Below are 120829 nucleotides of genomic sequence, written 5' to 3' on the forward strand. Positions count from 1 at the left end.
AGAAACGGATGTCATGGTGATACTTTTTACTCAATTTAACAATTGTGCCAAAAATGGAAGGAGCAATTAAATTGCATATTGCTGCAAATCCCCACTGTATGAAGAAACACAAGCTTGAGAGAAGAAGAAAGCGATAACCTGTCTCATCAATGAAAAACCTAGAGGGGGAGGGGAACCGGAAGGATGGAGGACAGAGAGGAGACGGGATGACAGGGTGGGAGGGGTAGAACGAGCGAAGAGAGGGAGAGAGCACCAGATAAAGACTCAAGAGAAAGCAAGCTAAATGTTCCCTTTTCTATTTTTGTGAGGAGCATTGGGACAAGAGCAGGTACTACAGCCATCCAGTTAATGAGTTGAGCTACACAAAGATTAATCTCTCCAGCAAGGCTGCCATGCCACAGCAGCTCTCTCTGTAGGTGCATGCTGGTTACCCAAAATGCCTCAGTAATGACACCTGGCAAGGTCACCATACAAATGAAACCTTCCCATGACCTGAGCTGCCCGTAGCTGGAGAGTATGTTTGCTCTCACTGACGCTATTTAGAGATAAACATGCAATGGCCAGCCTCTGGGTTTCATAAACACACTTAACCCTCAGGGTGGCCAGGGCCAAGCAGCCCATGCATGAAACTAAAATATACAAATAAAAACACATGCACACCTGGAGGACTGACTTTTCCCAGAGGTTACACAGATTAAGTCCACTGACATATGTCTACTCTTCATTCAGTCATTTTAAATATATTGCATCTACTACATTTGAGATGTACAGAGAAAATGTAGCTATGAAAATAATAAATAAACCCCTTTTGGATATAATAAAATCTGCAGGAAAGGTTGCAACACTGTAAATTGTATCTTCAATGCAGCACCGTATAAATAGGTGAGATCGTTTACCTTCAATAAAATTTAAATATAATAGAGGCAAATAACAAGGGACCACAAAAAACATTCTTACATTTAAGTTTGACTGATGTAGGAGCCGGAATACCGCTTCAGCTGACTGAACTAGACGAGGAAACTTTACATTTTCTCATTACGAGGACAATGTTTTAACACAAAGAGGAGGCAACTTTGCTATTTAACGCGTTAGCTCTTCATGCGATTTGGCACTTTACTTAGGTTGCTTTTAGATAGTTAGGGCGAACAAAGCAACACACAGCCACTTTGCAAACCTCGGGGGGAAAATGACTGACGGGATCTGTATTTTAATGCACTCTGGTGCCTGTTGTACAACACTGGTTACCAGACGCAGTGTCTGAGTATGATTTTAATCACCACAGCTTTTCAGGAGTCCTCCCGTCAAATGAAAGTTTGCAAAGCTTTCCAGAGTTATGAAGGCGCAGTCTAACCAATAAAGACAACGTTTGGATCTGTCCTTCAGACCAATCAAACCTCGGACTAGATTCCACCAATCAAGGTTTTTAGGGCTAAGTTCGTTCTGCTACTGTCGCCATTCTGGGTCAAGTGGAAATGGCCAGTCCGTCTGACGATCACTTAATATAAGAGCCAATATGGAGGACGTATAACATCAGTTTCCTGGCTGCCCGTGATCCCTTCAGCGGGCCACCAATAAGCGCCTCAGAGAGCGGGGAGGGAAATGGCGCCTATGTTCATCTTTCAAAACAATCGTCTATTGGTCAAGAACAGCAAATGGAAACAAGCGAAGTTACAGCCTGTAATTCCACCCCACACGGGCCCCATTCTTGTTTACGGTCTACACACAGATACATTTAAATTTCTTACTCACTTTCTTTTACGGGTTCGAAGTGAAGTCCGGCTCAGCGTATTATTTATTTTATTAAGCTAGCAAGGGGAAACAAGATGGCTGCTACTCGAACCGGAAAGAGTTACATTCACAAACGTAATGACGTAGCCATCATACGTACCCTGAGTGAAGACGTCAAACTACCCTACAACATATTCGCTCAATGAAAATTGTGAGCTGTCCAAGCATTATATAAAGTCCCTAACTTTATCAAACACAAAAGAACATAAACCTGTGGTGAAAAAAAACACAAGTCCCATATGCACTGCTCTTAGTGTTTATAGCAAAATGCTAATTTGCAGCACCTGTCTTCAGAGGCTTTTTAACTGACTCTTTGTGGTGTATTTGTTTGTAATGAGATTATTATTACATTTCTTTTTTATTGTTTTTCTAAGGCAGTGTCAGACTATCACTGGGAAATAACCCAGTAAAAACACCCACTGGGGATCTAGATAAGAGTATTTATCCACATTTTATGGTGACATAAATTACATATACTGCCCTAATGTAAATACTATCTACCGCATTTAAATTAACCCATGGGTTTCCCTATTACATGATTTATTGGGATTTCAGCATCTCTTGCACTCTTAACCATTATACTGTCGTCTTATTTAGTTTTGTACATATTATTCTTATTCTTATAGATATATATCTAGAGAGCACGTGTTATCTAAGTCAAATTCCTTGTATGTTTGCGCATACCTGGCCAAAAAAGCTGATTCTAAGTAAACTTCGGTTTAGAAAGGCGCTTCATCAAATAAAATTTATTATTTATTATTTATACACTAACATCCAACAGCTCTATCAAACACAGTGAAACATTCAAATGAGGTAAAGTTACATGAATTTGAAATCAACTAAATGTTCTGCAGAGTAATATTATAATAAATATATTGCTTTTATTTTAAAATTATGATCGCTGGTGATTACAGCAATTCAAATAATCAAAAACCATGACAATTGCAGGAGTAAAATATTTTATTCCAACATAAATAACCAGACTTTTTTTAAGAGCTGATTATTCATGTGTACTCAGAAAATAAAAAAACAACAAAGAAGTATTGAAGCATTTTCTTTAAAATCAAATCCTGTTTTCAAACTAAGGTAAATCATTGCAAGTTTAGAAAACAACATCCATGCAAACATTTTGTTTATTTTCTTGCCACTAGCTCCAGCAGGGTGGAGGTGATTTTGTCCATGTTATTTTGGTACCGAGGACCCCTGTCCATCCTGGGTCCTCGGTCAAAATGGCGGGGAGGCGCAGAAGAGTGAGAGTCTAAAATCTCAGCAGCAGGCGGCCTGTAGTCACGAGAGTGTCGGGGTTCTTGAAACCTTTCGGGATAACGTGCTGGCTCATCTGGATTATTGGCATGTGGGATCCTGAACTTCTCCTGCCACCCAAAATCCTCTGGAAGAGAACAAACACATGAAACAAAGCAGTTCACACAACACAGAATATGTTCTATTTGCACTTTAACTGAGGTAAATGAAGGTAACGTGACATCTGGGGTGCAGTGTACAGGAAATGACTACATTAACTTGTACAATTAAAAGATACCTACTTATTCTATTTCGTTGTTTACATGAATATATTATTAATAAATTTACTACATGTTTAAATAAACCCATTTTTAAATCATAAAACTAGAATAAATAAAATGTAAATCTACACTGGATTTACAGTATGTAATGCAAATACTACCAAATTATTCACCATCAGCCAGTAGAAGTTCATTCATATTTTTATTACCATTGCAGCCCTTGTTTTAATGTATGTCTACTTTTGTGTACTGCCTTTATGTGTACACAACTCTGGTCAATAATGCTACTTCTGATTTACCGTCATACTGGCTTCGGATGGACTTTCTGGGCTCTCCATGTACAGGATGCTGGTACTCTTGGAGCCGACCGTCAGGGAGAAGCTCCCCTCGTTCCCTGCTTCTGTTGCGATTTTCCTGAAAGTAGAGCTCTTCTGGTCGTCTTAGGTCTGAATCCTGTCTCGACGCTGGCTCACACTGGTGTCTTGAAGCCATGGGGTTCGGGTTGAAACTATCAAAGTCTTGTGACACCACTGCTCGACCCTGGCTATTTTGCTAAAATGAAAATGTAAAAAAAAAAAAAAAGTAAAACACGCTTCTTAAATTCATTTCTTCTGCTTTGCAGGGAAAAAGTGAACATGATGCACTCCTGCTCTGGTTGACACATACCCCGGCAGCTTTCTCAGATTTTTTGCTCTTGAATTCTTTCAGAAGGTCACAAAGTTTGCTCTTCAGGAAGTTGGCCTCTTCTGCATTTTCAATATCGATGTTTTTCTATCAGGGGGGAAAAAAACAAGGGGAAGACAAGGATAAAGCTTCTTTGATACATTTCTAGCTGGTTATGAAACAGGGAAGAAAGAATTATTAATATTTCTATGTAACTGTTAAGTACAGGACTGGATCAGGAAAAGATTTTAAGACGTACCACTTTAACTCAAAGGTCACCAAGATTGACACATGATCTAAGTTCCCCACGATGGCATAACAGACATATTACTGATGTTTGTTTATCACATTCATCATCTTACCAGCATGTCAAAGACACCTCCTGAATCAGAGCCTTCTGGTTGGTGAAATTCACTGTGATGTAAGCTCTAAAAACACAATTACAATACAGATGTGAGGGCATGTTCTTGAATATTTAGAGGTTAATGCTAAAAATGACTTCATTAGAATTATCTACCTGGGATTGTATGTACAGGTCAGGATGTTGTGTTCCATGGATTTCAGGTCTCAGCTGTGAACTTAAAGGTCTAAGATGACCACTAAACTTTGGATTCGGAGGTCCATACTCATCAGAGAACCTTCGAGAACAAATAAACATAGCCAGAAAATGTAAGATAAAAACACAAAGCATTCAGTCAAAATACATTTTTTATTGCACCAGTCTTATATGGAGAGCATTCATTAACGATTACTTACAACTCTTTTGTGGTTTCCACTTCTTCTGCTGTGGCGTCAGAGAAGCGACTCTTTCTTTTCCTTTTACTGTTCTGTTGCTCTTCATTTGACGGCCCGTTCAGGAAGCGCCTGAACGGCTCTGGGATGTCCGACATTGTCCTGCTAACTTCCACTTGCCTCTGGGGTTGTGAGGGTCCCATTCGGCTCGACCCTGCACTCACTAATTCCTCCACCTGGTGTGGTTTCCTCATTTCACCCGAATTATCTCTAATCATATTAAATAAATGATCATGCAAACTCTTACCCTCCACCTGTTTAGGGAAGTTCCATCTCTTGGCCTCTGCATCACTTGGATCCGGCCTACCTACTCTGACATCATGTCTTACAGAATCCTGGTCCAGAGACCAGCGGTGGTTCTCCCCCTCTAGGTACCCCGGCTGCGAGGGCTGAACTTGCCGACGCCTCACCTCCTCAGAGTAGAACTCCTTCAGCAGATCTCTTTCTTGGTAAGGTCTTCTGTAAGGAGGGGCCTCATCTGAGTGAAAATCTCCGAGCCGAGCCTGGTCATGGAGCATCTCCTCCCTCGAGTCATACCTGGGACCGCCAAGTGGCTCAACAGGAGCTCTTTTTTGTGGATCTTCAGCACGTTCCCTTTCATACTCCCTACGATAATCAGGGTCGATAAATTCTCCTCTTGGAGCATTACTCTCCCTGTAATCTGCCCTCAGCAGCTCTCCTTCCAAGCGGTCACGGCTGAGAGCGTCCTTCTGTCGGTACATCGGTCTGTCTCTGTCCATCATGTAAGGAGGGTCTTCTAGATGACATGGGGGCACATTTATGTGGCCTGGGGGAACCCTCCCTTGGTGAGAGTACTCATCCGGATGGTCCATGAGTCGTGGTAGGTGTGATGGCATGTCTCGTTGGGTTGAACTCTGTGGGATGGTTCGGCCTCTGTTCTGGTTCTGCTTCAGCGGAGCTAGGACAAAAAGTGAAAATAATTCAAGGTAAGCAAGACTCAGTTTGGACTTTCCTATGAACAGAATCTATAGAGCTGCAGTAACATCACGTGATTAAGCCCCTTAAGTATAATTTGTCTTCACAGCAGAGGTCAAATTATATTCAACTTGTGAATCTTTGTTAAGTTATGAAATGCTCAACCACTGCAACTGAATTTCTGGTGTCTTATAAACCCATGAGGGTGAGCTTGACGCGTAAATAAATACCATCAATCAAAAATATAAAAAATTAAAACTCCTAAAAACTAAGTCTGACAGGTTGATAATGGTACTTATTTGTTGTTTATATCAGGGAGAAAAAGAAGGACCCCCCGCCCCTCCCCCCCAGAGGTGCTGATGGTAAATGTACTGTGTCCTCAAAGACTCTAGTGCTTCAGACACACAGGACATGTATCTAGCAGCATACATCTAAAATGCTTTCAGTTTGAACTACTGACTCCCAATTTCGACCCATAAATTTGGTGTTTGTAATTTGTTCTTTGCCTCCCTTTGTGTCTCTGTCTGTAAACTTGGTATTTTTGATGCCAACTGTCTTGGCCAGGTCTCCCTTGGAAAATAAGTTTTTAATCTCAGAGGGACCAACCTGGTTAAATAAAGGTTACAAAAATAAATACAAATAAACATATTACAAAGGTACTTGAAGATGAAGCTGGAAATCTTTTCTTCAGCATTGAAAAACAATCATTTTAGCATAAAACACTTTGAACTTTAATTCAAAATCACAGTCTGAAGGTACCTCTTGAGATGTTTAATTGGCCCCCAATCCTCTTTTTCACCATTTGCTGAAACACAAAAAGGAAATCGAAACAATGCTTTGTTACTCACAAATCTTTGTAAGGATTTCAAAATAACATTATGCAAAAATATTACACATCTGGTTGCTGATCTGTGAGGCCTACCAATGGAGTTCCCCGCCCGTCTTGTCTTTCTATTATCTCTGCTCTGGCTCGGAAGATCTTTCCTCCTTGGTTTGTTATGGTTTGTTTATCCCAGGTCACCAAGTCTGGACGTTTCGTTTCCTACACCAAAAACAAAAAAACTCCAGTCATTATTGCTTTGATTTACTATGATTCTAATCAGACGCTGAAAATATTAAAAGTACAGTACCACATATTTTTGCCGGTGTTTACGTCCAATCACATGTCGGACCGTCTCTTGGAGGTTCGCAGTCTGATGACAGAGCGAACACGTGTATCTTGGGCCTGCTAGTATGTCATTACTTGGAAATTCCTCTAAATAGTTCAGACCTAAATTATGAAAACAGAAATAAAAAGTTTAAAAGGGGATCTAGATTTTTTTTTATGTTACAAATGTTTGTGTTAAGTCATTCACCAATGATGGGCTCATCAAGCTTCATGTAATCCAGATAATGTATGATGTCCTCAAATATTGGGACCGTTTGCTGTCTGACAGCAAGCCCTGGGAAAAAAAATAATCTGAAATTAGCACAAAGAAAAATCATAAAGGATATGTTTATTAATCATTAAGATCAACGTGTCTACATCATGTATAATGTGGCATTTACTCTCTCTGCTCATTATATCAGTACAGTAAAAACACTAGTGCAGTTAATGTCTAAGTTTATTTTTTTATTTTTTTATGTAAAGCTACATTCAACGTTGTCATTACCGACCCTTTCATGTAGAGATAAAAACACTATGAAGTTAACCAGACTGAACAAGAAGGTGAGTTGGATGAAGCTGATCATATTTTTTCTTCTCCGTTTTGAACTCAGCTCCTGGCAGAAAGTTTGATATCAAAATTCAGCTTTTAGATCCGATGGGTTACAAAACATCTTTCTGACATTCTTGAGCCCATCGTCTCCTTTGTGACCTACAGTAACCTAAGCCACCCTTCACTGCGCACTGAGCTACAGAAAGGCTGGTGCGTTGATGTTCCATCGTTTATAGAAAACATTTTGAGGCAACAGTCCATTTCGAGGCAGCCGAGTATCTGTGGCATCTTTGTTGCCAATTTTGCGCCAGCACCATCCTTCTGAATTGATTTTGAATGAGTGACAATTTTGCCAACTCAATGGACACCAGCAGGGGGCACACTTTAGGCGAGCGTGCAACATGAGGACTTCTGTTGAAATCATAAGCCTTTGACATTTTCTGGATCCACTGGTCTGGTTCATCCAATTCCTAAAAAGCACACAGACTGTTGAAAGAGGCTGGCGTCTTCTTGATCTTGATTTATATTGGAGCTCGGATATCCTCATTATTGTGGACTTATGCCACAAACTGGAATGGAGTGTAGCATGTGAATTGCACATGTGGAATGACAGACCAATATGGTGTGTAGTAGGTATGGGACACTTTGCCCATCAACGCGTCCAGTCCAGGTCCACAGCAGTCTCCATTTGTGTGAATTTAAAACTTACCAAACACATCCTGTGTTTTGTTCCAGGGGCAACAAACGCCTGTTAATATTTGTTCCCACAGATAGTACCAAAAAGAAAGAGGCCAGCCTCCAAGGCCCATGGATACGCAACTAAAGTGAAGGCTACAGAGAAGAAATCTGTCCCCAGTTCATCTCACAGCACTCCCTACCTTGATTGACCTGCTCTCCAAGTCCTGGATTTCCATTATATTGGAGGCTGCGTGAAGTCCTCTTGGTAGCTTATGGGAATTAGACTCCTTTTTACACAGCGTTGACGCTCTGCCATGGCCATTGTACTTTTACACTGAACCCGACAACATTGTCGGGTGTCATACATTTTTACAGTGTTAAAGAGTAGCACAAGCTAGAGAGGCCCGCCATGTAAACGCACAGCGTAGGTCTCACATACATACCCATGACACTGTTCCATCCAACTAGCTCTGTTGTCAACACCAAGGCCATTTTATGCCATTACTACTACCTGTGATGCCGGCCTGGCAGCGGAATGGCTTGGCCCAGCCATTACACCTGCATGTACATTAATGACGAGGAGTAACAAAGAGCAGGGGTGCAACAGTAAGGTCTTGAACAGGCAATAAACAAAGGATTTGTGTTTGAGCCTGCCACAGGTCACCTACTTGAGAGAATTCTCCCCTCGCACTCTCCGCATGTCACCCTGTTCAACATCTCAATCTGAAACAACAACCAGCTCCGGGTGAGAAATCAGTGAGTTTTTTTATGAGCATTTGGAACCGGTTTGTTCTTTCATTGACTTCAGGGATTTAGCCATGGCTCCTTTGACCACATGAAAATCTTCAACCCGAAAAAAGTTCCTTCAGATATCTTAGTGCAAGGGAAGCTTTGCTGCATCCTTCGCTCTGTGCTGCCTTTGACAAGGGAGCTGATGTTTGAAAAGAGCAGGTAGTTGTCTGAGGCATTGACAGCGAGTGAGTGAAATGTTGATCTGTTCCCGTTGCAGAGTTTGCTGCTTCATTCTCTGTTCAGTTACCAGTTGCCTGTATGTTCTTAACCTCTCTTTTGTTTATATTGCAGATATGTCCATCTATATGTTTTAGTGATATCAACACAAAAACATTAGTCGTCCCCATCTTTCTGCACGCTTTACACCAGGGCTAGCTACTACCACCAAAACCAAACAGTGTTTCCAGTAGTTGAGAACATGTCTGGAAACAAAAATATTCAGATCTGACTAACTTGAGCTCGTCCAGGGTACAAATGGCATGTTGACATTTGAACTAACAAACAGACTGATTAATTGATATTTTCAATGTCAGATAATCAGTCAATGGTCCAAAAGTCTGAAATTCCTTCCAGGAAAACAGACTTGAATAATCTTATCCCTTTGTGTATAGACTCAGCCTGTATGATATGAGAAAATATGTGATAACATTGTTCAATATTGCGATAAACAAACAAAAGTAGTGAGTGCATATTAGCTATAACTTTTTTAAAGTTTTTTTTTCTCGCCACTAAATTGGCACTAATGAATCTGAGAGTAGCTAATAGTTAGCTTTAGCTTCATCTGACTGCACCAAAATGATGTAAAAGCATGGCCATTACACACAGGCCTCCATACAACTGGTCAAATGTACATGTATGCTGAGTGAGAAAGCATTGCTTCACTACATTTAAGTTTTTACTTATTACAATATAGGCAGACTTTATTACAAATGCTCATATCAGGATATAGATAAAATTGTGATTAATTGTATAGTCCCAGCTTAGACTGAATCACCTGCCTGAACGCGAAAGCGAATATACTCATTTCTGGAAAAGTACAGAATGACACGGCTGAAGATGAAGTCTACTTACCCGCAGCAACAAAGCCATCCTCTTTCTGCCAGGGATGAAAGGAGAGTAATACAAATTAAGACAATCAGTGCTTGGTAGATAGGACACTGAATAGAGTTCACCACTGATACAAACAGAGAGAGAGTTATCAATGAAACATATTTGAACAACATAACGGTTAGTAAAGGTTCTCATCCTCCCAGATGTTACCTCGAGTGCACATATGGTAAAGCAAAAGGTAGTGTGTCCGCCTGTGTGTAAAAATTGAAACTAGAATTGGATCTGTGAGAAGAGGACTCCCCTGTTCTTGAAACTCACGAAAACACATGGACAAATGTTCAAGAAATTTTCCTTAACCACATAACTCCAGTGGTTGTTACCATTACATCTTCCAGTGACCACATACAAGTACTGTGGCTCATCACATCCAGTTTAGACACTAACAAAGGCAGCTGGAAAGTTTTGACACCGCTTGGGCAAGGTGTTGGGATCTGTAATTCTCAAATTGACAAGTATTTTCAATATTTGTTTTGCAGGCCTGACTTTCCAGCCGTACAAAAGGTAAAAGCATCGAGTGTGAAATGCTGTTGAACCTTCCCACCATCACGTGAACTTTCCAGTCACTTGAGGTTGTCACCTTGGCAAACAACTCAAACAGTCAAAAGGCCAGAACTTGACATTTACACTCCTTTAAACTAGTGCAGCAGCTTTTGGTCAAATCCGAATGACAGCAGGGGATTTCAAGAAGTGTTACAAAGCCCTGAGCTGGCAAATATCCAGAAGGAGTTGAAAAGGATTATTTCAACATATTAAGTAGACAAAGCAAATGCCCACAACTTATTCAGAGTCAAGTTTGAAAGTGCATGTGAAACAGCAGACATCCTCTACAGGCCATTAAAAGAGACCTGCTCACAGAGTAAGAATATCACACCTGAGATACTGTTTCACAAAATGATTAACGTCATGGGACAACATGCACTTTCTCCACTGGAGATGGTTATCAAGTCTCAAACCATTCCAGTTTTTAAGTACAAGTGTTCAGGATTCCCAGTCCCAATATAAACCATTAACAATCATCCTCTGCTGTGAAAGGAGCTGTTTCCACAAACTGTGTCGTTGTAGCTTTGCGGCAAATGTGTTTTTCTGACATATCCGCCGCCAGCACCGACTTGACCAACGAGGACCAAGAAAGATTCAATTCACCTATTGAGTCCATGAAAACATATGACTGCTTCTGGATAGAAAGAAGAACTTCCATCCATCCATTAACTTCGGCTTATCCGGGGGCCTGGCCGTGGTGGCAGCAGGCTAAGCAAGTTGCCCAAGACCTCCCTATCCCCAGCAATGTTTTACAGCTCCTCCTAAAGGACCCCAAGGCCAGAAGGGATATATAATCCCTCAAGTGTGCTCTGGGTCAACCCCTGGGTCTCCTCCCAGTTGGACGTGCCTGGAAGACCTCCAGAGGGAGGTGACCAGGAGGTATCCTGATCAGATGCACGAACCACCTCAGCTGGCTCCTTTCGATGCGAAGCAGCAGCGACTCCACTCTGAGCTCATGCCGAATGTCCAAGCTCCTCATCCTGTCTCTCAGACTGAGCCCAGCCCACCCTTTCGGAGAAGACTCATTTCGACCGCTTGTATCCGCAATCTCCTCCTTTAGGTCACTATCCACAACTCATGACCACAGGTGAGAGTTGGGACATAGATTGACTGGTAAATAGAGAGCTTTGCCATCTGACCGAGCTCTCTCTTCACCATAACGGTACGGCGTAGTGCTCGCATTACTGCTGATGCTGCACCAATCTGCCTGTCAATCGTGCAATCCATTTTACAAGAATTTATTGAATCAAAACTGTACACAGCAAGTTTGTTACAGCTATTTTTTTTCCAAGGTGTGTCTATCACAATCATTGTTGTATGATGATGTGGGACAACAAGAGGTAAATGTAGATCGAGAAGCAGAGGTTGGTAACCTTAATGTGTAGTGGTTCTATAAACTTACTTTAAGGTGAAATCTTCATAGACGTGTTGCTCCCCAAAAATGAACAGGGTATAGTCTTCACAATGGTCGAGGAGAAGACATATTCAAGCACTTATTTTTCCTGGTTGTTTGTTTTTGCTAAATAAGCAAATTCTGACTGAATTGTAGCAACAATCAATGATTGACATGCATATGAACAAATTGGCAACTTCTCAAGAAGTTCAGCTTCAAGCCTGACCCTAAATGACTAACAAATAACTTTTCTATTCTTGCCACTGACTGTACCGTGAGCCACAGAGAGCAAGGTAATGTAAGCTCCCATTGTGTCTGCTTATGTGTTTTATCCTGAACCTGTGGGAGACCAGTGACTGAATTAAAATATATTGTCAGGTTATGTTAAAATAATAATCTTCATTAACTTCAACATTTATCTATTGCTACAACTGTGACAAACTACCGACTTATTCAGCAGTAAGTGATGATGTTTACCTTTATATGTCCAGGTGTAGTCAGGTGTATCCTGTACAAGGTTTCGCCTCTTATGGATTTCTCACACACCTGGATGCAAAGACAGGACGTAAATCAACCAGCTGTAGTTGTGTTGTGACATTTTATCAACCTACAACTTCAATACAAAAGTAATCTTAAACAGCAAGTCTGTTACCAATCTATTTAGCCTGACTCACAAAATGAGTTAGCCATGCTGCCCTACCTCTACCATTATCCAGCTTACCGTGCATTGAATGAATTCAGCCTCTTCCTCATATGGTGTTTCGAAGGAGTCCATCGTGAGTGTTTCACGTCGAGTTTGCGTTAATTAACTACTAAAACCAGCTGGTAGCTTAGCTTACGCTAACTGGTTAGCTAACGAAAGCACCCACTCTAGCTAACTTCATTTTTTTTGTTACGATAGTTTTCGTAACTTTATCGGTTAGCTTGTTATTCACTCGGTGTCATAATGTTAACATTCAGGAATGCGTGTATTTTGGCTTAAATTGCATGTATTTATACCCCTGATAAGTTAAATTTACACGATCGGTAAAAAAAAAAATGATGTGATAGTGTTGGGTACGTCCTGTGTGTTTGTGACGTCACTGTGTGAGCGGTGTCATAGTGCCGCCCCACCTCCGGAATCGCGGTGTTGAAAACGAGCGCAAATGCTGGAGAAAACTGGACATGATGAAGGACGTACAATCAGGGGTGGGCAACTGGCGGCCCGGGGGCCACATGCGGCCCCCATCAACCCTCAACGTGGCCCTCAGGTCAATTTTGACATATCAATTAATTGGAAACATGAAGAAAACATGACAAAATCTGCCATGAAATCATGAAAACCACAAATATGTCCATAATAATATTTGATCACTGGTATATGTTGAGTTAAATTTGAGACATTATTGACTGTAATCATTTTCTGTGTCTTACAAATTGGCCCCCTGGCAGTGAGAATTAAATGCTGTGACCAAAGTTGCCCATCCCTGACGTATATTTACGCCCTCTGTTGGCCAGGAACTAAACTACATTCAGATTCAGTAACACTGCAGAGAGGACTGTTACTTCTAATTGTATCTCTTCCAAGAATAAATGGCTCTATATAAGAAACAGCTTTGGTCCGACTGATATATGCTGAGCTGAGGCATATATCAAGCTGTTTGATGGATCTGCACATCATTCAGTAGACAAAAGATAAATGAATGAAGCCGTATGATACAGTAAACAAAACAGACTCCTTTACTCAGAGTTTTTGCTTGTTGGAGGTCTTAACAATTATCAAGACATCAATGTACAGATATACCTCCATAACTGTCTGAATGACCATCTGGAAAGCCATAATGACATGGATACAAATCATGAGCACTTGAAGGTAAAACTCTCATCATATTTACATGCAAATTTGAATATGTACACTGACCAATCGTTTACACACCCCTCTCACAAAGAGTCATAATCACATTTTTTGATTTGCTCTCAGGGTCATGGCTTACTATCAAGCTTCTGAATATGGTTTCACAAGTATACCTCTCTTCAGAGGTCTTCACGCTGCACAAAAGTATAAATCCAACTTAAGCAAATTAACCATCTAAGGATCTAGAATCAAGACTCAGACAGATGCAGAAATCGTAAAATATAGTTTTGGTAGCAGCCCAAAACACTGTAAAGTGTTATAGATGATCAAACTAAGGGGAAACATTCTGGTGTATTATCTTAAGTTCCAATAAATACAAAAATATCACACCAGCATCATCCATACAACTTTAAAGATGTGAAAGTTAGAAGAGTGAGGGCCAAAGCTTGAGAGGCCTGTGTCTGAATATTGGAAATCCTTGTATAATATACTGGGGATAAACAGATCAGAGAGAAACTTAAGGGAGTCCTGTTAAAAAAAACAGCATGTGAATAAATAATCTGTTGAAAACAGGACAAGAATCACAGGTCACCACACAGGGGGACGCAGACACTTTGCAAAATGAAGAACAGAGGACTGTGGCGATATCACTGATTAGGCAGAGATGTTTTAGTAGCAGGATGGTCAGGTCAGGAGGGGAAACCAAAGTCAGTTTGAAGAGTTGTAGATTCCTCCTGGAAGATTATTCAGACGCGAACGCAGCTCCTTTCGAACCTGGGTCACCCTCGCCAATTTGCGTTTGTATTCCTGAAAAAGCAGAAAAGGTGCAGGAGAGGTCAAATCTCTTATAGTCTGAAGGATTATCAGGATTTAACAGCAACAACAAAAAAGGCAGAGCAATGAATTACTGTACATTAAAGAGTGTGGTGTTAGTTAACAGGGCTTCCTTCAGTTTGATAACACAAACTGAATTACTCACTCTCGATTCACAACATTTATTCATTGTGAACGACTGTTCACATTTTTGACAAAGCTTGTATAAGCATGTCGGAGTATTTCTTTTTTGTCTATTCCACTCATGTGGTGTTCAAACCCCTGTATGCTTAGTATTATTTATCTGAAAAATAGCATCACTAGTTTAACCTGCAACGTTTTACTATCACTTTGTCACAGGGAAAATAAAATTAAAATAACTTCAAACTTCCATTTTGACAGTATCAAGTCAAATAAGGTTTAAGTGTTGAGTTTGTTTTATGTTTTAAAGTAAAGCAGACCAAACAAAGTTCACAGGAGTTATATTATATTAGACGAGATATTATAAGATTTGGAATTTCCCAGGAACACCAAAAATAAGTTTTTACGCCATGAAAAAAGGATGTAGAAAAAAGGGCTACTCAGATATTTCCTCTGCTTTTTGCTAATTCCACATGCTTATTCTATGAGATGCATGTAGGGATGTTGTGTAAGAACACATTCTCCCTAGGCCACGTGAGGCTTCAGTGTGAATCTCAAATTACCTTTTTTATTGCGAACTAAAAACTTGAAGTCAATCGATCTCTCCAAGATTCCTAAAACATGCTGTCTCCCTTATAATTTTGGTATTATAGGTTATAAAAGGAGTATTCATATACTTAGCCAATCCAAACCTTTAATTAGATGTACCTTAACTTCAAGTGAAGGCTCGCAGTAATTGTTTGGTAATACTGTTAATAATGATAATATTTGTAATGACAATTTTGTACAATGCACCAGAAGCTTAAAATTATAGCACAATAAAAGCACTCACAAAATTGGTTTCATTTTTTATTTTCAGATTTTTTTCATTGCAATAGAAGATACAAATGTGAAAGACTTTGTCCTCTTGGTATCCTGTGGATGAAGGCTGGACAGTTATTGGTACCACAAATAAGGAGAGCTATGAGACAACAAGGAAATCTGTCGGGAAGATTTTCATGAAGAATTTTGGTTGATACTTACCCAATGGGAAATAAACACTGAGCTGGGATTATGATAAATAACACAAATGTTGTTAGGTCTAGCATGCACATTGAAATCTAAGGTCTGATTGAGTGACAAAGCTGTCGTTCTGCAGGAGTATGCCACATGCTAAATTACAGGAAAAGAAGTGTTACTTTAAGAAGTTGACAGACAAGAAGTGTAAGCACAGCTACGCAGACAGACCAGGACTCGATGATGAGACACAAATGTGAGGTAGACAAAGCACACACAACCAAGCAAAGAGTAAAGGAAAAAGGGAAAGTGGGTTACGCACTTCTAGTTTCTGCTCGTTCTGGACCAGGCCGTCCTTCTGGCTCTGCAGGAACACCGTCAGTGTGCGCGTGAGCTGCCTCCGATCATCGATCTCTGCCGCCAGGCGTCCACTGTAGTCTGCTAGCAGCATGCATGCCTCCTCCACCAGCCGGGAGAGCCGCTCTCCTGATTCCTTATCTAGAGCACAGAGAGCACAGAGAGCAGGACACAATGCTTAAACCAAACCAATTAAGGGTTCATCTGGAGGTCATTCAGTTAATTTTTTTTTTATAATTCTACAATGTTTGAAACTGTTGGATAATCACTGGCATATCAAACTTTCTATGGTTGATGGTGATGTGGGCATTTTGAATTTTTTTTATGTTTATTACTTCAGTTTTCTGCTCAAGATCCCTTCAGTTTGCGCTGAAGTGGCATCGGCACTTATCTTTTCATCCTTTTAATGAAAGGAGCAATTTAGATTTTAAGGGGACATACATATCATGTGGTGTTACATTGCAATAAGGAGCTTAGAAGTGAAAAACAAAACAATAACTTTGTCTACTCGCCCCAAAAGATCTCAGTCAGTGGAGGAAAATAATTCAATGCTTTGTGTTGTTGCAGACATTTAATATTTTGTTTAATATGGTCTTTCCAGAACAGAACAGAACAGCAAATGGTTGATCAGTACACCCATGTGCACTGCTCAAAAAAAAAAGAAAAAAAGGTGAATAGTGTCCTGGGGGATCTCCTCCCAGACCTGAATAAGGGCATCGGTGAACTCCTGGACAGTCTGTGGCGGTACTTGGCGACATCACACGCACTGATAAATTGTGTCCCATAGGTGCTCCATGGGATTTAGGTCAGGGGAAAGAGGGGGCTTATCAATGGGTATAAATACATTCATCATCCATGAACTGCCTACACACTCTGGCCACATGAGGCCAAGCATTGTCCACTCAGGGTCCACTGAACCAGTGCAAGGTCTTACAATCGCTCTGAGGATTTTATCCTGATACCTAAAAGCAGTCAGGGTTGTGTAGGCTATGACACAGAGGTCTGTGCAACCCTCCAAGGATATGCCACCTAGATCCTCCTTGACCCACTACCAAACCAGTCATGCTGGATGATGTTACAGGTATCAAGATGATGTTATCTGCGGTGTCTCCAGACTCATTCACACCTGCGACATGTGCTCAGTGTGAACCTGCTCTCATCTGTCAAGGGAACAGGGCGTAAATGGCGACCTGCCAATTCTGTGTTCTCTGGTGAATTTCATCGAGCTGCTGGGCTCGATGCGGTGCTGGGCTGTGAGCACAGGTACCACTAGAGGATGTTGGGCCTTCATGCCCCCCTCATGGAGTCTGTTTGAGACATATTGGTCTGAATCATGCACACCAGTAGCCTGCTGGAGGTCACTTTGTAGGGCTCTAGCAGTGCTCCTCCTGATGCCCTTCTATGGCCCTGTCCAGCTCTCCTCCTGTAACTGCCAGTCTTCTTGTATCTCCTTCATGCTCTTGAGACTGTAATGGGGGACATGGGCAAAACCTTCTTGAAACTGCATGACACTCGTGCAACCTGATTGAGCTGCAGGTTACGCCTCATGCTACCAGTAGTGACAAGGAGACTGGCAGAAAACTAGAGAAGAATTAGTCAGGAAAGCTAAGGAGAGAGAAATTGTCTGTGGCCACCACATGCAAAACCATTCCCTTTTGGGGGGGTTGTCTTGCTTTTGCTTCTCCAATGTATCTGTTGTCACTTTCATTTTGCACCAAAGAAGATAAAATTGATTCACAACCACTCGCTTCCTAAATGTAAAGGTTGATACTCGATGTCATACTGTGACGATTATGTGTTCCTTTAATTGTTTTCGCAGTTTATTCCGACAGACTTGGTTTTTCATCAGGTGTGAATGTTTGCAGTACAGTGCACATGTACAATATGTAACAGTGGTGCATCCTTCTACCTGCAATCCTTTGAAGCAGTGACGTGTCTTGCACCTCAGCAGGAAGGGAGGAGATGCGCTGACGTAGGACTGAATCTCCAGAGGCTGCATTTTCCAGCTCCTGCAGGGCTCGGATTAAATCTGCCGTCTGACGTAGAGAGAAAGATAAGCAGGGAGGGGAGGGGGAAGAGGAGTGAGAGGGGGTGGGGAATGGGGAATAGTGAATGAGCAGTTTCCAGAAATAAGTGTCTAATCTAAATATTGGAGGCAATAGAGAGGGGTACTAAGCATCAGGAGGCAGCTGTATCAACCGTATGAAGTATCATTCAATTATTTTGTGAAGAGCATTTGTTTAATTAGCATCTTTATGAATGGCTGCTGATTGTCTAAGCTGGCACCTGTGGGGGCTCAGCTGGGGAGCTCTGGGTAGCGAAGTCCTCATCATCTGGTTGGATCGCCTCGTATGATCTTTTTCTTGACTTCTTTTCTCCATCTAGGATTTACAAAGACAGAAAACAAAACATTTTCAAAATAAGGTCTGTTTTTGTAGCTTGAATCACATGAAGCGGATATCTTTTATTAAAATTGCACATCCTCACACTAACTGGCTTCTCATAAATCCCAATCGACTGCTGTGTGGAGATATATTTACAACTGAATTGTTAATCAAAAATCATCCTGTCCTGTAACTTAAAACAAGCTCCATGTATTCTGATAAAGTGCTGCAAAGTGTTTCAACACAAAGCTCCAGCAGTTAAAACCTGTCAGGTGGGCAGAGTCTGCAGTGACATTATCTTGTTGGGTAGGGTTAGGGTGAGTGTTGAGCTCTTCTTGTGGGCATGTGCGGGTACAGGTCTGTAAACCTACCCAGGACTTGTGAGAGTCGATCCAGCAGGTTGTTCTCGTACACCGCTCTCTCCTGCCAGATGGACAAAACCCGACCCAACTGTTTCTTACATCCCTCCTCACCGTCTCTAGACAGGAAAACATGAGGAGGAAAATGAGATTCTTGGGAAGAACTTAAACACAATTTGAATAAATAAGAACGCATCTTGTGTCCAGTCTGGCAGGCTGGAAGTTTAAATCACTCTCTCAGCTGCAAGTTTACCAAAATCCTTTACTACGATTTCTTGTATCATAAATTCTAAATCAAACTTGTGAATCAGTGACTTTATAAAATGGTCTGAGTTAAACAGACCTTTACTCAGATCTAAATAGGGTAATTCATCATTCACAGAAATTCAAACAATGTTGATAAACTAATGATGTGTAACATAAAGTCAGACCTGTATACATGTTTGAATGCATCAACGATGATGGGTGCAAAGTCCTGGGTGAACTCTGGTCCTTTCTTCTTGCTGTTCTGAATGACGTCATTGGCCAAATAAAGGAAGGTCAGCTTGCGGGATACCTGAGCTGGAGGCATTCAAATGTACACAATCACACATTCTACATTACACACAGTGAAAGAACAGTGGTGCTCAGCACAACAGGAAAACACCTTCTTAGCTGAGAATGTATCTTTTAGTTCACATAAGTATCTTTGATTTCATTTTGATCTGAGGAATAATTACAAGGTAAAAATACAGAATTGCAGAAGTGATACCATGTTTTTTCACTAATTCATAGAACTTGCAACAAACATTAATTCACAGAGGTTATTCTCCACTATACTACTTTCAATGATGTATAATGTATTTTTGTGTGTTTGAAAAGGTCACGGTAAACACTGAGTTGAGCGTGATGCTCCAGAGGAATTAGTGTTTGTTATTAAAACTGCACACTCTTTTCAGTCCTCAGACACCCTCCAAAAATACAACAACCCCTCGAGATTTCATTAGCTTGTTGACTAGCACCCTGAGGACCCTGAAGTGAGGCAGCATTAACCACAAATACAGCAACATGTCATTCATGTTCCTGTACCTAAACTGCATCCACTCAATTTAGAGGCAGCATGCTGCTGTTTCATTCCTACAGTTCATTTGCCAAACTTTAAAAAAAAAAAGCCTAAGTAGTTACATACAGCATCAGTGGGCCATTTATTTATTTTTGCTTACACGGCAATATTCAAAATATTAAGCTTTTCGTCTTCTTCTTCAGTGAACGACCCATTTTCACATCACAAACAAAATGTAACCAAGAACAAATGAAGTCACTGAATAACAGACCAAATCACATGTCACAATGTATTTTAAACAAACTATAAACAGTTTATGGTTTTATGATTCTGTATTAACTGCTTGATGGAGGTTAGTCTATTTGCCAGGGAACAAAATAATCATAAGTGATGGTTAATGAGTTACATTTTATCTGTAACACATACGATTGTCTACAGCTCTGCAGAAAGAGAAATATGTCAGTCATAGCCACTTCAAAGCTGTTTATTTTTTTAATATATTTTCTGACCAAATGAGGCTGTAAGTATAAACAACATGTAATCACCTATTCAATATGTTGACACCACAGACTGTTAAGACAGGGTTCCACCTGTCTTTTGCCCTCTTGCAGATTTCACAGATGTATAGCCACAGTAGCATTCATGAATCTGGTCTGCTGAGTTATTCTCTTCACCAACAGCTGAGGGAACAATAGGAAGCCTGCTGATGTGAACCAGCCATAGAAATGACTGTAAATGGTGCCAGCTTGAAACAAGAAAGCTGAGTTCAAAGATACTCAACTTTAACCATGGGTAAAATGATAATGCCGCTCTGCTTTTTCATCACAAGGGGCTACATCTATAACATGTCTGTTTTAAACAGCAGAACTGTTTTTTATTTGTGCACCTCTAAAGACTTCAACCTAATATAAATATGCTCAGTAATAATTGCATTGAGGGGGTGATGATACACAGCATGGCCTTGTGTCCATAGCTCCATATTAAGACATTAACATTATTCTACGACCAAAAGCTAACATCAGCATGTTAAACATTTTGAGACACAGTGGCTTCTTTAGTCCTCATGAACACTGTAACAGAGGTAGCCTTGTAACCTGGTGAATGCTAACAGTATTGTTAGCTAATGCTGGAGAGCCTGTAGAAGTGGCACAGCACGAAAGTTGGTTAGCGTTAGCAGTTTTTGTGCAACGACAAGCTGCAGAAGTTGTTGACTTCTTCTAAAGGCAAATGTAGTTTGACGAGTACATACGTGTTTAATTATAATAAATCGATTAGCCAGCTTCAGTAGTTTGTGAACTGTAGGGGCATGTTAGCAATCGTGAATTAAGAGAAACTAGCTAGCGTATCGACCTTACCTTTTTTTAGTTCGTTGAACCAAACATTGACAATGGTCTTCGAGTGTTTTCTATGATGAATGAGCCACAATGACAAAGTCTGCACACTCTGCTGTGAGTTGCTCAGCTCTGATAGTTTCTTTTCTAAAGCCGCCTCAGAAAAAGCTGACATTTTGACGAGACTAGGAAGAGTGTGGTCTCCGGGAGAGGCAGCTTTCAAACAATTTCCCACCCAGATGGGTCCTCCAAAGCTCCCTCACAGCTTGTCAGCCAGTCAGGACAGGTAATGAATCCATCCACGTCTTCTTCAGAAAGGATAGGTCGTTTATGCTAACTTGCTAAAGGGCGGCTGCCTTGCTGGTTTAGCTCAGGGGGGCGGGGGGGGGGGGGGGCAACCAACAAACAAACAAACAAACAAACAAACACACACACACAGCAGCTTGAGAGATGAGCTTCCGTACGGCAGATATGTTGCGTTCAAGTCAGGGGGAATTTACAGATGTTGTTAGGACAGCTATTTCACAACTATTTAACATCACGGTCAAACTGATGTAATTGACCCAACCAACTTTGTTGTAAAATAAAAAAGTTACAGTGTATTTGTGTGTTTATTGCATAGACTGTCAATGATTTAATTACATTCTCAATGCTGATCAGTGTGATTACTAATGTAATTGTTGTTCTGTTTTTTTTAAAGGTTTTTACACACTTGAAAGAAATCAAATTGCGTTTACAAAAACGATTCATTAGGCACCCAAGGACTAGTTCTATATTTTATACTGCTCAAAAGATAATTAGGATACAACTTACACAAGACCATAATAATAACATGAAATACAAGTGACCTCAGGCCAACTCATGTGACATTCACATTTTATTTCAAACGTTGAGCCGTTTTCTAACATCGTATGAACCCAAAAAATAGTCACCTTAACATAATGGTAAAAAAAAAATAAAGAAAAAAGACAGAAATATAGGCCTGGCTGCTCTGAGCTGATCAAAATGAGATTTTCACATTTTATATAAAGTAATGATATTATTGACACTCAGGACTTAGTCCTGGACTTTCATTTTAAATGATCTTATCTACAAAATTGCTTTCAAAGCTTCAGACTAAAATAGCAGAAAACATAGGGTACAATTAATTCCCTATTTCTGAAAAAAACTGTCTATGTTTTCTGTAACCAGATGGAACACATATACAGGTACATTTTCAATCATAGCACATATATGCCACAGGATCAAGACATATTTCAGTTAATCAGAACCAAATGTCTTAAGTTTTTTTAGGATTTAGGTTGCTTATTGCTTATTCCCCATCAATATCAGGACAAATGGTCTGCTGTCATACAGAATAATGTTGAAAGTGACAGTCAAATAACACACATAGAAGAGCTTCTTCAGAGACGTAGTTTGGATCAGTGCAACCATAACAACCCTTCATTAGGGTTCTTGACAAAAAGAAAATACTTTTATTTCATTAAATACTGTTATGAGGCATGCTGGACCATGTAAAGAATCACTCAATTCAATGGTAACAGCAGGTCTGAGTGAAAACTAAAGTCTGCAGAATTTAACCTTGGATATGCAAGCATGAAATTAGTTTTTCCATTTCTAAACACTAAAACAGTCAAACCAGTTAATCAGGAGCTGTAAGTCTGACTAAGTTCAGAGTAGGTTTCGTAACTCGGAGGAGGGAGTTGGTTGCTGGTTTGGTAAGGGTATGTCCAAGCCTCAGTTCTGTAGTCGGGGTTAGACATCACCCAGTGGCCTCCTGGAATACCTTGATAGGGCATAGGTACAAGACTGGTGGGAGGATAATCTGAGCTCCACTCTCCTTGTGTATTTTTTCTTGGCATTTCATATGTTCCACCAACATTACTCTGTGAGGATGATTGGGTCCACTCTTCACACCCATAGAAAGCATAACAAGACTCCCAGTCCTGAGCGTGGCAACCAGGAGGCAGCAGCCACTTGTTCTGTGTTGGTGGGACTTCATTTTGCCATCCTTTGTCATTCATCTCACTTGATTCTTCTTGAGAAGCGTGAAGCTGTCTGTTGGAATTATTTCCCCCATATAAGTTTTGTTCTGTTCTCTCATTTACATGTTCAAACTGGTTTAAGTACTCATAGTCACTGGGACAACTCTCTCCCCCTTGATAAAGACAGACTGGGATGTTTTTTTCTTTTTCGAGGGTGGTGTCATTGTCCAACTCATAGACCTCTGACTGAGACTCTGGAGAGGCCATGGGATCCAAGTCCAATGCAGGCAAGTCCGTGGGTGACACAGGGATGGTGTCGCTGCTGAAAGACGTCCTCTTCAGCAGCATCGGACCTTCTGTGAGAGGCAGGCTTACCTTGAACACAGTACTGATCTTTTTTTTCTGCATCTTCCTCCTTTTGTCGTATTCTGGTGGCACTGTGACATCTCTCTCTGTAGTTTCCCTGTTCACATTGGGCCCTTAGATAAAAATAAAAAAAACGACAAATTTGACCCGAATGGTGTTTTTTTTTTTTTTCAAATACAAACTTAAATGACCGGAGGAGAAATATTTGGATTTGGACCCCCTTAAAGGAACATTTGCTTCCAATAGACACACCTTTGACAGCTAATTTCCTCTTTAAGATGTTAGTATGTGTCCATCTATCACACAGCATCTTTATACCTGAAAAACAGAAACAAACAAACAAGAAAATACAGAGGAAAAGCTTGTATAACACTTTTCTAGTCTTCTGACTACTCAAAGCGCTTTTATACTTATATACGCTACACAGGCTTATGCTCGTAAGTCCCTACATACAAACACACGGACATGCATAAATACGTTTTATGCATTAGAGAGAAGGTAGGAAGAAGGTTTAAAAAAAAAAAGAGTTAATCCAGTAGGATACATACCGGTACATCATGAATTCATCTTCAAAAACAGAGCTCAAGCTATAGAGGTAAATAAGATACAAACAACAGGACAGTGGATATTTGTACTTGTACTTACACCAGTGGTAACTTTTGCCAGCCACATGGACACAGAGGGATTCTGGTGCACTTACCACCTGGAAAATGTGAATTTGGATAGTTGCACTTCAAATATTTTAGGTTAAGATTAAAAGTTTACAACTAGCATAAGCACTGAAGGACAATCTTTAAATATAGTCAATTGTGATACCTTCAGTTCTCCTCCGCCCTCCTCCAGCTCTACTCTTTTGGCCAGTGACTGAAGAAGCTGATAGTCATTGTTAACCTCTGCTGTCATTACCTCCACCTGCTCAGGACGAGTTTCCATCTACACACATACATCTTTAGTGAATTTTAACCCAGCATCTTCTCCCCAACTGTCTGAGTGAGTAATGGTAAAGCATTGGTGGAGCAGTTCATTTTAACTATTGATCCAAGACAAACTGACCAAGTAGTTCATGAGATGGGATGAGCTGGTAAGATGATCAATGAAGTCCTGGTTGTTGGATCTGATGCGGCAGCAGTGACATAAAAAAGAGTATGTGCCGCCATCTTCACTTCTAACCTCAACCACTTGGGAAAGACCTGTTGCAAACATTTACACGAGAGGCTTCTTTTAAAGCAATACCTTGACATTGAGGTGAAAAAAAACTCTGAATGTCTTTGCGGCGATTTACACAATTCTCAAGTCTGTACAGTTCACTCAAAGAGAGGGAAAAAAAGGGAAACAGCTAGCATGGCTCTGATGCTAATAAAACTCCCGCTACCAACACCGTCTTAAATCAAATCTTATCTCACTGTTTTTCACTATTCTAAGGGAAAACCTTGGTCAGGAAATGATTATGTTCAACCAGAGACCCTTGCTTTAGGAGAATTCTGGTCTTAGCTCAACAAAGACATGCTAGGCTAACGTCCCAGTAACATCTGGCCTTGAGTATCCCTATTCACTACCCGTTCAAAGTGTAATATTTACGTCCCTGGGACATCTCTCCTTCAATATGAATGTCCCGGAGGCGTAATATGGGGACTGCCATCAGGGCTAGTAAGAAGATATGAAGGTTCTGTCAGGGATTGCAGCATATCTCTCACATGACCTTGGTCTCCCAGGGGGCAGAGAAAAGCTCACATTTGTCAGAGTAGTTGTACTCGGATCAGTATTCCTTAGGGGACAGATCGCTGAACTAAAAGAGACCGCTCTGTATGACCCTTTGCTCTTGGGCCAGAATGTGACCTTAAGAATCACTGTAACAATTTCTGTAAATGTCTAGCTTTCAATCATGTTGAAGTCAGTTTTACATTCCTGTTATGTTCTAGCACTCATTGTTATTTGTCCTAATCTGTGCTCACCAATAAGAGGCTCGGTTCCTGTGTAGCCATCAAGAAAGCTGCTGCTGTCCTCTGATGGCACGAAGTGATCAGGGTACATCTGAGTGTTGTCCATCAGTGAAGTTGAAGTATTGTTGAAGCTGCCTTCTGAGTTTGCAAGAGTTGACTGTATAAAAGATGGAACTGTATTTTGGGGAGGAAGCAATACAGTCCTCTGTGGTTGGATGGGCTCCAGTTGCCCCGGTGAAGCCTCTGAATGGCTCTGGGGTTCAACCTGTACACGGCCATTTCTTAAGACATGTAGGAGAGCTACTGCTGGGGTGTAAGAGAGAGAAAGGGATAAATATATATATATTTTTAAAGGTGAGGCACGTAACACATGGAAACAAGGGCAAAAGAAAACATGAAAAAAGCATCTGACAAAGGAAAATGGGATTAAAGGAGTTTGAAATAGTCACTGACCGTCATTGTCATTGAATGCTGCCATCGTCTGGTACACCGAATCTTCAACCGCTAATAACTTCACATAAATATGCAAAAAGATGTGAGTAGTGGACATAATGGACATTAACGAACAAGGAACAGCATATAACCAACATTTGTTTTTGTTTTGAGTTATCAAAATACACATTTCAACAGTTTCATTATTCAAATGTACCCATTTCACATAATACTCACATTATAGTGTTTAGAAAAAGTGTGCACTTTATGTGTGAAGACTTAAAGGTAAACATCTTGAGTAAGAACTTCTTCAATAACACATATATTTAAGTGGTGATTCTTAGAGAATCTTCAATATCAAGCAAGTGCTGACTTTGACATTCTGCTAAGCTGATGCTGACAAAAACTTAAAAATGGTTTGATTCATTATATGCATTTTAGTAAAGTGGTTAATCATGTTAAATACATATATCTGTGTAAATAAACAGAAACCTTGAGTGATCGCCCTAAAGATAAATATTTCTTTTTTGGGGGGTCATAGGGGAATTTTCCTGGTAAATGAGCAGGTCCAGGTTTTTCGCCCCTTACTTATATTGATTGATGGTTATTGATGACTATTGTAATAATGATGTGTCGATCTGTTATTAATTGTGGGTTTGTAAACCCCCAAAGGGGGGATTATGTTGTAGTTTGAAAAGTTGAATCATAACAGAAACACACAATCTGGACAGCAACAGGCACAAACCAATGGTTATCTCTGAATTTAGCCAGGTCATAAGATCATGTTCTGATACACAAGACACACATACACACATACCCACACACTCTTTCCTGTTAGGAGACCAGTTGTCTGTCCAGGAAACTTCTAGGAAATGGTCTTTATATAGCACACATGTTGTAATTGCTCAGTGTGTTGATTGCCCATAAAAGGAGGATTGGGATGCTATAAAAGAATGACTCGGACAGAAATAAACAGATCCTCGATTCACAAGCCATAGTCTCTGTGTGATTGTTCAAGAGCATTTACTCTTCTACAATATCAAAAAAACTCCACAACAATCAAAGTGGTTCCCAACCTTTTTTGGCCTGGGACCCTACTTTGACCTCAGAAAACTCTGGCGACCCCACACACCACACCAAATACCGCTTTTTGCTCAGATTATTTGTTTTCAATCATGTCATAGTTATTCTATTGTTTTGCAGGTAAACATTCATTTTAGAACATATTTAGGCTTTTTCATGTATATTATTGTGGACATACAGACAGAAACAGACAGAGTCTCTGCAAACTTTTTTTTTTGGCATTGGCTATGGACCACAGTAGCCTGGGTTCAATATATTTTAACGTACATTATTTTTTGTAATAATCAATAAATGGAAATTCCATGTGACCCCTTTTAAAATTGGGACCCCAACGTTGGGAAAGCCTGGCTCACACAGGCTATATCACCTACCTGCACATCTCCAGGACCCTCTTTTTCCTCAAGGGTCTTTGCTATCTCCATCAGTGGCCAGGCCAGCTGAGACAGGTCCAAGTTTTCCTTCCATTTAGAAACTAAGTCCGGGTGCCAGACTTTCTGTAGAGCAAAGAACCACCTGTTTGTAAACTACAATCTATGGCTGAAAGAAAATATAAAACTTGCCATCCTTTCATTTGTACTCACAATGTAGTTGTATCTGTGGAGACTTCCCATTATGTGGTTCCGTACGTCAGCTTTACAAAGTCGACACACACACACCTCACACAGGTACAATACTTCTCTGTTTTGTGTGCCTGCTTTGACACATTCTATGATACTGCCTAGACCTGAATGATCAAAAGTGAAAAGTTATTTCAACACAGAGTGAAAACCTAAAACATTAGCATTTCTTTTCTACAGACCAATAATGGGTTGTAGTCTTTTCTTGTTGTTTAGATACACCCTCAGAGAATCCAACAGCGGGCTTTGGGTAAGATATCCTAGAAATCATGGAATGCATCAGACCAACATTATTAATGAAAAGTGGTTTTGCAAAGGAAGCCCACATGAAGAGAGGGAAAGACGTACCTTTTTTTGCCTCAGTTGGCTGCATGCTGAAGTTGTAGATTCACCGCCTGCACATAGTAACAATTTTAGTAAAGCTGATGCCAAAAAAATCTAAACTCTTCATTATGTTCTGTAAGCAGTGTAATGGAAAAATATGTTCTTGTTTATGCATTTAACACACAAATTTCTGGTTGCACAGTGGAAAAATACTGACGCACAATTAACATGTACACAAACAACACATGCCAAACCACATCTGGGTGCGATGACATTTGTACGAAACCCTGTCTGAAATAACAACACAAACAACACAACACATGAACATAACTGTCATGAAACTGAGAGATAATTATAGGCGAGTCTCTATGCAGATTAAAACACATCAACATGAGTCAACCAATGAGAGTGCCTTGCTTTGCAAAGTCTGGTATAAATGTCTCGATGTAACCGCTCCCGAGCGGGATTCTGCTATGCACTTGTGACGATAGTCACCTCTGTATAAGTTTCCTCCTTTTGCAAAAGAAACCCTGATACTTTGAGAATAAAAGACAAAGACAAGAAATGGTTTGACTTGAGATCTTTTGTTAAATACAGAAAAATCCACGACAGCAGACACACGTCTACACATCCCTTTCCTCTTAGGTACATTTCTAATAGGCAGGACAGAGGCCATTAGCTTTTCTTGAAAATGTCAGCCATATAGATTTCTTCAGCATCAGCAAAGCATATTTTCTTTTTAGCTGCTGACACGCAACTTACTCCAATCTAAACTATAGATCTGCTGCTGTAAGGCCTCTCACACAAATGCAGTTACACAGACCTACAGTATGAATTACACTCCGATGACAGACAGATTCAAAATGTTCTCATTAATACCCATAAACCTCCATCAATCATTTTATAAAGTAGTTCTCATAATCGTCACTTAAGTTTAGCACAAAATTACTGACATTCACAATAACAACAAACAATATATAGTCAATGATGAAAATGTAAAGACCACAGGTATCAATGATGAAGCCTAAACCGAGACTGGAGCTTTAATAAGAGTAACCAGCAGGTGGCTCTTAGACACCACAATAAATAAACGACTGTATGGTGCAATACTAAAACAAGACTACTTTTTAAATCTTTATTTATTTATCTCAAAAGTACCCAAACTAATGCCACAGCCTGCGGGTTTAAGTTTAAGCGTTTGTATTATGCCATGGTAAATCAACAAAAACTGAAGTGTACCAACCACATACAGAGTATTAGTATTTATCTTTATCACCTTTGTTTACACAAAACGGAAACAAACAGTTTGCATGTTTAGTAGCCGTCAAGAGTCAATTCAGGGTAACAAACATGAAACATTAGATAAACAAGCTGACAACATGTTGACTGATAAATAACACGATGACGTTATGTTAGCTAAAAGTATCAAATCACTTGTTCTTCGACTTCACGTTGAAGCGAGAGAGAAAATAAAAACATAACAAACAAGTTTCATGTGAAATCAAATTTAAAAGTTTGTAAACAACACAAAGACAATGATTTCCTACAGAAGACGAACTTACCTTAAGAGCCTTCGTTGGTTTTCACCGTTTTATGAATGTGTGACTCGGAAACCCGTGAGGAGACCATAAACACCGAGAAGAAAACTGAAGTTTACTCCTGCTTGCGGTCAAGCTGTTCCAGAGGAGCAGGGGGCGGAGCGAAGCCAGCTCTTAACCAATCAAATCAACGGGACACCTGTACTGGATAGACATTGGTGGACCTTAATATACAGTCTATTGAGTGTACCCTTTGCTTTTCTTTGAGGACAAATTCAGTTTTAATTATCATTGTCAGGATATTTCTTTATCTGCATTTTGATGCCATATTTATCAGATTATTTATATTTCAACCCATGCTGATCATCCACGTAAATCAAGTCAAGTAAAGTCAACTTCATTTATATAGCACATTTATAACAGCCGAGGCGGACCAAAGTGCTGTACAGTAAATTAGGCAAAATACATTACATCCAAAACATCATAAAGACACGTAAAAGCAAAAATTAAAAGTAATTAAACACAAAACAATAGTAAAAGTTCTAGTAGACACTGCTGTAAGTTGTAAAATCGACCCAACAAAGGATTGGAAAAATGACCATTCAGATTTAAAATGTGTTCGGCTACCTACAGGAGGGTTAGGTGAGGTAGAACCACGGTCAATATGAGGTCTTTAAATATAAATCAATACCAGTTCCAGAAATGTATCAGTCGCTCTATTAACTTTAATTAGCCTACTCCAAACCAGACAGTGACTTAACCATGTGTTTTTACGTTCTCTCTATTTAGTAAATTTCTTGATGTGAAGCCCCCAGCCCCAAACACACATAGGCCCAACATCCTGTCTGAACTAATCAGCAACTTTAATGTTTTATGAGTGCAGCTGCTGGATGTGTGTAGGGGTTGTGGGCTACAACATCTTCAAAGGGTTTATGGAGAACACTTGGGTTTTCTTTTCTCTCCACGCTGCATGCATTAAAAAGATTGGATTTATCACACTCAATTGTCACTTGTTTAGATAATTAACTCCCCTCACTCATACAAACACATACAACAGATGGCAGACTGATAAAAAGTAGTGCACAACCATTGACACATTAAAACATTTTACTGTAGTTTTTAACTTTTAGTTTGTTCAAGACGAAGCTGTTGGTTCCATCATTCCAGGTATCCATTCTCTATCAGGATATTGTGCCATAATTATTCCTTCCTACATTTTTTTTCCAAAAACATAAACTATATGTCATCAAATCCTTTCCAAAGAAAACTTTCAAGGAAGATATCAAAACTGCCCTTAGAATAGAATAGAATAGATGTTTATTGCCATTTGCACAGGTACAGGACAGTACAGGTACATTGGAATTCTTGTGCGTTTCTCCCTGAGTCAGCTTCTACAAAAAAAAGTTTAAGTTATATATAAAATAGAATAGAGAAAAAAAGATACAAAAAAAATAAAAGTAAAAATAAATAAGTTGTAGTAACAGCTAAGTGATTTAAAATAAACTGTACAGAAGTTATACACTGTATTAAAGCAAAGATATAATGAAAAAGATATAAAGAAGCCCTTTTTAAACTTATAGCATCTATATTGTTAATAATTGGTTGGCTTTTCTCATGTTTGGACCCCGACTTCACTTGTTAATGGGTCTTGAATGTCCTCCACTTAAAACTTTTGAGTAAATGTTGTATTTCAATCAAAGACCGAGAGTGATTGCACTGAAGCTGCACATGTTGACGTCTAAACAGTGAACGACCAGCTGGAGTGTGGGTCTGTTAGCCCTGTTCAGATCCCTGGAGGACTGTAAAAACACATCTTGTAATCAAATATAGCTCCAGAAATGTGTTCCTAACCAGTTCACACAAGAAGAAACCTATAATTCATTTGGTTAAATTTGCTGTGAGGCGGGTAATCCTTGTAACAAAAAATGGAATCTACTGAGAGGAGAATTCTTAACTGTGAGCCTTTTTACCTCGTATAATAAACAAGCAATTAAGAAATAAGTAAGCTCATAACATTGTTAGGTGGGGTTGTATCTTCTGGAATCGTATGATGAATTCATGAGACGGACAGTGGATTATTTCAGGATTTATTTGGCCAAAGTCAGACAGGAAAGAAATAGAGCAGTAATGTCTGACTGATGGAAAAATACTGGGTATTGTAACTGAGAGTTGTGCTCATATCATGATTAAGTTTTCTCGTTTTGTCGAAAGTTTTACAGATCAGTGGGAGTATAGGCCGGTGGTCTTGGGGATGGTGGGGAGATGTTACAACTGAGGGCCTCTCACATACCAGAGAAGAGATAACTCCTTGAATAAAGATACTGCTTGAATAGAGAGACACTGACTTCAAGGTCCTCATTGTGAGTGTGATGTTACTTTTTCACCCACACTGACAGACTTATGATGTTAACAGTCCTGCTTATATTATGTTAGCATGTACAACCTACAAATGCCTCTCTATTTGGGTATACTTCTAAAAGGCTAGATAGATGACTTTACCCTTACTCAGCAAACCCTGTTTCCTTTTAAGCTCGCAACATATGCTTGGCTCCTGTTAGGTGGGGGTTGTTTCTGTTTGTATAAATCCAATGAAGAAATCGTGAAACAGACTGGAGATTATAACACCATTTAATCGGCCGAGGTCAGACAACTTCATCAAACAAGCATGCTTCCAAATCACTTGACTGACAAAGTGCTGACAAAGTAGCAGTGTTCACAGTGCTGCTTATATTCTGTCAAAAAGGTACAGCCCACAAATTCCTTTCCATTTGGGTACATCACTATAAAACAATAAAGATGACATGACACTGATTTGTATACGTAACAGATGTAGACTCTCTGTCTAGCAAACAGTTGCTGACAACATATATTTGGCTCCTATCCAAACATAGATCTACTACTGCTACTACTTAGGTGCTTCACCCATATAAGGTTACAGCTTCAGACACCTAAAGGTAGGAGTGTTAACAGGTGGTAGACAGATTTGAATAATACATTTCACAAAGTTACCAAAATGAATGAATTTCATGAAAATTAGTACTAACAGCTCCTATCCAAATATAGATCTGCTGCTATGAGGGTGTTACACATACTGTTACATCTATACAGGCCTATAAGAAGAATTCCACTAGATGGTAGACATTTTTAAATTAATAAACCAATGATATGGATGAATACATGAAAATACACAATAAAAACTTACAACCATTAAAGTAAAATACAGGTCTGGCTTTGACGTAAATTCCACCCCTGCAGAGGAGGATTATGATAAACTGGCCTTGAAACAAAAACTCAGACATCCTCCCCTCTTCCACTTCTAAATCACTTTTTATATTCCCCTCAGGATACGTGTACGTTTGTCTCAAAGACAAAAAGGAGTGTTGAAGAAATATCCTATTTTACAAGAATCAAAATAAATCATTTTAACCAAAGAGCTTTAGCGACAACCAGGGCAGGGGCGTGTCCAGAGGGGTGGCATGAAAATCTTACAGGCCATCCCAGGTGCCACTCAAAAATCCTTAACTATTATTGGCGGTTTGCCTTGCCAGACGTGGGACTTATGTTGAAACCCACTATTCAGGCTGCTGTGTTGCAACAGGCAGCTTATCGTTTTCATTGTGCAGATGTGTGTTTGCAATTTTTTAAATACTTACAATTGTGACTGTGGACATACATATTGTTTTAAGTCCTTGAAGAATTAAGATTAACACAAGATATGCTGCCATTATCTTGTGTTAGTTAAAAGTCCATGTGATGAGTGCAGACAGAAGGGGTAAATAAATGCTTTTCATTCATGTGTGAACACAAACTTCAGGCCACCCCTGCACAAGTCAGTGCCCTAGTTGGGCCACCCCAGTCCTAAAAGTCTGGACACACCCCTGGTGACAGCAAACAACCTTAGTGTCTATTCTTTATTGTCACCAGAAAATACTCCCTGCAGACTGTGGTGTTGGTGAGAAGCTGTGGAAATGTATTTAAAAAGCTCTTTAGAAGTCTTGAAACATGTTGGCTGGTTGATTGCAAACTTAGTGTTTAGGTGCTTTATTCATTATTTATTTAAACTGTAGAAATATCCTGAATGTTAACCAGTAAATATTCTGTCCATAACACAATGTCCAATACTGAATCTACCGTGCACTACAGCTGTATCTTGCTGTTAATACTGTGCTTTGTATATGTTGCTTATTTTCTTCAACTCTGCACTTTGTACAGAACAAAGTTCCTCAATAATCTGCCCTTTACACACATCGTATACTTCATAGACAGTGTATACTTCCACAGCGGTCTCTTCAACACTCTTTATTGTACTTCCCTTCTACTACTTGTGTGCAAGAGCAACTGTAAAGAACTCATTTCACCCTGATTAATAAAGTGCTTCTGATTCTGACATGGCTAGTGTTTTTTGTATCATGACAAAACTCCATTCCATGTTCTTGTGTATTCTAATCTTAATTTTGTTTTAGCATGATGACATTGAAGAAAAAAAACATGACTGAAATCTCTTATCCGAAGGTTGCTCTTCAGTATTTCAGCATCCAGGAAAGGAAAAGAAAACAAGCCAAAAAGAGAGGAAATGGTTTAAAAGAACATTTTTATTAAAAGAGTAACAAGTGTGGTGTTAGTTAACAGGGCTTCCTTCAGTTTGATAACACAAACTGAATTACTCGCTCTCTATGAATATAAAATATAAAAAGTACAAAACTCACAGTAGATAACTGCTGAAATGTTACGTTGTACATTTTAAAAAACGGAAAAGAACGACAGTCACTTAATATGAAGATTCTCAAGCAGGTTATAAACTCCTTCATTTTTAAAGCAAACATGTATAAACATATGAACCAAACGGACAAGTTGAAAAGAAAAATCAGATAACCTGCATTAAAAAAAGGAATGTTCTGTTTTTTTTTTTTTAACTAACAATCAGAACTGTAGTCTCTATCCAGTCCAAGAGAACAGAGCACAAAGAACCAGAGAAGAGAAGTCAATCCCACAAGAGCAGAACTTTTTCTTTCACAGACAAACGTGAAATAAAAACTGTCTAATTGACAGAACACTATTTGAGGCAACAAAAAAAAAATCCTGATATGTAAAAACATGTCCGAAAAATAAGCTGTTCTTCAGATGCATAAATATAACATGGTAGCCACATATCTAAAATGTAATATGTATAGTAGAAGATATAATAAAGTACACTTTACAGATGTATGCTGGAAATTTCGGGACATTCAATGGTCAAGTTTGCTATTGCTTTCTACTTGGTTGAAGAGAAAGTTCCCTGAGCGACTGGAGGTATATCAACAACAATGGCGGAACCTCCTGGGAAAAACCAGGAGGAGGAGTTTGCAGAGGCCTGGGTCAGGATCTGACTGTTGGCTGTAGGAGGATTGGAGGGTGGAGGACCCATTTTCCAGTACTGCTGCTGTATTAACTGCTGATGCATTCGCTGCTGCTGCTGTATTAACTGCTGCTGCTGCTGCTGTTGTTGTTGCGGTATCATCTGCTGCTGCTGCTGCTGCTGCGGCGGTATCATCTGCTGCTGCTGCTGCTGCTGCTGCTGCTGTTGTTGCAGTATCATCTGCTGCTGCTGCTGCTGCTGCTGTTGTTGCAGTATCATCTGCTGCTGCTGCTGCTGCTGCTGCTGCTGCTGCTGTTGTTGCAGTATCATCTGCTGCTGCTGCTGCTGCTGCTGCTGCTGCTGCTGTTGTTGCAGTATCATCTGCTGCTGCTGCTGCTGCTGTTGTTGCAGTATCATCTGCTGCTGCTGCTGCTGCTGTTGTTGCAGTATCATCTGCTGCTGCTGCTGTTGTTGCGGTATCATCATGTGCTGCTGCTGTGGCGGTATCACCATCTGCTGCTGCTGTATTAACTGCTGCTGCTGCTGCTGTTGTTGTTGTTGTTGCGGTATCATCTGCTGCTGCTGCTGCTGCTGCTGTGGCGGTATCATCATCTGCTGCTGCTGTGGCAGTATCACCATCTGCTGCTGCTGTGGCTGTATCATCATCTGCTGCTGCTGTGGCTGTTGCTGCTGCATTAACTGTGGCATTTGATGACTCGCCCATCCTAGTGGTGTTGAAGTTGCTGAACAGGGTTCAAATGTGGGCAGATAGATGCTGTTTGCTCCCTGCTCTGTTTTAAAATGGCTTTGGTAGTTCCCTGTTGTACCATACCCATTACCTTGGTATGAACTCTGATTGTATGCAGAGGGATAGGCTGGTGTTGTGAAGCCACCCACAGCTCCAGAAGGAGGAAGAAATGAACAACCATTTGTGGTGTAAGGCATTTGGCTTGTTTGAGCGTACCCCGATGAAGCTGCCCGAGTGTCACTTTGGCTTGCGTTTGCGACTGTTGGAAAGCTGTGAACGTCCTGACTGTTCTTGGTGTAGCCCCTTGCAAAATAGTGGCCTGTTAACTGCGGCTTAAAGGGGTCGAGCCTTGCAGTTATGACGGAGCTAATGGGCAACTGAGAGTCAGGCTCTGGGTTTGCTCGTGGCTCTGGGTGATGATTGGCGGCTTCATCGTTGGGACCAGGTTTGGATGGGCTCATGCTTTCCTGACTTTGTGGCTCAATGGGGCAATCAAAGGTGCCAGAAGGTAACATTGTTTTGTCTGTAGATTTATCCAACTCAACCTTTGAATCCAATCTTTTCTTTTTTTCTGGCATTGCGGATGTAATATGCTCAAACTCTAGCTCCCGTTTGATTTTCACACCTGCTGATGGATTGTAAGGGCAAGGTGACAAAGTCTCAGACTTAACCACACAAGGGGACAATGACTTCCCTGACCTTGTCTCTTTCACCAGAGCTATGAGGTCATCGAGGGTTATGCCAACTATGGATGAGTTGGGTTCTTTAGATACAGGTCCTGACTTTTTGTCCTCAGCAGAGAGGGGAGTGGGGCTTGCAGGAGGGTGAACAGGAGTGGACTCAGAAGCCGATTTAGTTTTGTGCTGTAGTGAGCTGTTGGTGCTTTTATCTGGGAAAGGGTCCTCTAATTGGGTGTTACTGTTGCAAGATCTGGCCAGGGTTTCTACAGATGTATCAGCGGGTCTTTTCCTGGCTAGAGGGCATTTATCTCCTGAAGATTCTGGCAGAGCTGGACTAGTTTCTGCACCAATAACAGAGGAGGACGAGGATCCTGATTGCACCTCTGTCTGTTTCATTTGCAACTCTGCGATAGCCCTCTGGTGCTGACCATCAACCAGGGGTCTGACTTCTTGTTTGCACTTTGAATTCTCTTGGGGGCTCTGACATGTACCGGCTTCAGGGAATGGAACAACAACAGAATCAGCTCTTGAGTAGACACTGGTCTCATCCAGAGGGCTCGATACCCTTGTTTTCTTGACACCATCCACATGCTGGTTTTCTGTTTCCTGCCTCATGTCTGAGAGATTTAGTGGAGAAGAAATTAGAAAAAAAAAAGAAACTTTAAGATGGTTACAGCTCAGAGGAAAAAGACCCATTTCAATATTCTAAGTCAAATTAAACTAGTACTATACCATAGTCTTGTCTCTCGTCCGTCTCTGAAACCTGTGCTGACTTCATCTCTGTGGGCACAGATTCCGCTTGATCCTGCTGTTTCTCTGGCGGCTGTTCTGTTCAACAGAAACTAAAGCTCATCATTTGCACTCAGTTTCAGCCTCAATTGGCTAGACTTAAAAACATTACTGTGCTCACCCTTTTGTTGTGGAGTACTTATTGGAGGATAGATGAAGGTCGGGTCCTGTTCTTTCTCTGAGTCTTGTAGGAATTTTAAAGCTATGAAAATCAAACAGAACATTTTAAAGTAATAGCAATATTCTCTTTTTGACGATCAACATTGTATTGTATGTTTACTGCTACCTTCACTGAACGGAGCTGTCTTAACGTATTCAAATTCTTTTGGTGGCAGCAGTTTACTCTATGAAAGAACACACAGTGACAATCAGTAAAACAGAGGTGCATTAGTGCTTCGTACATCGACTTCTTCCATAAGATGGTGATTAAACTGATTAGCTAAATGTTATTTGAAATAATAGGCATAATTGTTATTTAAAGGCTACCGTGGCATCTATCTCGGGGAAGCGCTCCATCTCTGAGGTCCTCTTTACAATGGCCTTTAAAATAACGAGTTTTTCCTCTTGCGTCACATCCTCCAACGACCAGAACGTCATAATGTTAGGGTGCTTGCTCATCTGAAAGGCGGGCAAGTAAATTAAAAAATGTGGAGGAAAATAGTGTTGAGTTTAGAGAACTTCAATAAGTCAGTGAGACGCCCCTCACCAGGTGATTGAGCCAGTGCTCCACACTGATCATGTGTTGACAGATGTCACTGAGGAAGAGCCGCTCACTGCAGCTCTCACACAAGAAGAATGTTTTTTGAGATATCCCTCTACACTCCCATACTGAGCCGCGACCTGAGGAATATATGGAGGATCAAACTTTGTACTGGAGGAGAAATCAGTGGCATTTTTTTAAACATTTTTTCACATCCTTGAATTTGAACATTTCAGCACTAAATTTTTACAGCTATTGCTGTGCACAAGTAGCATTTGTATAGCCGATTCATAGGATTGAAATACATACTAGAATAACCGTGGTTTCATTCTATTCACTGGCAGGTACATGACAATAAACATGCAGATTCAAGCATCATCAATAATGTGATTTATTCCTGATACATGCTGTAGCTCTGTCTCATCCAAGCAGCGATGACGTGACCTTAATTTTGTTCAAACTGGATCTTGAATTTTTGAATGTAAGGGTGTTGCGAGAAAGTTTCGGACACAGAGCATCTCTGTAACCATAGTAACTAATTCCTGTTTGCCAATATAAGAAAATGATGCTGTGCGAGACAATGATGCTGTGCGGCTGCTGACTGAAATTATTCTAAACAGCATGAACAAAAAATCAGAAAAATAGCTCTGATTTTATAAAGAAGGAAATCATTTCCAAGGCCCACACTTTGAAGAACTCAAAGCTGGTTGCCCCCTTTCTTTACAAAGCCCTCTTCTCCTCTTAAGGTCAGAAAAAAAACCCAGAACTCTAGGTTAATACGACATCCCTGGTAAAGAATGTGAAAAAGCATGTGCTGTGCGAGGATGGAGACACCCACCTATGATTAGTTCAGAGTCCAAATTCTTCACAGCCAAGTATGTGGATAGATTACTGCAGCCCAGAGATGCTACCCCTGTGACAGCCATGTAAAATATAATATCAACACATTATATGAAAAAGAAGAGAAATACACGCTAAAAATGATTGAAGTATTTGGAAGTGGCTGCAACACACTGTGGTGATCAGGTCTGGAACCACATCTGGACTGTTCTGATGCTTCTTCTGCTTTCTGACGGGGTCTCGGTTGGTCGTGCTGTTCTGCGTTCACTGACGGAGCAGAGGAGAGCTCGTCCGGGTTTGAGCAATTTACAGGTGACGTATTCTCAGAGCCTTCGAGCACCTTCTGTGTGACCAGTAACTCAGGATCACTTTTCTCCTGATGGTTTCTCTGCTCTCGAGTCTCGGGGCAGGAAGAGGCTTCAGCAAGTGGACTTGCTGATTCAAACTCACAGGTAAGAGTTGAGTTACCAGGAGTTTTTTTGATAGCTTAAAGGCAAAACAGAAAGGACAATAAATAGCAATGTACATTATAAATAGTAGAATTGCAGCCAGTTCATTTTTCTCTTTTGAAATTGATTCATTATCTCAAATAATAAGAGCTGTAAGTTAATAGATGATTTTAAGCGTGTTGATTCTTACCAGTGATCTTTACAAGTGATGTCTGGAGCTCATGTTTGCTCTCCTGCACAGATTGGATTTCAGGAGAAAGTCCTGCAGTTTCATTCTGCCACAAGTCCGTCTCTAAGAAACAAAAACAACAGTAAATGATATACGCACTGAAAGGTTTACATATTTATGTGCAGAATTACAAATTAAAGACCCAGAACATACTTCAGCAACAACATGTCCAAAGAGTACGAAGGTTTTGATGAATATGCAGGTGGATGAAAAACATACGCAGATGAAGCTTAAATTTACCGTCATCTGGGCTGTAGTCAAACGGACTGGACAAGTGAGCATCCGGTGTTGACACCTGCCCAGGGTCGGCTGTGGTGGATGAGACCCCCGAGTCTCTCTCTCTTTTCATTTCTGTCACTCTTGCTAAAGCTGCAAGTAAAGAAATAAATTTAAACTGTGAAACTGTCTACTGCTGTGATCATTTATCAACATCTTGTCTGTGATTTCACTGTTTCTTTCATCATATATTATTCAGAGTTAACTTGAATACAAAAGACATGAGTTCATAATTTAATTAAATGTTGCAAAATGTATACTTCAAATAGCAATAATATAAGATATAAAGACACGTATTAGTGCCAGGTCATGAAACTAAAAATAGCCGTATTTGGGTCAATGAATCTAAGAAAGTCGCAACTTGGTACAACAAGAGTACACTTCACTCAGTATACTAGTGATAAAAACCCTTACTTTAGAATGATTTCACTTTAAGTCTTTTACAACAATACAACTACAAATGAAAATGTGTATTTGTTCATTCTGTAAACATTGTCAGTAAAATAAACACAATAGCTACTTATAATAGCTAAAAAGCAAAGATCAAATTATAATTTTAATTTATTCCCATCCCATCGCTTGTCCGGGGCCAGGTTGGGTTGGCAGCCGGCTAAGCAAGTTAACCAAAATATTCTTCTCCCCAGCAACATTTAGTTCCTCCTGGGGTATTCTGAGGCACGGTTGTACTTCTTAAATTATTTGGATTCAGTTCTCTGATTTAAATGCATAGGAAACAAGCTTTCTTAAAGGGGATTCCTTTGTCGGGAACATTTTCCAGCTAGCTCTCTCTGTACTGTTATCGGGATATTTCGATGAGAATAAAGAATAAAGACCGGGAATCAATCAATCAATCAGTCTGCAGAGAAGCTCAAAGGGGGCAAAGGGGAAACACACTTTTATATATTGTATCAAAGGGGAGGGGTGGGTATAGACAAACTCTGTTGTAGGGCAGATTTAGAGTTTAGAGCTAAACATAGTCTAGACAGTTTCTGTATCTAAATTCAAAGAAAAGCAGAAGTTCATGCACAGGCCTCTGGTCAACAGGATATGTGATGGTCATATTTTAATACATCAGCACAATACGTTTCTCCATTACAGTACCCTTACTGTTCAACCAATAGCTGGGAGCCTGCTTCAGGTTTTCAAGTGCAAGTCAAGCAAAATCAAGATTTATGAGGTGTAACTCAGCTACACCTTATAAGGTACCTTTGTCATTGTCAAGGTTTTTCAGCTCATCGTATACATCCATAGTAACTTCCAATTTCTAGATTAAAGAAAGAAAAACAAGGGCCATTAAGAAAAACACAAAAGTGCTTGGTTGAACACATTTTCCTTTTCACATTTTTTCCTCTGTTAACACAAGTGTGTCCAGTGTTATTTTAGTTAGTTATTCATTGTTAATTAGTTTTTTGCAAACAATATCACCAATGCACAGGACTTCACTAAGATGCATTTAAATACTCTCAAATTCTCAATTAATGACTTTGTATACTTAAGCAAGAGAAATATAGATATGCCCACAAAGTCAATCGAAGAGAGCTCATCATTAACCACTACTTCAATATTTTAACTGATCCCACCCATGAAAACCAAAATCATTCCCATTGTTTCATAGTCAAGTTCAGTGTCTGTGCCATGGTGATAACGTTAGTGATTTAAAGGGTTACTCATTCACTTTTCTTTAAAGATAGAGTCAGTAGCTTTTTCCTAAAAATAAAATATAGACTTAATGCTGCTCAGTCATCACTTATGGGCCTCCATACATGATGTGTTGACTGTGTCTGTCCTCTGCCTGGATTTTGATGTTGTGTTCTGTTCTTGTTGACTCTGGATATCTCTGAGTGGGGAGTGGATGTGTTTCCCCCAGCCAATGACAGCGCGTAGTAGAGTTTGGGAGTGGACAAAATTCAGAGATTGGACGTGATTAAAAATGGTGAATAGGACTAACGTGGACGAAGTGGCAGTGAAGAAACAAACATATTAGCAGTAAGGCAGAATGGCAAGCAGATAACGCTTGTTCCATAACTAGGTTGAACCTCGGGTTGGCTTTCCCCCATACACGCAGAATTGGCCTGCTTTCTGTTGAACAGGTAGGTGCCAAACACCGGCTGTTCCTAGCTTGCTAAATCATCAGCTTTTCCATTACAACACATTTTATTATTATTCTCAGGGTGCTTGCAGTATAGCTACAGGCAGGAAACGCACACGCTAAATCCTGCAGTGGGCAATCTGCAACAAACATTTCTACTGACTCTACCTTTAAATAATTGTAATCCCCTTTATTGATGCGATACAATACATGCGTAAGTAAACAACACGCAGGCTGATGGTCACTAATGTGGGTCACCTGAATTTTTGGAGCTCCAGCACATTGTTCAAGTTCAACATAGAGGGCCACTGTGTTGGCTAGTTTGCTTTTCAACTCAGATGGCTCAGCAGTCCAATGAGGTAACTTCATTTTCTATTAAGAGAATAACATTTTCATGTTTAATACTGCCCTGCTTTACAAGCTTCCGATATTTGAAGCTATAATAATTACAATAGTAATCAAGCACGCACCACATAGTTGAGCTGGTGTCTGTGGGTGCTTGGGTGATCTGAACATGTCAGCCTGGCTGCACACAGCTGACAGTAAAGTTGCCTTCTTTTTCCACTAAACACCACAATCATTTGGTCCACGCCTGAAGAGTACAGACAACAATAAATATGAAAAGAAAATACAAATATAAACAATGGATGAATGGGAAAAAAACACTTTTTGAGTAATTGTTCTTGTACTTAAAATAATTCTCACCAATTTTAGTGGTTTTAGATGCAGGCCTGTTGTGCTTGTCTGGTGCAACATCAGCATTTGACCCCCCTGATTTCTTCACGAGTGCAGTCTTGTCCGAGGCCTCCATATTTCCACACTTGACTGAAGTTGTAGCAGTGGGCTGAGAATTCACCTTTGTATGCAATGGGGTTTCTTTCACTATAGATGCTATGTTAGCTTTATGCTTGCCTTTGGTTGAAGAAGTTCTGCTTTGTAATGGTTTGGAAACTTCCCCAGATGTAGTGGTTTCAGATTCACCTGAGGTAGTTGAATTAGATGTGGAGATTGTTCCATGCTTGAGAAAGTCTGATGCAGATTTTGGGGTCTCTGTATTGTTGATGGATTTGTTTGATGTATATTTGAAGTCATTTTCTCTTCTATTGGTAGTGGTTGTAGTACCACTGTTGGTTAGAGCTGCTGATGGGGAGACAGTTGTACTAGTATACGGGTTGGCTCTATTGGATTTGGTGGTATTTGCACCAACACTGGATGTGTTTGATGTTTTACTGTTGTTGGTTGTAATGGCACTGTTGATGGAAGCCGCAGATGTGCTGGTTGTTATACTGGTATTGAAATTGGCTGCAGTCGATTTGGTGGTCATTGCACTGGTACTGGACATAGATGTGTGTGCAGTTTCTCTCCTCTTGATACTGGTTGCAGTACCACTTTTGCTTGGAGCTGCAGTGGTGTTGGTTGTCATACCGGTGTTAAAATTAACTGCAGTTAATTTAGTTTTTTTTGCATTAGAACTGGATGTAGATGTTACACATTTGTAGCCACTTTCTCCAATGTTGGAATTGGTTGTAGTACAGCTGTAGTCAGGAGCTACAGATGTGGTGGTTGTTGTACTGTTATTGGCTTCACCATCAAACTCCATAGCCACCACCTTTAAATAAAACAAAGACATAATTGGACCACTCATTTTTAGCTGCAGAGGAGCTACACAACTAAATTTCCATTGCACATCAAATGTTTTACCATATAAACTTCCCAAAACTTAAGTTTCATGAGGTGCAATCCCATGATAATCTGGTTATCTTTCGAGATAGTCTCTCTTTTCCCAAATTTGAGCTTTTAAAATGTTGCCCTTTATGAGTGTTACAACACTTCAGTCTGTTTCTTAGGGGCCGTTCAGATAGGATACGGTGGGCGCTCATTGTCTATGTATCTGCGCTGAGTGCAAGGTTATGCATGCCACCCATGCACGCGCGCATAGAACTTATAAAATGTTCAAGTTGGGTTCAGCGACACCTTCCCATTGTGCATCCAATAGGAGGGATGCACAGATCCCAACAAACATCATCCCACTTTCCTGAGCACTATGATACCAGTTTAAGGACCTATCGGGTCAATAAACACAAAATTGAAGCCTCCAAAACGGCAATTCTTTTCAACCAATAATTAAAAAAAGTCCTTGCATTTCAATAGGGTCCTTGCTCCAATGTCAATGCTCGGTCCATTAGTAAAGCACAGGCAAGGTAGTCTGGTCTGAGTTCCTCTTCCTCCATGACCCACAAAAGTTTTGATGAGTTTGACTCATCAAAACGAAACAAGACTAAATAAAATAAATCACTGCCAGCAAATGCAGACAGAAAAAATAGTGGATAGTCTTCAAAAAGTCCCCAGAACCGTTTGGTCCAAAAACAGCTATTGACTAACCTCATAGTTATCCAGAACATTACTGGCTTCATTATGAGCCTGAGGGGAGAAGGAGGTGTCCACAGGTTGAGAATTAGACAGAGCAGAGGTTGAGGAGGGTTCAGAAACCCTTCCCTGCTGAGCCTGTAGTGCCTGCACGGTCTGCATGGCTATGAAGATGTGATGGAAAATACAACGGAAAACTTCCAGTTAGACTTGAAAATCGACTTGATTAATCTAAAAATCGGTCTAAGGAGAGATTTACACTTACCTGATTTAAAGTTTTGTTCCAAGACATTATCATATATCTCTTTTTCCAGATCCATAACCTGAAGTCCAGACGTAAACAGAAATTAGTATGTCATGTTGTGTAAATAAAAACTTACAATAAGGTAGATGTTTTATAACCTCTTTTAATCTGCTAGATCAGCAACAGAGGCTTTTAAACTAAAGAGACTTCATCAATCAGCGTTACAGACAGTTAGCTGAAAAGCCCCTTACATACAGGAAGTACAATGAAGTTTTTAACAATATTTTTCAAAATGGACCACTCAATACCAATACATAAATGTAATAACAAGGACACAGTAAAACATATATAAAAATATATAGAAATCTTAACAAAAAATGATCTCCAAAAGAAAATCCAGACATAAATCTAAGGATATGCTGTCTGACACTCCGAAGGTAGATAAAAATGGAGACCACTGTCTAAGAATTGAATATCAGTGGTCAACCTCTCTTCTACATAAACAAGTTAATGGACATCAATATACATATATCTCAGTTCATCCAGAACAAAGTTAAGGAGCAAACTTATCACAAGAAAACTTATTTTTAAAAACCTTTTTTTGTAGGTCACAAGAAGAATGCCCAAACTACCTTTAAGTACTCACAGAGCTGCAGGGATTAAAGCAAAAACATACTTTTTGACTGAAAATTCTCGACGTATAAAACAGAGGTGTTTTCTATTTTAGGAATAAAACTGACACGTTTTAGTTTTTTGAAGCTAAAGATCTAGGCTGACAGATATAAACAGATTTGACCTACAGTCAAGTGAATTTTATGCCTATATAGATCAACAGGTGCAACAGGGGTTTAATATAAAACTTTGAACAAGTTGAAAGAATGAAAGGTTAATGAAGTCAGGGGGGTGTGGGGGGACTCTCTAGCTATTCTAACATTCAAATGAAGCTTTTTGGAGCATTTTGAGATTAGATAATGATAAATAAGGACCTTGTTTTTTTATACTAATTAGGACAGTGGAATAAGAAGCCCATTCTGCCTAAAGTTATAACACAGACAGACCCTCCAACAAGTTACTGAAGTCACAGTGCAAACACATCAGACTTTAGTCTGGAGTAACACATTAAAAATAGTTACTTTGCAAAAATATACCTTTTACAGAATATGAATTATATATATATTTTAATGCATTGATGTGTTCCTCATTTTATTGTCATGGTTACAGCTGGCGCTATAAGTCCCGCTAGCAGGCTGGTTAGTTAGTTAGCTAACACGAAATGTAGCAGCCTAATAACCTTGTCATGCCGCAGTCAATGTAGTTTATATTTTCCACAATACAAACTACAAGATAGTACAACACTTGTATTACGGTATAAAAACTATAACAACGAAATCATGTATACAGTCTTACCTTTGTCTACCTTTGTCTTTTTTCCGGTTTTTAATGCTGTTTTGGAGCCGAATTAAATGTCCTATCGTCAGTGAGCAGTCACTGTTCTGCTCAAAGACCCACAAAACAGCGAAAACTATAAACTCTGATCATATTGTGACTAACAGGGTCACGACCCCGAGTCAATCTGAACACCAGAACACATGATAAAAGCCTCATGATAAAAGCCTCATGATAAAAGCCTCATTATAAAAGCCTCTTACACAGATGAAAGTTCTGACTGTAAGTTATACTGAAATGCCAAACAGACTTCAGGATTCAGATAAATGCCAGACATTAAAAACAGCAGTCTGCTCGACTTTTTTTCTTTTTTTGTCTGATTGATATTGACGAAAAATATTACAATTTTGAAATTGACGGAAAACATTAATCCTTGCACATGTACTTCTATTTCTATTATATAAAAAAAAAAAAGCCCAAACAAGATGCCAAAGGGCATATGGAAAAATGCAAAGCCCCCGGGGGATATATGCTACTAACTGAAAAAATAAAACAACTCAGATCCCATAATGACATACGGGATCAAGGACAAGCACAAAGCATGCAAAGTACATTTAAGATGAGGACAGTGGATGTCCCGATTCCACGAGAAATGTAAAAAAAAATCCCAATACGGTCTCAGACGTCCTGATCACTCTTAGCTCAAAACATAGACTGCAAATATTCAAACCCTATATTCAAACCCTACTCTGATTTGCAGTTGAAGTCTTGAAGTCAAACAACAGAGTCCATCAGAGTCCGATGACAGATTATCAGTCTTCAAGTAGTCCCATTTATTTTAAGAGACCTCCTACTGAGCTGAGGTACATGCCCACCTTTTAAAATTCAACCTGTAGTTGGTCGAAACTTGATGATGTCACGTCAAACATCTCTCACATTCAATTCAATTCAACTCAACACAACTTCATTTGTCCCCGGGGAGCAATTCAAATGGCTTTAAATGTCAGTGAGGTTGGGGGAGGGTTGCCTCATTGACCAAATGCTTGGCTCCTGTCCAAATATAGATCCTCTGCTACGATGGTCTTAAAAATATCAGGTTACATCTATACTGACCTCACAGAAGACTTCTACTAGAGGGTAGACAGATTTTCAAAATATACCCACAAAAATCACCAAGATGAATGAATACATGAAAATACAAACTGTCAACCTTTGTCTGACTCAGTTATTTCTGTGTCGTGTATATGTGGTGTGCATGACTTCATTGATTAGATTTTATTTTGGTATGCTGTGTTTTGATTTTGTTTTTAACCTCAATGTAAAGCACATTGAGCTTATCTGTAATGAAATGTGCTGTAGAAATAAAACTGCTATTGCTATATTTAACATAACTATTTGAATTAGGCATTCAACGTGATGTCATCACCTATAGGACATACATGACACTGATGATCTGTAATTGAATGAGCATGCATATGTTTAAACATGGCCAGTTCTAGGCAGGGGCCAACAGGAGCCAGTGCCCCTGTAACAGTGAGCTTGGGCCCCCCTGTGGCCACCCCTTCAAAAGAAAGAGCCCCCCTCATAACACATACACAGTATTTGACTCAACAACCAGACTCACAATCGAGTATTAATTACTGTTACTGAAACAATTATGAATCATGGTATTTTATGTTGTGGTATTTAATGATGTGCACTATTATTAGGCATAAATATATATATTTTTAAATGATCATCTTTGTCTATTTTTCACCTGGGTTTCACGTTCCCCTGTGACGTAACAACTGGCCCCAGTTTGGCCCCCTCAGTAAAAGTGGTCTAGAATCGCCACTGTGTTTAAAATCGTATAAGGTCTACTGTATATGTTGTCATCACACAGTTATGATTTAAATTCATAGAGATCATGTCTGCTTTCTCACACGCTATATAGTTGATGATAGATCCTTTGGCATAACACACAACAGTCTAACTTGTTATAGACAAGTATACTTTAGTTACAGTTGTCATAAAATTCTTCAACAATAGTTAACTGTCATTTTTACTAATCCAGTCACAATGAATATGAGAATTCAAAGAGCAAACCTGAGCCTCTCCATATCCGCTATGTTTCTCAAGCAAAGCTGCAAAGTGACAAAATTTCATCCCCTGATGTGTCCCTGGTGGGCTTGGGAGCGGCTTTAACCCCTGATGTCAGAAACAAAGACAGGAAAAGTCATTAAGTCAACACAATAGAATATGAAGTCAATGTGGTGCAGTACTGCTTTCTTTAAATGGGCCTTTTTTTTTCATGAAGTTACTATACACTTCTTATTACAATCACTTTGGTGAGCTTTAATGGGACATGAGACATTTTAGTAGCAACATTTTAGTAATCATTGAATTTGTAAAGAATTGATTTTCAAAGTGAAATAGAGCAGCTGGAACAATGTCCAATTTGAACGGAGGAAGTATGACAAGTGTAAAGGAACAAGATGCAGAACAAACTGACAGAACTCACCCATTTTGAATTCAACCCTGGAACAAAGAACTGCTAAGAGCTCAACAACATCCTGTAGGTAAACACTGACCCTCAACGACCATCTGCCCCAACAGCCCTCTGTTTAAGTCTAATAAGAGACTCTTAATAAGACCTTTAGGAGACAGAACCCCTGCAAAGCAGCTGGACCAGACTCTGTCTCTCCCTCCACCCTCAAGCACTGTGCTGATCAGCTGTTTTTACAGACATTATTAACACCATTATTATCATTGCAGCTCATCCTGTTTGTGGATTTCTTTTTTGGGGGGGGGGCTTTTTGTGCCTTTAATGGAGAGATAGGACAGTGGATAGAGTCGGAAACCAGGGAGAAAGTGGGGAATGACATGCAGAAAGAGGCCACGGGTGGAAGCGAACCCGGGCCTACCGCTCAAGACGAGAGCTTCAACACATGGGACGCGCGCCCTAACCATTGCGCTACCAGCGCGCCCCATGTTTGTGGATTTCTCTTCAGACTTCCTGTCTGACAGGAGACAGCTGGTGAAGCTGGGGAAGAATGTCTTGGACAGCAGGACTATCAGCACTGGCTCCACTCAAAGCTGCGTTCTTTCTCCTCTGCTCTTCTCCCTGTACACCAACAGCTGTACCTCCAGTCATCAGTCTGTCAAGAGACGACACCACCCTCATTTCTGCTGGGTTAGGCGTTAGGGTTAAATGAGTCTGCCTACAGGTGGGAGGCTGACCATCTGGTGACCTGGTGCGGCGAAAACATCCTAGAGCTTAACGCTCTGAAGACAGTGGAGATGGTTGTGGACTTTAGGAAAAATGCAGCCGCCCCCAGCCCCATCACCATCGATGAATCCACGGTGTCTACTGTGGAGTCTTTCAACTTAATGGGGACCATCATCACCCAGGACCTCAAGTGGGAGCTGAAAATCACCTCCCTCATCAAGAAAGGACAGTGTAGTGGAAAAAAAAAAACTATCTGTCTGTTGCCTTCGTTTGACCTTAAAAGATTAGGATGATCGTGCGTCATTTAGCAATTAGAAACTGTTTCTCTGTGTTAGTACGTATTTTCATGGATTCATTCATCTTGATAATTTTGTGGACATATCTTTAAATTGTGTCAACCATCTCACAGTAATTCTACTTTTGGGTCTGTGAAGCTGTAACCTTACATGGGTGAAGCACCTAAGTAGTAGCAGATCTATGTTTGGATAGGAGCCAACTATATGTTGTCAGCAACTGTTTGCTAGACAGAGAGTCTACATCTGTTACGTATACAAATCAGTGTCATGTCATCTTTATTGTTTTATAGTGATGTACCCAAATGGAAAGGAATTTGTGGGCTGTACCTTCTAGCAGAATATAAGCAGCACTGTGTGATGAAGACTTTGCCATTTTGCCATTTTGCCCATGATGGCCACTTTGCCAATGATTGTGAGATCTTGGTCAGCATGGGTCAGCGATGGTCTGCACTTTGTCAGCCATGTGTGTTGTGTTTCTGTGTTGTCTGACCATGGCTGAATAAATCTAAGATGATCCACAGTCTGTTTCACGATTTCATAATTGTCCATCTCATACAGAAATAACCCCCACCTAACACTCTGTATGGCCTTGGTCTGTATCTCCAACAGGTACACTCCTCAGGATCTGGGTACAGCATGACCTTAGATCAGTGTGCCCTCCTGACAAAGGAGTTTCTGTTGATGTTCCTCCGTACCAGGTGCCTTATAGAAGCTTGCATAGATAAATCACCAGGCAAACTAGCAGAAGGCATAGTCACTAGGGCAAGCTGAAACTAATGACGATGTATCACTCATGTATATGCAAAATACCTACACCCTGTGAAAGTATAAATATGCTCTGCAACCTGGACTGCCCCGGGAATCTTTGATGCACTTGTGACTGATGTTACTTTTGTAGCTGATTACCCCTTTTGCAAAATAACTTTTTACTATATGCAATAAAATACACAAAGACAAAAGACTTTGACTTCAGATCTTTCATTACCAACAGAAAAACCCACAACAAAACCCACAACAACAGCAGAGGATGTACTTCCTCTCCTCCTCCGTCACAGTCTGGTACCCTGCAGTCACAGCAAAGGACAGGTGCAGGCTGCAGCGCATCATCCGCTCTGCTGAGAAGGTGATTGGCTGCAACCTGCCATCTCTCCACGACCCCTCTCACCCCACACATGGACTGTTTGAGACCCTCCCCTCTGTTAAGAGGCTGCGGTCCATCAAGACCAAAACCTCTCGCCACAGAAGAACAGTTTCTTCCCCTCTACTGTCAGCCTGATGAACAATGTCCCTGCCCCCCCTCCTCCCACATAACCCAGACTCTCATCACCCCCACAGTCAGAAAAACATCAAAGTAGTGTGAATGTTGAAACTGTTCTTTATGTGTTACATTAACGCCCACTGGACTTTAAATATATTTTCTTACATGGACTCTGTGAGTAGTTACACACATTAAGATTTTTTCTCTTAGCCCAATGCACAGATCCTACATTGCACCTTTTGTACATTTTCTGTTTTTTATATTTTCTATCTTTGAATTCTATTTTATATATTGTAATAGCTTCTTATACTGTATTATTTAAGTTGTTGCTAGTTCTGCTTTATTTATTTGTTAATTGTTTAGCACCAACACACCAAGTCAAATTCCTTGTATGTGTAAATGTACTTGGCAATAAATCCCAATTCTGATTCTGAACCTCTTATGACTCTTGTGTTTACGTTAGACTGTGAATTACGATTGAGTTCTCAGACATTTCGTCTCCGAATAAGCAACGAACACTTCCACAGATAACTCGCATCCTGGGAAAGAGCCTCATGCTGAGGTCTGAAGATCGTCCAAGCATGATAAAACTGACAAGAGACTTTGTGGTTTTCTCAGATCAGAAGATCTTATTTTGTGCATTAAATTAAAGTCCATTTAATTTCTGGTTTACATATACATGTTCCTGAGGTTAAAAGTGACAGTTTGATTCGATTTGTTTTCATACGATCTACAGAACTAAAGTTAAGTAAAACCTAGTTTATCTTCTTAGACACATAAGACTTTTAAACATATATTTAGACTATATATAATCATATTACATGTTATCATATATAAAGGGTAAGATAAGCATATTATCTTTTCTATGTTTTCATATTACATTGATCTATGATGTGATTTCTTTCTGGGGACTGTTTAATATCTTTTTGCCTTAATTTACAGCTTTGAAAAGAATAATATTCCACATTGTTTAGTCCTCGAGAGATACGAGGAAGGGTAGTGTCAACACATCAGTAGCTCCAGGTTATCATTATCTCAAAACATAATTCCCAAATCACATTTTTCTTTAAATCCTTACAAAACCATTTATCATTTTATTTGTTACTTTCACCATTATGACGATACCATAATAGGTAAATTAGTATCAAACGATTTGGTTTCCATAATTTTGTTATTAAAGTCATACAAACTATAATCTTTGATATTTACTTTATTAATCTGCATTATTGTTCACGATTCCTGTAATAAAATCACACGTAATCATTTAGAACTTTGTCTGTGTTTATTTAATGATTCAAGTGATCCTAGAGAACTTACTGACATTCTGATATGAGACTGAATAATTAATTAACTTATACAGTTAAAGTTAATATCTTCCTTTAACAGGAAGTGGTGCCCCGAGGAATAATTAGAATATAATATCTTATATATAGAAATATAAATTAATTACGCTACACTAGATATTACACCATTAATAAAATATAGCTAAGAAGAATCCACAAAGCTTCTACAGGTACAGAAAAAATTAAGCCTTCGCCATCTTCAGCCACACAACTCAAAGTTACTGGTGGTGTGGCGAAATAAAAGCTCTGCAGAGTTGAAGTTATTCAATATAAGAAAAGAGCCAAGCAGCAAAAACAATTCTATAGAAACAATCTAACTTCCAAACATATTTTTCTTAACAGACCAGGGCCCTCATTTATCAACATCCCCACTAACAGTTCCATATTCAACCTGTACTTTTACTCTGACCATGCTTATAATAATAACTTAATCTATGCACAGAATCCAGTGGTAGAAGAGTAAAACTACAAATAGAGAGCATTACGAGTGTCACAGCATGCATTAATCAATCTGACCAATCTGATCGACCTCTGACCCCTGTGCACACTCGGAGGTAAATTGAAGCCAAGTGGTATACTTATGCCTCTCAAACATTTTATTTCACTAAATAGAAAACATTACTAACAGACACACGTCAATATAATCATTCAAACCTGCAGTTTAAAAACAGTGTTGTTTCTTTTTCCCCTTCCCCTTAAACACAGGGAGGAGGGCCTTACAACATACATGAATTGTCAAAGAAAAATCCAGCCTTATGTTTCACATTTACCCACCGACAAATACATCTTCTGGTGGTCATATCCAGTTACATGGCTGATGATGTCCTTCTCCGGGATCTTCATAGAGCAGCACTCACAGAGGTAGATGAGGTCACGCTGATCACAATGGCATTCAAGAAGTGCACTTAAGCCTGGAAGACATATTGGTCACCATTAAAAATTGCATTATCAATTTCTCCTCAGATCTGTATTTGAGTTGAAAATTTGCAAAGGCCTGCAAAATGTCAAACAAAACAGATTATGTTGAGGAAAAATGTCCTTTTCCCATCTGACATTTAATTTGCTCCGTCTTTATATAATTTTAAACCAACAGCAAATATAGACATGGGATGGTCAACAATTTTAATGTTTTCTTCACAAAAGATGACAAAAACTGATGTTGAGATCTTCAAACCAAGAAAATAATAATAATGAAGGTTTAAAAAGAAGTTAAAAAGAGAAAAAACTGACCAATCACAGTCTCTCTGCTTGTCCTGCACAGATATTGCCACAGTCGATCAGGTTGTTGGTGCGTCGATGCTGTAAAACAACCAGATGTAACCACCACAGACTGAGCTTCATCACAGAAACACATGGATCCTCTGAGAGTCACTAGACAAAGTCTAGACAAAGGCAAACCAAGGTTTCATTCAACCAACGAGACAAAGGCAAGGAACACTTTTTTGCAGTGTATTTAAGGCAATGGAATTTCATTAAACCAGTGTCCCATATCAATCAGACCAAGATTTGTCTATCTTTATACACATAAAGAAGTCCCTTTTTCAATAAGATGATTCCATTGATTCATACATCTTGTGATGGTGATGCACTGATGGATATCATGACACTGAGGCTTGTAGGTTCTTATCTCATGTTCTTCAGCATGCATATTTTATCTAGAAGTGTTTACCATTGTTTTAAAGACAGTGCTTTATGAATGAGAACATTTGCTTCTTAGGCTGCGTTCACACTGCAGGCATTCACGATGGGAGGGGGGGGGGGGGGGGCTTACATGACAAAACCGTTTTCAGCAGACCCAGATTTCCACTATCATGGACAAGTCGGTGCACCATGTTCGGTTGTTTCTATTGATATACTCTCAAGGTTGGTTACCCCTCAGGTTTTGCTTGTACAGCAGAGTAACCCAAAGCACACATAAGGTTTGACATCTCACTGTCCCTCCACTGTCTCCCTCCATCACAGCTGTCGTTCATGTTTGTTTTCACCCAGTGCGGTGACTCTCAGTGAAAAGTGGGACTGCAGATCAGACTGCATGTGACACGTGCTGTTCCAACAATCATAATTTTTTTTTTTTTTTTTTTTTAAATCAGACTTGGGTCACTTTTACCTGCAGAGTGAATGAAGTCCAAAGTCAATGTGCATGATTTGCTGATTACAACTATTCTTTCATGCTTTACACTGGGTTATGATGTCACATGGTTATCTCTGATTCAAGTGGCGATCTCAACAAGTAGTACATGACATCAAGTAAACAATCATAAGCAAAGCATAAAACATAGTCATGTGTTTTTTCTAACCCATACATCTTTCACAAACGTCAGCCCTGTTCACACATGCACAGACCGCTTGAACAATAACAGCCAAATCATCACCGCTGTGTGTTTCATGTGTGACCACGAAACTATGGTAGATGTCAGCCAGCGGTAGGCGGTTTGAAATTTTCAACACATTTTTTTAGGTGTGCATTTATTAAAAGGGCTTTAACTACAGTATGTACATACCTTCATGCTTTACGCTCTGCTGACTTGGTTTGGTTTCTCTTCCTGTCACTTCTGCTGCAGTTTCCTTCTTCTGTATGCTAATTGGCAGTCTTTGTTCTACTTCACAAGATGCGTCTTGTTTTGGGGCTGGTAGCCCTTTTTTACAGCTTGTGTTTTCCTCCATATCCTCATAGCAAAATGCACCCTGGGATTCTTTGCACATGCTGATATGTCTAGTTGTTTCTTCTTTGCATGCGTTATTCATTGAGTGTGTCTGGGTATTTTTGTTGCTTTGTTCTGTAATCTCACTTTTCAAATCCATGTCTCTGTACTTGCAACTTTCTGTTTTTCCCTCACTTGGTTTGCACACAATAAGCTCTTCTATCTCCTCCTCCTTTATAGCCTGGAGTGTCTCACTGACAGGACTCTTTGTATCTTCTGTACAAGTTTCAACTGCGTGTTGTTCACTCTTTAGACGCTTCATGTCCACTTCCTCTTCTTCATTTCCTCCCCTCTCTGCACATTTCTCATCTGTGATTTCAGCTCCAACTCTTGTCTTCTTACAATTGTCTGGAGACTTCTGGCAGGACTTTCTCTTAGATCCTGGCAACATGCCACTGTTTGATAGGCTGTTGTCTCTCACAACGTCTTTGTCCTTTAAAGTTGCTCTAGGGACTGAGAAAAATACATGAAAATTAAAAATGCATTAGGTCTTGTATTGTATGGTATGGTATTGTTATTGTAAGAAAAGCAACAACTCAACTGTGTATTCAAATTGAAACAAATTGTCCTTGAGTTAAAGAGAATCTGGCACCAGTAGATCAAAAACCTCAGCCATACTTACTAGTGTCCACCCCCCCAGCATAAACAAACAAGTAAATAAACTTGGCGTAGCATACCCAGCTTCTGTTTAGGAAATATGTTGGGTAGGAGTTTTCCTTGACTTTTCCTCAATTTTGCATTTGCAAGGATAGAATATGCTGTAACAAATCAATTGAAGAACTCAAGTCAAAAACAAATTCCTAGTAACAGATGATGATGGGTTACATTCAGTTGCAGCACACAAATACTCACCTGTTTTGTATGAACATGGCTCCCTGATGGACCTGTCCAACTGTATTTCCTTCCATTGCAGAGAATATTGAAACATGAGCACATTGCAAGAGGGGATGCTTCATTGAGATGATACAAAATTATATTTTTTTGAAACATTTAATACCTGCACATTCATTGTGGAGTGATGTCTTTCTGCCTGTTTTGCCAAGTCCAATACGGTCTCTAAATCAGTCTTTGAAGTCATCGATCCTGGGTGGAAATGATTCTACAAAAACACAAATATTCAGTATTGTTAATGTTAGTTTTTCCTCTCTGTAGTTTGCCATAATGTACACAGTATTCAAAGGCTATTTCTTGAAATTTCTTTGCTTATATTTAATATTCAACACTTTTGACTGACAGACACATGTTTATTATTAACCATAATGGATGAATATTTTGTATACAGTCTATGGTGAATACTACATTCTCATTGGCTGCAGGGTGTCAATTCATGATTGGGAATTGGACATATTTGAAGTAGTACAGGTGAAACTGTCCATTCACCTTTTGTATAAATGCACTAGCCATGTATCAGTAGCGATAGGAACAGGACAAAGTTGTACTGGAAATTTGCCGATATCTGAAATTGAACTTTTTCCTAGGAAGACCGTCGGCCAACAGCAAATACAGTATAGCCTTCGGTTCTGGATATGAAGAATGATGTTGTGAATAACTGAAATTGAAAGGCCAATACAAGTGAGAGGCTAAAGCAATGTTATTTGTCATAGGAAGAAGGACGCTGTGGATAGCTGAATTGATGTGGATAGAAATGTTTGAGAATAAAAATCTAAAATAGGCCATTAATAAGTGTCAGGACTTGCTCCTTTTTTGACAGGAGTTTTTGAGCATTGACTCAACAGATGGTCAATTTTATGACTTGCAGAGACGTGATGTCTGTGGTTTCGATCACAGTTCATGTCTTTTGAGGTCAGTTAGTAGATAGCAGAGTGTTCTGTTTTTTCTTGGTTGTTTATTCAAGGCGTTAATCAGTTCCTTTGTTCTTGGCAAAAAGTATCCAAGGTGTTAATCCACAGTCTTTAAGTCTTGCAGGAGAAAGGTTAATTAAAGAGAGGCTGGCAATATCTTGAGGTGTCTGAAATATCTAGGACAGCAGTCATATACTGCCCCTTTAATGTTGCGGAACACACGCCTGGAAAGAATTTGTATCCGAGAACGGTATAGGAGCCCCTCCAGTTGAATGTTTACGTTAAGGCTTTGTGTAAGACAATTGCCAAATATGGAGGTGTTACATGATGTTTCTGAAGCCCCATAACGACAAACAGATGTTCACATGTTGTTCTGGGCTGCATAAATAAGACTCTCATGCTATGTTCGGGGGACATCACTTTTGGCTCGCCAGGCCGAACCATGGCGAGCCTGGAGATGATGTATGTAAAGTTTAAGTAAAGTTTTAACTAGGCTACTAGTTAAAACTTTAAGCTTTGACTGAAAACGAGGATAAGAACTGGTACCATTTAATTTTGTTGGCAAACCGCTTTGAAAATTGGATAATACCTTTCAAGATCGATTTCTATTTAGGCTTCCGCAAGGTAGAATTGTATGTCATTATTTCCATTTTCAAGTAAGGTTAAGCTGACCCTTTCATGTTTTTAAATTCAGTTTCATACCGTTCCCGACGATGATAGAGGGACTCATAACACTGACAAGATGTCATGTCATGCTTACTATATTCCTGTCATTAATTTGAATTAACTGTAACTTTAAATGTGCATTTTCTATAGACTGCATATTAAATCAATCTGCTTTAAATCTTCTTGACTGACCTACCATCCCATAAACATAAGCATAACATAAACATAAAGTGGTTATTAAAACCAGATATCAGCTGGACACACATGGATCTTGCTTCTAATATTCATACCATACTGTTATCATTTATGAATGTATCATCTTATATGTGTAGTTTATATCTAAAGCCTATTGTTCTTTTATTGACCAGATGCTTTCAAAATGAAAATGTTGAGCTCTTTTTGTTTTCAGACAAATGTCTAACCAGCTCGATTCTCTTTGAACAATGTGCACAGATGTTTTGAAAAACATATCAACAATTTATAACAATTTATAAAAGTTATAACAATTTTCCCAAATGGGTGATAAAGGATATATCTTATAAAAAAGTACTCACTATAAATAATGTAATATGTTCTCGACTGAAGACATGAGCATGACATTCCTGGTCTGAAAGCCTCCTCCGGCAAAGCATGCACAAAAATGCCACTTCTGTGGGCTGATGCAATCGGTCATACAGATAGTGCATGGCTATGAACTGTCTCCCTGCATTGATGAATTAAAAGAGGTGAGAAAAAAAAAAATAGCCACAAAAAAACTGAAGATTCCCAGAAAGACTTTTTTCCTCTCTCTGGATACTCACCCAGCAGAGGAAAACTCTCGTTTTCTTTGAGTTTGCTAAATGTTTCACACTTTGGGACTGTACATTAGAAAGAGACAAACATGTACTAATGAGATGAAAGTTAAAAAAGGCAGGATTTCTTTTATCTTTATTAAGGATATTACTAACCTTCACGCTTCAAGAAAGTGTTGTAATTTGTAAGGGTCATCGTAACTGCAGACAAAAGAGAATATATTAGTTAAAAGAGGGAAACGGGACGTTGTGCATCAATTAGAAGAACTACACAAACCAGGCTATTAATCCATCTGAAACAAGCGTTTAAGTGATCGGAGGAAAGACATGAATATGATGATAGACAATCCCACCTTTTGAGTAGCTTGGTGGGAAGAGTTCCTGAAACATCCAGTAAGGAAGGTCAAGTATCTGCGAGTAAGAGAACATTCAATCAGTAACGACTACAGAAATTTGTAAACTCTACAGAACGGTTACAGAAAGATACGTTTGTATCAGCATCTTACCTTCATGGTCATGTGATCCGGTTCTCTCTCTCTGTCCTCACTCCATGCCGCTGACCACAAGTCTCTCACATCCTCAATATTCTTCCATGCAAGAGGGAGCCGCCAAGGATTCAGGTAGAGCTAAGAATTTCAACCCAAAGCTGGTTATTTTAAAGAGTTTGTCGTGTGATTTTTATTCATATCTATTCATATCCATTTATATATATGAGTAGAACAGATCTAAGTTGTCCAGCAGACATATACATTTCTTTTATTAAAACATCCGGTATCAGAGAGGAATTTAGAGTCTTCAACTACAGTTATATTTTATTGTACTTTCTCTCACATATGCCTTGAGAGTATCAAGCTATAAGGTCATACTAAGACCAGTGCTCATCTGTGCTTATCATAATGATGGGAAATCTCAGAGTCTTAAGTTAATTTATCAGACAGTCTGAATCTCCTCATTAAATATGCAAATTGTGAAGGTCCCTGACACTCCTCAGGTTTCTTAAGCATAAAAATGCGTGAAATTAACCCTACATGTCTTTATACCTAAATATCTACTCTACTCAGCTTACATCAGACACACAAAATCATTTTAATAGAATAATGGTAGTTTTTATAAAAGGTTTAATAGAAGAAAGTAGTTCCCATGCCCAGAACATACAAAAAAACAGAGAGCAGAAGCTCACCAATGTGTGAATGATGTGTTTTTGAGAGTTCAAGTGTTGTATGACCGAGGACTCCATAAAGCAGTCTGAACAAGCAAAGCACACACAGATAGGTTCCACCTGAACCTCTGAGCTGATGAACGTCACCACCAGAGAAACACCTGAAAGATCGCACGAGTTCATTTGGTGAATAAGTACACTGTTGATATGAACAAAGAAAAAACTAAAAGGGACAACAAGTGGGTCAGCTCACCAACAGCTTGTTGCCTCTGCTTCCTCTTGTCTCTGAGGTGGGAGTATAACTTCAGATAAGGTGTCTTTTCTAACGTGCAAAAGAGAAGAGGGTTTAGATGGGCGCAATAAAAAGATATTCAAGTTGCAGTCTTTCTTGAATTTGTGACACCATTGTAAGTATAAAGAAATTAAAAAATGAATGCGATCAAATTAATGTATTGGTGTGAAATTAATCGAAAAAAAGACTGAAAAGCTGATCCAGAAACTTTTGACCAATTTATTATCATGCTCAAACAGAAGGAGGAAGGCATACCGATAGGTTCATAACAGTCAGAATGGCTATCTGTAAAAAAAAAAAGAGGACATCAATCATATGTTATTTAAATGTGCTCAACAGTTCGCAATAACATGATAAATGAATGAAAACTTATTGGTACCTTTGCCAAAAGTATTCTTCACCGTCTGGTAAGGACAACAAAGCAGACTTTATGTTAAGTCATATTATTTGTGTTGTGTAATGATGAAAAATGACAACTCTCTTTCTTTAAAAGTTTGTGTAGAAAACATTGACATACCTGCTGGTGATGCCAAGATTTCAAATGACTTGAAAATGGAGAAACATGATTAAAGATGGAACCACAGTCCTGCCCCAAGGGAGACACAAGGAAACTAAATGATATCATGTTCTTGGTATTCTCCAAAACAGAAACCGTATTTGATCAGGTCAAAGCGTGAAGCCTGTTGTGTAAATAATTACCTGACAGTAAATTCGGACGGACAACAACGACAATCCATAATGAGACTCTGAGAGGGAAAAGAAAAACGTATAAAGTAACCACATTGTCTTACCATCTTTGATCCAAGGTAGTGCTGTAGTATGTTGAAAGATCAGAACGAATTATGCAATTGTTGAATTTGTTTTTACTACATCTGTGTTTGTTTCTTTTGTTATCATTTAATCCATATATCATATAATCATGACTGCTTTCCTTGCTTTTACATATACTATTAATCATTTGTTAGGCCCCTTTGCAGCTATGAGGTCAGGGAGAGTGCCCCACATTTTTTTTGTTTACTTTTATTTTTATATTTTTACTTTTACTGATTTGTATTTGAATTTTCTGAAAATTTTTTGAAACACTTTTTGACTGACTCTTTAATAGAGATTAGTTGTCCACTTAAGGCAACTTTTCTCTGAAAAAGCCACCGGCACCACAAAGGCCTGAGCCTCTCTTAAGGACGCGGCGTAGACCTCGGGAGTTAAGCATGAGCACACACACCACGTCACACACCTACTGACTTATTTCACACCTCATACACACCTAGCACCCGAGTGAGGAGGGTTACACTACACCCTCTCCGGGGGTCTGAGCCTCCAGGGGCTAACAGGGTCCTAAGTTAAAGATTATACTTGAAGCTAATAATTATAGAAATAACTTATTAGGCAGTTAATCCTAGGGCTATGATCAGACTGAAAGGGGGGATAACAGCATTGCAAACATGTTGTACAAACAAAAAAGGGCATCTCACAACTCCTCAAACATATTTGCTATTCACCAAACTATTGTAGACCAATACATACCCAGCTTCTTCCCTGGTGTAGGGACAGTAATCAAGCTGCTCTCCTTCTTTTTCTGTCTGATGGATTCCAGTTTATCCAAAGCTGAAAGCAACAAAATTAGCTCATGAGTAACAGTTCATTTCATTCAGAGGAATTTGTAATAAACTGAGGCATGAAATATGAATACCTACCATCACTGTAACAAGTGAAGTTGACTGACGTGAATTCATCAGGCTCCAGTCTCACTTGCTGCAACAGAGAGTCAAACAGATTTATATTAATGCAGATGAAAGCAAGCTACCATAAGAGCTTGTTTTCCTTTTTCCCCCTCTTCTTTAATCTGTCTCTTTCTTGTTTTGCTTTCTTTTACACCTTATTGAGTATGTGTTCTTGTTAGCTTTATTGTTTTTGCTTGGACTACATTAATAATATGTCTCTGTGTTACATGTTTCTCTTTAGGAGGGCCGCTCGACGAGCCCCTCTGGGTTTATTTGGCTCCTCCAGCACATTTCTTTCAAAATGTAAATTTTGTTAATTAACTTATCATTATGTACTGTCTGTTTTTCCATTAATCTATTATGTTTATTTGTGCAATAAAAAAAAAAAAAAGCATTCATTTGTTCACATCTGTAACATTGAAACTTCTTTACCTTCATATCAGTGTTTGTAGTAGCATGAATCTCCAGCGTCTGCTTTGCTAAGTCGAGGCTCATGATGGTTAAAGTGGTGTGAGCAGTGTAGCTCTCCTTGGACAGCAAAGTTGAGGGGTGCCACTCTCTCTGCACAGTTAAAAAAAACAAAACAGAAATGAATCAAACCTACACCAAACAGGTTAATAAGATCCTGTAGAGAACTCAGTTTGGTATCCAATTAAGAACAAAGGACAACTAGGGAACAAAGAAAGGGAATAAGGCAGAAAGAATGAGACTGAAAGTGTCTGACAAAAATGCTGACGATTCAATACAAGACAGGAAAATTCTGTATGTAAGGATACCTAGCATAAATAGTCTTTTAACCCTTTTCCCCACCTGGGAGAGAGTTATTTAAATACACGACTGAACAGACTATGGCTGTCATATGTTACATCTTCTGCAGTAAATAACTAATTTCTGTGAAACTTTACACAAAGATACAAAATGTTTCTGATAAAACAGTTACACAGAGGGACACATGTAGTTAACAATCATTTCTGGGAAGACTGAAGTTTGTATAACTTTTATTCTGACATTTAGAAGCACAATCGATTACCTGTTGCTGCTTTTTTATAGTGTTTTTGTGCCGTAGATTAGAATTATATCACATGTAACATTTTAGAGTTGACTCCTCGTTACAGGAAAAGTGAGAAATCTGCTCGCTTTATGCTTGCTTTAGTGTCAGCTACTTACAAAGTAACAATAGATGTGGTCGAAGCTCAGTACATGTTTGATGATCACGTGGGGGGCCAAGGTAAGTTTGCAGAGCGTGCAGAGGTAGTGTCCCCTCTCAGTGGGTCCCACACTAATGCATTCCACAATGTGCTGCATGCCTTCAAGACGATGATGAGGGAAGGAAAGAGGAGGAGTAACATGAGGAAGGCAAAGACTGTAGGAAACTTTCCAGCATCAGTATGTCATTACTTAAATCATAAACATTCTGGCTGATTATGTTCTGGATATTTAAAAAAGTCTGAAAAATGATCTTTCTAAATATTGGATTTTTTTGGATGCCCTCCCCCTTCTGCATACAGGACACATCTTGCATTAAAAAAATGTCTTTGCTACTTCATTCTGGAAGTCATTCTGTTATATTATGGATTTTTCCCAACATTGACTCACCAAGAAGTGGATGCTTCCTGTTGCTGTCTGTTTGGTATTTTTGTATCATTGTCCTCTTTGGCCTCACCGCTGCAGAGGGGAAAAAAAAACATTGCATCTATGAAGCATGGACGTTGAGCAGTATGAAAAATAAAACAACAGCTCCAAACCAGTTACATTAGATTTTGTGGTAAGATTTTTTTCACGGTCAATAATGAACTTTAAACTGCGACAGAATGAAATTGATGTCTGAGATATTGTGATATTTGAACCTTTACAAACATGATCCTGAGAGAAATGTGTCGCACCTTTGAATAGTTTCACGAGCTTGTCATTGTCACTCAGAGATCGTATCACTGGGGAGAAGGATCAGAATAACACATTGTGAAAATAAATAAATAAATACAACATTTCAGAGAAATCTTAGAGTAACATACCTTCAGAGTAGGTACGTGAGTCAAGCTTTTTTAACAGATCTGCAGGCAAATCCAGCATCTGCAGAGAGAACATGAGATAAAAACACAACATTGATGTTCATCAGGACAATAAATACAACACAGCCTCCTCAAATGTGGACAAATTTGGACTCATGAAAGAATCGTGTTTATGTTTTAAGAAACTACATGGTACAGCAGTTATATATATTTATCTTTCAGTTGTTCTTAAATACTCATTTTAAGTAGGTGTAGTTTGGGTTTTACTCGTTACTTTCTAGATAGACACAAGGATATGGAAGAGAAATTTGCTGGCCATAACACTTAGGTTCTAGGGTTCCCTCTGGATGATATCCACGTCATGTGGTCATCCGTTAGTGTTTGTGTCATCTGGAATAGAGCATCTTGCTCTATCATCGATTGACACAGGAATCACAGATCATGTTCTATGTTAATGACTGAAATTATTCTGGTGTCGTAAATTGTAAGGGGGGGGGGTAGATATAGGTATGGTAGATATATTTTTATGGTGGAAATATTTTTGCAACATCATGCTGGTGAAGAGTCTGACATATTTGGGACAAAGGTCAGCGCTGCATCCCTTACTATGTGCAAAACAACATCTGGTTAGTGTTTGTATCTGAGACCGGTGTTGTTCTTTGAGCTAGGTTAAGGGGATGCATAAATCAAAAAGATAGGAGCACCCACAGTGGAAGGTATGCATTGGGGTCCCTGTCTTCAGAGAATTGCCATATGTGGAAGCTGTTTGGAGAAGTGCTGTTCTGGGCCCCAAAAACGTCTTTAAATGTTGGTGTGTGAAATTTCTGTATAAATATCACTGTTCTTCTAAGATCTAGAGAGATCATTATGGGCTTTATGTCTCTCCCAGGCCGATCCATGGCGAGCCTGAGGGATGCTGTTCTTGTTTGTCAATAAACTTATTATTTTATAAGTAATTCAGTGTCTGCGGAGATTCCTTCATCATTTGCACATCATCGATGACTGAGAAACAACACAATGATTGTTAATCCGACTAGATTATGTGCAACTAGATAATAAATGCAGGCAAAATGAAACTGTGTGGGCCTCTTGTCTCTCTTAGTTGTATTGACACCCACAGCAAAAGCCCCTGTCAAATAAACTAGTAAGTTAAACTAAAGATGAATCAGTGCCGACAACAATATGGTTGTTTTGTCTCTCCCCATCATCTCAGTTCATGTGATCTAAGTTTCTAGTCACTGTAGAGTAGATCTACTTGGCCTTGTAGCCGTTATCAGCAGTCACGTTTACAACCTCTCTTCCTGCAGGACTCAGGACTGTGGATTAACATGTTGATTACTTTTACCAAGGAACAAAGGAACTGATCTATGATTTACGTCTCCCTCTCAGACAGGATGTTATTAACTTCTACAACACCTGGAATAAACAATCGAGTGGAAACAGCACACTCTGCTATCTACGAATTGACCCCAAAGACATGAACTGTGACCGAAACCAGTCTCTGCAAAGTCATAAAATTGACCATCTGTTGAAGGACTGCTGAAGAACTGAATTAAACCACAGCGTTCAATTCTGCATCAAACGAACATTTATGTCTTTCTTCATCTAGATATTTGTAATTGTCACATTGAATGTATTATAATCATCTTTTTAACTCTCACTAACCCTGAACCTACATCAACGTGGATCCGATAGAAATAATATCGAAATGAATGTATGGTGACGTATATATGTTTAGATTCTTATTCTTAATCTTATTGAGTAAACTCGGTTTAGTTTAAACAATTGTCCTCCAGTCAGAATGGGAGCCACCTGTGGGCGGCACCCCTCTTTGCCTGCAGACCCCCCTCCTCCCATCCAGGTGATAAGAGTTCACACTGAGCTCAGTTTTGTTTTGTTCTTCTTAGTTTTGGTTTCTTGAAGTTTAGAGCTTCAGCTCTTGCTCGCTTCTCTTCGGACTTCAGTCCGAATCACTTCTTTTAAGTTTGTGCCATAGAGACGAGTCTCTGCCGAACTTTCTTTTTCACGTACAATTTTTGGAACATCAATTCTTTCTGGCTCAAGCAAGGTTTTTGAACTTTCTTCTCCAAAGTCTTTGCTCTTCAATTTTGAACGCCAATTCCTTAATTTGGATTCATCGAGATGGCCATCTGATTAATCTGAATTGGAAATCGACGTATCAAAAGACTCATTAATATTTTTTCCTGTTGGATCCTCTTGGAGCTTCTGAGACGACAGCTGAACCGACGTACAATCTCCATCCCAGCTGCACACTCCGACCAAGTTGTTAAGGCATCTAATCTGGCCCGTGGACCTCTCTGGGCCTGAAAAGAACCGCTTGCCAGAGACTGAAACGCGGGACCAGCCGGCGGAGTTCAATTGAACACATCTCACATTAAGACTGCTGGTGGCAAGGGGTGTTGGAAGATTGAGTCTTGAGTCGTGTCTATTCAGAGCCTCCTTTAAATCCAAATAGATTCCCAAAATTCCTTTATCAACTTTTTCCTTTTGACCATTTTCTGATTAAGTCATTCAAACAATATCGCGTATCTTATCTCGTTACTAAATATATAATGTCACCATACATTATAATTGCAGTATCCTGATCATAATAATCATATTCTTTATCTGTTTCATCTATACATTATTGTTTACCCTTTTTATATTAAATTTTACACATAAAATTCAGGACTTTGTCTGTGTGTTTTCTTGTTTAACATTTCCAGAACTTACTTCTTTCAAGATATGAAACTGACTGATTAATTAATTAACTTATAACATTAAAATTATTTTCTTCCATTAACAGGAAGTGGTGCCCCTTCTTAAATCCGAGGTTAAATAAAGATATAACATCTTAATAATTTAATTACGCTACAGCCTTGATCCACCCAAAAATATCCCATAAACCCCAGAGGCTGAAATATAGTCTATAGGTTTCAAGATTGTATTTACAAACCTGCATCCGTCTTGTCTCTGGTTTGTTGGTAACCTTTGTGATCTCATGCCTCAAAATGTCTCTCATATCCAAACCCGGTATCCAGGAAAAACTCAGTACATCGGGGTCTGTGTAGTTCTAAAATAAAAAACAGTTATGAAGTTGTTGTTATTCTCCGATTTTTTGAAGTTTGATTCTTTTTTATTGTTGTGTGCTCTTACAAAGTAGTTGCTGCAATGGTCGCTAGAAGAGAGATGGGCTACAATGTTCTTTGGGAAACATTTTTCCTCACAGACGTGGCACAGGTAAAAAAAAATCTTCGACTCTGGACTGAAGCATAGAGTCAGCAGAGACAAGCCTGTGAGAGGAAGAATATAAAACACAGTTATCAATTCAAATACCATCTTTGAAATCCTAACAGTACATTACATATCATAGATTGTGTTTAAATGTTTGATTTTACAGATAGGTCACACATTTGTTTCAATGAGAATAATGTCAAAAAATGCAAATGATCACCAGATACTTAAAACACATATTTTAGCAACAAGTTACAAACTATTAATGACCAGTAAAATATCTGATCATAGAATTCAGTTTAAAATAGAATTGCTCCAGACACATTCCTGTGTCAGGATAGTTCTCACAAAATCAACAACCAGAAAAGTTTGCTACAGGTCGGTATATGATGGAACTCAAACCCAACTGACTGTCGTTTTCAAAAGGTTTTTCTAAGAGCTTTTAACTATCATGACACAAGTCCTGAAGATTACAGCTTAAAATCGACAGTAAAGCTGATAGGTAGACTTAAAAAAATCTTTGCTTTTTTTAAATTGAAAAGTATTATCCAGAATCCACTTGGATGTTTTAGTTTAGGCCCTGACACACCAAGCAGACGGCAAAGAACTAGTGGCGATGAAGGCCGTCTGTGGCGTCGCCTCTTGGCTAGAAAGTTGCACTAGAACACACCGCAAACACTACAGCCGACGTATGCGTGAGGGGCGGTGATGGCTCGTTGTTCTGACCATTTTCACACCGCTGTCGCGCACCAGTCGTGTTATAGGTAGCCTACTAATGGAGAATAATGTTTGATAAAAAGTTGAAAACGGCGCTGGCATTATCAGCCCTTGGTCTTTTAGTGACAAAGAAAAGAAGAGGCGGAGGCGACAAATAAGGAGAAACAGCACTAATGGGGGAAAGTATGGATACTACAGCGGGACGCTCAAGGGGCTTTCCCAAACCTGTGTGGAGAGCTGGAAAGAAATTAAACCTCCAAACAGCCAGTCAGAGAGATCCATCTCATCAACCGCCGAAGCCGATTCAACATGCCAAATCAACTAAACGCAGACGGGGGCCGACGGGTAGCGACAGAGCCGGACACACAGCAAAAACTAGGACCTGCTAGGAGCCAACTAGGAGCGATGGCCGACGATCTCCACGGTGCATCAGGGCTTTAACTTCTTAGTTTTCCATGTAAATCTGCAGAAGATGTTAGCTGCGCTTGCTGACACTTACCCACAATGGGATGTTTCATTTCTATTTGGGTTTGTGGGTTCATCATGACAATGAAGGGAAAGCCTGTAAAGAAAACAAAAGTTTCAACCATGTATTGAATCTTCTATTTAATATATGCAATTTTTCATTATCTATGAAGTCAATGATTCTTTATTATTCAGACAGTGTGAACATACATATAGTGTGCAATAGCTGCATAACTGTAGGCTAATGTTGAGACACTGACCCATGAAAAGCTCAAACAAAATATTAGAAAACTTTATCAATATGATAGTGACGATGAAGTGCTGCTGGCAAGCAACTCTGTACAGGATGAGGTTTGTCAAAGGATAGTTTCTGCAAACATCAGGCTGCAGTTGATTACATGAGAGAAAGAACCAAATAAGAAGGTGACACCTTGCAAAGGTAAACACTAAAGAATCTTCAATTGCTCTTCTCTAACTAATAATGTCTAAGAGAAATGCAGACTAGCCTCAGTGTCCTCTTTTTCTGTACAATTGGCCACCAAAAAGTCACCTATAAGTGAGAAGTCTGATTATACATGATTTGGACAGTCGTATCCGGCGACTCTCTGGGTGGCTGCTTGTTCCAGCAGCTCCAACCCCCCTCATTATTGTTTTATAGTTTATTTTGTTAATATTGACTTTTTGTTGCTGTAACTTTGCGAGTAACTCCAACTCCAAACAACAAACATGGACATTCATCTTTTTGGAGTATTGGTGCGTTTTTCCCCCCTTTCTGTGGACTTTTTAAAACTTCCTCGGGAGACCCATTCAGTCATGGCTCCATTGTTTACACCCGCGAACAGCTGGTTGCGCTGTGCTAACCTCGGATACATCCAGTCGAAAGACCGGACATCCCCGCAGAACTACGGAGGAGGAGAAGGGGATGCAGAGCCGGAGTGAAGTGTCGGGAAAAGAAAAGACGGTACAAACCATCCGTGCCGTCTTTAATTATGAGGAACGCAAGATCTCTCCCTAATAAGATGGAGGAGCTGACGGCGCTCACCCGGCTTCAGAGGGAGTACCGAGAGTGTAGCATCATGCAGTTCACAGAGACATGGCTGAATGAACTCACTCCGGATGCGCTCGTAACTCTGGGCGGCTTCCACCTCGTCAGAGCGGACCGGAGCGCGAGGGAGAGCGGTAAGAAGAAAGGCGGGGGAATAGCAATGTATGTGAAAGAGAGGTGGTGTAACTCTGGACACATCACCGTTAAAGAACAGAGCTGCACTAAGGATCTGGAGCTGCTGGTTGTAAACACTGAGCCATATTGACTGTTTACATCCCCCCCTCGGCAGACGCTGCTGCAGCCTGTGAACTCATCCATAGTGTAGTGTCTCAGCTACAGACATCACACCCCCAGTCTCTTATTCTCATCTCAGGAGACTTTAACCACGCTTCCCTGTCTGCCACTCTCCCTACTTTCACTCAGTATGTTGACTGCCATACCAGGGACAATAAAACTTTGGACTTACAGTATGCAAACACCAAGGATGCATACAGATCATCACCCCTCCCCCGACTGGGGCGCTCAGACCACAACCTGGTGAGACTGCAGCCCATTTACAGACCTATGGTGAAAAAACAACCCCCTGGTTGTGCCAGGTATGTGAAGATAAGGAGGCCACTGAGGCGCTGCAGGACTGCTTCGACACCACTGACTGGGAGGTGCTGTGCAGCCCACATGGAGAGGACATTGACGGCTTAACTCACTGTATCACAGATTAAATAAACTTCTGCGTTGAGAACACTGTACCCACCAAAAAATACAGTGTTTCTCCAACAACAAACCCTGGGTGACCCCTGAGCTGAAAACCCTGCTCAAAGAAAAGGAGAGGGTTTTTAGATCTGGAGATAGAGAGGAGCTGAGGAGGGTGCAGAAAGAGCTCAAGAAAAATATCAAGGAGGGGAAAGCCAGCTACCGGGCAAAGATGGAGGAGCATTTACAACATAAAAATGCAAGAGAAGTCTGGAGGGGCCTGAATAACATCTCAGGGCACAGCAGAAGTCGTGAGAGGGGCCCTGAAGCAGGAGACAGGGAGCGGGCAAATTAACTGAATCTGTTCTTCAATAGATTTGATTCTGCTCCCAACCCCACCCACCAGAGCGCAGACCAGCCCGCTTCTCAGACACTCCATCCGAGTAACCTGCCATCCCCCTCAACAACCCTCTTCTCCTCCACCGACGGCCTCTCCATAACAGCTGATCAGATGAGAAGTCAGCTGAGGAAGATCAAGGCGAGGAAGGCCACAGGTCCCGACAGCATCAGCTCCAGACTCCTGAAGGACTGTGCAGACCAGCTCTGTGAGGTTCTTCTGCACATCTTCAACCTGAGCCTGAGACTGGAGAGGGTCCTGACTCTGTGGAAGACTTCCTGCATGGTGCCAGTCCCAAAGACATCTCACCCCAGGGAGCCTAACCACTTCAGACCTGTGGCCCTCACCTCTCACCTGATGAAGACCATGGAGAGGATCGTCCTCAACAACCTCCGCTCCCTGGTGACTTCAAATCTGAATCCTCTGCAGTTTGCCTAACAGCCAAACATCGGGGTGGATGAAGCCGTCATCTACCTGCTGCAGTGATCCTGGACTCACCTGGAGCAGCACTGTGAGGGTCATGTTCTTTGACTTCTCCAGTGCCTTCAACATCATCCAGCCTGCACTGCTCAGGGGGAAGCTAGAGAGGGCGGGAGTGGACTCTGACCTGGCTGCATGGACAACGGACTACCTCACCAACAGACCACAGTACATGAGGACTGTGAGTCTGACATGGTGGTCTGCAGTACAGGGGCCCCTCAGGGGACAGTTCTCTCCCCTTTTCTCGTCACCCTGTACACCTCGGACTTCTGTTACAACTCTGGGAGCTGCCACCTGCAGAAGTTCTCCGATGACACAGTCATCGTGGGGTGTGTGTCTAAGGGGAGCGAACAGGAGTACAGGCAGGTCATCATGGACTTTGTTGACTGGAGTGAGCTCAACCACCTTCAACTCAACGCCAGCAAGATAAAGGAGATGGTGATTGACTTCCTCACCGGTGAACATCCAGGGCTTGGACATTGAGATGGTGGAGAACTTACAAATACCTGGGTGTTCACGTCAACAATAAACTGGACTGATCACACAACACTGACGTCCTGTACAAGAAGGGCCAATGTCGACTACAACTGCTGAGGCGACTGAGGTCCTTTGGAGTGTGCAGGACTCTGCTACGGACATTTTATGACACTGTGGTGGCGTCTGCACTTTTCTATGCAGTGGTCTGCTGGAGAGGAGGGAGCACAGAGAGAGACAGGAAGAGACTGAACAGACTGGTCAGGAGGGCCAGTTCTGTCTTGGACTGTCCTCTGGACTCTGTAGAGGAGGTGGGTGAGAGGAGGATGTTAGTGAAGCTGACATCCATCATGGATAACCCCTCTCACCCCCTACATGACAATGTGGGGGCTCTGAGCAGCTCCTTCAGCAGCAGACTGAGACACCCACCCTGCAAGACAGAGCGCTACCGCAGGTCGTTCATCCCATCTGCCGTCAGACTGTTTAATCGAACTCTTTAACAGCATCACCACTCATATCAATAATGCTACTGATGTGGTTTCCTCAGTTGTTGATATGTTTGATGATGAAGAAATTCGCCGTTGAGACTGACTTGCTTTCAAAGAGTATTATTCATTAAGCAAAATTCAGCTATACTAGGCACGTCTGCCTAGGAGAATCATAAAGCCAATAATGATCCCACGCGAACATACAACGAGAGCGCTATATACATAATGTCACAGGACACATGAGGACATCTGTTTCCTGTTCTTGGGCATCTCTCTGGACACAGGGGCCCCTGTCTTAGATTAAGGATTTCCAGGTAACTCAAAGAACATTACCAGTCTCAGATATAATTACTACAAGCTGTCGTTTTGCACATTCTTAGTAAGAAACAGGGCTGACCTAATTTCCAGATATGTCAGACACTACACTACACACTGTGTGTGTTTTAAGTCTTTCCACAAGTGGAAGTGCACATACCTGGTATTATTCTATTTTTTCTGCCTTTACTTAACTTATGTACATATGTTTGATTTCTATTCTTAATAATTTTATTCTTTTTTTTTCCTGTTTTTTTGAGCTGCTGTAATGAAAAAATTTCCCAAATGGGGGATCAATAAAGTTCATCTTTATCTTTTCAAATACCAGGCTTTATTAGGAAAACATAAACTATAAAAGGTTGATATGAAATTTGTTTAAGTCAGAACTTAAATCCAGAAAATGATGACAATGGGAACAGAATCCAAAATAGATGAGGAATAACAATGGAATAGAAGAAGGAGGCATTGAGCAAGCACACATTGATTTAAACAATACAGGTCCCACAATGTGCAAAAAAAAAAAAATTATAGGCACGGATAATGCAGACAACTAGTTGTCAAATTAATGCAACCAGGAGTATTGTTTTTAAATACCAAACAATCAAGAAGAAGAAATCAACTTACCTAAGTTATTGAACTTTTCTACAAAAAGGGAAACAAGATAAGAAAATAACACGGATAAATTAATGGGACATCCAATCTTCTGCATCTTCCTCATGCATGAAACACTACATAATTTTAATTTACACAAAATGTTAATAAGAAAAGCAATACCTTTCTTGAAGATTTCTTTCATTTTCTGTTTCAGTTTAAAAAAAAGAGGACAAAAGCAAATGTTTACATATTCTCAAATATGGGGACAGTGTTATGTTACATGATAACAGTCAATTAGAAAACTTGACAGTCAAATACAGATCTAGAATTACCACTTCAATTGGTCGAGGGCTTAAAGTTCTAATTCAACACCATAACACAGATTTGATCCTCTTCATAAGCGAGAAAACCAAATCAAGCGTGTCCATCCTGTGAAACAATAAGTTCTAGGAACTACACAGTGCCAGACCGCCATGTCTCACCCAAGTATTTGAAACATAAGAACATTTTGTGAAACAACAAGTTGTCTGTTATGTAAGTGTTCAATTATCTAAAAAATGCCAAAAAAAGGATGTTGAAGATGGTATATAAGAACTTCTCTAAGTGAAATAAAACAGATCCTCGATTCTCAAACCAGGCGTCTGTTTTTCATTGTCCAAGAGCTTTCGCTCAACAACACTACACTTGGTGAAAAGCATGCCCTTAAGTTACAGTTTACTCTTAAGGATCTGTACATATTCTGTATTAAGTGTTCACAATGGGGTTAATTGCTTAAATGATTTAACCCTTTTTATATTGTTTATCCTGATTATTGCTTTTTTGCCTCCTCCAAAAACACTCAGAGTAACCTTATATAGTGTATATTTCATCAGATCATTCCCACCGTTTGATGCATCTTTGAGCACATATGTTTCTTGATTTCAAACATCTTCTGAAATTTGGCGCAGCAGACCTACAAGAAAATAAAAAGATGCATCAGAAAAACAGAAATAGAAAAAGCTGACACCATTATTAACAAAGAGAGATTGTGTGTAGTATTCATCCGCTTACAGCAGTATCAGTGTAAAGTGTTCAGAGAAAATAAGGATGACAGGATATATACTGATACCAAACAGGTGTATAGATTGTTTACCACTTTAGTTTAGCATATAGAATGCTAACTTGGGTTTAGTATTGGACAAATTATGTCAAAAGAAAAAAAGTAGAATTACAGAATAATTCTCTTTGAACATAGGAATTGGTACAAAATGGCATGGCAATTCATTCAATAGTTGTTGAGATAGTTTAGTCAAAAGGCCAGAGCTGTCACAGGGATCATCAAAATCAATAGGATTCTTCTTTTGGATTAATCCCATGTCATTAAACAAAACCTCAAATTATACTGTAGATTTAGAGCAGAGTAGTCTGGACTCAATCTGACCAAGATCTCTGGACAAATGCGCCTAAACAAATTGTCGGGAGATTGTCAATGTCAGACCCATTTCAGTAATTGCAAGTTGGACACACCTTGACCTAGAGTAATAGTAAGTTAACATCAACATACAATCCGACTGTACTTAGCAGCGGATGTTCCACCACAGATTAAGACAAAGTGAGGTTTGGGGTTTCTAACACTACCACATGGCACACATGACTAGTTTAAAAGGGCAGTTTCAGAGACCTGAGCCTTATCTTGCATCAGAACTCAAGAATAAACACCGACAATGAAATTAAGTCTGAGTGTCAGCCTATGTGGTGGGTTTCAATGCCACATAGAGAATCAACAGGCAAATGGATGAACAGGCAGAACTGATAGATCTGATAGATCAACAAATACAAGTAACAACACCAAGTCAATCCGTAGATTTTCTGTCATTCAATGATCAGTGCTAGTCTACTATATTTACCAGTATGATAATCATATGAGTAGTGCTAAGTTCATGTGAGGACATGGTCATTGGAAATGGTTATACAACAGAAATGAAACCATAGAACAGTGACTTGCCAAGAATGTCCAGCTGTTTACTTTTGGGGGCTCTGACCTAGCTTACTGGAGAAAACAAAGCTATTCAAGTTACTAAATTTGTTTTCATTGTGGTTAAAAAATCTGTTTACACAAAACGCAGACAAAGCAGAACACTAATGAATCAGTTTCGTTAGAAGCAGATGTAATTCTGCCATTGGATAATAAAATGGAGCTTTTCCCCCCAATCCCTCCTCCATAGAGTTGATGCGCACACGGGTTGCCAAGACATGTACACAGAATCCTCAGTGTTTAGCCAGCTCGACATCGGTCTTGAAACCTTTCTGCGGTCTAACCACTCTACCATCAAGGCCGGTTCTAAGCAAAAATAAAAAGTATTTAATTTATTTAATTTTTCCTTTGTCGATCCAAATAATATGTTTTACTAATATCTGATTGGTTGGTTTGGCCAGATATAATAGTGTTAACTAAAGCCGAAGGCCTTGGAGAACAGGGTGTTTGAGAAGATGTCCAGGGATGCAGCAGTGCAGATTTCAGCAGGGAGAGTGTACCAGAGGGTGGGGGCTGAGGCACTGAATGCTATGTCACCAAAGGTTCTCTGTCATCGCAGTTTGGGGGGTGGAGAGCAGGCCTGTGGTTGAGGACCGCAGCTGTCGGGATGGGGTGTAGGGTTGGAGGAGGTTGCTGAGGTACGGTGGGGCTAAAGCATGGAGAGATTTGTAGGTGAGCAGGATGAGTTTATATTGAATGCGGGACTTGATCGGGAGCCTGTGGAGGCGAATGAGGGTCCTAATTTTACTTTTAGAGGTGTACCCAAATAAAGAGGAATTCATGGACTGTACCTGCTAAGAGAATATAATCAAGACTGTTAGCATGATATGTTTGTCAGCCATTTGTGTTCCGTTGCTGTTGTCTGACCTCGGCCGAATAAATCTAACATAATCTACAGTTCGTCTCCTGAATAAATCATTGGACAATTCCAGAAGAAACACTGTCTTCTGAGAAGTTTATGGGGCGGCAGTAGCTCATTCTGTAGGGACTTGGGTTGGGAACCGAGGTGCCCTTGAGCAAGGCACCAAACCCCCTACCCACCACCAGCTCAGGAGCGCCTGCCGGGGGCCGCTCCGTCACTCTGACATCTCTCCATTAGTGCATGTCCATAGGATCCTGTTTCTGCATGTGTGTGTTGCATGACTTGCAGAGTGTAAAAACAGAATTTCCCCTTGCGGGATCAATAAAAGTTAATCTTATCTTATCTTATGCCACAATACCATAGCTAAACCATATTGGCAACTGCTGTGTTTCTTGGAAGTCTTGACGAAGGCCCAGTTTGGGTAACCATGTGTCTTATGTGCATCCCTGAGGTGTTTGTTCCTTCTGCCCTTGTAGGTACACTCAGAGCCCTATAGCTAGTTTATGTTGTAGTGGATGGTGGAAACTAAATACTGCCCTGTGTGGGTTACATTTAATGTTGAGGCTTCTGTCCTCTTCAACGAACACATCATAGTCCAAGAAGGCCAAGCTGTTTCTTCTGACATCCTCTCTGGTAAACCTGATGCAGTAGTCCACTCTGTTGAGCTTTAGAGTGAAAGCCTAATCCCACACATGACAACTCAATGACTTTATTATTGCCCCTCTTCGAAAAGAAAACTTCAGTGTACTGAGGACAAGTAAACTCAACATCAGATCTCACATGTTCTCATATGATCCAAAATACACATTGTAAATGCAATATCTATTTGTAAGTTAATGTATTTCTTTCTTACTTTAATACTCCAATATCTGGACACAGGAAAACATGCACCTCAGTGGTTTGAGTAAACTACCATTTCTGTTATTAGAGACAAGTTGCCTAACTGTTTACTTTTAATTAGTGACAATTTATTAAACTTTTATTTAAATCTTTTTACCTACCCTTTATACCTCACTGTTTTAATATTATGTTCATGTGTATTTTCATGTTTGCATGTGCGCACATTTTATTTTTCTCCTTGTTTGTATGAATAAACTTGCCATGCCTTGCCAATATCCATTTCCTAAAATAACTCACAACACCTGTCTGATTACTGTCTGTTTATAGGGTAGCTGGGTCAACCAGACCTTAGTGTCCTGCCAAAATCTTGCATGAGGCCTCTGATGCTCAAATGGCCCTGCCTCCTCTCAGAACAGGTGTCAGTGTTGACAATGACAGTGAATTGTGGCACAACAATCAGGTAAAAGTGAACTCTCCCCTCTCCAAGTTTCAGCTCACCTGCAGCTCACCTCTTTCTGTCTGTCTAGGGCAGGGATGGGCAACTTTGGTCACAGCAAGGGCCACATTCATTTAATTCTCACGGCCAGAGGGCCAAATTGTAGAATACAAAAACAATTACAGCCAATTATGTCTCAAATTTTACTCAACATATACCAGTGATTGTTGTAGTTTGAAAGGTTGAAGCATAACAGAAACACACAATCTGGACAGCAACAGGCACAAATCAATGGTTATCTAACCTCTGAATTTGGCCAAGTCATAAGGTCATGTTTTAATACACGTACACAAATACCCACCCGCTCTTTCCTGCTAAGAGACCAGTTGTCCGTACCCCAAGCAGCAAGGCTAACTAAGTTGCTAACAGGACCAAACCCTTCCTTAAGAGAAGCTTAAGCAAATCGATCTGCACATCAGCAAACACGTTTCAACTTAAGTGGGATTGTTTTTGTTTCATGTTATAAAGTTTGAGTTTTAGCTCCGTAGTCAACAGTGCATGGTAAATGGTAAATGGACTTGAGCTTATATAGCGCTTTTCTAGTCTTCCAACTACTCAAAGCGCTTTTACATCACATGTCACACCCACTGATGGTAGTGATGATCGCTATGTAGTATCATCCATCAGAAGTAACTAATGCCATGCCACCACCGAAACAGCAGGAGCAATTTGGGGTCAAGTGTCTTGCCCAAGGACACATCGGACATTTGGCCAGCTGGGGATCGACTCTACCAATTGAGCCACAGCCACCCTCAACAGTGACTCCACTCTGTTGGTGTCTATTGTTATATGGTGCGCTGATCAAATAATTCACTACCTCATCTCTCTCTCCCCTGAGCAATAAACCTGTTGTACCAAGCACCCCACAGGCCTATAGAGCACTTCCGTTGTGATGACCAAATATTCAGCATTTTTCTTTTGCATTTTTTTTCCTTGTTTGTATTTTTTGATCGTTTATGGATTTTTAGCCGTTCCACGTTAAAATGATATACAGTATAATGGATTCAATGATTCATAATATAAAATGTAACCCTTTGGTATGGTATCCACAGTTCAATCCACACTGCTCTGTTTGATAATGCCTGCAGGTCCACACGCTGGGATGAGGAAACTCCTCCCTGCATGCTAATATCAAATCACAACGAAGCAATTTTGGGGGAAGCTGACAACACTTGTAAGTTTTCACACATTACGCTCCAAAACAGAAGCGAATCTACTTGGCACCCCACACCAGATCAGGTCATCCCCCATAACCACCATCACCTTTTTCTGGCCAAGTCATCCACCTCTCTCCTACCGTCACAAATCTCGGCATCAAAATGGACCCTCAACTGAACTTTGAAGCGCACATTAAACATCTGTCCAAAAACTCATTCTACCACCTCAGAAACATTGCCAAACTCCGTCCTACACTCTCCCTGCCAGATGCTGAGAAACTCGTCCACGCCTTTGTCTCCTCCAGGCTGGACTACTGCAACGCACTGCTCATCGGGATCCCTAGCAAGAGCCTCCAGAAGCTCCAACATGTCCAGAACAGCGCTGCTAGAATCCTGATGAGAGTGCGTAAATATGAACACATCACACCCATCCTTCAGACACTACACTGGCTCCCTAGTTCATTCAGGATTCAATACAAAGTCACCCTTCTCACCTACCAGTTCACCCATGGAAATGCCCCCCTCTATCTCAAAGAACTCCTCACCCCACAATCCTCCACTCTGGAAACACCAACCTCCTCCATCCCCCAGGACTAAACTCCACACCATGGGTGACCGGGCCTTCTGCTCCTCTGCTCCCAGTCTGTGGAACGCTCTCCCTGAGCAGCTGAGGGCTCCACAGTCTGCTGACGCTTTTAAAAGGGCCCTAAAAACCCACCTTTTTAACAAAGCCTTCTGCTTGTGCTTTTAGTTTTGTTATTTGCTTAGTTGATGAAATTTGTTTTTATTTCTATTTCTTTTTCCCTGTAGCATTTTTTTTTGCAAAAATGTAAAGTGCATTACAAATTAAATGTATTATTATTATTATTACTTTAACATAGGAGTGTTTTTAGGCAACACTTGCTAAGAATGGAATACCAAAAAAACACTCCCAACGCCAGGGCTGTAAACTAAGAGAAAAATAATTTAACACAAAATGTTCAATCTGTCTTGACAAGATGGAAGTGTACTCAAATTCAGTGAACCAATTACTGCAAAAGTTGATCAAAAACATGTCCTGGGGTGCCAGTGGTGTGGTGGTTGGTGTGTGCACTCCCATGTGCAGAGTCTGTGGTCCTCCAAGCGGGCAGCCTGGGTCCAGTCCAACCTGTGGCTCCTTTCCCATATATCATTCCACACTCTCTCAACCTGGTTTCCGACTCTATCCATTATCCTATCTCCATGGTGGAGGCACAAAACCCCCAAAAATAAAATAATTAAAATTAAAAAACAAAATGTGCACAATTTTCTGTAAGAACCAGCATGTAGGTCAGGGAGATGGAGCGGACATCTTGCAATTGTAACTTCTCTTTAGCTTGGTCTTTTTCTGAATGCTCTCTGATGGGAGTGAAACCGTCTGCAGGGTGGGTTGGATATTTGACGCAGTTGCTGCCAGCTGTCTTCTGGTGTCTTCACTGCGGTGTTATCATGAGAGTTCCTGGTAACACTGACTCATTGTAGATTTGATTTCCTGTTGAAGCACATTCTTGTTTGCAGTACAATCTATGGTCTAATAAGAGGTTTTTTACAGGCATCAATATGCTATGAATGACACCAGTGAAAAAAAAAAAAAAAAGGAAACACATTTCAAAGAAAATGAAAAAGTAAATCAAAATATCTAAAACAGTTGCAGAGAGCAAGCAAGTAATTTAAAACAGGCCACAACATGGGGCGCTGGTGGCGCAGTGATCAGTGCGTGCGCCCCATGTACGGAGGCTATAGTCCTCAAAGCGGGCGGCCCATGTTCAAGTCTAGCCTGTGGCGCCTTTCCCTACTCTCCTTGATTTCCAGCTCTATCCAATCTCTCAATTAAAAGCCCAAAAATAAATCTTAAAAAAATATATATTTTTTTTAAAACAGGCCACACCATCAACTTTAAATGTCAGTAGATGTCAAAATTAAATTCAGTTCAGTTGTCATAAGCAGTCTTACCTATAGCCTGGGATAAAACTGGGACACTTTTGAGTACCAGTGTCTTGTCTGAAGCACTTTTTGAATTGCCTTGTTTCTGAAATGTGCTTAAAACTTGCCAATATGTTACAAGTTAGATTCAATGTTTTGGAGCTTCAACACACCAGGGACATCATTTTGACTACCCTCGTATTGCATCTGGCAGCTCAGGTAGTTATTTTATTTATTTCTCAGGGGTTCATATCTGAGATTTCTTCCTCCACCTCAAAACAGATGTGGATTAAATGTTGGCCGTGGGCTATCACAGCATTCACTACTCCCTTTAGGGAACATTAATTAGCCCCATCTTGTCCCAGAAACAGAATTTCGAATAATTATAATAGCAATCAGATAAAATCAATCAGCTAATGTCTACAAAAGTAATTGATAACCCTTTAAATGGCAAAACTTGGTGAATAAATGCTGCTTACATGTTCCAAGGGCCCTAGCTGCTATCCTCAGATTTGTTATTTTGTTTAACCAGTAGTCTAAAACCCCCCAAACTCTTTATTTACTACAGTGCATGACAAAGGAAAGAGTCAAATCTTAACTCTGGAACCAATTAATGGAAACAAAATGAAATTTCACTTTAAGCAATTTTTTTTTTTTACAGTTTCAAAATTGTAAGCAATATATTTTCTTGTATTTACAAACAGATTAATAAACTCATCACTTGATCGACAAATACAATTCCCAAACAAAGTGGTAAATATAGATTCATACATGCAGGTGAAGAGCAAAATCAATTTAAGAAAGGTAAAGCTGATGCACAAAGTAATCACATATCAAGAATATTAGCAACAACAGATGTTTCCACCATTACATCTCAAAAGCACTTCATGGTGTTTGTAGCCATGCTGTCAGCACTGATATGGGACAGAAATGTTCATCTATTGACCTCTTTGGCCCCACTCTAATGTTTCCAGAGCTATTTGGATTTCCATTCAATATTGCAGGCTAATGTTAATTCTCCTCTTGGTTTTTGTATCTAGCTCCATTTGGTCACAGTTCATGTTGCATCTATCATAAAATATCTATCAAATTATAATGACTGCCTTCATTGTCTGCTTCTGTTCAGCTCGAATAGCCTTTTAACTAAGAACTAAAAACTAAAAGCTGGTTGCTTAAGTCAGCTTACATGACGTGACAATGTCTATGGAAGCACAATTGGGCATGACAGAAGGTTTTTGTTGTTCCCTCCAAAATTGCATCCATTGAAAGTGTAGCCTAACAATGCATCAGGTCATCTGTGCCTTCACTCTCCCCTGAGTTGTAAAGTAGTCACCATGTTTCTTTGTGATTTCCGGTTAATTTGTGCTGCCACAGGTGAAGCTAATTAGGCACATGTTACGGTGGAAACATTTTCTAATTACAAAGAAAAAGTAAGTCAGTTTAAAACATTCAAAAGGTATCACACTACAAATGAAAACACAACATACAGCATCACGAGAAATCGAAAACACACATGACAGCTTTGGACTGGTCGCAAAAAAAAAAAAAACGTATCACTGTAGAACTTTTCGTTGATTTTGTTGTTTCTACACACACTTCTGTCATTGCTACACAAGTTAAATTATAGACACATTCACTCACCTGGCAGCCCAAGCTCATCTTCTCCATCCTCAAACTTTATGTCCGCGTGGAGAAACAAAAAAACACAACTACGACCGCTTCTTCTTCTTCTCAGCGGGGTAAAGACTGTAGGATCTTACAAAGTAAGACATTGGCGCTCCAAGCATGGCAGCTGGGGAAACACGACCAGAAATGAAGTGCTGGTCGTTCACATCGAGCTCAGACCAAAATTCAAAGTGACCTCGCAAAAGTAGATCCACCGATACTCCTGCTCTGTGTCGACAGGTTTCGAAAGGAGGAGAAAGTTGGCGTGTACTCCGCCCCCCTCTAAGAAGGACTGGGGTCTTCACTATAACAACACCACACATGCAGGGCGGGTGTTTGAAGGTATCAGTGGGTATCTGAAGTCAAGTTAGCCAAATGTGTTGTTAGTTACTTTACCTTTTTTACATTTGTTTTCAGGTTTAGTAAATGTGAGGTGTCTGAAATATCTGGGACAAAGATCAGCGCTGCACCCTTTAGGCTACAATGTGTGAGACAAGATCTGGGGAGTGTTTGTATCTGAGACCTGTAGGCTATTGGAGCCCCCACAGTGGAATGCAGGAATTAGGGCCCTGTCTTCAGAGAATTGCCATATATGGAAAAACAAGAATCAGATGTTCTCATGTTGTTGTGTGAAATTGAAAAAGTTTTGAAAAGTAGGAAGCTATGGTCAGGACTTTACACTTTATATCAAGTTGAAAAATCAGGAGTTTATCACCAAAACAAAAACAGAAAGTTCTGAGTTTGACTAAATTTAGTTGATGCAATAAAGGTAAAGTTTCTAAAAACAAATAGAGACAATTAACAAATTCACGTACAAAAAAGGCAAAGGTCGTATCTTAAGGTCAGGTCATTTAATCAGATTTTTATAATCAATAAGCCCCAGTATTCTCCTGAATGAAAAAACATATTCACACGCTCTTTTACTCTCTTTTTCTCGCACATAAAAACACAAACACACACACACACACACACACATGCATGCATACACGCACACACGCACACACTCTGTCTTAGACTGCTATCATGTGCGGACATTTGGATGAGGACAAAAACAACCCGTTGAATACCTTGTTGACCAACAGAAAAATACAAGAATTGAAATCCCCCAAAAAATGTTAGGACTTTTGACCTCTCAGTGTTGTTATGGATGACTTGAACAGCAGGAAACACAGAAGGAATCCTAATGTTTAAAAGTAAAACAGTGAATGGTGTAAAGTAAACTAGCAACTATGTGCTGAAATCCTGTTCTTACTTCCTTTGTAACAATTTTTCATCACTACATGTGATGTAACTCTGGGTAGCTATGACCTCCACCACAGTGTATAACAGTGTAGGATGACCGACGTGTTGCTCCTGGGAGACTGTCAATGGAAGCTGACACACACTTCATAAAAACAAAAACATGTACAGCTATAAAAATCTTAACAAAAACAAATTCATAAAAGAGTGTTTGGAGAGAGTGAGGCCTTTTTTGTTTTCTCTCACAGGAGTGGTGCTTCTGTACCCTTCAAAAAATAACAATATTTTAAAAAAAAAACCACATAAAACAAGACATGAACTTTAAAGGACAGGAGATACAAACATTTTAAGTCATTCACTGTCATGTAAGTCCTTAAACGAGGTGTTCACTTTTCCAATTTTTTGCCCAAAAAAATAATCCTATTTTCTCTTTCTTGGCTTTTTTTTGGACAGAGCATCCTTTCACCATCATCTAAGTCTTGGAGTTAAAAAAAAAATCTCTTGGCACATTTCTCACTCCACACTTACTTTACACATTTAATATCCTTTTCTGCTCTACCCCCCCCCCCCCACCCCCCACCCCACCATTGAACCTGCGGCCTACACCATGATCTGAATGTTTCACTCAGTCCCGTCATAGCTCGTCATGGGTGGATTCATCTGCTTTAAGCTTGAACTCTGCCTCTGTGATCTTTCCGTCACCGTTTCGATCCTGATTGGAGAACATGTTGTCAATGATGCGATAAGGGTCAAAGCCAGGAGCCAGGCGGCCTTTTCCCTCATTCACCTGTCGCATGATGTAGTCAGTAAACTGTGGAAACAAAAGGACTGGGTATCAAACATGTACATTTAGCAGGGATGGATCAAGAGGATGACCAGGGGTACATATCCTAGCAACCCTTTAAATCTCATTGGCCACCCAAAAATCCTAATCTGTGATTGGCTCTTTGCATTGTCAAAGCCAGTACTTCAGCTGTGTTTCAGACTGCTAGTTCTTGCATTTCCATGTGGCCCATTTCCTTTCGTTAGTGCTTTAAACTCCTAAAGGATTCTTCTTTTGAGTCCTTGACGCTTAGAATATTCTTATGTTGCAACTCTGCTGTGGTATTTGTTAGTAAAAAAAATAAAAAATAAACACAGAATAAATCACTTTTAGTTAATGGAGATAGAAATGGTTAATAATTTATATTAATTTGTGTGTGTCTTTACACAAACGTCATCCCACCCCTGCATTAGTCAGTGCCTCAGTTGGGCCACCCCAATCAAAAAAAAGTCTAAATCCGCCCCTGACATAAGGGTTATTATCACATACCTCAGAGGGCTCCACCAGCTTGTTCTCGTCCATGTCCATCTCAGCAAAGAGGTCAGGTGACACGTCGTCGTTCCAGATGAACATGTAGCCTTCAGGAAGTCCTTCCTCCATGTCTACAAGCTCGATGTCGAACACCATCACAGCACTGCCTGGAACTTCGTCAGCTACAAATCACACACACACACACACACACAGCTTTAGAAGTAGCCGCAAACTAGTGTAATGCATATTTTACATGAATGTTCTCTTTCACCATGTAGATGAGTTTGTGTTCCTCTAAACCACATTCCTGATCTCTCTGACCTTCTCTACAATGTTTACAAGTTATCAGACGTTTTTTCTACTTAGTATTTTCGACCAAGCGAAAGGTGCCCGGCGTGACACCCTTATTTAAATGCTTATTGTAGAATGATTACACTGTAAACTTAACCAGTTGCATTTTTTATGTGTTATGCCTTTACAGACACTAAACATGTCTTACATTGGGGAGGCTCTGCAGAGCATTCCTCAAAATATACTGTCCTAGTGTCTGGCTTTTTCAACCTCCACTACATTAAGTTTACCTCATTATTACGGCACAACTTTTTGTGTGTGTGTGTTTGCGTGTCACTTACTGACTCCTCTCTCCCCATAGCCCAAATGGGGAGGAATTACTAGGTGCCTCTTCTCTCCCACACACATCTCCATCAGCCCATCCTCCATCCCAGGGACCACCTGGTTGGCTCCCAGTACAATGTTGTATGTTTTCCCATAATTGTACCTGAAACAAATAGAGTCAACGTTGAGTATCTAATGGCTCTACATGCATTTGTTGCCAAAGTACAGTCATCTATAACGAACCATTTTATGCCGTCTTATAGTGGTGGGCGATATAACGATCTTAGATCGTGAAGGATTTTAACGTGCTGATGACCTTAGAACCGTAGAACCGAGCTAATGTGTTTCATCTATCATGCTGCAGTTTATGCTCCGACACAGATGCGTCTCTCCCCCCCTTTCCTTTTTTGCTCCGCAGTGGTGAAAACAAATCTTGAAGTGTCTTAAATATCTAGGACAGAGATAATATACTACTCCTTTAAGTTGTATAACGCACACATCTGGAAAGAATTTGTATCTGAGGTGATATAGGAGTCCCCTCCAGTTGAATGTTTGCCCTGATGTGTTGTTCCTTGAGTTGCCCGGAAAATTCCTAAATCTAAGACAAGATCCCCCACAGTGGAATGTATACAATAGGGCCCCAAATAGTGAGAGTGAGTAACCATGGTGACTGTCAATGTCCCGCCCCCTCTATGAATTAAACTCTTCTGTCAGTAAAACTTACTTTGATCATGTGTCGCAGAATGAACACATCCTGTATCATGTTTGATTATATATAAACAAAACTAAATGATGTCATAAAAACAACAAAGGCTGCAGAGCCTGTATGAAGCTACAGCTGTAGAAACTCTACAGGGCTAAAATAGAACAGAAACACAAGAACTCGAAGTCTACATGTTTTTAAATGAATGCATCACTGCGTGAAAATGTTCCTGATGAACATAAAAAGAGGACACATAACTAAATCATAATTTCAAAGTGGTGAGGAAAACCTTCAAATTGTTCATAAATATTGATCAAATTGAGTGAAAGACATTTCTGTTGCTAAAGATGTTCTGGGTGAGAGACCTCCAGACCTCCTACAAAGATGTTTTTCAAATAGATTAAACTTGTCAGTGCAGTTTTTGTGCATTTAAAAACATTATACAGGGAAATAAGTTTGGTTGAACTGGTCAGTAACTTACAAATTTGTCTAAAGAACAGTATGAAAAAAATCGTGATAAAATCATGATCGTGATTGAAGTGTCTGACGTAACTAGGACAGAGATAATATACTGCTCCTTTAAGTTTATAACATGCACATCTGGAGATAGTATCTGAAGGAGATTTAGGAGTCCCCTCAAGTGGAATGTTTACATTGAGGTGTTGTGTAGGAGTATTGCCATATATGGATGTGTTACTTGATGTTTTTATGACCCATGACGAAAAGCAGATGTTTAGATGCATATAGGCGATTGTCTCTGTGTGTTCGGGAGAGATCATTATTGGCTTCTTGATCCTCCTGGTCAGACGTGACCAGTGACTCTGTTTCTTGCTTAAATAAAATTATACTCTTTGAAAGCAAGTCAGTCTCAACGGCGAATTTCTTCATCATCAAACATATCAACAACAAGGAAATCCACATCATGATCTTGCCAAAAAAAAAAATCGTGATATGATATTTTTCCCATATCGCCCACCTGTGCTGGTATAACACGTGTAAGAAAACATATCTATTCTCTTTGATTTTGAAACACATCTGTATGATGATAATCTACAGTATATCATACTCATACTATGCTAAAAGTATGCACGCACATTCAAAAACTGAAAATGAGAGTTTACTTATTCCAACAAAATAGAGGCCTACATTTTTTTTTTTTTTAAATACAGTCAGGAAGAGACTTGAATAACTGTATTGTTGTCATGACAACTACTATAGTACAACAGTAGTAAATGATGTATGTTTACCTCCTTAAAGCTATAAGTTGACATGGTTAATGTATGTTCCAAAGTAAATAGCAAAACAACAAAGAATGATAAAATTACAAAATACTCTTTCTTTGGTTTGACAAAATTGTCTTGTAAATCTTTATGGAAGGGATCTTATGGGTCTTTTCAGCACAATATTGTGTTCAATGCCAGATGGCATCAAGGCTTTAAGAAGAATGCATATCCTATTATTTCAAATGGTTGAATATGGCCCAAGTTCACTCCTATATACGTACAAATTGAGACTAATGTCAGATAAATTAACGTCTATCAATCATGACCTCTTCAGCAGAAGATTACATGCATGTTAACAACACTAATTCTAAAACAACGATAAAACGACACCCATCCTTCTTGTACTGCTGACAACACAGGACTTGTAATATTTCACCTGGCACAGTGTGCTCATGCAGTTTAGAATTATCTCTTTTAACTGTGTTAACTTTTTTAACATCCAGCCAGTGTGTGGAGACCTGCAGTGTCAGATTTTAAAATGCTACAAGGAGAACACAGGAAAGACTCTGTCCTGCTCCAGCATCGCCTCAGCCTACATGCAGTGTGTGGACAACGGCAAGAAGAACAAATTGAGCCCTGGAGGTTAACACCACTGGATGAGGAACGTGAGCATCTGAAAGCTTTACTGTTTCCACTTTAGCCTTTACTGGAAGAAATGGTGCCATAAAACACTCACACTGGTCTGGGAATGATGTCACAAACATTAGCAGCTTGGTCTCCAGCTTTGGTGCCTTGTTTGCATCCTCTCTGGTTCTTGGGATCATTTGTAAACCAAATTTGCTCCGACACTGATAGATGGATCATTGCATTTTAAGAGCTTGTGTTTGTCAAAAAAAAGGAAAAAGTGCTGAAGATTAGGGTTTGTTGGTTGAATTATGTGTATATATTATACTATATTATTATCTGATGTACGTCGCTTTGGATAAAAGCGTCTGCTAAGTGAATTGTAGAATTGTAGAATCTCTTCCTAGCTTGCACAGTTTGTTTTAGAAGTTTTGTCTGTCCCAGGAGGCCTTGAAGTGTCTCACACAGGTTTACTCACGTGGAGTCGATGGAAGTGCCGTCCAATAGAGAAGCGTTGTAGTGGTATTTGATGAAGTCTCCCTTTTTGGTTTGCTTGTCACATTCCTCTGGTTTGTAGGTGACAGCGACCTCAGTGCTGTCTGACGGGTTGTGAAAGTCGATGATGTGGATGTCGAACACAAGCACAGCTGAACCAGGGATTTTTGAGCCTGGAAAGCAAAAATAACGTATTTATACAGAATAAAGATGAGACACAATTCTGTGACCGAGGAAAGGGTACCAGAGCATTAGTCACACACCTGTACCCTCCTCTCCATAGGCCAGATGTGGTGGGATGGTGATGGTGCGTTTCTCTCCTACACAGACTCCAATCAGACCCTCATCCATGCCGGCAATCACGTAGCCTCGTCCCACATAGGTGTCATAGGTACGATTACGGGAGTAACTGTGGTACATGAATTCAAGCAAAAGTGTTATTACACTGCCATAGAGAAAAAACAAATCAAGGCTAATCTAGGAACTTTATATGTAGTTTTTCTTTGAGTAGATACAGAATTCACTCTGAACAACACTACTGACACACCTTACTACCATGGTAGACATGTAAACTCTTGTAATGTTTGTTTTTAATGTGCCAGTGTGTTTGTTTTTAATGTATTCCAGTCCACACATTAGCCTCTTCATCATTGACCTACAGTACATCATTACTCCAGACCAGGAGGAGCACCCTAACCCGTTGTGTAAAGAACTAAGGCAAACAACCTTTTCTCAGTTATCCTGGTATCAAAAGTCTCTCAAGAAAAGAAAAAAAGAAAAATTGGGTTCAGATAAAGTGGTACCCTCCCAAAAAACAACAGATTTAATCGCAGCAAGCAGTTTTTTTTTTGTTTTTTTTTGGTATGATGCACTGATTACATTACAAAGTACAAGCACTAGTCAGGAGTTGTGTAGCAAGAAGTAGAGTGTGTGTCGAGTCCTTGAGGTCCAGTACAGAATGTGAATAATGAATGAGTTGAACAAGGCTACAATACATAAGAGGTAAGTTTGTGTAGGCTGGACTGGTTAAAGGGTAAAACGTGTATGAACACCACCTTCAGAAATCTTTTTTAAAAAGTGAACTGAAACTTTCAATACAGAGATATTTTAAAGCTGTAATTAAAGGCAAAACAACTACTTTGCATGTATGTATTTGCTTGCAGTATTTGTTCCCACCTGGAAAGTTATATATGAAAGTCTAGACTCTACTGCATAATATGTTACAGTGAGTAAAAATGTAATTCAGGATTGCAAATGTTCAGATAGTTGTAGGAGTTTTCATATTTGTCTTAAAAGGGAGACCCTGAATTCATTATGTTTATTAAAGATCTCTATTTGATGTTTTTATAGGAACATAGTGTCCACCATGTATAGTCTATGGTGTCAACATGACCCGCTCACCAGACTTATAAAGAAGTCATGATGCTCTCTTTAAGGTTACAAGGCATGTGCAATAGCAGGTGGATGTTGTTTTGGTGTAGTCTTAATGAGATATTTGCTGTCAGAGCTCACCAGGAAAACTGGTAAATTACTCATTTGGTTCAGTTTCAACTCAAAGAAATCTATTTATTTTCACCAAGTAGATTCCCTTTATTATTGTTGAGGTTCGAAACCAATCTGAGGCAAACCTGAGGCAAACCTCAAACGAATCTACCTCTAAAGTCATCTCCAACATTGATTCTTACACAATCGACAACCAGTTGAAGACTGTAAGTTAGAGCTGGTTCATAGCTGCAGCTGTATGTATCTCTGCAACCACTGCAGGAAATGTGCTGAACTTCAGTTAGTGCATTAACGCAAGCTGTGGTTTACACATCTGGTTGGAGGGAAACTCCCACACTCAAAGCCTTTTCATCAGAAACAATCCGCCTTCTTTGTTTGAGGTAAGAAACAAATCTGAATGTTATCTGTCAGAGCTTCAATTTGTAACTTGTGTAGTTTGTAGGTCTTTGATCAGGAGATATCCTTATGTCAAAGTAGGCTTAGAAATACTTTTTTCCCTTTGAGAATGTAATTAAATATTGAGCAATTTCCTTTTTCCATTTCCTTATTTTCAAAAGATTGATTTGAGAACCTCTTCTTAGATTTAAAGCCATAAACGCTATCTACCTGTCACTGTGAGTAAAGCACAAAGCACAAATACAGGTAATGAAATTTTTACAAAATGTAAACAGGAAATTCATTGTGGTTTTAAAGTTTTGATTCCTCTCTGGTGTGTCCTCAGCGCAGAAGAGAGATGCCACCACCTGGAGGACACTTGAGGAACAACAGACTTCCTCTTATGAATCTAAAGCTGTACTGAGTCTTTCTGTGTGTTTAACAGGAAGAAAATCAAACACTGTCACACACCTGGAGTCAAAGAAGGTTCCATCGAGGAGGCTGCCGTTGTAGTGGTAGCGTACAAAGTCTCCAGTGACCGTCTTCCTCGTGCAGGACTCGGGCACCTTCTGATTCGTCACTGTGATCCCATCTCTGGGGTTGTGGAGGTCCAGAAGTACAACGTCGAACACCAGAGACGCCTGTCCTGGGATGTCGCTACCTGAAGCAGAGAAAAGGAAGACATGTTGAAGTCAACAAGGAGTCAAGTATGGGTTTAGATTAAAGGAGAGGTGTATTGCTAATAATGTATTATGAAGCCAAAACAATTATGCTACTGCCCTAACTTGATTAGTTAGCTTAGCACAAACACTGGATTTAGCTAACCTGACATTGTCCAAAGGTTACAAACCACATCAACCAGCATCTGTGAAGGTCATTTAGAGTTATAACTGCATCTGCATGAAGTTAAGGACCACTGCTCAGATACCGAACAGTCACTTCCCAACTTAAAAAATAGTCCCAAAGTAAAACAGAAAATCCCCATTTTTGCACTTATGGCTTTGTACAGATCTGTGCAACTTTTATGCACCCCCTATAGTGGATGTTTGAACACCTACTTTGACATATGCAACCAAACATCTTAATTAGCGTTAGCATGTTTGTAACAAGAAAGCAAGGCTAGCTGTTTCCCTCTGTTTCAAACGTTTGTGCTAATCCAGGCTAACATGCTGCAAACAAGAACAAGAACAAATGTTTTCCCACATTTTGAACTATTGTTTTAAACAATTCATGCAACCATTTAAAAAGCCTCTTCTACATTTAATTTCTGGGATTTTTAAGTCCCTGGTGTTTAGGAAGCAATTTAGAGAAGACTCTACTTTTTACCTACTGTTTTAACCTAAAATTGTATTGCCTTCTTTTTAGAATTTGTTATTATCTTGTGAAATGTTTGAAATGCTTTTTGTGCCCAGGTGAACCTCTTTGAATTGCCTGGTGTCTGAAAGGTGCTATATAAATAAACGCTTCCCTTGCCTAAACTACCTGTCACTTTATTTAGCCTAGAAACGCCAAAGTATATTCAGCGGCAAGGAACCAAGAAAACGATATTCATCAAAGTTTCTTCACAGGATTTGTTCAGGGTTGGGGTTTAAAGAAGTCAATGTTCCAAGTCTGAATAAAACAAGGTGAGATGTATAGTAAAACTGCATGAGTGTAAATACTGCCACCCTGTGCCCTAAGTGTGCATTGCAGCACTTGTTGCTTTCCATTGCATTTCTCAATCTGTTTTTTATTCCCAATGGAGGGAAAACTTATGTGAAAAAACATTAACAACTCACCATCTCCATTCTCTCCATATCCAAGTGATGGTGGCATAGTAATGATGCGCTTCTCCCCAACACACATTCCCAGGAGACCCTGATCCATACCCGCAATCAGCCAACCAATCCCGACATATGTGTCATAGGTACGCATACGGGTATGGCTGCAGGAAAGGATGGAGGGAGGTTACAGATGGTGTGTGGAGGCATTTTTTGTTTGTGAATGAGGGATTCTTACAAAAACACAAACCTGGAATCAAAGAGCGTCCCGTCCAGCAGGGTGCCATTGTAGTGATAGCGGACATAGTCAGAAACCTCCACCTTTCTGGAGCAGACTGAGGGCGTGTGGTAAGTGTTGATTTGGACGCCATCCTCCGGGTTCCACACGTCAAGCAGCAGGACGTCAAAATGGAGGATGGAGTCAGGAGGGATGATGTCACCTAAAGAGGAGAGAAAGGAAAAACATCACTCTCTTGTAAACAGTCCATCTGACCTGCAGTCTAGAGAAATATAAACAGAGAGAATCAATAATTCAATCTTAATGGAGTGCCTGTAAATTAGTACGCCTGCTTACTATTGATAAATTCTTCCTGACTGTTTTGAGTTCCTGGTAGGTATTGGTTCTTTGATTAATGGGGTTTTTCATACTGTAATTATATTAATTAAAATGTGTTATTGGAAAGATGTAATAAGTTCATTAATAAAATAACGTGTTTACATAAGTCTCAGAGCTCCCCAAAGCTTGTCTGTGACATTTCTTGCCAAAAAAATCCAATCTGATCCTGCTCACAACAATGTAGGTGAGCTGTGTTCAACTCCCCCCCCCCCCCCCCCCCCGGAAGGGCTTAAGTGGCTTGGGCTTTCTTGCACCATGTCCTATTGTTTACAGTGAGCAGACTCACAGGGCAGAACAAACACCTAGCTGTGGGAGTGTCACAAACATGGGGGAGGGGTTACTGCCCTTTGTGATGTCATAAAGGGAAAATCTCCTAACAGCCAGTTTGAGCACACATAGATAGGATGGAATAGAGGATGGAATTTTCTCGTAATTGGGGGGTTTGTAGACAGATAAGGGACACATATTAGTGTCTGAAAAAAAGATGGTAATGTGTATTTTTGCACAATATGTGGCCTTTAAATCACGTACAGATTGCTAGATTAAAATACTTAGCTAGACCCGTGTCTGATACTTAAAAAAACAAAACAAATCTCTGCACTCACTTGTTAGCAAAATATCTTTTGGTTTTGGATTGTTGGTCTGGTCTAACAGAAGAGGAAATGTGATCATATTTGCTTGTGTTCTTTAATTGTATATTTGAATTGGATACATTTCTACATTTTCTGATGTTTAGTTACCAAGTGAATAATTGGAATATTTTTTTTTCTGTGAATTAACCTGTTATGAAAACAAACAACAGTTAAAGCCACAGCAATAAGTGTGTAATGTACTAAGTGAACACCTCTTCATGTAAAAACAAGAGACAGATTTGCTGCTTCTGACATGAATGAGGTGTCCTCAGTGCCAGCTCTAGCCTCCTCTGACCGGCATGTAATGTTAAATCTCTAAAGCTTCTAATTTTAGAGTGCTCAACAACCTGATGTTTGCAAATATGAGCATGAGTCACTCATTACTCACTCACTACCTCTGTCAATAAAATGGTTAAAACAGTGATCTCTCACTGCTGGTATGCCTGTGGAGTTGCCTGTTCGCTCAACGAGAGTTCAGACAACAAAGAAAAGGAGGAGAAGGTGAAGGAAAGGAGATGAGAGGCGAGGAAAAGCAGGACTGGATGGATGGGTGGCAGCCATTAAGTCCTAGCTACTGATGAGCTGGTGGGTCTCTTCCTGGTTTTAATCTGCATTCCCCAAAGTCCTGCTCTTCTGTGTTTTCTTCTTTCCCTCTGATAGCACAGGCTTCAACTTTTACCTGTCCACACATGCAGCCCCCTCCCCCCTTTCTCTCCCATTTTCCAACTATTTAACACACACACACACACACACGCACACATACTTACAATAACACAATTCTTTTTCTTATCAGTAAAATAAAATGCATTTTTGTCAACACTGTATGACACAAATACCCTCTACAGTGGACCGCAGACTAGTATGAATAAGATTTAAAAGGTTGAGTATCCTGCAGCTGATGCTCTAATAATCATAATAATACTATAGAAGCTGAAACCTTGATCCAGAATGTTTTTCTCTGACTTGCTTCCTGGTTTGTGATGTCCCTCTGACATCATTCAACATGGACGCCTTGGTGCAGCCCACTTCCTCTCTGCTCTGGTTGACTCCAGAACAACACAATACTCTTGTGGGACTCTCTTCTTTTTGCCGCATGTTCTTCAGCCAATGTGCAAACAAATTCTCTGAGTGTTATGTGGAGATGTGCCAGCTGTGTGCTCACTCGTCTGTGGGTTTATAATCACTCGCTGGAGGAATAAACACCGGCATGTCCTCAAATCTAATATAGAACTTGTTGTTTTATATCCTGACTGTTTCTTTACAACAAATCAGTAAAATTACGACAAACAAGGGGTACAATTTTTTTATATACACACCGTATCCTCGTGATCCGTAGGCCAGATGAGGTGGGATCTTGACCAGACGTCTCTCGTTGACACACATCCCCACCAGAGCTTTGTCCATCCCTTCGATCAGCTGCTTCTTGCCCACAAACACGTTGTAGGAGCTGCCACGGTCGTAACTGAAACAGATAAACCACAGTTAAACTTTTCAAGTTACTTTGACAACTCATTTAGAAAAACCCTCATACAGCAGTCACTGATTAGGGCTCTGGACTGTGGGAAGGCACAAAATCTTGCTCAGATGTGTCATGCTAATCACACATTTTAGTATATTAAAGTCCTTTGCTAGAAGCTTATTGATATAGCATATTGAAGTTGATTACAAATTTCCACTTGACTATACACCCAAAACATCAAGAAGTGCACAGTGGACCTGTGGCTTTTGGGGCCCCTGGGGGTCTAGGGAGCATGGGTGCATGGGAAGTTGTCCATAAGCAAGGTGCACTGGGCCTATAGGTCAATCTAGGGCAAGGGTTCTCTTAAGGTGAATTTAAGAGATTCTAAATGAATCACTACAACTTGGTCCACTGGAGTTTTCAAAACATTTTTCAAATGGGAAAAAAAAATATTCAAAGTTGACAAAACTCAGTCTGTTTTAATGGGTGTTTTTTTGTTTGGTTGTTATTATTCATAATAGCATGTCAAAGTTTTGGAGAACTTAAGAGTAAGGATAAATGGATCCAGAGCTCAGCCGTGCCTGCGTGGCTCCCCGCTTAACGCGCACTTTTACGCATCACGCACGCTGTTTGCACTGTTCGAACCTGATCAGCTCTGCACGGTGACACTAAGAGTAATACAATAGACCATTCGTTGCTTGATACTCACCTGGAGTCGAACTTCTTGCCGTCCGGAAACACGCCATTGTAGTGATACCTAACATAATCCCCGACTTTAACTGCGCGTACACACTGCTCCGGCACGAACGTTTTCTCAATGAAGATGTCGTCTAACGGTACCGGGGGAGCGTTGCAGGCGGCAAACGCCACCAGAACAGAGAGAAATAACATCAACTGCATGCACTGGATCATTTTCACTACCTGATGAAAGATTAAAACGATACTGATAACTGTAGGCTCGGCCTCTGGGTATGTACGCGCTGGCTCCCTGTTCCCTGTTAGTTTGGTTTCCTCTGACTTGGATAAAAGTCCTGCCCCCCCTGTCCCAGTGCAGGAACGTCAAGCGACACAAAATAAGCACAACATCCTGTTAAACTTTAGATGACACCTCAGCTAATGCCCTTAATTAAAAAGCTTGACCTATGCAACTTAAATGAATAAGAACTGCGATGCATGTTCCAATGTCTGTATGTGACGCAGATAAAATATAAAGACAAATTAAGAAGCCAAATGTGGTTTTATTTTGAAACAGCAGACTAGCTTCCTTGACCTGAGACGCGTCATTCCAGCTGCCTTTACTCATTTTCGGATTGAATGGGATAGTTTTGGGCACCACGTATTGCTCTTGCGCAGTGCAGCCTCTGTAGATATGTGTCAACGTGGTAACATAGGGGTCTCCACACAGCTGCAGACACATCCCCCCCCCCTCCTCTGGATACATTTAAACTAGAGTAATGCACAACAGACATCATGATGCACTCAATGCTGCGGACTTTAATGATGTCACATGAGGACACACGTTTTTCTCTAACATGACGCTTTGCAGTGGTCTTGTTGGGTTGGGGGGGATTCGGGCCCTTTTCTTTAGAGGGTGCACACCATGCAGGCAGGAATGTTCTACGTGGCAGTGGGAGGAGGGGGAGGGACGCTCAACTCTCGCCCGGAGAAATCAGTGGCTGTTAGGGAACAAGTTAAAGTTATTTCATGAAACAGCGTGCTCTTTTTTATTCTTAAAATCAAAAAAAAAAAAATCAACTAGGCCTACATTTTACACTACGTCTATCAAAGTGAACGATTATTTCCCCGAGTCATGTTCAAGGGTTGTAAAAAGTCTTATCTCTGTTACATCTAGGCCCTATTGTAACAAGACAGAAGAACAAGCAGTGATTTACTTGTGTGATTTTGTGGGAGGAGCAGCTCCAGCAGCCCACGCCCGCTGCTGAGTCTGTGCCCGGGGGAGGGGAACTTTTGTCCGGATACGTGGTGGAACTTGAGGCGGTCCTATGACACCAACGAAACACCTCCGGGGTCCTGGATCATCCCCAACCAGCACAGCCCTCCTCCACCAGATACCAAACCTTCTTTTAAAAAATGGCACCCTCCACTTCTTCACAACTCCTCTCTGCGCTTTTAATCGCGTTTTCCGCCTCCGTGGTGAACTCCCAGTATGAGAAATACAGCTTCAGGAGCTTCCCGAGGAACGAGCTGATGCCTCTGGAGTCCGCGTACAAATACGCTCTGGACCAGTACACCGGGGAGAAGTGGAAAGAGACAGTGGACTACATGGAGGTGTCTCTGCGGCTCTACAGGCTGCTCCGGGACAGCGAGGCCTTCTGTAACCTCAACTGCAGCTCGGTGAGGCTGGACGACGAGCAAAAGTTTGCAGAGTTTCCCGAGCTGCGGGCGTTTGGGAACGTGATGAAGAGGGCGCAGTGCCTGAAGCGCTGCAAGCAGGGACTGCCCGCTTTCAGGCAAACCATGCCCAGCAGGGACACCATAGAGGAGTTTGAAAGGAGAGAGCCGTACAAATACCTGCAGTACGCATATTTCAAAGTAAGCAAAATGTGTTGATTGTTTGAGAACCAGGATGACTCCTATAGCTGTCTACTTGTAAGGATTATCAATAAGCTGTAATGTTTTTTTTACCGAATTGTCAATGTGGACACGAGTGCATCCGCAGTTTCTTGTTTCACATCACTAATAACAACCTTGAAATACGTCCTGACGTCACGTATACGTGCCACGGATGCACAGGGGGCTAAGAGACTTCCAGAAAGAAGTTTCTCACAGTCCAACATTTCCACGTATTTTTTTTTATTTTTCCTTTCAAGAGAACACTTATACAGACACATTAGGGTGTCAGAGCTGGTCACCATCAGCTTCTTAATGGATGACTGCAGGAACTGGTTTACACTTATGTTATGTTAAACACAGTTCACTTAGGGTCAAAGGGAGGAACTAGAGCTGCTGTGGTTAATTTACACATGCATGATTGCAAAGTGGTGTAATAATATAAAGACCAAAAATGTAGAAAATAAGTTTTGAAACAACACAATTAAGTCTCTGCATACATCAGAAGTCCCCAAATTAAACATTCACGGGAGAGACCGCTTTCTTCTTTTGGGGTACTACAACGGGTCTCCAGCAACCAGCAGCAAGCACCTGTTGGCTTGATTTTTCTGGTATGACTTTATTATATCTGCACAAGTACCTTATAATACTGGAGCAGCTTTGTGGTATGATAAAATAAGCATACTTTAGTTGTTCAGGAATGATTTATCTTGGTTATCTGCATTATTTCATGTAATATAAAGCAAAAAGAAAGAAACATGGTTTCAACACCTGATTATGTTACTTTCCTTCCAGTCTGACAACCTGGCCAAAGCTGTGTCTGCAGCTCACACCTTCCTGCTGAAGCACCCGGATGACGAGATGATGCAGAGGAACATGGCCTACTACAAGAGTATGCCCGGAGCCGAAGACCACCTCAAAGACCTTGAGACCAAATCCTATGAGGTACACACACACACGCACACATACAACACGAACACTTAAACACACACAAACACCAACACAGGAACACATTCTTTTTGGTTCTCAACCTAGAGGCACAGAGAGGAGTTCACATGATGTATAGTTTGAATGAAAGAGTCCCACCCATACACAGGATATTGTGAAAATACACACACACACACACACACACAGCTATTATTGGCTCCTTGGGTTTTGTTGATGTGGTAGCAGCCTGTGGTGAACCGGCCAAGCTCAAGCTGGCAGTATGGGAACAGTCATTTACAGTCTCAAGGGGTTCCCAAATTGGGGTCTGTGGACCTTTTTTTTTTTTTTTAGACGAATCAGAGCTGAAGAGACGTGAGGGGAAAATATTCTATGTTTTAACCCCATTATAAATGACGATTATGTCAGTTTTTTACAGCCTTGGCTTAGAGAAAATTTGTATTTTTTCCAGCTTTTTAAAACTTTTAAAACTGAAACGACTAATAGACTTGAAATAGTTAAAGCTGTTGAAATAAAAACCTTGAATGAATCTCAATGTTGCTGATATAGCTCACAATATTGATACCGAATGTTAATATTTGCATTCTAGTGAGGATATCAATGACTTTGAGGGTGAATTGTATTTTCAACCCTGTAAAAATGTTTCCAAGACTGATTGGCATTTTCCTGTCTGTGTGTCCGTTCTTGCAGACATTGTTTGTGCGTTCAGTCCGGGCGTATAATGGAGAAAACTTCCGTACGTCTGTGTCAGACATGGAGCTGGCTCTGCGGGACTTCTTCAAGGTGTACGATGAGTGTCTGGCTGCGTCCGAGGGCCCCAGAGATATCAAAGACTTTAAAGACTTCTACCCCTCCATAGCTGGTCAGTTCATAGCCTACCTGGTTCCTCCTCCATCCACTGCTGCTTCTGCATCTGTGTTATTGACCTGACACGTTGCTTACTTTTGCTTTGGTTTCTTCCCTTCTACAGATCACTACATCGAGGTACTGGACAGAAAAGTGAGGTGTGAGAGTGACCTGACCCCAGTCGTAGGGGGTTTTGTCGTCGAGAAGTTTGTAGCCACTATGTACCACTATCTTCAGTTCGCCTATTACAAATGTGAGCACATTTTTCTTTTTGCTGACACATGTTATCTGCAACTATCCACCATTCTGGTTTTATTATGAAACTAGAGAACTCTTGTCCCTTTGTGGCTTTTTAAGGTCTACTGTGATGTGACTTTCATCAATGGCGTCCTTAAATTCTGCCGTAATGTTTGTGTTTCAGTGAATGACCTGAAGAATGCAGTGCCATGTGCTGCCAGCTACATGCTCTTTGACCCCAGTGATGAAGTTATGAAGAATAACGTGGCATATTACAAGTTCCACAAAAGCCAGTGGGGGCTGATAGAGGAGGACTTCTTACCGAGACCTGTGAGACATATCAATGATTATAAACCTTACACACAAACTGAAGCACAAGTGGTTCCAGTTCAGAGTTTAAATCCAATATAGGCTAAAACAGTGACAATTATTACTCATACCCAGCCTTAAATACTTAAGTGCAAAAGGACTTTTTTGTGAATAGTTACATCTATTTAATCTCATTTGGAGTCTAATGGGAAGATCACAACCACTCTCATGTCTGTGTGGTACATTTTTACCTACAACAAGAAGCCTGTTAACTTAGCTTGGCAAAAGCCTCTGCTTTTGAAAAACTGTAGAAGGAGTATTTGCTGCTCTGCTCAAACTCACAGAGAAAAAAATAAGTATGAAAGTCTTGCCTAATCTGTTTTTAGGAAGGACCTGAAGCCACTTTCAAACTGTGCACTTTGGATTGATGGCGAGTGATTAACCTCGACACAAACCCCAGATAAAACAATACGTTTTTGTTTCTTACTTGGTTTCAAGTACAAATTAAAAAAAACTATACATAACATTGTAATGATAAGAGGCTGGTAGGCAGATCCAACTATATTTGGCAGCTCTAGCTGTTTCCCCCTGTTTCCTGCCTTAATGTTAAACTAAGCTAACTGGCTGCTGCATTTAATGCTTAACAATGAGAGGTGTAGACGGTTAGCCTAGAATTGCTCTCAGTTCATTTCAGATTTTCTTGTGGCGTCATTACAGAGCACAGACCAAAAAGCCTCTGTAACCAATCAGAGCGAGCAGCAGTAGGCTCCGAGGTTAGGTAGCTATTTAACAAAATAAAGTCATGTGATTGCTAGTAGTCTACAATAAAATACACAATTGCTTGGCAAGAAGTAGCTAGCCTGGCTTGCTATGCTATGCCAATGACAGCTGGCTCCAAGTCGAGGTATCAAAACGCTCTGCAGGGAAGTGAACAAACATTTATTCTTGTAGAGACAAATACTTATAGTACACTACGTATTTTTTATAGTATTTTTATTGGGGTTAGGGGCCAATTTCTTCAAACGATGCAGACTAAATTTCGATAGTACCACATTTCCTGTGTTTTCTTCTAAGTTTTGCTAACTTGTGCATTACATTTAACAGAAATATATGAAAGTCCTGTAAATATTTGTATGTTCTTTTCAGCTTAAAATTTCTGTATGTTTCACAAGGCTTAGCTGGCTTCAGCTTTTTCCTCTTGTTTGTGAACTGAGTAACTTTAACACAAAGTGTACTTGTCGTGTTTGTGTGTTCTGCAGGAGGCAGTGCGGTATTACAATCAGACCACGATGCAGCTACAGATGTTAGAGTTTTCCAAACTGCGCCTGGTGAGCGACGATGAGGTGAGTGCTTCTTCTTCTTTTTTTTTTTTTACATATTTCCGTGTGTTGGTGCATCACAGGATGTTTCAAGCCAGAGGGTTATCTTTGTTCAAATGAATGGAATACAGTCCACCTTTGGGGGAAAAAAAGAAGATCTTCACGATAGAGTTTGCACATTGTTGTTTGTGTCTTTCAAAGGCTCTGTCCTTGTGTGATTTCTAGAAAAACCCTGTAGTCTTTGGTCTGTTCACATGATGATACCTGCAGTACAATGTCAGCCCTGATTATCAGACTGCAATATGAAAAACAGCCTTTAGATGGCAGCATGACACTATGTTTCTTTGAGTTATTATGATGCAGCACAAAGACCCTGGCCATAAGGGCAGCCCCACATTAAGCCAGGATTACATGTTGTTTTAGGTAAATACTATTTAGGTCTTCACTGTAATCTCTTTAGTAATGCTAGGTATGAGAGAAATCACAGATTGAACTGTGAGTGGGAGGATTTATACTAATTCACTGTGGGGGAAAAATGTAGCTGAAACAAAACAAACCCTCCCTGACTTGTTTTATTTTTCTGCAGGGAGAGGTGGTGGAGTTTATTGATGATTTCCTGGACGAAGATGATGATATTCCCATGTTGGAAAGTCCGCCGAAAAACTGAAAAACAATCAGAACACAACAGCACCAAAACTCCTTAAGTTTCTATTTATTGGTTTCAGATACGAGGCTCTGATAGGTCAATGTGTTTTGTTTTTTGTTTTACCTGAAAGATCCGCATCCTGAATGATATATATTGACATTTCTGATTTTGTGCACTAAACATCCAGTCGAGTGGTACAGACTTTAAAACATGGTGGTTAAATGTTTTTTAAAAAGGTATGAGATTTTACTGTTTTATGAACCCATTGTTCTGCTGTGAATCATGTTTAATGTCTTTAAAAAATGTTAACTTTCACAATGACATTTTAATAAAACTGAAAGACAAACGGTAATATTTCAAATCATTGAGACACATGAAATATCAGTAAAAAAACAAATACTATTATTAATTTACTGAAGCTAAATTAAATTTCTTGACGTCAGTTGTTCTGTCCAACCAGCCATCCAGAATGCAAACATTATCCATTTGATATCAAATAAAACCACAAAAACAGCAGCAAATCATCACAATTTCCACACTGAAACTATTAAATGTAAATGTTTCTACTAAAACCCTTTTACTAATCGATACTTTTACTTTGTTTCAGTCCATTAGGAATGAGCAGTATGTTTGGAGGTCCAGTTACACAAACCCCGAGCTGTGCTGAGTAGTGAGACACCAGGGACACACCGAGTTGTTTAATAATGTTTGAACATTGAGTCTCTGTGCTGTTTGTCACACACTGCTGTTAAAAACCCACAGGGGAACATTCTCGCTCTATTACTGTTCGTCTATAACTCTGCGTTCTCATTCCTCTCCTGCCTGTATTTACCTGTCTCTTCTATTACTTCTACATCTAATCGGCACTTCGTCTTAGCTGCCTTTTTTGTCCCACTTCAAGGTTTTTGAAACGTATCACAAAAAAAGATGGGGAAATGGCTTTTGGCAGGGGCATGGTTAGTAGTTAAGATGAAGTTCTGGTCAAGACGATCCAAGGTCAGGTGTCAAAGTCACACTTAAATATTTGACACGTCATCTTTTTACAAACTTGCATAACAAATGGGAAACAATTGACTGGTCACATGGCTACTATTTTCATGCGATGTCACACTCAGACTGAAAAACTCAAATATGTCAAACTGCTGTGTTCCAGAGGGCAAATCGTAGAAATGTAAGGAAAAAATACAAATCATTATTACCTGACTGCATCCTGACAGTGAAGAGGGATTATTTGAAAGCACTTTAGGCCATGTTTCAAGATAAAACAACAATAAAAGCCTTGCGCTTTCTTTTTGACAACACTTACATTGGCATATACCATCACCACTTTCTAGTTACCATCACTGTAAGATGGAATTATTGGACTTCCCTTTCATATAACACTATACAATGCCAATGCTAGCATTTAGCCACTTCATTGCCAAAGTAAAGATATGCTAGGTAGTGGTACTCAATGCTAATGTTAGCTCTCTATAGCCATAGCTAATTTGGCCAAATGTTCCTCCAGATTTTCCTGATAATCAACCGAGGAAGTATCGAAACAAACACAATTTTTCTAATGATGTCTTCATAAATGGCTTACAACCTAAAATAAAACAGTATGACAATACAATTTCAAAGTAAAAAAGCCACCATGTGAAAATGATCACATTACAGCATGTGTCGATGTGTTTCTTTCACCTCAATGGCTTAAAAATAAAAATAAAAAGTTAAGTGTTTAGGAGTTTATTTTGACTTGGAGGTCTCAGTACACATCTCATCCTGACATCACACACATCTGGCTGTCTCAAGAAACAAATGGAATAATATTAGCATCATGAGAACGATTTAGTATGTTATTTGTTGCTTGCTTTATTTTTAATTTGTCATAATTCATCTTGGTATTTTACCATTCATAGTGTTTATGATTACTCTACAGGCAACATGTGTTCAGACGTGATAATCTACAGTGAGGTATTTTTTTCAAACCGTCATAGCACTTCTTTTAACCAGCAATGTGTACTTGTAGGGGAAGGAAAAAAGTAGAAGTATTGATGAGCAGACCTTGTGTTGAACATTAAGAAGTAACCTCTAGTGACTTTGGCAAAGACAAACGAGCCAAACGTATTCGCTGAAACCAGTAATGCTGCAATATGCACATCAAGTTTTTGCAATTTCAAAATGACAGAAACAGACACAACAATATGGACATAAAAGATATCATAATAAAATATTGTCTGCAATTTTAAACAAATCAATAACAATCATCAGCTTAGAAAAGTTGATGTTAAGTTTGACGCATAGGAAGGAAAAATTTTAAAAAATCATTTATGACTGATGACAACAACAGGCCACATTGGACATTGAACAATGAACTACAGTGAATTTCAAAGAGTAGAGCACTCTCTATTTAAGTTATTGCCATTTTTTTTTGTGTAATCTTTATACATGGCCAGAATCACAAACAATTATATGTATATCTTTAAACCCTTTTATGACTACTTGAAGTTTATGAACTTGCACATTTTTATTTTAACATTTGACCTCACTGTCAAGTATTTGGCACAATACAGACACAGGAAGAGCGTAAATATCACAGAGTCATACATTTCTACAGGACACTGTTAAATCCTTCATTTTTTAAAACTGGACTTTACAACTCATATTACCTACTCATATAGCCTTTTTTATGATAAAATGATCTGAATTACCACAAATTTTAAATAAGAATTAAACTAATGCCTAACTAGTGGATATCTTTCCCAGTCCAAGATCAAAGTTATAACCTTTTAGCTTTTATATTGTTATTGAACAGGGCAAATACAGCAAGGAAATAAAAATTAAAACTTAGTTAAAGGATTAAGCATTACATTCATTATTATCAGGCTTCATTTAACAATTTATCATTATATAAATTATATTATATACATATAAGGATGTGTTGTCCTGCCCTGGTTTTCACCCAAATTTACTGACTAACCCATTACTACTAAATATTTAGAAATTAAACTACATTATTCATTAAAAAGATTATTCATTTAGATTGAATGCAGGTCGAGGGGAATAAGAATGCAGGTCCATATTTTATTTTTTCTCTGTTTCCATGGCAGCACCACAATATTTAATCTCGGTTCGTCTGACGGCCATCAGCAAATATGATGTACCGCTGACCGGCGCATTGCACGGTCCTGAGACAGACAGACAGACACACACACACATGCACACATACACACACACACATGCACACAAACACACACACACACACACACGCACACCCACACACACACACACACACACACACACACACACACACACACACACACCCACATAAACATATTGTGGGCTGAGTCTCAGTCTCAATGGACTCTCGCTCCATATCTCTCACCAGTAGGCTGTCAAAACTTAGAGGCAGAAGACTTCAATTGTTTCTACTGCCAACCTGCCGTCTCACATCTTTCCCAACATATTTTTTCCTTCCCTTTCCTCTCTTACTTGTCATTAAACCCTCTAATCCGTTCTAACCCTTACTGTTATCATCCATAACCACGGGCATGCTTGTTTGAAAGCAGCCAAGTCACTTATTTGGACTACCTGCCCAAATCTCAGATATTCTGAGTTGCACTGAACTTCACAATCTTGTTGTGGAGTTGAATTTTATCCGTATGATACTCGATCAAACAGAAAAGATTGAGAAGAACAACAAAACTAAATCAATAATGAACAAGCAGTAAACAAAGTCAACAAAAATAACAAGAGAGGGGCTGGTTAAGCTCAGTTGGTAGTTGGCAGATGCCCCACGATAGAGACCAATTCCTAGATGCACACGTCAATGGTTGGACTCAGGGCCTGCGGCCATTTTGCACATATCATCCTCACTCTCCCCCTCCCCACATTTCTTGTGTCTCTTTGGCTGTCCCAACAGAAAAAGGCAAAGGCCAAACAAATAACATAAAAAAAAAATCTTTACCACAATGTCCAATAGTTTTGGAGTTTAAAGTCTTGGTATATATATTCAGACAGAGAAGGCATGCCTTCTTGTGGTTTTCTTACATGGTCATGTCCTTATAAGGACTGTTTTTAGTCTCTGGAGTTGAGTCCAATCCAGATACAGCCCCCTTACCTGTTCAGCTAGATGTTAAGTGTTAGAAAATAGTGGGTAGTCATAACAAAGATGACTACATTTCCTTAAAATGGATGAATGGGAGAAGCAGAACTGCTACAATCCTGTTTGGTTTCTCTATGTTAAGCATCATGTCACCCTGTTTTCCATAACATTTTCAGCACATAGATATGTTTCGCCTGTCAGAACAGGGCTGTAGCAGATCTCATCTGTTATTAAGTACCCAAAATCTTCACTTCTGCAGTATTTTCTAGCATGATAAATGGCTGCGTTTCCTCACATCTGAATCTTTCAAAAATCTCATTGAGGTCTCTGTCCTCTTTCAGAGTCCTTCTTTATTTACCTCCCACTCTTACACTTTTTGCTGCATCTCTATCTGTTGGCCCTGCCTGCTCTGACTCTGACTCTGACCCTTTCCGTTCATCTCATACATCGAGCTCTTCTGCCTTTGCCGTCGGTAACACCAAACTCCAACAAAGACTGCAGCAGCAACCATACACACCACTGCGATTATGGCTGCCACGGTGGGCCCACGGCTGGAGGAGCTTGGAGGAGGAGCAGTACAGTTCTCCCCCGTGCACATCACCTCCCCCAACTCTCCCTCCATCTCATCCCTCTCACCGGTCTCGCCAGGGAGGTCGTGCACAGTGTGCCCCTCCATCCCTCCAGTGAGTATGTCGCCGTCATGCATTGGTGGAGCTGGGTCTTGCTCCAGGAAGGGGTGCTCAGTTGGGCCACCAATCCATGGGCGAGTGGGAGCTGCTTGCTGTGTGTCGTAGTCGAGGGTGTCAGGGTGTGCGGGGGAATCTGAAGGCTGCAAGGTTGCAGGAGTAATGGTTAACATCTCCTCTACGCCCCCTTGTTGTTCTAAGGACGGGTCAGTATTAGACTCATGGATCTCTGGTGAGTTTGTGTAAGGCACAGGTCCATGAATATCCACATCTTTGGGTTTGTCTGTGGTCCTGACGACCGTCCCCCTCGGTCTTTCTGTTGTGGAATCCCCATTTTCTGCTCCCACTTGAACAACAGGGTAGCCGTCTAACCAGGTGTCATCTGTGGTCGTCTCTTCTCCTGTCACCGTCTGAGTGATGTTGTGGCGATCATCCTTTGCTATAGAGAAGATAACATGCTGATGACCGTCATCCACCTCTTCATGGCTGTCATGGTCGTCATAACTGTCATGGTCGTCGTGTTCGTGATCATGGTGATCATGGTGATCAGGGTAATGGTCGATATCATCATCCTCCGGGTCATAATGCTCCTCACGCTGGTCGTCGTCATGGTCATCGTGGTCTGGATGTTCCTCTGAGCCATCAGGTTGTTGTTGATTGTCTTTGTCACGATCGTCAGTTAAATCCTCGTGATCTTCATAACTTTCATGTTCGTCATACGTGTCGTCTCGATCATCGTACTCCTGGCTGCCGTAGCGGACGCGATCTCGCTCGTCCTCGTGTTCTCCCATGTCATAATGGTCATCGTGGTCTTCGTGCTTTTCATTGTGGTCCCTTCTATCATGCTGAGCTGGAACGTAATGTTCCACATGGTCATCGTGGTCATCTTCTTCCTGGTGACTATTAGGGTCGTCCTGATCATCGTGATGGCTGTCTTCATCAGCATCCCGGTCGTCATGGCTTCTGTCGTTATGATCAGATTGGTCATCTGCGTCTTGATCACCATCATCTGGCTCATGATCATGGTCGTCAGTATGAGCAGGATGCTGGTGGTGGTCCTTCCCTTCTTGGCTCTCCTGCTCTTTGCTCTCCTCTGATTGGGCGCCTGAGGCTCTCTGAGTAGTCTGTGTGACTGGATTAGTGGAGACAGGACCCTGCTCCTGAAAAGCCTCAGATGGAAACCAGAAGAGGTGTTTCTGGGATAGTAGGGACACAGGTGCTTGCGTTGCTGGAGCTGCATCAGTCGTAACCACTTCCCTCCTCTCCTGCTCCCACCTCGGATGGCCTATAAAGTCCTCAACAGGGCGTTCCTCGTCTCTTTCTACTCCTTCAGCGTTTCTTCCAGTCACCTCTCCATCCGCATCATGCTCTTCCCGTTGGTCTTGATGCTCTTTCTCCACTATGACACTGAAGCTTGTCTCTTGTGGCTCTTGACTTGGGTAAACAGGAACATGGATCTCCTCATACACCTCCCCATGAGCCTCTGCTGGTTTTTTATTGTGATGTTCCACCTCTCCATATGAATCTGGGAACGTATCCTCATAGTCTACATGACCTTCGGTCTCATCTGCAGAAACACAAAGGACAGATTTACTTCACATATCAAAGACAACTTTAAGATTCTGACAAAGTTGTATTTAGTAGCAAAAGATAGCCAAAGATAGGATTGGGACCATATAGATTGGACTGGAAAATACATTTGTTTGCTTTCTTACCAAGACATGAGAACTATGATACTACTAAAAAGTAGTTAATCCAAAATAAGGCATTTTAGCCTAACTCAGAGTAAAGATTGCAAACCAGGGAAATTCACTTTCACAGGGGTGCTGGATTTACAGCACCCGCCCTTTAAACAGTCTATAGCCTTCAAACCTATGGCCCCAAGTTTGACCTCAGCCCTTTGCTGCATCTACTTTCACTCGACTCAATACCACTCTACTTTCTGTATTTCCTCTCTATTTCTATCTCTATTAAGGCAAAAATTGCCAATATTTTAAAATCTACTATTACGTATAAATTCCTATTATTTGCTGGATATGTCTCTAAACAAGGCTTTGACTAAACTCAGATAAAAAAACAGATTTCTCCACTCTGGCATTGTTGTCTCATTAGATCATCTTTGACCTCTAGTCTTTATCTTGGAACGGTTCAGGACCCACTGCTCTTGAGCACAAACATGACTCAGACTCTGTTAGCTGATTATGGACACAGACCTAGCATACCAACCTCGTAGACAACTACTTCCCTCTTCTCCCTCAGCTATGAACCCATCTACACTATGGCATGTCACACTGAGGTGTGATGCAGCCATTTTCATCCCGACTCACAACTGAGGCTCTGTTTTCCAAAGCCAGGAATCAAGTACCAGTCACCTAACAACAATGGAAGCTAACAAGCAAGAAGCAAGGAGGTCGAGTTTAGACGGGGTCTCCTGTTTGGGTCAAAGATCAAAGCTTTGAAGAGGACAAGAAAAAAGGGGGCCTTTCTCTTTCTGCCTTTCAATTTCTGCCCAACAAAAACAGTTTAAAGAGCTCCTTACCTTTGACACAAATCTCCACCAGTCCATACCACTCTCCACAGCTGTCACACAGCAGGCTGAAGGCCTTGTGTCTGCTGGGCATTAAATACCCTGGCACACAGGTGTAGAGCAGTTCATCCCCCATCTCATACCCACTGTGCTCCTGTAGATGGGCATTAGGAAAGGATGGAGGGTCCCCACAAGGCACATCTGTAAAAACCAAATACACACATTTAACTTAAAACTAAAAGAAAACTATTGAACAAAGAAAGTGAAATGTAAGTGTTGAATTGTTAAAAAATTAAGATGACGAAACAATCCCTATTCAAGAGTGCATATTTTTGTTTAGTGTTAAACATAACAACTTCGTTACTTGAGTCAAAGTGTATGCACAACTCTGTTAAGATCGACACATTTCTTGTGGACAATTCCAGACAATAATCTCGAAACCATTCCACCTGAATGTACAATTGTTTTCTCTGATTATGCTACTTTTTAGATTTTCATTTTCATGCTTCATCTTTTGTAACTCAACATCATTTGAAATAAGAGAAACTGCAATGCTTCTGAGGATAAACTAAAGGTTTGGATGAACAAAGAAATGGAGTCCACTCATATGATATAATTCAGTACATACAGTATGTGTGTTTACTGACCTCTGTCTTTAATGCAGAAGGCGTTGAGGTTGGCAGCATCTTCTGTGGCATTTTGTGTTCTCACGTCCACTGCTTTAAAGGCACTGCCCACAATATTACACACTGTGGTCCTGGAAGACAATAAACAGACAGAGAGATAGATTAAAACATGTCTTCTCATGTGCATACAGACATACTTACATATTAGTCAGATTAAACACAGTCTATGTTTAATTTTTAACTCACATAACACATACCGGCATATGAACTACAAAGGGAAAGATAAAGTCGATTTTACTCAACCTCATTTAGTTTAAGCTTAGAGCTCCAGTGGGGAACTTTCAGCTAGCATTGGTTTTGGTGACCCCCAGTTGACAAAGATGTACCTCTATGACTTTGCTGATTTTCTCTTCTATGTGTTGTGTTTCTGAAGACAAATCTTCCCTTGCTTTCTTTTAGAAGCAACCACACATACCCATTAACAAACATACCAAATTTGTCATGACAAAAATGAAACCATGCCAAAAACATGGAGGTTAAAGTTAACAAACACAACATTGGTGCGGCAGTAGCTCAGTCTGTAGGGACTTGGGTTAGGAATCAGAGGGTTGGAAGTTCAAGTCCTGGCACAGGCCAAGTCCAGAAATTGGTCTGGGAGCTGGAGAGGTGCCAGTCCACTTCCTGAGCCCTGCTGAGGTTCCCTTGAGCAAGACACCAAACCCCCCCCACCAGCTCAGGAGCGCCCACTGTGGGCAGCCCCTCACTCTGAGACCTCTCCATTAATACATGTCCATAGGATCCTGTTTGTGCATGTGTGTTTATTTCGGCCTATGTTTGTGTAGCATGTTAACTAGACAGAGTGTAAAAACGAATTTCCCCTCGCGGGATCAATAAAGTATAGAATTATTATTATTTCCTCTTAACCCCTCAGAGGTCTTTCCTTCAATTAACTATAAAGATACAAATAATCCAAAAAAGGTTGAATGTATGGTACAAAATATTAAACGTTTGCAGAATATTTCTTCTTTCTTACTTCTTCCATTAATCATCCAAATCTGCCTCTATATCTACTCTTTTACTTGAAGTATTATTACTTTTACAAATGCAGAGGAACTGCCCTGCACTCCTTCAGCTGTGACTTCACCCCTGTCAAAAGTAAAGTTAATGGAATCCTGCAAAAACAGTATCTATAAAGCAGCAGATCTGGTGTATGTATGTATCCTGGTAACATGACAACACACACATCCAGATGCATACAGTACTCTGTGTCCTCTCTTGGTCACTCCCTGATTAGTAACTTACTTAAATATTATCACAGCATGACATTAGAATCCAGGGGCAGACATCAGGGCTTAGGCATGCTGCAGTATCAGCACTTGTAACCGGTGGCACAATATTATCTCACTGTGACACATTACGAATAGATGTTCCCATGCTGAAGCCTGAAGTTACAGCCAGCTTCATATAGAACAATGATAACATTAGGGCCTTGATATAATGCAAAGTCTACAGGGAACAAATGAATAATGTCTACAAGCTGCAGTGGCAAAAAAAACTGCTGAGTTAAAAGTCTATTTTTGGTTGCAACATTAAGGTTTATAGCATCATTAGCCCATTTGTCAAACAAAAGCAATAGATAAGACTGACTCAGACTTCCCAGGCCAATCAAATCATGTTCCCATAGTAGCTCCCGACACACATCAGAGTTTGGCTGAGTTTAGAGATGTAAAAATAAATGCAGACGTATTACACCCTTTACGATATGAATAACAGGTTTGATCTGTAGGATGGATAATCAAGCATCATTAAATGGAAACGGATGTGGCACAGGCTCGTATGTCTGCACGTTTGTGAGTGTGTGTGTGTGTAAACTTGAGTTCCTGAGTTAATCAAAGCAACAGTAATTGGAAAGAATTTGACTGGCAGCGCAGCGAGACTGTGAGAAGTGGTGTGAGTCATGCTGCATGCTTGTGCCATGCTAACTTCAGCTTATAAGGACAAAAGTCAAAATGGGAGCGAGAGAACTGGGCAGCAAGACAGAAACCGCCAAGAAAACACTCTGAGAGAGAAAAAAAACACAAATGCTGTTTTTACACTAAACTGCAGCTCATACAGGCCTGTGTGTGTGTTTCTGTGTGTGCGTTTTTGTGTCTGCGTTTTTGTGTCTGCATGTGAGAAAAGAGAAAGTAACAGACCTCTCATCATTCCTACCCTACTTCGAGCCCCTCACCTAACATGACACAACTATAAGTGGAAAAAATCCCAATGTGTGCTTTTATGTACCTGAGTGTCAATTCAGACAGATTGTGTTTGGTTACCAGGGTCGCAGATCTATGATTGACAGGTAAGAGGAAGATGTTAAGGTCATTTTGAGAAGCACTTGTTATTACGAAACAGACCTCAATATTATGTCAGTGCAATTTTTTCGCCCTGTGACAGCAAAATATTACTTCCTGCTTTTATAAGGTGAATTAAAATCATCCCAATGTTCAGGTTTCTGTTGCTATGTAACCTCCTTCTTTTTCTCTCATGTCAACCCCGTTTGTAAACCCTGTTTTTAAAGGTGCTGTAAACAAAGTTATTCTAATCTAAAGAGCAGATGAAACTTTCAAATCTAAAATGTGCCTGAAGGTGTATAGGCTAATAAATATTACTTTCAAAGTGATAACATAATAACCCATTTTTACCATTCAGCTTACAATACCTTGTTTAGCCATATGAGCACTAGCATTAGCTGAGCTAGCATTAGCTGTGGTAGCATTGGCTGTGCTAGCAGTGGTGCGCTGAGACTTGATAGTTTGTTGGTCTGCAGGTTTTTACGTTAGTGATTTCTGGTTTAGACTAAATAATCTCTGGATATATATATTCCTAAACATGAAATGAATATCTTAACTTTTATCTCCCAACTAACTATATCCCCCCACCGGTTGTCAGGTGAAATGTTTCATTGTCTAATACTTTGCTTTGAGGACAAATTATTAGTTTACACACTATAGAGCAATGTTTCCATTACATTGTCAACACTGAATGCATTATGACCTGCTCATTCTAGCATTCACTTCAAGCACAGCTCCATGGGCTGTAGACTTCTTGTCGTGTTTTTGATCGTTTTATTATTTCTTTGTTATATCTATGATTTATATTTCAAAATAATACTGATATGTCAGTGAACTATTCAAGCAAACAGACTCTTCAAATTCCCAGATTGAGATTTTCCAAAGTAAGGGTATAAAGCTCTAGGTAAGCCTATATTTTTTAAGATTTCAGATTTTTTTTTAATGACAAAATATTGATTTATTTAATTAAAAAGAGAATTAAAGAATTTCAGAAGCTATAACTTGTAGTAGGCCCTTCTTTAGAAATGTTCAGGGTAGAAAGGAACCTATTTTCGTGGGCAAACTAAGAAATAACACATTTTATTCATACATCGATAACTATCAAAAAAGGAAACTTTGCTAGAACACCACTTTTGAAAACTTCAGGATAGGTTGTTTCAGTCCAACTCTGAAAAGCACAAGCCTGTGTAATACTGAACATTTACACCCTACAGGCTTGAAATCACCTTATAGGCTATAACAATATAGAAAAGCCTGGTTGTAATATTTCTGTTTATCCTCTGCCATAACTGCTGGGGATACAAGTGTCAATCAAACACCTGAATAAAACAATGTACTTCTTTACCGTCAGGTCTGTCTGTCTGTTTCTGTCTGTCTGGGGATGCTGAAGGCAGTGTGTCATGTTACCGTGGAGATGAGAGGTGTAAATGGAGGCAGTTGTCGACATGACACCCCGGCTCAGAATTTCCTCCTCCTCCAGGAGGGAACAGAGGAGTCTTTCTCCCTCTCCTCCTCCGTCTTTCTTCTCTCTTTCCCCTTGAAATGTGTCACCCTCGTCTTCTATCTTCCCACTCTCTCTATAAGTACCGCTGCTGCCTTCACTTTCTTTCCCTTTCATCCGTTCCTGAGACCTCCATCACACACACAGAAGGGTATACACACACCAAGATGACCTTTGATCTAGACTAGACATCTCAGGTCTCCTTTTTTTGTGCCTTATAACAACTAAGACCCTCACTCACAAACATGCACAGCATTATAGACAGATGCTTCCTTTCTTACCCCACTGAGCCTCCATATAGCCACCCACGGGTGCAGGGGGAGAAGAAGCACTCTACCACAGCGTGATGGAGCTCCTGTGCTGATGCAAGACGGGCATGTTGTGAGGCACAAGCCCTCTCGGCGTCTCTGAATCCCTGCAGGCCAGAGGAGTTCCTCAGGTTCAACACAAACACTCGACCTAAGAAGAGAAGAAACTTTGAATATCTTTTCTTTTTACCTTTAAATCGGCTGTATACATTTGACCTTTGAGCCTCTGGGTTCTGGCTGTGTCTGGAAAGCATTTTTAGAATATATTGCTAGCCTAACAACATTGGACAAAGAACCCAGAAAACTAGCCTTTCAGCCAACTGAGCTACATTTACATCTTTTTTTTTTTTTTAATGTTCACCGTTCCTTTCAAAGTTGTATGTTCTCTCTTTTCTGTCTTCCAAAAACAATAAAAAAAATATGCCTTAGTTTAGGATAGACAATCAACTGCAATTTGGTTACACTTGTTAGGCTACAGGAACTTTATATCAGCATTAGATATTTTTTCTGCATACTTTTTCTTGCCAATTTTCATTGTGCTATTGAATGAAATCCCAGAGTTTCCACTAACATCACATTATGATCCTTTTAGACTTAACAGCAAAGCAGGCCATTCACAGATACACAAATATAGATTTAAAAAAACCAAATTGTTAATTTATATATGTTGATACAGCTTTTAATTAGATTATGAACGACAATCCAAAACAAAATCAAAACATGTATCCTACCTAAGGTAATCTATTATCACGTAAAATTCCAGTTGAATTCCAACTTCATACAAAATAATATTTGACCCCATCAGCTGATCAATTAACATGCATGGTATAAAGTATATTACTGCAGCAACACACATGACATCTCAGTATCTGACTTGAACAGGGTACAAGTTTTCCAGATGTAAGCATTTGCTTTATCTACTCCCTGTTGGTTTATTGGCTACATGCTCGAGCCCATTGTCACTGTCACTGTCACTGTCTTCTCTTATAGGGTTAAAAACACTGAACAGCTTTACTGTTAGAGGTTGAGAAAGCGAAATATGTTGCCCAAAGATGACAATTATGTCTGCATTGATTATTCTATTACTGCGCCCGAATATCCATTTAGCACAGTTTAATTAGACTTGTGGCTTTTTGTATATTGCTCGAAATAATTACATTGAATTAAAAAAAAAAAAAAAAAGGGGGGCTTGCTCGCTGACATTAGCTATGAAAGGTTAGATCTTTTTGGGCAGGTATTTTTTCTAAGGCTCTTTGTAAGGATTAGTACATTACCAAATGTTAAACAAACTCAATAGAACATATTTTACATTCCATTAGGACTTTATAATTGTGTTGGAGATCATTTTTAAGGTTGTAATACACTCTAGAGTTCTTTTGTCACTCAGGTAATACAATAATTTGGTTAAATGGCTAAAAATATGAACTTACCATCTGCATTTACAACAGAAGTCACCAATAGACAAGCCAGGACTCCAAAGGGCAACTTCATTGAAATTGTCTTGCAACGATCCAGCATCTTTCACGAAATCTAACTTTTTTTTTTTAGGTTGCAAAAAGTGTCCAAAAAAACTTTTTGTCCTAACGTGTTTTTTTTTTTTGTTTGTTTTGTTTTTTTGAGTGTGTCCAAATAGTTATTCACGATCTTGAAGGGTAGAGTGATGATAGAGAGGCAAACTACCGCTTTTTCCCTCCTGGCGGACAGAGATGGACTGAGCAGCAGGAAGGTGAGCGTGATGACGGAGAGAAAGCGGTCAGAGAGGCTCGAGAGCAGGGCGCACTTTATCTCCCCAAATAGTCGCCCGGTGTGAAAACTCGCGTGTCCTCGTTAGTAAATACGTCACGGCTCAAAATCTTAACTGCTCCTTCAGAGACTCAGAAAGAGCTGCTGCTAAAGTGTTCATGAGCAAGAAATGGGAGCACCAGCCGCTCATTACATGTGAGCTGGCGTGGCTAAAAACCTCAGCCTCCAGATACTGCCCAAACGTAACTGAGTGTTAGTGTTGAGGATGACATGCAGGCACTGCAATGCTATTTAAAGACAATTTCTCTAATTAGGAACAGAGCACCAAAAATGGAGCTTATCCTTTGAGCATTAAAATCTTAATTAAGGTGAGCTTTCCTTTCTGTTAGGCCAAACTTCCATTGGGGTGAGTGTGTGTGTGTGTGTGTGTGTGTGTGTGTGTGTGTGTGTGTGTGTGTGTGTATATATGTGTATATGTGTGTGTGTGTGTGTGTGTGTGTGTGTGTGTGTGTGTGTGTGTGTGTGTGTGTGTGTGTGTGTGTGTATATATGTGTATGTGTGTGTGTGTGTGTGTGTGTGTGTGTGTGTCTGTCCCATTTGGTGAGGAAGATAAAGATGGATGACTAAAGCCCATAGAGAGCTCTCACATTGTTTGAGTGAATCTGCATGTGAAGATAACAGGACCACATAGCACCAGTCTGTATTTACATCAATGCACTTAAAGCAACATTAAAACATATAAAACCCATAGAAACAAATTCAATTGTATCATTGTGTGCACATGCTCTTGCTTTGGTATAAAAACATTGTCTTGTCTGCTCAAGTTACATTTCAATTTGCACATCTATACATTTGCATAACCATCAAAGGCAAGTGATTAATGCAACATTTGTAATATGACTGCTTTTTTGGCAAGTGAAAACCTGACTTTCAAAATAGTATAACACCCAATGTCTAGATGGATGTTATCCAGTTGTCGTTGTAGATTATTTCCAGACTGTAATGGACAAGCCTGAGTGATGTGACCTATTGGTTTCTGAAGTGCAGTTTTGGAAGCCTGTCCAAAGCGGTCGCCATATTGGAAATGCTGACTCTAATGAACTTTTGGTCAACCTAATAATAATAATAATAATAATACATTTTATTTAAAGGCGCCTTTCAAAACTCTCAAGGTCACCTTACAGAGCAGAGATTAAAAAAAACAACAACAAGGTAACGACACAACGATAAAATTAACATTAAAAAACACAAATGTACAGGATGTAAAGGAGTTATGAGAACGGGTGGAGAATGATCAGACTGAATATGCCAGTTTAAAAAGATGTGTTTTGAGATGAGATTTGAAAATGGAGAGAGTGTCGATATTACGGATTTGTGGTGGGAGAGAGTTCCAGAGGTGAGGGGCAGAGCGGCTGAAGGACCTGGACCCCATGGTGGACAGGCGGGCGGGTGGTTCAGTGAGTTGAATGGAAGAAGAAGACCTGAGAGTGCGGGTAGGTATGTTGATGTGCAGGAGTTCCGAGATGTAAAGCGGAGCGAGGTTGTGGATAGCCTTGAAGGTGAGAAGCAGAATTTTGAAGGTGATGCGATGTTTAACCGGGAGCCAATGAAGCTGCTGTAGGACAGGGGTGATGTGATTAACAGAGGGCGTTCTGGTGATGATGCAAGCGGCAGAATTCTGGACCAGTTGAAGTTTGTGGATGGACTTGAGAGGGAGACCAAAGAGAAGGGAGTTGCAGTAGTCAATGCGGGATGTAACCAGGGTGTTGACGAGGATGGCAGTACTGCTGGGAGTGAGGGACGGGCGGAGGCGATTAATGTTACGTAGATAGAAATAAGCAGACCGGGTGATATTATTGATGTGAGCTTGGAATGATAATGTGCTGTCAAGGATGACACCCAGACTCTTAACCTGAGGGAAAGGGGAAACTGAGGAGTGGTCAATAGCCAGAGAAAAACTGTCAAGTTTGGAGATTGTTGATTTGGTGCTGATGAGGAGAAGCTCGGTTTTGTCACTGTTTAATTTGAGGAAGTTGAAGGTGAACCAGGATTTGATTTCTTGCAGGCAATCAGTCAGGGAAGTGTGCGGGAGGGAGGAGGTGGGTTTGGTGGACAGATAGAGCTGGGTGTCATCCGCATAGCAATGGAACTGGATGTTATACTTACGGAAGATATGGCCAAGAGGAAGGAGATAGATGATAAACAGAAGGGGGCCCAGGACAGAACCCTGAGGAACACCGGTGGTGACTGGAAATGGTTGGGATTTGAAGGTTCCGAGTTGAGTGAACTGAGTACGACCAGAGAGATAGGATGAAAACCAGTGCAAGGGTGTGTCAGTGATTCTGATGGAGGCAAGTCTGTCAAGGAGTGTGTGATGGGAGATGGTTTCGAAGGCTGCACTTAGATCAAGGAGGATGAGGATGGTTAGAGGTCCGGAGTCATCTGCCATGAGGAGGTCATTGGTGATTTTTACCAATGCTGTCTCTGTGCTATGGAGGGGGCGGAAACCAGACTGGAACTGTTCATAGAGAATTTTGGATAGGAAGGGTAGATTAGAGATAGGATGGAAGTTATTGAAGTCATTTGGGTCTGCAGCAGGTTTCTTAAGTATAGGGGTAATTGAAGCTGACTTGAAAGAAATGGGAACAAGACCAGAGGTGAGGGAGGAATGTATGATGACCATTATTAGGGAAGACAGAGGGGGTAAGCAAGCTTTTACTCGGACAGTAGGGAGAGGGTCTAATGGACAGGTAGATGGTTTTGATTTCTGAATGAGGTCAGATAGTTCAGCAACAGAAGCAAAGAGCTGTAGCTGACAACCATGGCTACAACATGGCAGCTTACAGCAGAGTCCGGGACATTTCATAAAATCAAAACAAATATTTACCCCAAGTACAGGGTTAGCTGTGTTAACTAATCAGACCAAAATCTGTTTTTGTAATCTGTTTACCAGGCTTTAAACACGTTAATTTCTGCTGTCAAAATGAAGAATCGATGGGATGTGTATGGGACTTGCAGGTTTTTTTAAGCCAGCCTTGAGCGGACACTTGAGGAACTGCAGATTTTTGCATTTCCACATCGGCTTCTTTTTCAACACCGCTTGCCGCTTGGTTATTTCCCACTTATGTCTCAGCATTTAAGACAACTTGGTCAATTTTTCAAGTCAAATGTTGTTCATCTGCACTTTTATGACATCTGGAAACTTCCCCTGCTGAAGAATATCATGGACTTGAGCTTGTATAGCGCTAGTCTTCTGACTTCTCATAACACTCGCCGGCTCTTACACCTACCCCTTCACACGCAGAGGCTGCTATGTAAAATGACCATCACAAAATAACTAATACCATTCATACACATTCAAACACTGCCAACGAAACAGAGGGAGCTACTTAAGTGTGGGGCTTGGGGTTAGGTGTCGTGCCCGAGGACACATTGGACATGTGGTTGCTGGAGCTGGGGATCGAATCACTGACCGACTACCAACTGATCCACAGCCGTCCTGTTCTTGTGATCAAAGTTTCCATAAGATACAAAGTTCAACTGATTGTTAGTGGACAAATATGTATAAAAAATACTTTTCTAAAGTAAGAGTTGATAACCATGTTCATTGTAAAGACACTCAAATGCAGATAAAAATACTGCTGCGAAAATGTTAACTATAAAATACTTTTAGTATCATAAAAAAAAGACTTAAAATAGAAAGGTTAGGTGTGCAGAATGATGGTTCCTGTCATGATGTTTATTACTGCTTTAATGTAAACAATTTACATTTTACAGTTGTAGAGGGCTGCTACTAAAAATAACTTCTGTTGATAACTAATCTAGTGACCTTTTTTATCTATAAATTAATTATTGTTCCTTCGTTTGGCTATTAGTACAAAAAAGGACATAGGAGCATACCTCAACTTAAAACATTATATTTGTTAACCTACTTGCTACTGTAAGAAATACCTGTATATATATGTATAATATATTTATAACGCCTGTATAATAAATAACGTTGGAATTTAACCACTTTCTAGCCACTGTTATGTTTGCTGAGACGTGGCTGAATGCAAAGATTGACTTCTGAAAGTTTGAAAGGGTACATTAGGAAAGGCGTAAAGAGGCTTTTTGCTGTTTAAACAACATATTTGAAAAGCTATTTTACATTTAGCCAACAGCAAATATTAGAAGTTTGCTAACGTTACCACTCTCTTGCTTCTGCTAGCTGTACTCACTGCCTTTTCCTTTCATTTGGTTCATGTAAACTCAAAATAAAGACTTTAAGAAAAAACAACTGATAGCACATTTTTAAATGAAAAAAATAAACATTGGAGGCCTTCCTCAGGGAGTGACACCTTTAATGAGAAATCACACTTATTCATATCTCCACATCCCACCTTTCCATTTTCATTATTCTCCATGTTCCCTCCGGCCCAGTGGAGACACCTATGCTGCTGCTGCATTGTGCCCTTAAGTCCCTCACTGATGTTTCTCCAATTCTCAGTTTTTCGTTGTCACATTTTTTCACCCTGCTCTCATGCACATGTCATTCTTTCACGTCTTGATCAGAGGGGTCTGGATAGGTAGGCGGGGATCCTGACTCAGGCACGGAGGTCTATTTCTGGAGAGGTTTGAGGGGCCATAGAGGAGAGGGGACTGAGATGGCAGGGAAGAGAGAGACAGTGATTCACACCTGCACCATTTCAGAGAAGCTGGTGAGAATTATGTTTCCTGCAGGTGTCCGGCTGGGGGTGGGAGGGTGAGGGGGCACATTCAGACTTCACACAGGTGTGTTATCTCATAGGACTAATAGACAACACCCATAAGACTATCCGAGTTCTGGAAGTAAACACACACTTACAATACACAAAACCACAAAATTGAGTATGTGTGAGACCAGTGACTTCCGATGTGAGACATGCCCTGTCAGAAAGAGTGACGTGTAGAGCAGGTGTGTGGTTGAGTCAGAGGAAATCAGTGGTCACACTGGGGCAGTCCAGTAGAGCTGGTATAATCTCCCTGGCAACAGCCTACCCTTGACCTCCATGAGGTGGGGTATAGAAAAACAGGAAGAGCTTTAAAAGTCAAGAGTTGAAGATAAAAGCAATGAGAGAAATAACTGATTGTGACCATACTCTTTGTGATATTATTTTCAAATACCCAATGAAAAACTTCTTTTGAACAGGCAGACACCTCGTACAGAGCCAGACTCATGTTGAAGAGCCATCTGCTGGAACTGTGTCGGGGTTAAGAAGAGCTGGAGGGAGATGCAAAAATGAGAGAGACGGATAGAGACAAACAGAGCAACAACAACAATAATGAACATAGATTTACAGCAACAATGCCAAATGTATGATAACATACTGATCATTCTAATGTTAAAATTAGCAACTAATATTAGTGAAATAAAGAGGACTTATATAAGTAATTGTTGCAGTTAAAGTCGAACAGCTCTTAGATTCACTTTAATATTTGAATAGCAAAAGGCAAATAATAGAGTTTGATTATATAGTTTAATAAAATAATGAAGCACCTTGACTAAAAGTTGTTACCAAACAACACATAAACATTTTCCTGAACACTTACTGCTTAGTGTATGTCTCCATTTAAAGAAGAATTTAAGAATAATTCAAATGTAATTTGAGGATAGATGTCCATCTTTGTGAGGTTGTCACAATCTAGACCAGTGGTTCTCAACTGGTGGGTCGGGACCCAAAAGCAGGAAGAAAAAATGCTGTCAAAAAGTCTATGAAGCGCTTTTTTTTTAACAAGTTTGTTTGATTCAGTTTCTTTGTTCTATCACGTTTTGTACCGTCTGAGGTCAAAACAGTTTTTAATATAAATAAATCTGATTGATTGAAAGATATCAGACATTTGAGTCACGATTAGTTGGTGGGTCCTGAGGCGCGACCAGTTGAGAACCACTGATCTCGACAACAGTTTATGTAACGTTGTTGTTATCCAGTATTCTGATAACCTGAGGTAACAGAAGTTAAAAGTGTGAGTGAGCTGTTGACCTTCATATCAGCAGTCATCAAATCCCTCTTGTTCAATCAAATAACTTGGTCGAAACCATTTGCTGTGTAAGTAGTCCTCGTGAACAGACTGTATCACCAGACAGAAGGCTGTGTGGAAACTGTGTTGAACAGAGACGGCCTCGCTTGATATAAGCAGCGTCACTGTGATTAACAAGACACATTCAACACTGAGCTGACAGCCGCATGCACAGTCAGAACCAGACGAGTACCGAGCTATTCAAAGAACTTTGATAATCAATTTGACTTTTGATGAGAGATTGTTAATAGCCATGCAATGCGGGGTGAGACGCTGTGGCACAAGGGTTGAAATAATGACGCAGGCAGATGGAAGTCGGCATCGAAGCATGAGCATTATGAAATGTTTGTGTTGAAACCACATCGAACCAAGTGTTTTCGCTGAGTCGTGCCTCTCCTTACATTACAGATTCAAACAGTATACAAGCTTCTGAGATAATCTATCCAGTAATTATTACATGACTGTGTCTGCAGACAACAGAATTCAAATCTTCTAGTGTTATTTATATACATGGTCCTAAAGGTTGTTATTCAAACATATATTTGTGGGTTTTTTTGTTTATTTATTGCAATATTAGACATAAGTAATGCCATGAAGAAACCTAGGGACACTTCAAATTCATACAGATCTCTTGAACAAGCAGAAAATCCCAGACGCAACTCTGCTCTGAAACAAATTTACAAATGTTCTATATTACATTTTGAACTTTTCTCAGGGGATTCAGGACAAAAGGAAAATCCTCAGAAGCACCCTGACACTTTACTGAGAGGTCAGTGGCGGCCTTTGTGGCTGCAATCCCCACCTGACAAGATCCACCAATCAAATTGAATAGCTTTTGCTCATGGTAGAGTTCATTCATAT

General features: G+C 40.2%; 8 protein-coding genes and 1 long non-coding RNA gene across 22 annotated transcripts in view; 2 read left to right on the forward strand and 7 right to left on the reverse strand.

Annotated features, from left to right (window-relative positions):
• The window catches only part of nfyc (nuclear transcription factor Y, gamma), a 23128-nt gene extending 21235 nt beyond the window's left edge, over positions 1-1893 (reverse strand). For 5 of the 9 annotated variants that reach the window (XM_065947825.1, XM_065947833.1, XM_065947830.1 and 2 more), the window contains exon 1: positions 1750-1893. The gene's annotated coding sequence lies outside the window, so the exon portion shown is untranslated. The remainder of the gene's footprint in view (positions 1-1749) is intronic. The other 4 variants (XM_065947835.1, XM_065947832.1, XM_065947834.1 and 1 more) reach the window with 1 other exon arrangement.
• An 837-nt stretch (positions 1894-2730) lies between these two features.
• Positions 2731-12980, reverse strand: si:ch211-13c6.2 (uncharacterized protein LOC100000125 homolog). Of its 2 annotated transcripts, XM_020634730.3 has the most exons (13): positions 12634-12980; positions 12390-12458; positions 9941-9965; positions 7058-7144; positions 6833-6972; positions 6625-6744; positions 6462-6507; positions 4731-5685; positions 4492-4612; positions 4337-4402; positions 3978-4082; positions 3611-3863; positions 2731-3178 (listed from the first exon to the last, which is right to left on the reverse strand). In XM_020634730.3, exons 1-13 carry the CDS (start codon positions 12685-12687, stop codon positions 2922-2924), a joined length of 2298 nt encoding a protein of 765 aa, XP_020490386.2. In that variant the 5' UTR covers positions 12688-12980; the 3' UTR covers positions 2731-2921. The 2 variants fall into 2 exon arrangements, with proteins under 2 accessions (XP_020490386.2, XP_020490387.2); XM_020634731.3 differs by lacking the exon at positions 9941-9965 and having other exon boundaries at positions 12634-12702.
• Positions 12981-13608: 628 nt separating this feature from the next.
• LOC109984490 (regulation of nuclear pre-mRNA domain-containing protein 1A) lies at positions 13609-21569 on the reverse strand. 2 transcript variants are annotated; one of them, XM_020634672.3, is made up of 7 exons: positions 21194-21566; positions 19228-19357; positions 18809-18915; positions 18340-18434; positions 17963-18089; positions 16019-16194; positions 13609-14553 (listed from the first exon to the last, which is right to left on the reverse strand). In XM_020634672.3, exons 1-7 carry the CDS (start codon positions 21342-21344, stop codon positions 14455-14457), a joined length of 885 nt encoding a protein of 294 aa, XP_020490328.1. In that variant the 5' UTR covers positions 21345-21566; the 3' UTR covers positions 13609-14454. The 2 variants fall into 2 exon arrangements, with proteins under 2 accessions (XP_020490328.1, XP_020490327.2); XM_020634671.3 differs by lacking the exon at positions 13609-14553 and having other exon boundaries at positions 15537-16194; positions 21194-21569.
• Positions 21570-22028: 459 nt separating this feature from the next.
• si:ch211-199g17.2 (uncharacterized) lies at positions 22029-29601 on the reverse strand. 3 transcript variants are annotated; one of them, XM_020634696.3, is made up of 12 exons: positions 29479-29601; positions 27941-27987; positions 27775-27852; positions 27557-27699; positions 27347-27469; positions 25914-25971; positions 25473-25763; positions 24574-24710; positions 24337-24453; positions 24166-24223; positions 23773-23838; positions 22029-23633 (listed from the first exon to the last, which is right to left on the reverse strand). In XM_020634696.3, the coding sequence occupies exons 2-12, from the start codon at positions 27963-27965 to the stop codon at positions 22816-22818; spliced, it is 1914 nt and encodes a 637-aa protein (XP_020490352.2). In that variant the 5' UTR covers positions 27966-27987; positions 29479-29601; the 3' UTR covers positions 22029-22815. The 3 variants fall into 3 exon arrangements, with proteins under 3 accessions (XP_020490352.2, XP_020490351.2, XP_020490353.2); XM_020634695.3 differs by having other exon boundaries at positions 25473-25766; XM_020634697.3 differs by lacking the exon at positions 29479-29601 and having other exon boundaries at positions 25473-25766; positions 27775-27854; positions 27942-27956.
• A 4427-nt stretch (positions 29602-34028) lies between these two features.
• On the reverse strand, positions 34029-81397 carry LOC136177063 (serine-rich adhesin for platelets-like). 2 transcript variants are annotated; one of them, XM_065947800.1, is made up of 48 exons: positions 80684-81397; positions 72616-72684; positions 71913-71937; positions 71763-71780; positions 67284-67346; positions 65990-66126; positions 65790-65906; positions 62837-62894; positions 62708-62755; positions 62421-62489; positions 61992-62131; positions 61257-61385; positions 60798-60855; positions 60628-60708; positions 59803-59849; positions 59621-59689; positions 59483-59507; positions 59359-59388; positions 59065-59133; positions 58833-58972; positions 58159-58278; positions 58006-58063; positions 57809-57853; positions 57662-57718; positions 57416-57564; positions 55391-55492; positions 55246-55294; positions 55071-55151; positions 54193-54846; positions 52922-52990; positions 52466-52602; positions 47672-47773; positions 44222-44279; positions 43972-44120; positions 42295-43198; positions 42060-42181; positions 41848-41961; positions 40707-40764; positions 39465-39593; positions 39186-39287; positions 38721-39032; positions 38545-38619; positions 37713-37846; positions 37493-37624; positions 37293-37350; positions 37128-37208; positions 36950-37045; positions 34029-36834 (listed from the first exon to the last, which is right to left on the reverse strand). In XM_065947800.1, exons 1-48 carry the CDS (start codon positions 80708-80710, stop codon positions 34706-34708), a joined length of 7695 nt encoding a protein of 2564 aa, XP_065803872.1. In that variant the 5' UTR covers positions 80711-81397; the 3' UTR covers positions 34029-34705. The 2 variants fall into 2 exon arrangements, with proteins under 2 accessions (XP_065803872.1, XP_065803873.1); XM_065947801.1 differs by having other exon boundaries at positions 36695-36834; positions 36950-37040.
• A 146-nt stretch (positions 81398-81543) lies between these two features.
• On the reverse strand, positions 81544-94270 carry fkbp9 (FKBP prolyl isomerase 9). The gene is made up of 10 exons (XM_020634676.3): positions 93955-94270; positions 93103-93248; positions 90789-90978; positions 90557-90702; positions 89250-89439; positions 87164-87309; positions 86884-87073; positions 83873-84018; positions 83259-83422; positions 81544-82757 (listed from the first exon to the last, which is right to left on the reverse strand). The coding sequence occupies exons 1-10, from the start codon at positions 94155-94157 to the stop codon at positions 82581-82583; spliced, it is 1698 nt and encodes a 565-aa protein (XP_020490332.1). The 5' UTR covers positions 94158-94270; the 3' UTR covers positions 81544-82580.
• Positions 88671-90256, forward strand: LOC114920343 (uncharacterized). The gene is made up of 2 exons (XR_010664713.1): positions 88671-88783; positions 88961-90256. It is a non-coding gene; the product is annotated as an uncharacterized lncRNA (long non-coding RNA).
• Positions 94271-95191: 921 nt separating the features above from the next.
• crtap (cartilage associated protein) lies at positions 95192-100470 on the forward strand. The gene is made up of 7 exons (XM_020634674.3): positions 95192-95798; positions 96612-96761; positions 97452-97623; positions 97732-97860; positions 98029-98174; positions 99413-99496; positions 100059-100470. Exons 1-7 carry the CDS (start codon positions 95337-95339, stop codon positions 100137-100139), a joined length of 1224 nt encoding a protein of 407 aa, XP_020490330.1. The 5' UTR covers positions 95192-95336; the 3' UTR covers positions 100140-100470.
• A 1299-nt stretch (positions 100471-101769) lies between these two features.
• susd5 (sushi domain containing 5) lies at positions 101770-114121 on the reverse strand. Its single transcript, XM_020634737.3, has 5 exons — positions 113617-114121; positions 112160-112337; positions 108063-108172; positions 107428-107616; positions 101770-106455 (listed from the first exon to the last, which is right to left on the reverse strand). The coding sequence occupies exons 1-5, from the start codon at positions 113702-113704 to the stop codon at positions 104570-104572; spliced, it is 2451 nt and encodes an 816-aa protein (XP_020490393.2). The 5' UTR covers positions 113705-114121; the 3' UTR covers positions 101770-104569.
• Positions 114122-120829: the final 6708 nt, after the last annotated feature.

Source organism: Labrus bergylta, chromosome 19 (genome assembly GCF_963930695.1).
Source record: "Labrus bergylta chromosome 19, fLabBer1.1, whole genome shotgun sequence".
Lineage (NCBI taxonomy): Eukaryota > Metazoa > Chordata > Actinopteri > Labriformes > Labridae > Labrus > Labrus bergylta.

Coding starts and splice junctions, on each gene's coding strand:
- si:ch211-13c6.2 (XM_020634730.3), bottom strand. CDS start 12,687: ATGGACTCCTTCGAAACACCATATGAGGAAGAGGCTGAATTCATTCAA. Junction 9,966..12,389: donor CTACACCTGGACATATAAAG/GTAAACATCATC, acceptor CATCCCTGGCAG/AAAGAGGATGGCTTTGTTGC. Junction 4,613..4,730: donor GTGGAAACCACAAAAGAGTT/GTAAGTAATCGT, acceptor TTGTTCTCGAAG/GTTCTCTGATGAGTATGGAC.
- LOC109984490 (XM_020634671.3), bottom strand. CDS start 21,344: ATGTCAGCTTTTTCTGAGGCGGCTTTAGAAAAGAAACTATCAGAGCTG. Junction 18,435..18,808: donor TCGACTCTCACAAGTCCTGG/GTAGGTTTACAG, acceptor TGTAAATCCTAG/ATGGAGAAAAGAAGTCAAGA. Junction 16,195..17,962: donor ACTGCTTCAAAGGATTGCAG/GTAGAAGGATGC, acceptor TCTGTGCTCTAG/ATAAGGAATCAGGAGAGCGG.
- si:ch211-199g17.2 (XM_020634695.3), bottom strand. CDS start 27,965: ATGCAGCCAACTGAGGCAAAAAAAG. Junction 25,767..25,913: donor AGCATTCAATGACAATGACG/GTCAGTGACTAT, acceptor CTTACACCCCAG/CAGTAGCTCTCCTACATGTC. Junction 24,454..24,573: donor CCCATCTCATGAACTACTTG/GTCAGTTTGTCT, acceptor GTATGTGTGTAG/ATGGAAACTCGTCCTGAGCA.
- LOC136177063 (XM_065947800.1), bottom strand. CDS start 80,710: ATGGAGAAGATGAGCTTGGGCTGCCAG. Junction 59,690..59,802: donor CCGTCCGAATTTACTGTCAG/GTAATTATTTAC, acceptor CCCTTGGGGCAG/GACTGTGGTTCCATCTTTAA. Junction 52,991..54,192: donor GCAGAGCGTAAAGCATGAAG/GTATGTACATAC, acceptor GTTGTTTTACAG/CATCGACGCACCAACAACCT.
- fkbp9 (XM_020634676.3), bottom strand. CDS start 94,157: ATGATCCAGTGCATGCAGTTGATGTTATTTCTCTCTGTTCTGGTGGCG. Junction 93,249..93,954: donor GGCAAGAAGTTCGACTCCAG/GTGAGTATCAAG, acceptor TATCTGTTTCAG/TTACGACCGTGGCAGCTCCT. Junction 82,758..83,258: donor AGCTGGTGGAGCCCTCTGAG/GTATGTGATAAT, acceptor TTGTTTCCACAG/TTTACTGACTACATCATGCG.
- crtap (XM_020634674.3), top strand. CDS start 95,337: ATGGCACCCTCCACTTCTTCACAACTCCTCTCTGCGCTTTTAATCGCG. Junction 96,762..97,451: donor TTGAGACCAAATCCTATGAG/GTACACACACAC, acceptor CCGTTCTTGCAG/ACATTGTTTGTGCGTTCAGT. Junction 99,497..100,058: donor GCCTGGTGAGCGACGATGAG/GTGAGTGCTTCT, acceptor ATTTTTCTGCAG/GGAGAGGTGGTGGAGTTTAT.
- susd5 (XM_020634737.3), bottom strand. CDS start 113,704: ATGCTGGATCGTTGCAAGACAATTTCAATGAAGTTGCCCTTTGGAGTC. Junction 112,338..113,616: donor TTCTGTTGTAAATGCAGATG/GTAAGTTCATAT, acceptor TTCTCTTCTTAG/GTCGAGTGTTTGTGTTGAAC. Junction 106,456..107,427: donor GGTGGAGATTTGTGTCAAAG/GTAAGGAGCTCT, acceptor GTGTTTCTGCAG/ATGAGACCGAAGGTCATGTA.